The sequence below is a fragment of the Chiloscyllium punctatum genome, chromosome 37, assembly GCF_047496795.1.
Source record: "Chiloscyllium punctatum isolate Juve2018m chromosome 37, sChiPun1.3, whole genome shotgun sequence".
Lineage (NCBI taxonomy): Eukaryota > Metazoa > Chordata > Chondrichthyes > Orectolobiformes > Hemiscylliidae > Chiloscyllium > Chiloscyllium punctatum.
The window spans coordinates 29641097-29785275 of record NC_092775.1 but is presented as its reverse complement, the minus strand read 5'-3'; the positions used below and the strand labels follow the sequence as shown (position 1 = coordinate 29785275).

Below are 144179 nucleotides of genomic sequence, written 5' to 3'. Positions count from 1 at the left end.
ATTGGAAATCATTCAGCCTCTTGTTTTGTCAGTTGATTTTAACTGCAGCCAGTTGGGAATTACTGGGAGGAGTTAACTTACAAACTGGATACTAACCAGCTGAAGGCAAGCACAGCCCATTTTTGTGGTCTTTAATTCACTCGTGAGATGTGGGCATTGCTGGTTGGCCAGCATTTATTGCCAACCGTAGCTCTTTTCAGAAGATGGTTTTAAGCTGCCAGCAGCCCACGTGCTGTTGGCTGACCCACAACACCCTTAAGGAGGGAATTCAAAGATTTTGACTCAGTGAACAGTCTGACCCAATATCAATTGTCCAATGATGGAAGGGGCCATATTGGATCTGGTGCTGGGGAATGAGCCGGGCCAGGTGGTAGAAGTTGAGGTGGGGGATTTCTTTGGGAACAGTGACCACAATTCTGTAAGTTTTAGAATACTAGTAGGCAAAAATAAGAGTGGTCCTTAGGGAAAAGTACTAAACTGGGCCAAGGCTAATTAAATCAAACTTAGGCAGGAGCTGGGAAATGTGGATTGGACACAGTTATTTCAAGGGAAGTCCACATTTGATATGAGAGAGGATTTTCAAAGATAGGTTAAAGATAGTGCAGGATAGGCATGTCCCATTGAAAGCAAAGGATAGGAAAGGCAAAATGCATGAACTGTGGATGACAGGAGAAATCGTACAACTAGCCAAGAGGAAAAGGGAAGCGTATATAAGGTCCAGGTAGCTAAGAACAGAACGGGCCCTGGACGAATATTGGGAGAATAGGACCAGTCTTAAATAAGGAATCAAGAGGGCTAAAAGGGGTCACAAAATAGCTTTAGTGAGCAGAATTAAGGAGAGTCCCAAAGCCTTTTACTCTTATATAAGAAGCATGTGGGTAACTAGAGAAAGAATTGATCCACTAAAAGATAAGGAGGGAGGCTGTGTGTCGAACCTGAGAAAATGAGTAAGATTCTGAATGATTACTTTGCATCAGTGTTCACTGAGGAGAAAGACATGATGAATGTTGAGATTAGAGATAGAAGTTTGATTACTCTGGATCACGTTGACATAAGTAGGGAAGATGTGTTGGGTAGGCTAGAGGTTATTAAGGTGGACAAATCCCCAGGACCGGATGGGATCTATCCCTGGTTGCTGAGGGAGGTGAGAGAGGAAATAGCTAGGGCCCTGACAGATATCTTCGTAGCATCCTTAAACACAGGTGAGATGCCGGAGGACTGGAAGGTTGCTCATGCTGTCCCCCTGTACAAGAAGGATAGTAGGGATATTCCGGGTAACTACAGACCAGTGACCCTGATGTCAGTGGTGGAAAAGTTGCTGGAGAAGGTACTGAGGGATAAAATCTATTTATATTTGGAAAAGAATGGGCTTATCAATGATAGGCAACATGGGTTTGTGCAGGGGAGATCATGCCTTACCAACTTAATAGAGTTCTTTGAGGAAATGACCAAGGTGATAGATGAAGGAAGGGCTGTAGATGTCATATACATGGACTTTAGTAAGGCAATTGATAAGGTACCCCATGGTAAACTAATGGAGCAAGTGACGCACATGGTGTGCAGAGTGTTCTAGCTAGGTGGATAAAGAACTCGTTGAGCAACAGGAGTCAGAATGTAATAGCTGAAGGGAGTTTCTCGAAATGGAGAAAGGTGACCAGTGGTGTTCCACAGGGATCAGGGCTGAGGCCACTGTTGTTTGTGATATACATAAATGATCTGGAAGAGAGCACTGTTGGTATGATCAGCAAGTTTGCAGATGATACGAAGATTGATGGAGTAGCATAGGGGACTGTCAGAGAATACAGGAGAATATAGATAGACAAATGTGAAATGATGCATTTTGGGGAGTCTAATTCTAGAGCAAATTATACAGTGAACAGAAGAGCCTTGGGAAAAGTTGATGAGCAGAGAGATCTGGGAGTGCAGGTCCATTGTACCCTGAAGGTTGCTGCACTGGTGGATAGAATGGTCAAGAAGGCATATGGTATGCTTGCCTTCATCGAATGTGATATTGAGTATAAGAGCTGGCACGTCATGTTAAAGTTGTACAAGACATTGGTTCGGCCACATTTAGAATACTGTGTCCAGTTCTGGTTGCCACATTAGCAAAAGGATGTGGACGCTTTGGAGAGGGTGCAGAGAAGGTTTACGAGGATGTTGCCTGGTATGGAAGGTGCTAGCTATGAAGAGAGGTTTAGTAAGTTAGGATTGTTTTAATTGGAAAAAAGGAGATTAAGGGGGACCTGATTGAGATCTACAAAATCATGAAGGTTATAGACAGAGTAGACAAAGATAAGCTTTTTCCCAGGGTGAAGGATTCAATAATGAGAGATCATGTTTTCAAGGTGAGAGGTGAAAAGTTTAAGGGGGATACACGCAGAAAGTATTTTACACAAAGGGAGGTCGGTGCCTGGAACCTGTTGCCAGCTAAGGTAGTAGAGGCAGGTACGGTAGATTCATTTGAGATGGGTCTGGACAGATGCATGAGTAGGTGGGGAGCAGAGGGATACAGCTGCTTAGGAATTGGGCGACAGGTTTAGACAGTGGATTTGGATCGGCTTAGGCTTAGAGGGCTGAAGGGCCTGTTCCTGGGTTGTAAATTTTCTTTTTTCTTTGCTCTTTCTTTGAAAGTGAAGAAATGCTGATATATTTCCAAGTCAGGATGGTGAGTGGCATGGTGGTGAATTTGAAGGTGGTGGTGTTTGATGTACCTGTTGCCCTTGTTATGGAGTCATAGAGATGTACGGCACAGAAACAGACTCTTTGGTCCAACTTGTCCATGCTGACCAGCTATTCTAAATTAATCTAGTTCCATTTGCCAACATAAACCCTTCTTAGTCATGTACCCATCCAGATGTCTTTCAATTGTAATTGTACCAGCCTCCACTACTTCCTCTGGCACCTCTTTCCACACAATCATGTGTGAAACATTTGCCACTTAGATCCTTTCTAAATCTTTCTCCTCTCAACTTAAATCAATGTCCTTGTGTTTTGGACTCCGCAACTCCAGGGAAAAGACCTTGGCTATTTACCTTATCTATATCTCTCAAGATTTTATAAACTTCTGTAAGATCACTCCTCAGCTTCCAATGCTGCAAGGAAAATAATCCCAGTCTATTCAACCTGTCCCTATCGCTCAAAGATTCCAACTCTGGTAACATTCTTGTAAATCTTTTCTGAACCCTTTCAAGTTTCACAACATCTTTCCTTGAACAGGGAGACCAGAATTTCACGCAGTATTCCAAAAGACCTTATGTCCTGTAGAGTCTCAACATGACCTCCTACAGTCAATGCACTCACTGATAAAGAAAAGCATACCAAACGCCTTCTTCACTACCCTACCTACCTGATGAACTTGCGCTCCAAGGTCTCTTTGTTCAGCAACACTCCCCATTCAGTGTACAATTCCTGCCCTGATTTGCCTTTCCAAGATGCAGCACCTCACATTTATCTAAATTAAACTCCATCTGCCACTTCTCGGCCGAATGGCCCATCTGATAAAGGTCCTGTTGTACCCTGAGGTAACTTTCTTCGCTGTCTTTTGGTGTCATCTGCAAACTTACTAACCATATTTCCTATCTTCACATCCAAATTATTTATATTAATGATGAAAAGCAGTGGACCCAGCACTGATCCTTGTCATTATAAAGCAGCTGTGCTGCCTGAAACAGCTCTCTGGTTCAGCATGGCCACTGCATTGTGAGCATTCTGTTGCTTGCTGCTTTTTGATGACATAAATCACTAGGTTGCCCCAGTTCATTAGCAGCACCATATTGGGACTTTAATGTGATAGATGTATACAGCTACCTCAAGTTTATTACTTTTTATTCAGCTGTGGGACATGGATATCGCTGGCTGGCCAGCATTTATTGCCAGTCCCAATCTATCCTTAAACTGAGTCGCTTGGGAAATGACTCCACAGAAGCTGGTATACTGTCACTAAGCCACCTTTGGAGAGTCCTTGACACAGATTCTGCTCCCTCAGAGCTAGCTCCCAGACGTAGCAGCAATCCACAATTACACATTGTCTCTGAACTGAAAGCTTGTGAATATATGAGCAGCTCAGAAGAGACACATTTCATTTAATGAGAACCACTGACACTCTTGAACTTATCTGTCAGCCTATGCTCCCTGATTGGACCAGGTTAACAGCCCCATTCAGGGAACTCATATTCTATGCACTCCACCTGGCTAACCTCATTACAATCACTACATCTTGCTTGGCCATTTCAGAGGGCAATTTAGATTCAGCCACATTCCTATAGGTCTGGAGTTACATGTAGGCTAGACCAGGTGAGATGGCAGATTTCCTTCCCTGAAGGACATTAGTGAGCCTAATGTTGGGTTTTCCAACAATCTGCTGCTTTGATGATTATCAATAGATTCTTAATTCCAATTTTTTAAGAAACTGAATTCAAATGTGACAGAATTCAAACCAGGGTTCCCAGAACATTAGCGGAGTTTCTGGATTAATAGATTAGGCCACCACCTCCATTCACATTCCATGATCCATTAGTTGCATTTAGATCAAAGTTGCAATGTATCATAGAGTGCTGGAAAGGAAAAGAGGAGTGATATCAGTTTGCCTCTGTTAGCAGCTGCAATGCAAATGAATGTGGCTTTAAGGAGCTCCTCAGAGATCTTCCACTCTCGACCCATTCTCATCACATTCCATCATTTCTTCATATTCCCTGCTGTTCAACAACTAGTTTGGCCCACCAGCAGGCTGAGGGTGACTGAAGAACAGGCAAGGAGGAGCAGCACAGCAATCCTGAATGGCAATGAAATCAGGGCAAACTGCGCCAGATTATTGCCAGAACAGGCTGTTCACCAACCTTTCGCCCATGGGACTGCTGTGTAATCCACAACATTCCAGAAACAAACTTTGTACGTGAGAAAAGTACGCATTTCCAAAGATATACTTGATAGCTATGTATTAATCTAAAAGATGTTGCTATTGCATCTCTTAGTGAGCCCCTCCAAAATGCCCTGCTGAAATGAAAGCTCTCTCGCACCATTGCTTGAAGGGGTGTTCGCATGGGAACAAGAAGTTCAAAACAGAGTGCCACCAATGTCAACTTGGAGGTCGGTATTCCAGCTAATATCTTCATGCAAACCAGACAGTGAACCAAATATAAAGCAGGAGTCAGGTTATTTAAAGGGACGATCAGCTATGTACTAATTAGTTGCTGGCTAATTTATTTTGGCAGCTGCTACAATTCTATAAGTATTCGACATTTTCAAAAATTGCCTTAATTTGAAAATGTCTATAGAGTGAATATATAGGAACAGGTCATTCAGCCCTTCAAACCTGTTCTAGCATTCAATGATGGCTGATCTGTGGTCTAAATCCATATAGCTGCCTTTGGCCCACATTCCTTAATACCTTGGCTTTAACAAAAGAATTATTAATCTCAAATGTAAAATTGATCCAGCATCCAATGCCATTTGTAGAAGACAGTTCCGAACATCTTTGTGTTTAGATGTGCTTCCTAACATGTCTCTTTTGTTGTCTGTCCCTAATTTTCAGCTTATGTCCTCTAGTTCCAGAATTCCCAACCACTTGAAATTTACAGCTCCTTTATCTTTTATTCACTGGGAGATCCACCTATACCACGGGTTGAAAGGATTTCAGGGTTCAGATGTTTTCTGTGAGGGGTGGACAATCCAAATGTAGCAGCAATCCACAAGTATGCGTTGTCTATAAACTGAAAGGTAGTGAATATATGAGCAGCTCAGAAGAGACACATTTCATTTGAAGCAGCAGTGTGTGGAATCCAGCTGAAGGAAAACATGCTGCTGGAGTGATATACATTATGTCAGAGATACCTGCATTATCATGAGCTCACCGAACTATATTTATTGGAGGTTGTGACAGTTTGCTTCTGCATGTAAATGTGGCACAGCAACCATTGAACTAATTTGTAACAAATTAATTAAGTAATTAATCAATCAGGGAACTCATGTAGGCTTGGAAAGGGCATGATCTTGGCAGATCAAATAAAATCTGCTCTTTTAAATTCAAAGAGGTTACACAGAAATGCATCTTCAGACTCAAGGTGGCCAACACAGGTTACCTAACCAGCTCAGTTGCAATGGTTAACAAACAAAGCCACAGCAGTCTATTTGGTGCATGCCAAATCATGTTCAGATACATTCAAAACCATGATTAAACTATAGAAGTCCTCATCAATTCATAGTACCACATCTGGCTTGAGGGAAAATTTGTAACTCATGCTTTAAGTGGAATCTTTGTTGCAAAGATATGCATGCTGCCAAAAAAGAGGAAGGGGCTGCGGATGGGTCACTGGACCCAAAGTGTTAACTTTGATTTCTCTCGAAAGATGCTGCCAGACCTCTGTTATAGAGGTCAAAGCATCATGCAGCATAGAAACAGACCCTTCCGTCAAACAGTCCATGCCAAACATAATCCCAAATTACACTCGCCCCACCTGCCTGTTCCTGGCACATATCCCTCCAAACCTTTCCTATTCATGTACTTATTCAAATGTCTTTTAAACTTTGTAATTGTACCCACATCCACCACTTCCTCAGGAAGTTCATTACATGTGCAAATCACCCCCTGTGTAAAAAAAAATTGCCTCTCGTGTCTTCTTTAAATCTCTCTCCTCACACATTAAAAATGTGCCCCCTAGTCCCGAAATGCCCCATCCTAGGGAAAAGACAACTATCATTAACTTTATCTATATCTCTCATTACTTTATAAACTTCCTAAAAGAGGAAGTTTATTTCTCAACTTCCCATGCTCCACTGAAAAAGTCCCAACCGATCCAATCTTTCTTTATAACTCAAACCTTCCATACCTTCTGGTAAATTTATTTTGACCCTTTCCAGCTGAATAATATCCTTCTTATAATTGGGCGATCAGAATGGGACACAATATTCCAACTGTACTTTTCCAGCACTTTTTGTTTTTATTGCCAAAGAAGAAGGCTTTGGTTCAACATGTAGAGAAGACTCTTTCTGGGAATGATACAGAGCAGTGTATCTCACAGAGTAAAGCACTAGGTCATTTTCAGGATTCTTCATCTGAGATCACAAGCTTTTCGATGTCATTTACCATCTATATTGGCACACAAATACCTATTTTGATTGATTATGTTTTTCACAATTTTCTCAAACTTCTACAACAGACATGTTTTAAGCTCATTAAAACTCAGTTCTTCTGATAGAGAAATGATCACAGTTCCATTACACTACAAAAAGGTTACTCTGTATTCACGTTTTATTAAATAAAGGCCACAGCCTTATAGAACAAGCTGTTTCAGTTGACTCAGATTCAAATATGAAGATACTACTGGAACACACATTGATATGTTCAATATTGCAGACTATGTATTCTACAACCTTTATTTACTGAATGTGGGGACATTAATTTTGGCACATTACTTCTACCAGTTCTTCAAGATTTGTGATCTTGTATAAACCATGCCAAAGGGTCACTGGAGATGAAAGGGGTCGATGCATACAGTATTGTTGAGGATGTATCTATCATTGTGAATATTAAATCTATTCACTGCTTGATGCAAAATTGTCTACTTGAACTATTCAAATTTACAGCAGCTAATAAATCCATAATTCCAAACAAGCATCCATTTCCTACACATCAAAAACTTTCAGCGTGACTTCTTATAAGTTTGATATGCAACTGGCCTTTTGTCAGATACCACTAAGGGAACAAAACTGGTATTTTACAGTATTTATTACTCATTCAAGTTGTTTCAGTCTCTCAGAATGTCCAATGGACTAATTTCAGTATCGAGTGAACTGTAGAAGTCCTGTTCTTTAGTCTTATCACGTTTGCTGACTATAAATAAATGGTCATGTTTGGAATTGTCTCAGTGCTTGCCTGTTGTGAGGTATTCCCTTTATGAATAACGAGAAGCTGTGGATCTACAGTGGCTGCTGGGTGTAGGGTACTTAGACAGACTGCTTAGAGCAGGTGTAACGAAACATAGGTCAATTGTGTTGTCTTGTGGTTAATAAGTGATTAGTGAGAGAAAACATAGATTTATGTGCGAGGGGGTATTGGCCATGTGCTGTGAGCAGCATGACTTTGTGAATACTGAGCTTTTACCTTGTCAGTGATGGACAACACTGCATTGTCAATGTTTGTCCAGGTGCCTTTTCAAGATGGCCTCGGAGTGACAAGTGATACAATGGGCTGGAATTGGGTGAGGAGGATACAGTCAGAGTCGGGTAGGTAGTTCATGAAGCAAATTTGGTAAAATGTGGCAAGAAACCCATTAGGACTCATGAAGACAAACTAGGAGAAAGTGAGGACTGTAAATGCTGAAGATCAGATGGTTCCTGATGAATGGCTTATGCCCAAAACATTGATTCTCCTGTTCCTCGGATGCTGTCTGGTCTGCTGTGCTTTTCCAGCACCACACTCTTGACTCATGAAGAGAAACCCTATCTCAACATGACAAAACTGGTAATTAATCAAAAAATGGAAGGTTCATTCCTACATCTTATTTTCTAATGACCACTATGGTATTAAACACTTGCCTCATGAAGTGCAAGATGCAGAACCGCAACCTCAAATTTATAGATATCAGTGTGGTCATTGGAAATGTTTATATCCCAAAACAATTGCTGCACTTAAAGGAAATTGATAAACTGAACTCTAAGAAGTGATTTAATGTAGATACCTTAATTGTTTTGGATGGTTTAATTTAATATGAGGTCTTTCATTTTAGCATAAAGAACAAGAAAAATTTCCAAAGACAGTACCAGCTTTGTAAAACTAATTGTCTGAAAAATCTAGAGTTACACCTGTGATTACATACTGGAATGCAGTTTCTACAATCCAGGAAAACTTGGTCTCAGGAAAGTAACAGAATGTCAGCAGTCATTGAAGCAGTCCTTGAGGAATTTTCAAGGCCAGATCATCAAAAGTTAACAACTTGGGTCCTTTCTGAAATTTTAATGAGATGTGGTGACTAACAGTGTCACTAACACCTGGGGAATTATTGAGAAATTGGTTGGATTTGTTTTATTTACTATTTGATGTCATCACTGAATTACTCAGATTACCTCACATTCACTTTGAGATGTTAGAATATGATATCTTCATCATATCTATCTTTGCAAATTCTACTATTTTTGTCAATAATCTTGACATGTTTGCTGAGGTTATATTTATAATATTTTTGTTATTCTGTGTTGACATAAAATTTAGCTGAATTGTTTCTAATATTAAACCACACATAGTTTGAGACCTAGTTGACTGTAACATCAACGTGTTATAATTTCAAATTTATTGTGACAAGTGGTAGAGTGGGACATAAAAAGGATTGTTGCGTCCCTCCAACCTCAGTGGTGTCAGTGGAAGGAATCAAGTAAATGAAATGTTTAAAATATGTCACTCTACAATTCCACAAAATATAAGGATCCATTTCATTCATTTTCAAAATAATGAAAGCAGTAATGTTTGTAATATCCTGTCCATCTTCGTGCTTCTTCTTCAAAATATATTAGGGCTCTTGCTGGGGAGCAAGGATACTATTGCATGGGTGTCGGTGCCCATTCCTCCTCCTGCCAACTCAGCAACATAGAATAATAATAATGAGACAAAATATAGTCTTAGGACAGCCTTGATTGAATCATGGACAAAAGAGGTGAATTCCAGAGGTGGGGTGAGAGTGTCTGCTCTTGACGTCAAACCAGCATTTGCCTGAGTGTAGCAACAATGAGCTCTAGCAAAACTGGAGTCAATGGCACCAAAAAAGAAAATGCTGGAAAATCTCAGCAAGTCTGGCAGCATCTGTAAGGAGAGAAAAGAGCTGACGTTTCGAGTCTAACTGACCCTTTGCCAAAGCCCCTTTTTTTATCCCTTTTTAAAATTTTTTTCACTGTTCTGTACCTCTTATTTCTTGATTGTCTCTCTTTCTCTCGCTCCCCACTCTCTCATCACCCCAGCTTTGACAAAGGGTCAGTTAGACTCGAAACGTCAGCTCTTTTCTCTCCTTACAGATGATGTGAGACCTGCTGAGATTTTCCAGCATTTTCTCTTTTGGTTTCAGATTCCAGCACCCGCAGTAATTTGCTTTTATTTTATGGAGTCAATGGAAATCAGGGAAGGGAAATAACTCTTTGCTGTTTGGGTCATATAGAGTCATAGAGATGCACAGCATGAAGACAGACCCTTTGGTCCAACTCGTCCATGCCAACCAGATATCCTAACCTAATCTAGTCTCATTTGCCAGCACTTGGCCCATATCCCTCTAAACCCTTCCTATTCATTTACCCGTCCAGATGCCTTTTTTAAAATAGATATTTTTATTAGAAATTTAACATTTTTACAAGTTTACAAAAATAAACAAAACTCTCAAGTACAAACATTGATATACAATTAAATCTTAAATATATAATAACCAAAATTTAACAAAAGAAAAATACCGAGAAAAAAAAACAAAACTCAACTAACTACTAATCTAACCTACAACTAACCAGAGTGTATATTTAAGTCTCTTACATTATTCAGATAAGAGAAAGAGTAAAAAAAACAGCGGATAACATAGAAATTGGGTCGTGAGATACATGCTCAGAATGTGTTAACATCAAATGTAACAAAATCCGTATTCGTGCGGAATTCATCTCCCAAGGGGCCCCGACCAGCCAGGTTCGTAATCTCAATTAACTAATTGTTAGGATAGCTGAAATATCTGTATTCATATAATTCAAGAAGGGCTGCCATTCTTTATAAAATAATTTGGTCTTTTGGTGCACCATATTTGTAAGGACGTCAAGGGGAATACATTCCATAATTAATCTGTGCCAATTTGAAAGTCCAGGGGGGCCCTCAGCCACCCAGTTTACCAAAATATTTTTCCTTGCACAGAAAGAGAGAATAGAAAATAGTCTCTTCCCGTACATGTCCAGGGAGGATAAGTTCGAAAAGCCCAAAAGGAGAGATACAGGGTCCACTTTAATTTCCGTTCCTAAAATTTCTGTCAGGGCACTTGCTACTTTAGTCCAGTATCTACAGATCTTATGACAGGTCCATAGACAATGTACAAGAGTGCCCACCTCTATTTTACATTTGGGACACATTGGAGATGCCCCTGCCTTAAATTTTGCCAATCGATCCGGTGCTATATGGGCCCTATGAAGTATCTTCAGCTGGATAGCTTGAGTTCTGTTACAGATGGTGATTCTTCTGGCGTTTTCCCAAATGTCATTCCACGTTTCTATAGAGATTTCTAGTCCCAATTCCTGATCCCATGTTTTAAGCAGATTGTCCATATCTCCCGATACTTCATCATGTAATAAATGATAAATAGTACTGATGGAGGATACCCCCATTGGTCGTAGTACTCTACATTCTCTATCTGATTTATAAAGACTATCTAATAACGTAGTCTTCTTCTGTATATAGTCTTGAATTTGGAAGTATCGATAGAGGTCTCCATTAGGTAATCGAATTTCTGACGCAGCTGTTCAAAAGACATCAGGACCCCATCTTCAAATAGGTCCCCTAGATATGAGATACCCCTGGATCTCCAGAGTTTAAAAGTGGCATCTGTAAACCCCGGTTGGAATCCCCATGCTCCCACTATCGGCGCATACGGGGATGTTTTATGTGAGTTGCCCTCATTTTGCCGCATTATATTCCAAGCTTTAATTGTGTTTAGTATTATAGGGTTTTTACAGTGATCCGTATCAGCTATGTAACTTAATAAGGAAGCGGCGGCGACGACGAGCCAGGGAAGCCCGGTGAAGACCTACGATTACCTGCTCAAGTTCCTGCTGGTAGGCAACAGCGACGTGGGCAAGGGAGAGATCCTGGAGAGTTTGCAGGACGGGGCCAGCGAGTCCCCCTACGCCTACAGCAACGGAATTGACTACAAGACCACTACAATCCTGCTGGATGGCAGGCGTGTAAAGCTAGAGCTCTGGGACACTTCAGGTCAGGGGAGGTTTTGCACAATCTTTAGATCCTATTCCAGAGGTGCACAAGGTATACTCTTAGTTTATGACATCACTAATCGATGGTCCTTTGATGGGATTGACCGCTGGATCAAAGAGATCGATGAGCACGCTCCTGGTGTACCGAGAATTTTAGTTGGTAACAGGTTACATCTTGCCTTCAAGAGGCAGGTTCCCACTGAACAGGCACGAGCCTATGCTGAAAAAAATGGGATGACATTCTTTGAAGTCAGTCCACTCTGCAACTTCAATGTAACAGAGTCATTCACAAAGCTCTCTCGGATTGTGCTGATGCGACATGGCATGGAAAGGTTCTGGAAACCAAATAGAGATGGGGAATGTTCTTTTTTTTTCTTTTTTTTGGGGTTTTACATTAAAATAAGTTATGTATTCTATTTATGTTTAATACACTGATCAATGGGAAGAAGTGTATTTTTTTTTCATAGCTTATCTGAACTAACCTTTTTGCTCCTGCTTGGAAGTTTGCTGAGATCAAGATTTGTCTCTGCTCTAGTACTTTCATGTTTGAAATAGAATTACCATCTAGGCTTATGTGTGCCAGTTGATTATGGTACGACAGGGCCACCAACACCAGTAAAATTTCATTTAATCATAACTGCATAAAATAGAAGCAAAAAGAAGAAAATGACCCTAGTCTGGATGAAGAGTAGGAATAAATGGAGGGGGAGAAATAACTGAGAATACACTAATTGAAATTGAGGCAGACGTTTGAGACATCCAAGTGGCATCACATTTTTTTTTGCATTGACTTTTAAAGCTGTTTTGTTGTGCCTCACTGTCTTTGGGCACCCTTTGCATCTTTTGGTATTTTGCAAAATTACATAGGATATTCTGCACTTTTGAATTGTAAGATTTTTCAAGCAATGAGTTACAATTGGACCACTATGTTACAGTTGTATAAGACTTCTGGTCGGCCACATTTGGAACACTGCGTACAGTTCTGGTCACCACATTAACCAAAAGGATGTGGATGCTTTGGAGAGGGTGCAGAGGAGGTTCACCGGGATGTTGCCTGTTGGGGGGTGCTACCTATGAGGAGAGGTTGAGTAGATTAGGCTTATTTTCATTGGAAAGTAGGAGGTTGGGTGGGCGGGGGAACCTGATTAAGGCCTACAAAATCATGAGAGGTGGGTAACAAGAAACTTTTTCCCAGAGTGGAAGACTCCATATTGGGCATCATGAGCACAAAGTGAAAGGGGAAAAGTTTTTAGGGGAAGATATATGTGGAAAGTTCTTCACATGGAGGGTGGTGGGTACCTGGAATGTGTTGCCAGCAGAGGTGGTAGGGGTGGGACTGGTAGTGTCATTTAAGATCTATCTAGGCAGATAGATGAATGGGCAGGGAGCAAAGAGATACAGATACTTTCTTTTTAAATTGTGGGCGGCACGGAGGCATAGTGGTTAGCACTGCTGCCTCACAGCGCCAGAGACCCGGGTTCAATTCCCGCCTCAGGCGACTGACTGTGTGGAGTTTGCACGTTCTCCCCGTGTCTGCGTGGGTTTCCTCCGGATGGTCCGGTTTCCTCCCACAGTCCAAAGATGTGCAGGTCAGGTGAATTGGCCATGGGTGGGTTGCGTTTCGGCGGGGCGGTGTGGACTTGATGGGCCGAAGGGCCTGTTTCCACACTGTAAGAAATCTAATCTAATCTTAACTGATATTTCCTAAAATCTGGGAAGTCCAATCCTCCTCTTGCCTGTGGAAGCTGTAGCTTCTTCAGCTTAATGAGGGGCCGTCTGTAATTCCAGATAAAGGAACCCAACCAGCCATATAATTTATGTAGTGCCAGCCTCGGCAGCATCACCGGAAGCATTCTCATAGGGTATAGGAGACGGGGCAGGACATTCATTTTAATTAGTGCTATTCTACCCAGCCAGGAAATTGGAAGGTCTCCCCATTGCTGGAGGTCCTGCCTTATCCTTTCCAGTAAATGCACAAAGTTAGCCTTGTATAACTGACCAAATACTCGGGTAATAAAAATGCCTAAATATAAGAAACCCTCCAGGGACCAATGAAAGGGAAAATGGGATCCGTCCACTAAGTGGGGTATCATAGCAAGGCCACCCATTGGCATAGCCTCCAATTTTGAGAAATTAATTTTATAGCCTAAGAATGTGCTAAATATATTAATAACTTGGATTAATCGAGGTACGGACATCAGAGGATTACTGAGGAATAGAAGAACATCATCTGCATAAAGGGTAATTTTATGTTTACCTGTACCAATCCTCGGGGCCGTTCTATTAGGATCAGCTCGTATAGCTTCTGCTCGTGGTTCAATTATTAGCGTAAATAGCAATGGCGAGAGAGGACATCCCTGATGGCAGCCCCTACCCACACTGAAGCTATCTGAACCTAATCCATTGGTAACCACAACTGCTTTGGGATCACTATACAATGTTGAGACCCATTTGGTAAACACCTTTCCAATGCCAAACCTTTCCAATGTGTAAAACAAATATGATCATTCAACCCTATCAAATGCCTTTTCCACATCTAATGAAACTACTACTCCTGGTAACTTTCCCTGATGGCAGGCTTGAATCATATTCAAAATCCTTCTAATATTATTGGATGATCTACGGCCCTTAATAAACCCGTCTGATCCTCCTTTATGATATGTGGCAGTACCCTTTCTAGTCTCAATGCTAACGTTTTAGAAAGGATTTTAAAATCTACATTTAGCAAGGATATTGGTCTGTATGACATACAATCTTCTGGATCCTTTCATTTTTTAAGGATAAGAGAGATATTTGCCTCTTTCAGTGAAGGCGGGAGACAGCCCTGACTATATGCATAGTTATACATGTCCATAAGTGGACCAGCCAATATTTCTGTAAATTCTTTATAGAATTCAGCTTGAAAACCATCTGGGCCAGGTGCCTTACTGTTCTGAAGTTGCCTGATTGCGTCAAGTATTTCTTGGACTGTTAGGGGAGCATTTAAGACAATACCTGTTCTGGAGTTATGCCCGGAAAGGTCAAATTTTAAAAAAATGATTGCACCCTCCTAGTCCTGTCTTCACAATCCTGCGATTTATATAAATCAGAATAAAATTTTCTAAAGATTGCATTAATCTTTTTATGATATGAGTCAAAATACCCTTACTTTCCTTGATAGACGTGATAGTTTGAGGGGCCTTTTATTCTTTGCAAGAAATGCTAAGTATCTACCCGGTTTGTCGCCAAATTCATATAACCTTTGTTTTGCAAATAATATTTCCTGCTTAGCCATTTGAGTAAGCGTAGTGTTTAGAGCTGTCCTAAGAGCCGTAATCCTTTGCAATTTGATAATAGAAGGTCTATCAGCGTACGCAGTTTCAGCAGCTTTTAAGCGAGCTTCGAGCAGACGCTATTGTTCTCCCTTTAATTTTTTCTGGGTCGCTGAGTAGGAGATGATCAAACCTCGCGCGTAAGCTTTGATGGTCTCTCACATCATTGATGGGTTGCTAGCCATACCTAAATTAATTTCTAAAAAAGTTTTAAATTCTTGAGAGAAGTACTTTACAAATTTACTGTCTTTCATTAGGAAGGGGTCCATACGCCAATGCCGAGGGGATGTCCCATTGTTCCTTGCCTTGGTTTCCATATATACAGCAGCGTGGTCGGAAATTGCTATACTACCTATTTTACAGGATGATATGGCATTTAAAAAAATCGAGGGAGCAAAAATCATATCAATTCTGATATGACATTTATGTGAATTGGAGTAAAAAGAAAAATCTATGCCCTGTGGATGAAGACATCTCCATACATCTCCATACATCTATTAATCCTAATTCTTTGTTCAGATCCACCAATTGTCTAGATCTGGGAGATACTCCTGCAGTACTCTTGGGAATCCTATCTATTTCCGGATCCATAATACAATTAAAGTCTCCCCCTATAATTGTATGACGGGCACCAAGAGCCATCAGTTTTGAGAAGGCTTCTATTATAAATTTAAAGGGATGTGCCGGGGAGCAGTACAAATTTAAAATCCCATATTCCTCTCCATTTATAAGGGCTTTAATCAGAATATATCATCCAGATTCGTCTTTTATCTGATTTAAGATTTTGAAAGGGAAATTCTTCCGAATAAGAATAACAACTCCCCTACTTTTTGAGCTAAAAGAAGAAAAAAAGGCCTGATCAAATCCACCCTGTCGTAATTTCAAGTGTTCTTTATCCAACAGGTGTGTCTCCTGTAGGAGAGCTATATCAACTCTTTCTTTCTTAAAATTTGATAATATTTTCTTCCTTTTGACTGGCAAATTACTCCCCTTGACAGTCCAGGTGCACCACTTAACCGACTGATCAACCATAATCATCCGGGCAAATCCAAGACCCCTCGGGAGGGGAAACCCTATCCAGAACATCCCGAGCATAGAGCATATAAAATTCACAAAAATAAAGGCTCTCTAATACACTCACAACAGTATAATAAAAAAAACTATTTCTAAATAATAAAAAAAATATAAAACGTATTTAAATGGAGATTTTCCCCCTTGTTCCCAGGGGATATCACTTCCTTTCCAAAGGTCCATCGTATCCTCTCCCAACCAATACCCCACTCTTGACCCAGGCGCTCATCAATAGGATGAGGAGAATTCAGATATAATACAAAGCTAGAGTTAACAGTGAGCACCCTACCCCTACCACTACCCCCCCCCCCCCCCCCACAACCCACACCTGGATATATTTGGTAATGTTAATACCATGTATAAACATATATAACTATAAAATTACAACCTCAACAAATAATAATTAAATATATTAATACAAAATAGCAAGGGAAAACAACCCCGCTCCTAGAGACAGAGGTAAAATAGAATAAGGTAACCACTTCCCCCCACCAACATTAACTAAACCCCTCGGCTTATACACACATACACAGATATATACACACATATATATACATACACACATACATACATAGAATAATAAAAAAACAACCCTAAAGGGGGGAGAAAATCGTTAAATAGAGAACAAATAAATAAATCCCTCTCCCATCCCCCAAGATAATATTAAACAGTAAGGTAAGAAAAAAGAAAAAGGGGAGGGCATATAAACCGGAGTGGGGGAAAGGCAAACCAACATCCATTGTCTCTTACAATTTATCTAAGAGAGTCCAAAAATTCCTTAGCCTTTTCTGGCGATCTGAAGTTATATACGGATCCTTCATGGTTAAAGCGTAGTGTCGCTGGGTAGCGTAAGGAGTACTGAATATTTAAGTCCCTTCAACACTTCTTTGCCTCATCGAATGCCTTCCTCTTTCGGACCAGAACTGGGGAAAAGTCCTGGAATAACATGATCTTGGATCCTTTATAGGTCATGGCTTGGGAATCTTTCCCAAGGTTTCTGGAGGCTTCTAGGAGTATCTGCCTCTCCCTATAGCTCTGCAGCTGGAACAGGACTGGGCGGGGGCGCTGGTTCGAGCCGGGCCCGCGTATTGCGACCCGGTAGGCCCATTCCACCCTTACCTGGCCTGATCCAGCCTCCAGATTCAAAAGCTGTGGCAACCACTGCTCGAGAAACGCTGTAAGCTGGCCTTCCTCTTCCCGTTCGGGAAGGCCCAACAAACGGATATTTTTTCGGCGACCTCGATTATCGAGGTCATCAATGTGATTCTCTAAGGTCCGGACTCGCTGTTCAAGAGTCCAGACCTGATCCACGGCCGATTGCGCTGTGGTTTCAGAGGTTGCGGCCTTTAGCTCCGCCCTCTGACTCAGCACTCGATTTCTTTAATGTCTCAGTCGTGCTTTGGCAGCGCGGCCGAGAGTGAGTCGCATCAACTTCGGGATTCTTCAATGAAAGCGTCGATCATCGCATCCAGTTTGGAGATGATTTCCACGAGGCTCACCACCGTAGGTAAATCCCCCGGGGTGGCTGCGGATGCCTCTGCTGCAGCTGGAGAGGGTGGGGGAGGGGTTCCTGCTTGCTGAGAGCTGCGGGCTCCCTTCCCTTTAGTCATTTTTACTAAAGATTAGATTGTTTAAATTTAATACTAAGCAACTAATTAATTTAAACAGCTATTTTAAATGATTTGGTGAGTGTGGTGGGGGTGGGTGGCCCACTTTGCCCAAGTCTTGGGAGGAGCACTATAGACTCAGACTTGATGGGTCACCGCCATCTTGGATCCCCCCAAGATGCCTTTTAAATATTGTAATTGTACCAGCCTCCATTATTTCCTCTGGCAGCTTATTCCCTACACGTACCACCCTCTGCGTGAAAAAGTTGCCCCTTAGGTCCCTTTTAAACTTTTCCCCTCTCACCCTAAACCTATGCACTCTAGTTCTGGACTCCCCCACCCCAGAGAAAAGACCTTGTCTATTTACCTTATTCATGCCCCTCATGATTTCATAAACCTCTATAAGGTCGCCCCTCAGCCTCTGACGCTCCAGGGAAAACAGCCCCAGCCTATTCAGCCTCTTCCCTTCGCTCAAATCCTCCAACCCTGGCAAAATCCTTGTAAATCTTTTCTGAACCCTTTCAAGTTTCATGTAGCACAAAATAAGATGGTAGTGATTACTTGTGGTATGTTATCTCAGCTTCAGGACATCTCTGCAGGAATTCCTCAGGGTAATGTCCTAGGCCCAACCATCTGCAACTGCTTCATCAATGACTTTTCCTCTGTTGTAAGATCAGAAATGGAAATGTTCGCTGATGATTGCACAATGTTCAGATATTGAAGCACTCCATGTCTAAATGCAACAAGATATTGACAATATCAGATTTGGACTGACAAGTGGTAAGTAACACATGTACCACACAAGTGCCAGGCAATGTCTATCTTCAACAAGAAAGAATCTGACCATCACCTTTGACATTTGATAGCATGTTCATCTCTATACCCTTATTATCAATGCCCTGGAGGGTTACCATTGACCAGAAGCTCAACTGGATTTGCCACATAAACACAGTGGCTGCAAGAGCAGGTCAGAGGCTGGGAATACGGCATCTCCTGACTCCTCAAAACTTGTCCACCATCTACAAGGCACAAGTCAGTATGATGGAATACCCCTCACATACCTGGTTGAATGTAGTCCAACAACACAAAAGAAGCTTGACACTATTCCAGAACAAAGCAGGCAGCTTGACTGATACCACATCCACAAACATTCAGTCGCTTCAGTACTGACGCTCAGTAGCTGCAGTTATAAGATGCACTGCAGAAATTCACCAAGGCTCCTTAGACAGCAATCTCCAAACCCTTGACCACCACCATCTGGAAGGACAACAGTTACAGTTACTTGGGAACAGTGCCACCTTTAAGTTTCTCTCAAAACCACTCCATCATCTTAACAGGGTCAAAATCCTGGAACTTCCAGCCGAGGTGGTGTACCTAGACCAAATGGGTTGCAGTTAGCTGCAGAGGGTAGCTTATCACATTTGATAGAGCAACAAAAGATAAGGAATACATACTGGCACAGAGAGTGATGCACACAACCCATGAATGAGTCCAAAAATTCCGATAGCTGTGGAATCACCTGTGCCTATTCCTTCCAATGTAGGCACTAGCTTTTAATTTAAATGAGTGATGTTGCCCACTGTTGAGTGACCAGACATTTCAAAAGGGAATCCAGTTTCATGCAAAACACTGGTGAAATTTAACCCCTACTATTTAAAAGTAAACTTCACCACTTCAAGGCTGTCCTCTCCACACTTCTTTTCAGCTTTGATGAAGAGTCACCTAGACTCGAAAAGTTAGCTTGCTCTCTATCCATGGATGCTGTCTGACTGGCCGTGATCTCCAGCATTTGTTGTTTTCAGTACAGCTTCCAGCATCTACAGTAATTTGCTTCTACTTAAAAGAAGGTTATGTTCTGATTTCAATCGATGCTGAAAGTGGATGCAGAAGTATATACGTCTTTCAAGAAATGTAAATGCAGTGAAACAGAGCAGAAAGCAAGCTCCAAGGTTTACTCATCCAGCACCTCTAGTGCATGAAATGGACAGGAAGAGAAAGATCTATTTACAGACGGCCAAGAAGCTCTTTAAACAAACTTTGTGAATGCAGCGAGAGCATTGCTGTTCATGCAAGCACTGTCAACCTGATGCCCAAAGTTCACTAAGAAAAAGTTTGATAATCTCACGTAAGTGTTTAAAGTCAGTGAACTCATCCACAAATGCCATATCTTTACAGATAAACCATTGGTCTGTCACTGGGCTTAATTCAGTACATTCATTTCACTCATCTACTAATCTTTATCGATCATAATCTATTCCTCATGTTCATAGCTTCAAATCACTCTCATGACCTTCACATTGCTGAAGACTGCTGAATAGCTGTACAGCAGTCAGCTATTCAGTTATGATAGACACATCAACCAAACATATTACACAACATATACTGATACACTGCCCTTTCTTGTGCAGAACAAAAAGATGTACAGCTGCAAGCAGCAACATCTAAGCAGCATGGAGAACTGGCAGGGCTATTTGACCTCACCTCAAGGGAGGAGACAGTGCCTCATTGGAGCAGTCATTATGTAACTGCAGCTTCCACTTCCTTTGGACTCCCATCTGTGTAGAATCATACTGCCTTTCCAAGTTCCTCTCAAAACGCATCACTTTTCAAATTAATTAAATTGGCTCATCTGTCTTCCCATTTCACTAAGCTCTGTCTTCTTGCACTGTGTTAGTATGTTCCTCTCTTTTTATCACATTGTCACATTTTATGTAGCTGCAAACTTCAAAACTTTACAATCTATACCTAAACCCAGCTCATTTATAAATAGCAAAGAAGCAATGAGTTGGATATAATGTGCACCCAACTGGTGTGATTTCAATTTGGGGCCATGCCAAATAGGGCACATCGCCACATTCCTATTCACCCAAGCTCACAAAGTCAAAGTCAGCAGCTTGCCCACCATATGTAAATGAATAAAGACGGGTGAATTGAGCTTGTTAAAAGTTCAGTTGGTCCCAAAATTACCATAAAATGGTTAACATTGGAGCAAGAATAGGCAGCCAGTTTTTTTGCAATTAATGGCAGAAAGGGGACACTATCTTTGGATGGTGTCCTTTACCAAATGGGGACATCCCCCAAGATGAAAGCAATCACCTTCCCTCCCATCTGTCTTTGCTTTAAAACTCATCCTCCCGCTCCTCTCTTCCATTCCCTCCCCTAATACCCTCCTGACTTATTCAACTCCAGGATCTATGGCAGTGTTCTTTTTAAGCTTGCCTGTAGTCCTGGCAGAAGCCATAACTGATCTCTGGCCCTGCCAGGATTATTGGATTTCTGGGCAGATCCAGAGGATAAAACTTCATTCATAGTTCAAATGTTTAAGGAAGAAACATAAATTTCTTGAGACTAAAGGTGTTAGGGGTTATAGGGTAACAATGGGAATGTGATCTTGAGACAGAGAAACAACCATGACCATGTTGAATAGCAAAGCAGGCATGATGGACCAGATGGCCTATTTTTATTTTTATTTTCTAAGGTTCTATACTTTATGTATAATCAAGTACATATCTATGCCAGCACCATTCCTTTAATCTGTTTCTGTTTTCTAAATTTCTGTTATGTGGTATTTAATCAGATGTCTTTCTCAAGGTCCATTTCCACATTTTCTGCCACACATCTATCTCAACCCTTTCTGAACCACTCTCAAAGAAGTTTTGTAATGATAAGTTTTCAGAGGTAAGCATGTAAAAGGAAGGCCCTTTGGTCAGTGAAAGATTGCACATGATTTTAATACAAGCCTCCATTATGTCTAATATGTCTATTTTCAGGAAGGGACATTGGAATGAGAACCTTGGTTAATCGTTTCTATGAACAACAAACTTCCTGCTGTGTCTCTACACAACTGCCTAACTTAGATTCATCAGCTAACTATAAAATTAAGGGATTAATTAAGTGACAAAAGCATTGCAGATCTGAAATAAAAATTGCAGAAACTCAGGAGGTATGGTTGCATTGTCAGAGAGAAAAACAGAAGCTTAACTTTCACTGAAGAATTAACTCTGTGCTTCTTCCCACAGATGCTAGCAGACTTGCTGAGTTTCTCCATCACTTTTTGTTTTCCTATTATATCTAGGGGTGTTTTCTAGTGTCATACTAGCTAGTACCTTTACCGCCAGAATGTGAGCAGTGTCATTTTAGTTCAAGGTAACCTTTGCATAAACAAAATGTAAAGGAGAGAATTTCACCACCTTCCCCATTCAATAGATAGGATTTTTCTGGCAGTGGGATGCTCACCCCATCACTTGAAAATTTAGCAGGGAGTGTTTCTCAGTTGATGGCAGCAGCCATTTAATATTCAAAGGAGGGTTAATGAGATAGAGATAGTCCTCAGCCTTCACTCAAGGGGATGTCTCGCCTGAGAGCACCATCAGCCATCTGGTTGGCCAACAGCTCTGTAGTCCCAGCAGTGCTATCAAGGAATGGTGGTCACTATTGGGATTACAACTTGTCCAGCATGTCTGTGCCAGTGTCCAATGAATCAGGTAGTTAAGGGTTCTTGCACTGAGGGTGGACAGGATCACCGTGGGATGAGGCAAGAGTGGGGTACATGTCATGCAGGCATAACTTTGTGACTGGGAGGGATAGTGTGTGGGGAATCATGGCAATGTTGGGGGTGGGTTTAAAGAACCGAGGGGGGGGGGTTGGTAAACCTTTGTTGGGGGTGTGGGTCACCTGATCTAAAGAGAGGATCACTGATGGAGGCATCCTCTCCTATCTTCCTGCCCAAGGCCTGAGCTGGTTGGCCACCCCATCCCTGAGCTCCTTCCACCTGCTGAAAAAATGACCACAGGCCTGGAAATGGCCAATAACTGGCCAACTGTGATCACTAATTGGGAGAAGTACTGAGCAACTGTGCTACGTCTCATCCACCCCCCCCTCACCCTGTTACATGGGGTTACATACAGGTCGAGGTGGGCAGGAGTACGTGAAGGTCACCTGGGCATTTGATAGGCACCACTCTCGAAACCACCATTTGTTAAATTAAGCCAATTATTGCAGGGTTGTCTTTAAAAGAAAGAAAATTCTTCACTGAAATTGTTAATACAATGGGCAAGAAAAAGTTCCAGAGTAACTTTTACCAATTTGCATGAAGAATAATGTGGAGTGTGTGCTGACAATGCATATTTAGTCCAAACCAGAGCAATTACTGCACAGTAATTTACTCTGAGTCTTTCCATTTAGTCATTTGCACGTGGTTTACAGTCAATAGCAAAAGGTCTGCTTGATCTGTTCGACTCAAGTATCTGACAGTACAGTATGTGAATCTAGCAAGATCACCATTTAATTTTCTGCTGAGCTCCTCCATCAATATGTCAAAAATGTAGATTTATGGGCAATGATTTAGGGTAAGTAAAAGCTGACTCTCTGCGGTGTAGGCTTTATTGCTATTAGCTATGAAAGGAAAATCAATGGGAAATGCTTCCTCAGAGAGCACTTCTGGAACACAGTCATAACCTTACAGCAATTACCAGTATTTGAAGAACAGCAACAACAGATCACAATGGAGGAACAGCTCCTCCGTGCTGAATATGGAGCATTATAATTAGAATGGGATTGCAAGTGAATGATTGGTATTAAACAGCAAGAAAACAACATATTTCTCTGCTCATAAATTCTGAACAATTTTTATGTGGTTTTGTTCGTTCTTCTTTCCATTTAACTTCTTTCAAGAAAAGATTGAGACACTTGCCATTACATTTGGAGAAGTTCAAACCTTTAGTCTTGAAAAAAACAGCAGAATGGCTTGTCATGCTTGTAACAATAGTCCTCATTTTTGTGTAGATTAAGTTGAACAGATCAAGATAGTTTTCCCAGAATAATTGATTTGTATAAAATTACCAGCTACCTCGAGCTTTGAAGATTAATCCGAATGTTAACTGACCGGTATTGGCTGACTTCAAGCTTTCCAAAATTGTATGCGCTTTAAAAAAAATTTGATTGCTCCAAAAGCCCAGGGATTCAATTCAACTTTGCATATATTAAGACAATTTGAGGTTTTATTTCTCCAACAGATGCTAGAGATTAGAGTCCTGATGGTGGTCACTATTGGGATTACAACTTGTCCAGCATGTCTGTGCCAGTGTCCACTGAATCAGGTAGTTAAGGGTTCTTGCACTGAGGGTGAACAGGATCACCGTGGGATGAGGCAAGAGTGGGGTACATGTCATGCAGGCATAACTTTGTGACTGGGGGGGATAGTGTGTGGGGAATCATGGCAATGTTAGGGGTGGGTTTAAAGAACCGGGGGGGGGGGGGGAGGGGGTGGTAAACCTTTGTTGGGGGTGTGGGTCACCTGATCTAAAGAGAGGATCACTGATGGAGGCATCTTCTCCTACCTTCCTGCCCAAAGCCTGAGCTGGTTGGCCACTCCATCCCTGAGCTCCTTCCACCTGCTGGAAAAATGACCACTGGCCTGGAAATGGACAATAACTGGCCAACTGTGATCACTAATTGGGAGAATTGCCCGAAATGTCAATTCTCCTGCTCCTCGGATGCTGCCTGACCTGCTGTGCTTCTCCAGCTCCTCACTTTCAAACTTTAATGATAGGGCCCTGGGGAGTGTTGCTGAACAAAGAGAATTAGAGATGCAAGTGCATAGTTCCTTGAAAGCGGAGTCACAGATGGACAGGATGGTGAAGAAGGCATTTGCACGCTTATTCTGGTTATCCTTGTATAGGAAGAATGTTGCTAAGCTTGAGTGGGTGCAGAAAAGATTTACAAGGATGTTGCTGGGACTGGAGGGTTTTAGTTACAGGGAGAAGCTGAATAGGATGGGGCTTTTTTTCCTGGAGCATCGGAGGCTGAGGAGTGACCTTATAGATGTTTATAAAATCAGGAGGGATTTTGGATAGGGTGAATAGCCAATGACGTCTCCTCAGGTCGGAGAGTCCAAAATTAGAGGGTACAAGTTTAAGGTGAGAGGGGAAAGATTAAAAAAAGACTTGTGGGATTATGTTTTTACACAGAGGGTGGTGCAAGTATGGAACGAGCTGCCAGAGTCAGCGGTGGAGGCTGGTACAATTTAAACATTTAAAAAACATCTGGATGGGTATATGAACAGGAACGGTTTAGAGGGATATGGGCCCAATGCTGGCAAATGGGACAAGGTCAGATTGTGATGTCTGGTTGGCATGGAATGAGTTGGACCACAGGGTCTGCTTCCATGTTGGATGATTCTACTTGCAAGAACATGAGAATCACTCTTAAAACCTTTTAAATCTAGTGAGAGAGGATACTTCCTCATTGGGGAAACTAGATCTAGGGGAAGCAATTTAAGAATAAGAGGTCTCACTCCAAGACAGAGATGTTGAGGATTTTTTAATTTGCAGAAGTCCAAATTCTCTTCACAAGAAAGCATAGAAGGTTGGGTCATTGAATTTATTTATACAAGGCTAGTCAGATTCCTGCTAGACCAAGGGGTCAGGCAGGACGATGGATTTCAGACCATAATCAGATCAAACACAACTTTCTAGAATAATGGAGCACATTGAAGGGGCTGAGTGGCCTGCTCCTAAATCAGTTGTCATAGAATTACGGATTTGTTATGGTGGAGAAGGAGGCCATTCAGCCCACCCTATCTGCACCCGATGCCCCTTAATTTTTCTAAAGAGAACAGAACCACTTTGCCTGTTTGAAATAATTTATCTCAGATTACATTTACACTATCATTGTGACCTTGTTTTGCATGAGCTTGTTAGGAACCCAGCTAATGATACTGCTGGTTTTGACAATCTTTTTTAGTTTGTTTGGTTAATTAATGTGATAGTTAGAAAATTAAATATACTCACAAAAGTTGCAGATTTTCTTTAAAACAAGCAATCTTAAGGCAGCATGGTGGCTCAGTGGTTAGCACCGCTGCCTCACAGTACCAAGGACCCGGGTTTGATCCCATCCTTGGGTGACTGACTGCATGGAGTTCGCACATTCTCCCTGTTCTCAAATTGCTCCAGTTTCCTCCCACAGTCTAAAGATGTGCAGTTTAGATTGATTGACCATGCACAATTTCCCATTGTGTCCAGGGATGTGCATGCTATGGGGGCAAGCTGTGAGAAATGTAAGAATGAAGGGATGGTCTGAGTGGGATGCTCTTCAGAGGGTGTTGTTGTCTCGATAGGCTGAATGGCCTACTTCCACACTGTAGGGATCCTATAATTCTAAACCTGGAAGACAGTTAGAATAAACAGCAGAACTAAATTTTAACTTGTTCTCAGATATTTTCTGTCAACTCCATAGAAATTATACCCCATCTCAATTCCTTAAGTTTTTACTTAACTGATTCTTTCCAACTTTTTTGCTGTAAACTGTGGACATAATTCAATTAATCCTTTCCAAATCTGCGGATGTGACCTTTTCACAAATCTGAGAACCTAAATTTTCTTTGTTCTAAAAACCTGCGGGTTTCCAATCAAATTCTCCAAATATTGAAGATTCATAGACTACATCCTTCTACTGAAAAAACATGTTACTTGAACTGCCTTGAATTCCTTTTAGGGGAGAAACCACACTTGCTCCGAAACTCAACCCAGATGTTTCTGAACTGAATTTTAAAAGCTGCTTAATTCTATATTCTTCAAGTCACAAATAAAGCTATGGAACTTAAATGTTTTCCCTACCAGTTGTAAACCCAGCAGTATAAACATTTATCATTAACACCACAGGGATTTGCAGTCACTCATTCTCTGACAAACGCTGAATAACCTATGTATCAGGTTAGTCTGACCTTACTTTTCACAGAAATAACCAACAGCCATCTGACCTATTTTGAAAAAGAATGATACTAATGGAGATATAAATTATGCACCTTTCAAACACAATTAGTGGTTGAATTTGGCTAAGACATGGCTTGACATCAATTAGATTTCAAGGAGGAGGAAATTTTAACTCCACTCCAGTGTCAGATTAAGTCACGACATTTGACATACATTATATACATCTAACACTGCTGCAAAGCAGGAACTGGTCGGCATTAATACCAATCTTTTGGTGTAAATTCACTTGCAATCTTCAGCACATCAAAACTACAAGCCACAAATATTGCAAGATCATAAAGTAGATTTGTTTACAGAGCCTTGTCTTCTATTCTGCATTGTAAGGTGAAAGTAAGGACTGCAGATGCTGGAGATTAGAGTCAAGATTAGAAAGGTACTGGAAAAGTACAGTAGGTAAGGCAGCATCCGAGGAGCAGCAAAATGGCCATTTCAGGCAAGAGCCCTTCATCAGGAAACCTTCTATTGTCCATTGCCTTCCCTTTAACTCTCATTGTTCTTTTTAGGAACTGTATTTTCTAATTCATATATATAGCCTCTTATCTGCATGATGTCAACTAAGAGATTATGTATTCTTAAAAAAATTAATTTAAGCGACAACGTCGTTTTTAGATTTAAGAACAGAAATTGCTGGAAAATCTCAGCAGGTCTGGCATCATCTGTGGAGAGAAATTAGAATTAGTGTTTCAGGTCCACTTTTGTTTCTGAATTCCAACATCTGCAATTCTTTCAGTATTTTTGTTTTTGTTTTGTGTGAATAATTGTCTATCATCTTTTTACATGAAGTTATTGTACAAAATATCGAGTTGCAGTGACTTAGCGAATTGTGCTTACAGTGAGTTGCATTTAAAGATCTTTCACAATTTTAGTAGAATTACAGAGAAGGCCACACAGATCACAAGTGATACGGGTTTGATCTCAAGTCAGTTACTAACATCAGTTTAAGTAGAAATTCCCCACACAATGGGTTAACAACTTCATAATAATAGAATCATAGAAATGACAACACAGGGGGCAACCATTCTATAACTGCAGAGCTCTCTTCACTCAGAGCAGACTACTGTAATCCTATTATTCCTCTTCAGCATGCTTTTATGTTCTTCCCTTTCAATTACTTCTCTTTATTTCCTTTTAAATGTTTTACTTTCTGCCTCAACAGCTACTTTTGATAAAGTGTTGCATGGTACAGGAACTTTCTATGTAAAACAAGTTTTTGGACTTTACTCCTTCATTCTTCTGATGATAATCCTCAGTTGTCTATACTACTGGTTACGAATTTGCTAATGAGTGGAAACAACTTCTACTATTAGCATTTTAAAAACTTCTTTCATTAAAACTCCTTCATGTCTTGGTTTATAAATGGAAATTCTTATTCCTGGTATTATTTGAGTGAATCCTCTAGGTTCCTCTTCTATTTTTTTTCATTCATTCAATGTGTTTTTGTGTTCTCTTGTATAATGAGATGACTGAAATTGTCCATATTCTCAAATCTTTATCCAACTAGTGAATTGGACAAATTCAACACAATACTCTTACTTCTGTATTCAATTTAGTTTGACTAATAACTCAATAATCTATGTCTCTGTTCATGCCCATTCAATCTGCACTCCCATTTTTAGATATTTGTATTTACATTCCAAACTCTTAAAAATCTCAAGAATCTTGAAGTCTAATTCTGAGGAGGTAGATGCAGTGTAGCAAGTTCAGTTACCTCATTTTACCTGGTAGAATTAGTCACCATACCTTTAATTGCTATAATCTTACCAACTGCATGGCTAAGCTTAGGTACTGCTCAATGCAAACTGCTCACAGTTTCACCTCACCCTTACATACTTAGCACTGCAGCAAACCTTTCACATTTTACAGCTTGCACATTCAATCAATTCACATTTCCAAATTATAATTGCTCCACGATTGTGTTGTGGTTCTATGTTTCTTTAACAGAGATTTACAATCTCAGACGAAGACTAATAGGTTCAGTTTATTTGAAGATATACTACTATGGGGTTTCTCCACAGTGGGATTCACTGTGAAGGCTTAGCAACTATTGTTACAGGAAAATAGGGCTACTATTCCCTCACACTACATGCTGCAAACTCAATTGTACAATGGTTGCTGAGCACTTATAGAGTCATAGAGATGTACAGCACGGAAACAGACCTTTTGGTCCAACTCGTCCATACCAACCAGACACCTAAATTAATCTAGTCCCATTTGCCAGCACTGGGCCCATTTCCCTCTAAACCCTTCCTATTCATACACCCATCCAGATGCCTTTTAAATGTTGTAATTGTACCAGCCTTGACCACTTCCTTTGGTAGCTCTGTGTGAAAATGTTGCCCCTTAGGCCTCTTCTAAATTTTTCCCCTCTCACCCTAAACCTATGCCCTCTAGTTCTGGACTCCCACCCCAGGGAAAAGACCTTGTCTATTTACCCTATCCATGCCCCTCATGGTTTTATAAATGTCTATAAGGTCACCCCTCAGCCTCCAATGCTCCAGGAAAAAGAGCCCCAGTCTATTCAGCCTCTCCCTGTAGCACTTCTACATCCTGCTTACTTGCTCATTAATATATCCTCTCCTGTTTACTTTCTTTTTAGCATATAACTTCAACATCCCCATTTTTTCTGAGATAATATCACATATGTTAAGAATGAATATATGAGCACATTAGGGTAGTTGCAACAACAAGTTACACAAGAATAAGTTTCCAATTAAGAGTTTTAGAACTGAATTTTTAACAGTTGATGGCACTATACAAAGCCGAGGTGATTTACCAGTCCTCCTGGATCTTGTATCATGTATGAAGTTCCTGAGATCCAGACTGATCACTTGTGTGTTCTTGACTTGTATGGGGTTAATAACGTGGGTATTGCTGACGTTTTCATAGTGGTCTTCCACAACTTCATTCTCTAAGGTTATAATTGGACTGGCTCTCGGTAAAGTTGTTGCGCTGGCTATTATACAATTGTATAATAGCAAGCTTCTGTTTCTCCTTAATGTCACCCCTAGGTGCTAATACGTACAGGATCTAAGCTTACTGCACAATCTGGTTACTTCTGCAGGTGATGAGGATCCTTGGGTTGGATGTATGATTCATGATACATGAGGATGAGGTAGCTCTGTAGTGAGTGCTGTCTTCATTGTCCCTTATTTAGAGCAAATTTACCTGTAATTCTGAGAACTTGGCAAGGTTATCTTAACATGTCTTCCAAACAGGATTTCTGGTGGTGATCATAAGTCCATGTTTAGAGGTGCTGTTCTTAAATGTAGCTTGGCAATGCAGAGCTTTTGTTTTCCCTCCCTACACTTCATAACTAATGTCTTAAGAGTCTGAACCATTTGCTTGGCAAGACCAATAGATTTGGGATAATGTAGAAAGTCTGTCACAAGGTTTATGTTTGATGACGTACATAGATCCTTATAATGTCTGCAAGTATATTGTGGTCCATTGCTAGATATGATCTCTTCAGGTGCACCAAATAGAGTGGCTACTGTTCTTATTGGATTGAATTTTACCATGACTCAACTAGGTGTTAATTTTGGCAATATTCATGGAGGTGAGCCCTAGAAATCATTGACACATTATCTCCCCAAACATACCTCACTATCTGTGCAGCATACTTCTACAGTACATCACTTGTCATACTCTCCCACTTATCTCCTCTGGACCACAGTATTCAAAGTCAAAAAGCGTGGAGCTGGAAAAGCACAGCAGGTAAAGCATATTCAAGGATCACAACAGACAACATTTCGGGCATAAGTCCTTCATTAGGAATGTAGTGGGGGGGAGGTAGCTTAGAATCCCTACAGGGTGGAAACACACCTTTCAACCCAACTAATCCACACCGACCCTCTGAAGAGTATCCCACCCAAACCCATTCCCCCATACTCTACATTTATTCCTGTCTAATGCACCCAACCAAACATCCCTGAACACTATGGGCACTTTAGCATGGCCAATTCAAGTAATCTGCACATTTTGGATTGTGGGAGGAAACCAGAGCACCCAGAGAAAACCCACGCAGACACGGGGAGAATGTGCAGACTCTGAGGCTGGAATTGAACCTACGTCCCTGAGGTTGTGAGGCAGCAGTTCTAACAGCTGAGCCACCATTTCATCCCTTGGAAGGTGATAGATAGATGAAGGTGGGAGGTGTTGGTGATAGGTTGGAAGGAAGATGGGCAGGTAGGATAGTTCAAAAGGACAGTGCTGAGTTGGAGGGTTGGAACTGAGATAAAGATGGAGGGGGAGATTGGGAAACTGGTGAAATTGACATTGATCCTGTGTGGTTGGAGGGTCCCAAGGTGAAGCATTCTTCCTTTAGGTGTCGAGTGGCTTGGATTTGGCGGTGGAGGAGGCCCAGGGCCTCCATGTCCTTGGCAGAGTGGGACGGAGAGTTGAAGTGGTTGGCCACAGGGTGATGGGGTTGCTGGATGTATGTGTCCCAGAGATGTTCTCTGAAACTTTTAGCAAGTTGGCATCCGGTCTCCCATATCGAAAGCAATGGACACAGTAGATGAGGTGTTTGAATGTGCAGGAAAATCTCTGCCAAATGTGGAAGGATTCTTTGGGCTTTGGATGGAGATAAGTGGGGAGATGTTGGCACAGGTTTTAGACATCTTGCGGTGGAAAGGGAAGGTGCTGGGAGTGGAGGGTGGGTAGGTGGGGGGCCTGGACCTAACAAGGCAGTCGGGGAGGGAATGGTGTCTGTGGAATGCCTATAGGGGTGGGGAGGAGGAAATATATCTCTGGTGGTGGGGTCTGACTGTAGGTGGCACAAATGGTAAAGGATGATGCATTTTATCCAGAGATTTGTGGGGTGGAAGGTGAGGACCGGTGGAGGGGGGTTCTATCCTAATTGTGGTTAGAGGGGTGGGGTTCAAAGGCGTAGGTGTGGGAAGTGGGTGAGATGCACTGTTGGGCATTGTTGACCATGTGGGAGGGAAAATCCTTGAAGTAAGAGGCCATCTGGGATGTTCTGGAGTGGAATAGCTCCTCCTGGGAGTAGATGCAGTGCAGGTGGAGGAATTGGGAGTAAGGGAGGGCATTTTTACGGGTTGGGGTGTGGGTGGAGGTGTAGTCCAGATAGCTGTGGGAGTCGGTGGGTTTTAAGTAGATGTCTATGTCGAGTCGGTTGCTGGAAATGGAGATGGAGAGGTCCAGGAAATAGAGGGAGGTGTCCGAGATGGTCCAGGTGAACTTGAGGGTAGGGTGGAAGGAGTTCGTGAAGTTGATGAACTGTTCAACTTCCTTGTGGGAGCACAAGGTGGCGCCACTACAGTCATCAATGTCACAGAAGAAAAGGTGGGTGATGGTGCCAGTGTAGCTGTGGAAGATGGACTATCCCACATACCTGACGAAGAGGCAGGCATAGCTGGGGCCCATGTGGGTGCCCATGGCTACCCCTTTGGTCTGAAGGAAGTGGGAGGATTCAAAGGAGAAGTTATTGAGAGTGAGGACCAGTTCAGTCAACCAAATGACTGTGTCCATGGAGGGATACTGGTTGGGTCAGCGGGAGACGAGTAAAGGGGGGTCTGCGAGACCTACTCATGGTCCTCCGTTTCTTTCTCTCCTGCCAATCCCACCAGTACCCCACCACCGGCTCCCACAACTCCCTGGACTACACCTTTTCCCACCACCACCCCTCCAGTGATTGCTATCCTCCAGGCCCCCAGTGACTTGACCTGTCTGCAGCAATTGCGAGAAACAGTGCAGGGCAGCTGCCAACTGCCAGCACTTGGCGCGGTGCACAACTGGCATTTAAAGATGGGCTCCTGCGCCAAGAGTCCCATGAAGTCCCAGCTGTGGCCAATACCGTGGCCCAGGAGAAAGTGAGGACTGTAGATGCTGGAGATCAGAGTCAAACATTGTGGCGCTGTAAAAGCACAGCCGGTCAGGCAGCATCCGAGGAGCAGGACAGTCAATGTTTTGGGCATAAGGCCTTCATCAGGAATGTGGGGTTGGGGCCAAGGGGGCTGAGAGAAAAATGGGAGGGAGGTGGGGCTGGGGGGAAAGTAGCTGGGAACGCGATAGATACATGAAGGTGTGATGAAGCCCCATGATGCAGGGCTTTGTGCTCCATCTGCTGTACCCAGGTTGTACACTGAAATAAATGTCAACTACAGCAAAAGGTCCTTCAATTTAGTAAAATTCGGTTTGCCTAAAAACTTGCAGTCTCACTTCTATTGGATTGAGAACGCCATCCTTGTCTTCCAGTACAGTTATCTACAACTGGGTGTTACAGGCTGGAACACTTCAAGGTGTCAGACGATGCACTGAGGAACACAATAAGGCTTCGGGAAGCTGTCATAGAGGCACGATGGGGAAAAGCCACTATCTAAGGTATTACAGCCATAATACACTGATGGACTGGAAACTGGGCAAAACACTAGGAGCTGTATGCTTGACATGTAATGAAGTTTATAATTGAGGACAAAGATAGCAGAGAAGGCACCTCAGATCCTGATATCAATAATTTTCTAAGAAGCATATTTATTTTAGCAAGATTTGTAGTTTTTAGTGATTTTAATATTTTGGCTGTAAGTTGTTAATTGTTGGCTAATTGGCTCACAGAGAGTGGTACTCTTTCATTTTCACTTCCTTTCTTATTGAAAGCAACAGGAGTGCAATTCTCCCTGCAAATGTCATCTTGCCCAGGAAGAAATCTACTTATCTTTGTCTTCTTACATTTCCATTGTTGACATTGTAATACTAAAATGCTGGAGAAAAGCATATGTGAAGGAGAGACATTTAGAAGGACAGGAAGTATGCGCATTCTGATAATGAGTAAATGCCTGTTTAACAGAGTATAATGTTTTACTAGTACATATCGGTAGTATTACTTTTAAATAAATAATTGAAAGAAATAATTGGATATTTAAAAGATTGCCTCTCAAATTAAAAATGGAAGAGTCATTAAATCATATAATTTACACAAACCTCGAACATATAAATTAGAACATAGTTAGATAATCAGAAGTATAATCCAAACATGTAATATTCCATGCACAAATTCCATCAGTGCATAAAATGTACATATGTATTTATATTTAAAATATTATCTCTGAATCAAAGGAAATTCAGCTAAACCAATGTATTCCCACAACATTGATTCGTTATATTAACTGAGCAAGAGTTGAAACGGAATGAAATATGCTGTTTTCTGTCAACTTTTCACTTTTCTGAGAAAAGACAGCTTTTTGTGCAATTTTTCTCATTTTATTCCTTTGGGTATGAATTAAAATATCATATCACAGTTGAATTCCTTTCACATTTATTATTGGTTGTGGCCCCAACTAAGTTCAACTAAGTAGGCATTACTGTACTATAAAGGGTTTCTTTTTACCAGGCAAGTTTAAGATAATAATGGGTTACTTGACATTTAGTGATAAATGATTGATAGACAATTTTAAGTAAGCACTATATCTCAGGATGAAATAGCATATAATTCCTCAGTGACCTAGAAAAACATAATGTGTCTGGCATCTACGTTTGGGAACAATTGAGATAATCTGAGTAGCCACATAACAAAACTGGAATGTACATCAGTGTCTCTTTCTTGAGGAAAAAGTGCACTGTCAACCAGTGTAATTCAATAAAGACTTTTATCAATTTATTTTTTCAATACAGCACATTCAAAATAAAAGTGAATTTGAAACACATGCTTACAGCAGTCACAGTATAGTTCAGTCATAAGGAATTCAAGACTGAACAGACACAACAGGCGGTCAAAAGAGTTAATGGTTCAATGGCAAAAGCTGTACTTTTTACTGTCAGACAGGTTCAGTAGCACAAGCTAATTGTGTTTATGACATTGTCTTTGAGATAAAACACTTGTGTTAAAGCTATAATGCAGTTTTATCACTTAGGCATTCTGCCAATGAGTCACATAGCCTGTGCTGGCAGCTTGCCGGAGGCACAACATGGGGCCAAAGTGTAAATGTTGTTTCTTTTTTTAAGAAAAAGCCAATCGAACTGTCACATTTATGTCAGAATTTTCAATTCCCCCAAAAAAATACAATGAAACCCGAGAATCAATCTCCTTAAACCCTTAAAGCCACCAAAGCAGCCAGTCATTATCTGGTGGGGTTGGGGAGGATGGGCATCTGTGTGAATGATAAGCAAAGATTATTTGTGGCAGAGTAATTGTTTTTTGTTTCTTTAATCAAAGTCACAAACAAGAGATGAACAGACCTGACAGAATGTCAATGAGGTTTTGGTAGTATTAAAGTCTACAAAACTAACCTGTTTTCTTTTTTTTATCTGCGGATGACTTGCAGTTCACATAAAGGTGCCAAAAGTTAGCAATGCAAAACTCTTACTCAGTTCTGAAGACAGTTTCTACATCTCAGCATTGACAATATCCTACTAGAAGCTGTACAGTACACTGCCTTCCACTGCTAATTAACTCATAAATAAAAATGCATATGATCAAAAATAAACTCCCTTACCATTATCGAACATACACTTTGTTTTTCTGTTCTGTGTTTAAGAATCGGTACCTTTGAAATTTATACAATATCTTTAAGATGCGATGTGCCTTTTAAATGTTGCAATTGTACGCTGGCAGCTCATTCCATACACGTACCACCCTCTGCATCAAAAGGTTGCCACTTAGGTCTCATTTGTTGGAACATAGAAGAATAAGAGGTAACCTTGTTCAAACATGCATGATGCAAGACTTGTGAGAGTCCAAGACCAGAGGGTATCGTCTTAGAATCGGGGTTAGCACATTTAGGGCAGAGATAAGGAGGAATATCTTCTCTTCGAACTTTGTGAATTTATGGAATTATTGACCACAGAGGACTGTTGAGGCTGGTTCATTAAGTATATTCAAGGATGAGATAGATAGATTTTTAATTAACAAGAGAATCAAGGTTACGGGGGAAAAGGCAGGAAATTGGAGTTGAGCATTATGAGACCATTCATGATCTCATTGAGTGACAGGGCAGAATCAATGGGTGACCCTATTTCTGCTCCTATGTCTTATGGTTTTAAATAATGTCATTAATATGTACAGATTGTGTGTTCAATCTACTATCGCCAGAAAAATTGAAGTTGTTCCACTTACTTTTGTGATCATATTCTGCTGACTCCAGACTTAGTGGCAAAACACACTTTTTGGAGCATTGTCATTGATTTTAGATTTAGCAGCAATTTACCTGCAGCACTATTCATACATTCAGGGCATATTACAACAACAGCAATATAATAGAGTATCAGTCACTGCTAAATGGAGGCAGGGAAGTTGAACGGTACAGTGATTGACCAAATTGAATTTGCTTAATTTATGTCACAAGTCCAGCTGGGCATTCAGGTTCTGACTATGCCTGGATATTTGCTGAATGTAAAGACTTACATTTGTATAGCACCATTCATGCATCATTGGGCTCTCACCTACCGCGATGTGCCGTCCGGCCAGTGGGCTATCCTGGCACACCTTCCGGCCACCTCTAGGACAGCCCGTCCCCTCATGTATTTAGGGCATTTGAAATGCTCCCTGTTAAATTGTAATCACTGAACTAACTCCACAGAGGCTGGCACCTCCTCACCAAGTGAACAGTCCTTGATTCTAGTAGGGCCTCCTCAGAATCAGCTCTCAGAGCATCATTATCTCTATCACTCCTCTTTTTTTTAATTTTATTAAGCAAATTACAAAACAGTTTACCAAAAACAGTTAACATTAACAGCTATGTACAACAGCAATTTTACAAGTAAGAGGAGCAGCAAAGCTAGGCCCCAAACCCTACCGTTCAACCATTTTACAGGAAGATGAGGACAAATCTCAAATCCCAGTTTCACATATAAAAGACAGTGACAATGACATTTGTCCATAAAAGGACAATCTAGTTACATAAAAAAGGGGAAACAATACAGACCCAACAAGCCCCCGTCCCTCCCACCTTCCGACCACTCTAAGGCAGCCCGCCCCTACCCACTTTCTGGCTCTCTGTCCACCCCATGCCCCTTCCAGCTCTCGGTCCGCCCTGACCAACCTTTCGACCACCTCTAGGACAGCCCGCCCCGGTACCCGCCCGGGGTGACAGTGCTGAGGACGGCCTACCCACCTTCCGGCTTCACTAACCACCCTCAGCATCTTTCGACCACCTCTAGGGCAGCCTGCCCCGGTACCTGCCCAGGGTGACAGCGCTGAGGATGGCTACCCACCTTCTGGCTCTCGGTCTGCCCCTATGTACCATTGGGCTCTCACCCACCGCGATGCGCCGTCCGGCCAGTGGGCTATCCTGGCACACCTTCCGGCCACCTCTAGGACAGCCTGTCCCCTTCCCTGGGACGACAGCGTGCAGGGTAGCCCACAAGCCTTCTGGATCTCAGCCTGCCCCTACACGCCTTCTGGCTCTCGGCTGGCCAGACACCTTTTGACCACCTCTAGGACAGCCGGTCCCTTCTTGGGACGACAGCGCTCAGATCATTCCTCTTTTTATCTGTCAGCCAGGTTCCCTGATTGGAACAGATTAACAGCCCCAATCAGGGAACTCAATCAGTGAACAAAGAGGACTGATGAGGGCAGAGCGGTAGATGTGATCTATATGGAATTCAGTAAGGCGTTTGACAAGGTTCCCCATGGGAGACTGGTTAGCAAAGTCTCATGGAATCCATGGAGAGCTAGCCATTTTGATACAGAACTGGCTCATAGATAGAAGATAGAGGGTTGTTTTGCAGACTGCAGGCCTGTGACCAGTGGAGTGCACAAGGATCAGTTCTGGGTCCACTACTTTTCATCATTTATGTAAATGATTTGGACGTGAGCATAAGAAGTTTAGTTAGTAAGTTTGCAGATGACACCAAAATTGGAGGTGTATTGGACAGTGAAGAAGATTACCTCAAATTATAACGGGACCTTATCAGATAGTCCAATGGGCTGAGAAGTGGCAGATGGAGTTTAATTTAGGTAAATGTGAGGTGCTGTGTTTTGGGAAAGCAAATCAGAGCAGGACTTATACACTCAATGGTAAGGTCCTAGGGAGTGTTGCTGAACAAAGAGACCTTGGAGTACAGGTTCATTACTCCCTGAAAATGGAGTCGCAGATAGATAGGATAGTGAAGAAGGCGTTTGGTATGCTTTCTTTTATTGGTCAGAGTATTGAGTACAGGAGTTGGGAGGTCATGTTGCGGCTGTACAGGATATTGGTTAGGCTACTATTGGAATATTGCATGCAATTCTGGTCTCCTTCCTATCGGAAAGATGTTGTGAAATTTGAAATGGTTCAGAAAAGATTTACAAGGATGTTGCCAGGGTCGGAGATTTGAGCTATAGGGAGAGTTTGAACAGCCTGGGGCTGTTTTCCCCTGGAGTGTCGGAAGCTGAGTGGTGACCTTGTAGAGATTTATAAAATCATGAGGGGCATGGATTGGATAAATAGACAAAGTATTTTCTCTGGGGTGGGGGAGACCAGAACTAGAGGGCATAGGTTTAGGGTGAGAGGGGAAAGATATAAAAGAGATCTAAAGGGCAACTCTTTCTAATGGAGGGTGGTAGGTGTATGGAATGAGCTGCCAGAGGAAGTGGTGGAGGCTGGTACAATTGCAACATTTAAAAGGCATCTGGATGGGTATATGAATAGGAAGGGTTTGGAGGGATATGGGCCAGGTGCTTGCAGGTGGGACTAGATTGGGTTGGGATATCTGGTTGGCATGGTCCAAGAGGTTTCTTTCTGTGCTGTACATCTCTATGACTCTATGACTCTATGAGGCTGGCTGATCTTGTTACAATCACTATGATCACACCCTGCCTCAACTTGTCTCAGTTTCATTCATATTTTTGTTACTTCTGGACTTGACTATTCAATGGAATCCTATTTTCCACCTTTTGTAAAATTACGTTCATCCAAAACATTGTTTCCTATACTCTAAGACGTACAAAATCTATTCATCCTAGATTGAGAAATGCCTGAAATTTTAACATTCTCTTCCCTGTTTTTGAATTCTTCATGACTGCTATCTTTCCACCCACACAACATTCGGAGATATCTGTACTCTTTCCATTCAAAACTCTTGTACAACCTCAGTTTTAATCAATTCACTACTCTCAGGCATCCATTTAGCTGCTGAGGCCCTGGAATTGCTTCCATAATCCTCTCCATTTCTACTTTTTTCCTTTAATTCTCCTCAAAACCTGACTCTTTGACCACCCTTTCAGTCTTATCATCTCCCGAGTAAAAAACAGTCATAAGGAGAGGTTTGCTCCAGTGTCAGAAGATGAGCGACAATCCGATAGAAATATTTTAAATGATGGGAGGCATGGATAGGGTGGACAGTCTTTTTCCTAAGATGCAAATGTCAAGGGGTAGGGGGCGTAGCTTTAAGGGGAGAGGGGAAACATTTACAGGAAATGTCCGAGCAACATTTTTACACAGAGGGTGGCGGGTGCCTGGAACATGTTGCTGGGGAGATGGTAAAGCAAATATGATTTCAATGTTTAAGAGGCATTTATACAGACACATGGACTGGCAGGGGATAGAGGGATATGGACCATGTGCAGGCAGGTGAGATTAGTTTAAAATAGTATCATGTTCGGCACAGACATGGAGGTGCTGAAAGGTATATTCCTGTGCTGTACTGTTCCAAGTTCTATGTTCTAAAGAATGGTGGATGCTGGAAATCTGAAATAGAAACTGAAATAGCTTTGCAGGTCTGCAAGCATCTGTGGAGAGAGCTGTGGACTTAGTATCATGTCAGCTATTTTAATGCCAAATTTTAGATGATAATGCTCCTAGAACTGCTTTCACAGTAATGACAGTGCTCTATAAAAGCTTGTTGCTGTACTTCTATACATAAAAATGGCAATTAGTTACACACAGCAAGCCCCTCAAACAGCAATAAGATGAATAACCAGTTGGTTTTTTTTGCTCATACTCGGTTAGGGACAGAAGTTAGCCAAGATGCGAGAAAAACTCCCTGTTCTTCTTCTGAGGAGCACTGAGGGATCTTTCTATGCACCTGAACAAGCAGACAGGGACATAGTTTAACCTCAGAAAATCCAATATTCCCACAAAATTGTAAAAAGTATCTGATTGGAGTATGTATTCAAATCCGGGTGTCAAACTTCAATTTGCAACTTTTTTACTTACAGGTAAGAATATTGTCAATGTTTAACATTGAATGAAATAAATAAATAGGAAATCCTCCTGCAGCATGCTATGCTTCATTGCAATTAACCAGTATTGAAACCAATCCCTTCCTTTGGACAGGATATTGAGCCTGAATTAGATTTCCTGATGTTCTGGAAGGACTATTGTGACAGTACTAAAAATGGTATGAGGCAAATTCTTATTTTGGGGTATGTGAAATGTATTTCAGGAATCACCAACATCAGCAACTGACAAGTTAATTGTGGAGATTTTGAAGGGGCATTATTCCTTGACGAGTATTGTAAGAGAACCAATAATATCAAGAATAAGTTGTACAGCATAGCACCCTGGAATGGTAGGAAAGAACTTTGGAAGATCTGAACCGTAATATGGTTTCATACAGGAAAAATGGAAAAATTTGAGAATAATTCATCTTCAGCATGGTCACTTTGTAACGTTGTAAGACAGAAAGTTGGGAATTCAAGCTTTAATTGAGCAAATAATCGAGGATGTACTTCCAGGTATAGTCAGATTGAATTAGATTGTTGAGGGTGTCATCTTTTGAACAATGAAGTTAGATGAATCTGTTTCCTTGTTAACATATCAATTACAGTTCCCATGACACTTTTGCTCCTTGAAGAATAGCAGAGAGTTATCCTTAGGTCATGACCAAGTTTTCCCTTAATCAAAACTGCCAAACACAAATACAATTAAATTCATTGATATTTATGGAATCTTGTTGTGGAAATTTGTCCTGTAGTTGTTTCCCTAACAGTGGTTCCACTTCAAAATGTAATACTTCTGAGAACATTCTTGACTGTGTTCTAGACATCTCATAAATATGAGACCCTGCTTTTCTCATGCCATTTGGGGGCATGCCCCACGTGGACAGAGACAGGACAGAGGCTTGGAAACAAGTAACCACATGAGATGGATGGCCTCTGGACAATCGCCAGTAACCACAAATCAGCCCGAGCTCAACTCAACATCTGCAGAGGAAGTTAATTTTTTCAAAAAAGCCAAAAGCAAATGATATAAACCATCTAAAAAACTTATAAGCTTAGAAATATGTGAAATACAGCAAAATACACATTTTAAATTAATCCCATTTAAGGATGAAGTTATCATACAAACTGAATAAAGTGAAATTATGTAAATCATAAGTAAAATAGCAACTTCTTGAACAGTAAAATATCTACCAGACAATAAAAATTAAGGTGGGCTTCTACTGTACCAAAATATTTCCAATTTTGTTACATTGTTAGGGAGTTCCAGAAACAAATTAATTAATGCACCAAGAAAACTAACGCCTCACTTTGAAACTTTGAAGCACATGTACCATTGGATGTCATTCATGATGTGAAATTCATATTAAATTATTCCTCAAAATATATAAAAAGACAACTTTGGACATTAAAGTTACAAAGATACAGTGAGAAGAAATCAAAACCGGGTACTGGGCCATATTTAAAAGTCCACTGTGCACCCAGTTAAGTAGTGTCAATGTGTTCTCCGCATGATCAAATTCTATCTCTTGGTCATGATGCATTTGTTCTTTTGTCTTCTGGAGGTGCCAATGGCATCCCTACAAGTCATGTCCTTCTCCACCCCTGAGAAAGAGAGCATGGATATCTCAGAGGATGAGATAGCCTCATTCCTGATGAAAGGCTTTTGCCTGAACGTCGATTTTCCTGCTCCTCGGATGCTGCCTGACCTGCTGCGCTTTCCCAGCACCACTCTAATCTTGTCTCAGAGAATGCACTGACTGGACAGCCTCCTGCACCTTCCACTAGCTCAGTCTCCTGCACCTTCCACACCTTATGTTAGCTAGCGTCAGGAACATCTGCTGCTATACACAATATTGTTTCCTCAACTGATGGAGAAAGAAATACCCCAGGTCATTGGCACTCAAAGAACTGAGGGAGTCAAGGCAATTGCTCAGCCCCAGGCAGAGGAGGGCTCTGCTGTGCTGGTGATAAGGAACTTCATGGAAGTATACACGCAAACACAGGACCAGCAGGCAGCTTTGTTGAAGGCACTGGTCAACCTAACACAAAGGTTGGTGGACTGCTCCAATGCCAAGGACTGCACAAGAACCCTACTGCCTCTGGCATGTGTTTGTCTGACTGCCCACATGGAGAGATTGGCAGCTACCATGGAAAGCCAGGACCAACATCCTCAGAGTCTGCTGGACATGCACACAGACATTGACTTCATCACTCTGAGCATTGTTACTCAGTTCCAGTGGCAAGGTGACAGGGGAACAAGGGAATCAATCTAAAGAAGAGTCATTGGACCTGACAGTTTAACTCCACTTTGTCTTCTCAGATGCTGCCAGACTTGCTGAGTATTCCCAGCAATTCCTGTTTTTGGTGCTGTATCTCTGTACTGTTAATTGAGTTTTCCTGCCTCTTTCAAGGATTTCCCACACTTTCAATTATCAATATTGTGACTTGATTGATTTATTTATTGTCATCTGCATCGAGGTGCAGTGAAAAGCTTTGTTTATGAGCAGTACAAGCAGATCATAGTAAGCAAGGATATATAGATCAAAACAACTGAGACAGAGGCATACAGGCTACATTGTACAGGACTAGACAAGATCAGTGTTAGCAAGATCAGCATAATTTGAGGCTCGACAGTCTATTTGTCAGGCTAATAATAACAGGGAACAAGCTGTTCCTGAACCTGCTGGTGTGTATGTTCAGGCTTCTGTGTCTTCAGTCTGAAGGAAGAGGTTGTAGAAGAGAATTACCAGGGTGTGATGGATCTTTGATGATGTCGGCAGCCTTTCTGCGACAGTGAGCCATGTAAATGGAGTCCATGGATGGAAGGTTGGCTTCGATGCTGATCTGAGCTATGCACACCACCCTCTGTCGTTTCTTATGGTCCTGGGCAGATGCTCCTGCCGAGGCCGTTATATACCCAGACAGTATGCTTTCAATGGTGTATCTGTAAAAGTTGCTGAGGGTTGTTACAGATATCTGAAGAAGAGATGTTGTTGTTGTTTCCTGTCTTTTTCAGGCATTGTCTGCCTTCTGCCTGAAAAAATGAGCATTTTCCTCCATTCATAGTGTAAAACACAGAATGCTTTCTTTTTCATGAGTTTTTGAGTAATTATCTCTGGCTTTATAAATATTCCTTCCAAAACAACATTTTAATTTCTGAGTTCCATTCTTTTTCAATCTGTAGTTTCTCCTGACATTTCTTCTCTAGATTTTTCACTAGATTTCATTAAATTTGCACTTTTTTATGCTGAAATACAAACTGACCATTCCTTACCATTTCTGCAGCCCCAATTTAAATTTATTTCTTGGCCCTTTTATTGGTTATTATAATTGTGTCATAAAAAGCCTAAACTCAATAGCTGTCATGCTTGTTTAGAGAGGTGTGAGCTCTCTTTATACACTCACCTTCATGCGTTTTCTATATTTTGGGCCATCTTAATGAAATCCACCCATTTTGTTAGGGGGATCTAACTTTATTTCCAGACCCTTCTTTACTCCCCCTAGAGCTTCCTTCATTAAAGTGTGGATGGTTTTTCTCTCTTTTTGCAGCCTACACAATTTTCCCCCCTGTGCCTCTCACCAGCTTCTAGCTGAATGTTTATCTTTGGAGTGATGAACCAGTTATGTTGCTGCTTTCAAACTATTGTACAAAATTAAAATCACACAAAACCAGGTTATAGTCCAAAAGGTTTAATTGGAAGCACTAGCTTTCAGAGCAACGCTCCTTCATCAGGTGGTAGTGGAGGGCTCAATCCTAACACACAGAATTTAGAGCAAAAATTTATACATGGACACACATAAACACAGGCGTGCACACAGACACCCACACACCCCATTACAGACACACACACTCCCACACTCACACATGCACCCCCTCACAGTCTTAAGAAACTCTGCACTCACTACACACACACACTCACAACCCCCAACCCAGACAGACACACACACAGAGACAGACAAAGACCCACAGGCACACATATATTTTGTGGGGTGAATTTGTACTTGGAGGGTTACATTGTACTTTGCTCAAAAACTGCATGAATTTATGTAAAACTCTGTTATCTAATTTTTTAGATTAGAATCAATCTAAACATCATGGCATAGACAGAGAACACAGGGGGCCAACACCTTCAACATATTGTCTAGCTATCACCATGGTTAACAGCTAACCCGAGAATGCAACTTTTTAAAAAAAGATTTTGTGATTTACACATGAAAGAAGTGAAACTACCACGGTATTCTAACAGATGAAAGGTTTAACAGACAATAAATTTTTCAATGTATAATTTCAGTTACATCACACTGTAAATTTTTGCTATAAATTCTGTGATGGGATTGAGCCCTCCACTACCACCTGATGAAGGAGCGACGCTCTGAAAGCTAGTGTGCTTCCAATTAAACCTGTTGGACTATAACCTGTTGTTGTGTGATTTTTAACTTTGTACACCACAGTCTGACATTGGCATCTCCAAATCAAACCTATTGTAGTCACTCTGTCAGTAAGGGCATTTCACCTTTTGACTGACTGTCTTAAAGTGGTATGGTCTTAAAATTTTAAATACACTTTATTCAAAAATTATTTTACGTTGCTCTGTTCCACTTGTAGTGGGAGTTTCTGCATGGAATTCAAACTGCTACTATATAGTATTTACTCTGATTGCCACCATGAACACTGCATAGTACTGACTGCCTCTGAAAGTGTGTGGCTAACTGTAAGGGTTTTTTGAGGTAATTCCACACTACCAATCTTCATTTGTCCATATTCTCTCTCGATTGCTTGTCTGTCGAAACAGAAGAAGCACTTATCTTCGGGCTACTAAGAACACTCTGGAGTTGTACAGAACATAACTGTTCCCTAGGAAGGCTAGTGCAGAACTCCTTGTGTTCTAAGGACAAACGACTGTAACACCTCCCAATTGGGTGGAGTCAATGCAACTTCAGTATTAACTCTTTCAGAATCATCATCTTATACAATAGCTGACAAACGTTATGAATAAGATAATCATCAGGAATGTTGCAATTGGCAAAACCTGAAGTAGGTGCTCCAGTTTGTCTTAACCGACTCACTCGCGTTTTCTTTCCTCAATGAAATCTCTCCTCAAGCACACATTGCATAACAAAATGATCTGACTTTGAATTTATGTGCATCTCCCCCAGTGCTGTACCTAAATGCTAATCTTACCTACTATCAGCAGAAATGAAGAAACGTCTTGGGAAAAAGAAATAAGAGCAGACCTTCTCGAGCAAACTTTTAGGCACACAGCTTAGAAACTAGTATTGCTACATGGTGTAGAGTACCACTTAAAGATTCATTTACAAAATCATGAGGGGCATGTAGAGGGTAAATAGACAAGGTCTTTTCTCTGGGTTGGGGGAGTCCAGAACTAGAGGGCATAGGTCTAGAGTGAGAAGGAAAAAATTTAAAAGGGACCTAAGGGACAACATTTTTGCACAGAGGGTGGTGCATGTATGGAATGAGCTGCCAGAAGAAATGGTGGAGTCTAGTACAATTACAATATTTAAAAGGCGGCTGGATGGGTATATGAGTAGTAAGGGGTTTGACAGATGTGGGCCAAGTGCTGGCAAATGGGACTAGATAAGTTTAGGATATCTGGTCGGCATGGACAAGTTGGACCAAAGAGTTTGTTTCCATGCTGTACATCTCTACAACTCTAACTCTATGATCACAAGTATGTAGAAGCAAGGGCAGAAGTGGTATAGCATGCAGTCAACAAATAGAACACTGAGTTACTTGCTCTTACTCTTCTCTTTCATGCTTGACTAGTTCCTGTTTTCCTCAAGGTAGATCCAAGGTTTACCCCTTTTTACAGAGCAATATTGTTGAGAACTCAGTAGACCAGAATAATGCTGGAAGCCTCTGGCCTGTACAGAATGACTTAGTAAGACTGCTCTATGCAGCAGAAATCTGCTAAAATAGTAAGTTATATAATGTTGTTTAATATGTTCATAACATGAACGTTTGCTTGCTAATTCATAATTTATTCAACACTAAAATAAATTATTGGTTAATTTGCATTCATTGTTGACACAATTGTGCATTTAAATATTTTTAAATTTGAACTTGTATTATAAGAGGAGACTGTAAGACTCCTGTGAAAGTGTGTTGCAAATCTGTAGCACATGCAAATTCAAAAACTGTGACCTCAAAGGTTAAGATGTTTCTGAGCGTACCCCTAGTATGACGCAATAAATGTCAACACCTTTGAAGTTATATTCTATTATTTTATTGAAGTTTCAAATTTCTGAATTTTGTCTCAATGCTTTCTATGATAAAGTGTATCATTTTCTGACACTAAGGGACAGGATGTACATGTATTTGGAAAGGCAAAGACTGATTAGGGATGGTCAACATGGCTTTGTGCGTGAGAAATCATATCCCACAAACTTGCTTTTTGAGGAAGTAACAAAGCGGATTGATGAGGGCAGAGTGGTAGATGTGATCTACATGGACTTCAGTAAAGCGTTCGACAAGGTTCCCCATAAGAGACTGATTAGCAAGGTTAGATCTCACAGATTACAGGGAGAACTAACCATTTGGATACAGAACTGGCTCAATGGTAGAAGACAGTGCGTGGTGGTGGAGGGCTGTTTTTCAGACTGGAGGCCTGTGACCAGTGGAGTGCCACAAGGATTGGTGCTGGATCCTCTACTTTTTGTCATTTACATAAATGATTTGGATGCGAGCATAAGAGGTACAGTTTGCAGATGATACCAAAATTGGAGGTGTAGTGGACAGTGAAGAGGGTTACCTCAGATTACAACAAGATCTTGACCAGATGGGCCAATGGGCTGAGAAGTGGCAGATGGAGTTTAATTCAGATAAATGCAAGGTGCTGCATTTTGGGAAAGCAAATCTTAGCAGGACTTATGGTAAAGTCCTAGGGAGTGTTGCTGAACAAAGAGACCTTGGAGTGCAAGTTCATAACTCCTTGAAAGGGGAGTCGCAGGCAGATAGGATAGTGAAGAAGGCATTTGGTATTGGTCAGAGTATTGAGTACAGAGTATTGAGTATTGGGAGGTCATGTTGCGGCTGTACAGGACATTGGTTAGGCCAGTGTTGGAATATTGTGTGTGGTTCTGGTCTGCTTCTTATCAGAAAGATGTTGTGAAACTTGAAAGGGTTCAGAAAAGACTTACAAGGATGTTGCCAGGGTTACAGGATTTGAGCTATAGGGAGAGGCGGGAGAGGCTGAACAGGCTGGGGCTGTTTTCCCTGGAGCGTCGGAGGCTGAAGGGTGACTTTATAGAGGCTTACAAAATTATGAGGGGCATGGATAGGGTAAATAGGCAAAGTCCTTTCCCTGGGGTTGGGGAGTCCAGAACTAGAGGGCATAGGTTTAGGGTGAGGGGGGAAAGATATAAAAGAGATCTACGGGGCAACATTTTCACACACAGGGTGATACATGTATGGAATGAGCTGCCAGCGGAAATGGTGGAGGCTGGTACAATAGCAACATTTAAGGGGCATTTGGATGGGTATATGATTAGGAAGGGTTTGGAGGGATATGGGCCGGGTGCTGGCAGGAGGGACTAGATTGGGTTGGGATATCTGGTCGGCATGGACGGGTTGGACCGAAGGGTTTGTTTCTATGCTGTACATCTCTATGACTCCATAATCCAATATGCTAACAGCTCTACTTGTGGAGTGTCTGAATCTTTGTAATTTACCTCTTTTTTTCTTACTTAGTCATGGTGATATCCTGCATTAAAGGCCTACTGCCTTCATTTAGATTGTACCATATTTAAAATGGTATTATGTAGCATAGCTCTGAGTCAGTCAGAGCAAGAACACTTACCTTTGGTTCAGATTCCTACCTGTATCAAATTAACTGATCTCAGTCAAAGCATCAATAACAGTCCTTTGGTGTCTTCATTACCTTTGCATTTTGCATTTCGATTCATTGGAATACAATAAGGAGTGAAAATGACAGCTTATCTATTCTTCTCCCATTATCAGAAACCTAGAAACTAATTCTAACATTCCCACTATTGCTTGGTTGAGAATTCCCAACTCAACGGAAGCAGGATTGAGCTAAGGCTTTCCTGCTTGCTGTGGCAGAGATTACACCACTTGACGTGTTTACAATAGCAGGGCAACAATGAATAGTACACAAACAATTAGCACAGGCAAAATCAGATAAAAACAAAATACTGCAAAAATATTAGAGAATGAAAAGACAGAAAGGAAACCAAATAATCCGGAGAGGAATGAGAGAAATCCTGAATGTGTTCATTCAAAGCATAAACAATGCTGTGAATATTCTAACAGTGTACAGTTTTCAATTACATTACTGTCAACCTTTCAGAGGTCAACAACCGTGTTATTAAAATACTAATATAATTCAATAGCTTCATTTTCCCTTTCATGAGCAGGATATTTTGGTGTACATTTAATTCAAAAGCTTTATTAAGGAAATAAATAAAAGTAAAGAATGATCTTGATACATATTGTTAAGTCAAAGCAGGAAATGTTGTCAATACTGAACAATGGCATCGAAAGAAAGAAGAAAATCAAATTAGCATTTTATCTGCAAACTTCTGAAGCTTTTTCAAATCACTAATCTTTCTCTTTACAAATGTTGACAACCTAATTTGACTTCTCAGCACTTTTATTTTTAATTCAGGACTTCTGAAGTTGTAATTTTCTTTTGCTATCCAGCACTGAAGAATTTCTGATAAGTTATTTTTTAAATTTGCTTGGTTGCAATTTTAAATTGTTTATCCCTCTTTACTAACTTCCTAGGGGAAAAGCTTTATTCATTGAAACAAAAACTTCCTAATTTTAAAAGAAGACTAGATTAAAATTCCTCTTCGTATACTCAACTGAAATGGTACCAGTATCAATTGTATCACAACAATTTCATTTATCCCTAGTGCTATTAATTAAATTCTTTCATAGGATTATAGCATTGGAGAAGATGGTGGTGAGCCACCTCTTGAAGTGTAATAATTCTTGTGGTGTAGGCAATCCCACAGTTATATTCGGAAAGGAGATGATGATTTTTGATCCAGTGATGGTAAAGGAATCTTGATATTGTTCCACTTCAGGATGGTGAGTGCCTTGGAGGGTGCACCTAGTGCTGTTCCCATGCCTCTGTTGCCCTTGTACTTCTAGGTGGTCGATCTTTGCAGCTTTAAAAAGTACTGCCAAGTTATTGCAGTGCATCTTACAGATAGTACACAGTACTGCCACCATGGACTGGTGATGGAGGACATTATTATTTAACATGGAGGATGGGTTTGGCAACCTGATCAGGTTGTTTTATCCTGGATGATATTGAGCTTCTTGCATGTAAATGCAGCACCAATTATTTACTCAAATGGAATAGTAGATTATTTATCCACTGCTGAATTCTTAGTCTCTAATGTACACACCATTTCATTATTTATATAATTGAATCATAGAATGGTTACAGCCCGGAGGACACCATTTGGCCCATGACATTTATGTCAGTTTTCTGAAAGATCAACTCACTGAGTCCACATCCCCAATTTTATAGAATTCTTTGGTCAATGGTAACCCTGAGGATTTTGATAATAGGGGATTCAGTGACAGTACTATTGTTTGACATCTATAGGAGAGGGTTAAATTTTTCACTTGTTGGAAATGGTCAGTTTCAGAATTGGTGTCAATGATATCAAGTAACAGATGGAGACATTGATATTGTCGAGGCTATGGGCCCGGACTGGTGTACCGGAAATTGCTGCTCCCCTAGCCAAACTCTTCCAGTACAGTTACAACATTGGCATCTACCAGAAAATTGCCCAGGTTTAATCCTGTAAACAAAAAACAGCACAAATCCAACACAGCCGATTCCACCCTATCAGTGTACTCTCAGTCATTAGTAAAGTGATGGAAGGTGTCATTAATAGTGCGAGCAAGCAGCACCCGCTCAGTAATAACTTGCTCAGTGATGCCCAGTTTAAGTTCCACCAGGCCCAGTCAGCTCCTGACCTCATTACAGCCGTGGTTCAAATGTGTGCAAAAGCGCTGACTTCCAGAGGTGAGGTGAGAGTGACAGCCCTTGACATCAAGGCCACATTTGACTAAGTGTGATATCAAGAAATCTTAGCGAAACTGGAATCAGTGGGAATCAAGGGAAACTCTCTGCCAGCTGGAGTCACCTGCTACATAGGAATGATTTGGAGGAGCTGGAGTTGGACTGGGTGGGGTGGGGTGAGGCGGGGGGGGGAGGGGAGGTGAGTACATAGTTAAAAATGCCACAACACCAACTTATAGTCCAACAGGTTTATTTGGAAGCACGCTCAGGGTCGCGTATCTATTTAGCATGTGGGAGTTTCATTCATTATCAAAATTAATCAGACAAACCACTCCACCAACTAAGGACGGCCATGCACCACATGCTAAATAGTTACGCGACCCTAAGCATACTTCCATATAAACCTGTTGTACCACAACTTGGTGTTGTATGATTTTTAACCTTGCCACATAGGAAGGTGGATGTGTCTGTTGGGGGTCAGTCATTTCAGTTCCAGAACATCTCTGAAGGAGTTCTGAGGATAGTGTCCTCGGCCCAACCATCTTAAGCTAATTAAACAATGACCTTCCCTCCATCATCAGGTCAGAAATGGGAATGTTTGCCAATCATTGCACAGTACCATTCATTACCTGTCCGATACTGAAGTGTCCAGGTTCAAATGCAACAACACCTTCTCAATATCCAGATTTGGACAGACAACTGGCAAGTAACATACACATCACACAAATGTCAGGCAATGACCATCTCCAATAAGAGACAATCTAACCACTACCCTTGACATTCAATGGTATTACCATCACTGAATCCCCCTCACCATTAACATCCTGGAGTTTACCGTTGATTAGAAACTCAACTGAACTCACTATGTAAATGCAATGGCTACAAGAGCAAGATAGTGACTAGGAATACTGCAACGAGTAACTCACTTTCTGACTCCCCAGAGCCTGTCCACCATCTATATGGCAGACGTCAGGAGTATTATGAAACACTTCCCACTTGCCTGGATATGTGCAGCTCAAACAGTGCTCAAGAGGCTTGACACAATCAAGGACAAAGTGACCCGCTTGATTGCAATGTATCCACAAGCATCCACTCCATCCATCACCAATGCTCAGTAGCAGCAGTGAGTACTATCTACAAGAAGTACTGCAGAAATTCACCAAGCGCCACCTATAAATTCACCTCTAAGCCACTCAGCATCCTGACTCGCAAATATATCATGGTTCTGTCACTATCATGGGTCAAAATCATGGAATTCCCACTTGCGGGGCATAGTGGGTCAACCTACAGCACATGGATTGCAGAGGTTCAAAGCAGGACCTCACCACCAACTTCTCAATGGCAACTAGGGAAGGGCAATAAATATTAGCTAGTCAGCAATGACTACATTTCACAAGTGAATAAGAGAGTCAAAACAGAGAGTTAAACCTTTAAAGCTGCAAAGAAATTTGTACATATATTAGAGTTAAGATGACTCAGCTAAATCTTGATTGACATTGTGAGTCAATAGACCAGGGTATAGGGACCAAGGGAAGAGTCTAGAGGTCCCAGAATCCATGGGAAAGTTAGACCGAGACATTCAACTTCAGTATTATGCCATGTCCCATCTAGTTAAATGATAAACATCAATCTTTGTTGTCCAATAAATGTCAGTTTACATTCTAAATTAATGATCATCTTTTTTAAAATAATTTTCTTACTTTGCAGTTTAATATGGGTGGCATGGTGGTTCAGTGGTTAGCAATGCTCCCTCACAGTGTCAGGGACCTGGGTTTGATTCCTGCCTTGGGCGACTGTCTGTGTTGAGTTTGCACATTCTCCCCGTGTCTGCGTGGGTTTCCTTCAGGTGCTCTGGTTTCCTCCCACAATCCAAAGATGTGCAGGTCAGGTGAACTGGTGATGCGAAATTGCCCATAGTGTTAGGTGCATTAGTCAGGAAAAATATAGGGTCGGGGAATGGGTTTGGGTGGGTTACTTCCTGGAGTGATGGTGTGGACTTGTTAGGCTATTGCCTGTTTCCATACTGTAGGGAATCTAATATAATATCCAAATCCCTGCAGAGAATTGACATATTATGTTACACTTTATGTTAACAATCTTAAAGTCCTTGCCTAATTGCTACATGACCAGTGTAAAGATGAAAGGAGGGCCAGAGATGGGACGGTGAATGACAACAAGGAGTTGATTCCTATAACAATTAAGGGAGTCAAATATCTTAAGCTGGAATGAAGAAGATGGTAAGAAAATTTTTAGTAGTATAAAGTAAAATCAGTATACTGAAAACCAAGCCTAGAACAAGCACATAAAAGTATGTTGAAAAATATACTTTAGGTATTATAAATATAATATAAATAAAAATATAAATTAGGTATTAGAATTTTTTTTCACTAAAATGGTGAATGTTTCAAAAACTGGCAGGGTAGGGATAAGCAACAAAAACAAAGATATCAAAATGCAACTGGAGGCCAAAAATATAGAGTTAAGGAACTAGAGGGATGAATTTTAAATAGACCTGTGGCTTTTTTCTGATGCTTTAGTTTTTAAATGTCTTTATTATATCGGTGGAAGTAAACAGCAAAGTGCAAGCTGATATGCTTCTTGTCATTAATTATGAGATAACATTGCTATCTGCTTATTGTTAAAAGAAATTAATAAGTGCATTTATCCATAAATATTTAACTGATCTACCACCCATTGCTTTCTTGTATGGCGGTGAGTGGCCTGTATTCGGATATTATTGGCTAAGATATTTTCCCCCACAGCATCTTTTCCATTTTCCTTTCTTCATAGGAAAACCTAGCCACAGGATCTCAGCAGACTAATCACAATGAAACCTGATCCCATCTTTACACAGGACCCAAATTCTTTCCAACTGGATATACTGGAATGGAGTCCGGAGCAGTTACTCCAAACTGGTTTTTACGACGGCATGTTGATGTCAATTGCAGTCTCTTTGTCCATACAACTGCTCTACTTCATACTGCACAACACTACATCAACTAGAGACTATGGGCTGGATTTTTTGAAAGATCAGGGCCTAGGAACAAAAGAACAGGAGTAAAGCATTCAGTCTGTTCCACCATTGAATGAGATCATGGCTGATCTGTGGCTGAACTCCATATACCTGCCTTTGCACCATATCCCTTACTTTTACTTAACAAAAAAATTCTTAGATTTAAAGTTAACAATCTAGATTGCATGGTGAATAATCATGTTATATGAGGTCTGAGTCAAGATCAGGCCATGATCCTAGTACCAAACCATTTTTAATGCATATAACTCAGTTAATGGTGGTGAAGCCATTGAGGCTAATTTCTGTTAATTATGTGGCCCATTAAGTCCCTGTTTCCACGCCAACTGGAATTTCTAGTCAGCAAACCATACTTTTCATGTTGACCTGGATTATATATCTCTGTGAACCCTGCCCATTCCTCTGTTTGACCCATCAATCAGGCAACCAGTGGTGTAGACAGGATCAACCCAACAGGTTTTGTTAAGAACTTCAGTTATGAGGATAGAGTGAAGAAGTTGGAACCACTTTCCTTGTGAAAAATGGAGGCTAAGAGAAGATATGATAGAGGTTTTCAAACCATGAGTGGGCTGGATAGAGTAGATGGGGAGAAATTGATCCCATTCATAAAAGGAACAAAAGATGACATAGATTTGATGTGATCATCAAAAGAAGCAAAGGTGAAGTGTGGAAAATATTTTCACTCAGCAAGTAGTTAAGATCTGGAATGCACTGCCTTGAAGGTCTGGAATGCACTGCCTTGGGGCTTACAGGTTCAATTGAAGCATTCAATAAGATATTGAATGATTATTTACATAAAAATAATGTGCAAGGACATAGGGAGAAAGCAGGAGGTTGGCACTATACAATGATACTCATTTAACAAATGTTTATTGGGGAAGGCCATTCGCAGTAAAGGGACAGTTGGCAAGTGGGAGACCTTTAAGAATGAGATAATGAGATATCAGCAACAGCATGTTCCTGTTAGTTTGAAGGGCAAGGCTCTTGTTTTTCACATTACAGTGCAGTACAGGCTCTTTGGTCCTCGATGTTGCACTACCCTGTTCCGAAGCCCATCTAGCCTACACTATTCCATTCTCATCTATATGCCTATCCAATGATCACTTAAATGCCTGTAAAGTTGGCATGTCTACTCCTGTTGGAGGTAGGGCGTTCCACACCCCTTCTACTCTCTGAGTAAATAAACTACCTCTGACATCTGCCCTATATCTATCACCTCTCAATTTAAAGCTATGCCCCCTCATGCTAGCCATCACCATCCTAGGAAAAAGGCTCTCACTGTCCACCCGATCTAACCCTCTGATTATCTTGTATGTCTCAATTAAGTCACCTCTCAACCTTCTTCTAATGAAAACAGCCTCAAGTTCCTCAACCTTTCCTCGTAAGACTTTCCCTCCATACCAGGCAACACCCTAGTAAATCTCTTCTGAACCCTTTTCAAAGTTTCCACATCCTTCCTATAACGCAGTGACCAGAACTGCACACAATACTCTAAGTGCGGCTGCATCAGAGTTTTGTACAGCTGCAGCATGGCCAAAAGCTAACACACCGTATGCTTTCTTAACATCTTATCAACCTGGGTGGCAACTTTGAGGGATCTATGTACATGGACACCGAGATATCTCTGCTCATCCTCACTGCCAAAAATCTTACCATTAGCCCAGTACTCTGCATTCCTGTTACTCCTTCCAAAGTGAATCACCTCACACTTTTCTGCATTAAACTCCATTTGACACCTCTCAGCCCAGCCCTACAGCTTATCTATGTCCCTCTGTAATGTAACCAACAACATCCTTCGGCACTATGCACAACTGTACCAACCTTAGTGTCGACTGCAAATTTACTAACCCATCCTTCAGTGCCCTCATCCAGATCATTTATAAAAATGACAAACAGCAGTGGACCCAAAACAGATCCTTGCGGTACACACTAGTAACTGAACTCCAGAATGAACATTTTCCATCAACCACCATCCTTTGTCTTCTTCCAGCTAGCCAATTTCTGATCCAAATCGCTAAATCGCCCTCAATCCCATGCCTCTGTATTTGTGCAGTAGCCTGCCATGAGGAACCTTATCAAACGCCTTACTGAAATCCATATACACCACATCAATGGCTTTACCCTCATCCACCTGTCAGATCACCTTCTCAAAGAACTCAATAAGGTTTGAGAGACACGACCTACCCTTCACAAAACCGTGATGACTATCCCTAATCAACTTATTCCTATCGAGATGATTATAATTCCTTTCTCTAATAACCTTTTCCAACACTTGACCCACAACCAAAGTAAGACTCACTGATCTATAATTACTAGGGTTGTCTCTATTCCCCTTCTTGAACAAGGGAACAACATTTGCTATTCTCCAGTCCTCTGGCACTATTCCTGTAGACAATGATGACATAAAGATCAAAGCCAAAGGCTCAGACAGCTCCTCCCTGGCTTCCCAGAGAATCCCAGGATAAATCCTATCTGGGCCAGGGGATTTATCTATTTTCACACTTCCCAGAATTTCTAACACCTCCTCCTTGTGAGCCTCAATTCAACCTAGTCTCATAGCCTGTTCCTTAGTGTTCTCCTTGATCACAGTGTCTTTTCCCAGTGCGAACACTAACGAAACATATTCATTTAGCGCCTCCCCATCTCCTCTAAATCCACACACAACTTCGCATTACTGTCTTTGATTGGCCTGAATCTTACTCTAGTCATTCTTTTATCCCTTTTACCTGTAGAAAGCTTTAGGGTTTTCCTTGATCCTGTCCGCCAACAACTTCTCATGTCCCCTCCTTGCTTGTCTTAGCTCTCTCTTTAGGTCTTTCCTGGCTACCTTGTAACTCCCAATTGCCCTAACTGAGCCTTTAAATCTCATCCAAACATAAGCCTTCTTCTTTCTCTTGACAAGAGATTCAACTTGCTTAGTAGACCATGCCTCCTGCCTCCCTATCTGACAGGTACATACTTATTAAAGATACACAGTACTTGTTTCTTGAATAAGCCCCATATTTTTACTTTGCCAATCCCCTGCAGTTTCCTTCCCCATCCTATGCATCCTAAATCTTGTCTCATCACATCATAATTGCCTTTCCCCCAGCTGTAGGTCTTGTCCTCCAGTGTATATGAATCCAACTGGTGTGTAGGGAATGCTGGATGACTACAGAAATTGACGCTCTGGTTAAGAAAAAGGAGGCATTTATCAGGTATTGAGAGTTATAGGGCAATAGGACTATACTTAAGAGGGAAATCAGGAGGGCAAAAAGGTTGACATGAAATAGCTTTGGCAAATAGAGCTAAGGAGACTCCAATGATATTCTATAAAAACATTAAGGGCACACCTGTAATTAGGGAGAGAGTAGGGCCCCTTAAAGATCAACAAGACCATCTATGTGTGGAACCACAGCAGGTGAGTGCAATATTAAATAAGTGTGTCATGTCTGCATTTTCTGTAAAGAAGGACATGGAAGTTAGACAACATAGGACAATAAATAGTGATACCTTGAAAAGTGTCCACAGTACGGAAGAGAAGTATTGGAGGTCTCAAAACGCATTAAGGTTGATAAATCCTGGGATCATGTGTTCCCCAGAACTTTGTGGGATGTTAGGGAAAAGATTGCTGGGCCTGTTGCTGAGATATTTGTATCATTGATAGCCACACTTGAGTGGTGGAAGACTGAACATTGGCTAATGTGGTGCCAGGAAATGTATGGAAATGTCAGGGAATTATAGACCAGTGAGCATTAGGTCAGTGGTGGGTAGGTTTTTGGAGGGATTCTGAGGGATAGAGTTTACATGTATTTAGAAAGCAAGGACCGATTAGGGATAGTCAACATAGCTTTGTTTGTGAGAAAGCACATCTCACTAATTTCATTGAGTTTTTTTGCTGAGGTAACAAAGAATATTGATGAAGGCAAAGTGATGGACATTGTCTATATGGACTTCAGTGAAGCATTCTACAAAGTTCCAGATCATACAGTAATTAGTAAGGTTAGATCACATGGGACCCAGGGGGAAGCTAACCAATTGGACACAAAATTGGCTTGAAGGTAGGAGACAGGGCTGGTGGTGGAGGAATGTTTTTTGGACTGGAGGCCTGTCACCACTTGTGTGCCACAAGGATTTATAGAGTCATAAAGATGTACAACACGGAAACAGATCCTTCAGTCCAACTCGTCCACGCCAACCAGACAGTCTAGCCAAGCCAGACAGACTTGGAGGGGGTGGTGAGGGGAACTGTCGCACCACCCACAAGCTGTTTGTGCTGGGTCCACTGTTTTTTGTTATTTATTGCAGATGACACCAAACTATGTGGTAGAGTAGACTGTGAAGAAGATTATCTGAGAGTACAATGGGACCTTGATCAGATGGGCCAAAGGACCAAGAAGTGGCAGATGAATTTTAATTTAGATAAATGTGAGGTGTTGCATTTTGATAAGGCAAACCAGGGCAGAACTTACACAGTAAGTTGTACAGTCCTTGGGAGTGCTGACTAGTGGTACACATGCATAGTTCCTTGAAAGTGGAGTTGCAAATAGACAAGGTGATGAAGAAGGCATCTGGCATGCCTGCCTTCACTGGTCAGTGCATTAAGTATGGAGCTGGAATGTCATGTTGCAGCTGTACAAGACATTTGGCCCCATTTAGAATACTGCATGCAATTCCGTATGCCCTTATATAGGAAGTATGGTGTTAAACTTGAGATGGTGCAGAAAAGATTTACAAGGCTTTTGCTGGGACTGGAGGGTTTGAGCTCTTGGGAAATGTTAAATAGGCTGGGGCATTTTCCCCTGGAACATCTGAGACAAAGGAGGTGACCTTTTAGAGGTTTATAAAATCATGAGGAGCACGGATAGGATGAATAGCCATGGTTTTTTTCTCATGGGAGGGGAGTCCAGTGCTAGAGGTCATAGCTTTAAGATGAGAGGGGAAAGATTTTAAAAAGACCTGGGAGTTGGTGCAGAGATTGGTGCATGTCAGGCACAAGCTGCCAGAGGAAATGGTGGAGGTGGGTGTAATTACAACATTTAAAAGGGTACGTGAATAAGAAGGGGTGAGGAAAATGGGTCAAATGCTGGTGAATGGGTTTGGGTCAGATTGAGATATCTGGTCGACATAGCTGGGTTGGACTGATGCATCTGTTTCTCTGCTTTATGACTCTATGACTCCAAAACAAGCACAATGTGCCAAACGGCCTTCGTCTGCACTATAAGACTTCTGTGAATTGTTGGCTTTTCTTCTTTCACTGTAGCACATTGCATGATTAGAGGCACATTGTAACATGTTTGCCCTTGAGATTAGCAAAGTAATAGGCCCAGGTATTGACACAAAATACACAATTGAAGTATCGAAGGATGGCTGGAATGTAATTTTAGTTTTGAAATTGAAACATGGCAACATCTTTATTTCAGATCACCACCATCTTCAGGTTTGTGCTTTTTTTTAATTTTTGAAATATAATTAGTACTCAAGTAAGAGACACTGGGATTTGACTTCACCTTGAGGCCGGACCAAGCTCTTCAAACATGGGATATCAGACTTATGACAACTCCTCAGGACCACATCACACATCCCAGTGTCTTAAATGAAGTAACTGCAGAGACAGTAGATGTGTTAATCTTCCAAAGTTCCTTAGATTCTGGAAGGAACCCAATGGATTGGAAAATGATAGTTAAGAAAGGAGAGAGACAGAAAACAGGAAGCCATAGACTTCCTAATATCATTAATTGCGAGATTCTATTATTAAGGAGGTTATAGCAGGATACTTAGAAAGTCATAATGTGATAGGCAAATGCAATCAGACAGAGTCAATAGTGCTTTGTTAAAAGGAAATTGTGTTCAACTGTGTTTTATCACTTTTGGGGAAGCAGCAAAATGATTACATTATAAGATATAAACACATGGTATAAGTGGTAGCACATTGACAGGGATAAAAAGCTAGTTGACTAACAGAAAGCAGACAGAAGGGGTAAATGGGTCATTTTTGGGTTGACTACCTACAACTAGTGGAGTGCCACAGGTATCAATACTGGGGCTTCAACTATTTCCAATTTATATCAAACGATTTGAATGAAGGAAGCAAATGTATGGAAGCTAAATTTGCTGATGACACATAGGTAGTTGGAAAGTAAGTTGTCAAGAGGTAGAGAGCTTGAAAGGAGATAATGACTAGCTAATTGAAGAGGCAAATGTTGAGCAGATGGAATATAATGTGGATAAGTATGAACATGTCTGCTTAGCAGGAGTAATGAAGAAACGGTATACTATTTACATAGACCTGATACAGAAAGGTCTGGGTTTCTCAGTCCATCACAAAAAGAAAGTATGCAGATACAGAAAGTGCATAGGAAAGCAAATTGAATACTGGCATTAATTGCAAGCGGAATGAAATATAAATTAAGGGAGGTTTGACTGCATTTGTTCCTGGCCTTGATGAGACATCTGGAGTACTGTGTACAGTTTTGATCCTGTTCATTAATAAAAAAAACAGTTGTATTAGAAGCAGCTCTAAGAAGTTTGACAATGTTTTCCTGCAATGAACAGCTTATCTTATCAAGAATGTTTGAATGGGTTGGATCCAAAGCATTGGAATTTAGAAGACTGGGAGATGATCTTATTGAAACATTTGAGATGCTGAGAGGGCATGATAGAATAAACACAGAAAAGATGTTTTCTCTTCTGAGGGACATTAGAACTTAGGGACTTATAAAATGGAGCTCTTCATTTTAAAACAGGAATGAAGAGAACTTCTTTTCAGAGGGTTAAGTGTCTTTAGAGTTCCATTCATTACAAAACACTATAGGATAGGTCGAGTCTGAGTTAATAGATTTCTGAGAGGCATGAAGTAAAGAGTGATGGAGCAGGCAGGAGAGTGAAGTTGAGATAACAACCAGAACAGCCACAATTTTATTGAATGACCAAGTAGGCTTGAAGGGAGAAATGATCAAAAACGACAAAACCAATGTCGTCTACAAAATTCCATGCAAGGACTGCCACAAACACTATGTAGGACAAACAGGAAGAAAGTTATCCACCAGGATACACGAACACCAGATAGCCACAAAAAGACACAACTCTCTCTCCCTCGTAGCCCTACACATGGAGGAAAAACAACACCATTTCGACTGGGACAACACATCTATCCTGGGACAGGCTAAGCAATACATGCCAGAGAATTCCTAGAGGCCTGGCACTCCAATTACAACGCCATAAACAAACACATAGATCTAGATACCATCTATCAACCCCTCAGAAAACGAACAGGAAATGACATCACCACAAATCCCAGGAACCCCATCCAGGACAAACATATAAATAGAAAGCAGGAGACAACAGCTTCGCTACACTTGGAGGTCGTCACTGATGATGTTACTTAGCCAGGTAATGAAACGTCTGGATATCAAACCTACAGCTCAGTGAGCAAACCTACACCCTAAAGAAATGATCTACTCTAATATTTAAGCCTGATGGTCCTGTGCCTTACAACACCTCCCAGCTCAATCCTATTTTCATTTTATGCACTTTCCATTGGTGGAGGGAGATCATTGGAAAGTGATCTCAAATTTGAATCTTCTCTGAAATACTGAGGCCAAATGAAGGAAGCTAATTATTTGCCCCCACTCCAGGTTGAAATTAGCTTACACAGTACCATGTGATGTTTAAACCAGCCTAGTCTCCACGGCTCAAACATTCAGAAGATGAACTTTGAGCTATGAGGAATCTAGTCTTTGAAAAGTTAAACAGGAAGCAGGTACAAGCTTTATACAAAAATACAGAGAGAGACAACATCTCTAAATAAATATAATTCTTTTAGAAAGCCAATGTGGTTTCATAAGACGTTTTCATTTCCCCAGGCCAGAACATTCATGCTGAAGTGATATATTGTGTGGGTGTACAATTATAAAACACAAAGTAAAAGCTCTTAGAAGGTAGTTCAGTGACTCTGAATTTTGTACTTTGCAATCACTGACCAAATGCTGTTACGAGAAAGGAAGCAGCTATCTGGGTTTACATTTTTCTCAGGAAGTGCGTTAGGAAATGTCAGAATTAAAAAGCAAACAAAATGACCGGACAATAATTTTACTGTAAGATTCTTTTAACAGCTGTGGTTATCTAGCAATGTTGGCCCATCAGGTAGAATGCATGTATAATCCCTCCAGTCGTTATATTTTAGCCACAGCCTTATCTTTGTAGTGCATCACAACTGACATTTCTGCTGCGCTTTGAGGTCATTGTATATTTATATTGCTATAATTATATTAACACTTTATGTTCTAGTTACCCATTTCAAAACAAAATCTGCATTGACCATTTACAAGAAGAGTGTGATCAACTGAGAACTCACTGTTTGATTGTTAACATAATTGCAATTTTTTTTTCAAAGATTAAATACTGTGTTCCTATTAGTTTTATTCCCCATACGTCTCCTTCCTCCCCTGAAGCTATTGAGTCTGTCTAGAGTACAGTTCTGTGGACGGTGATAGATAAGTTAGCAATTAGTCATAGGTCACAAACAAACAGAGAGAGTGTATAATCAGAGTGCATCACTCTATATGCTGGGGGGCAGGGCTAAGAGGAATGTCTCTCCAAAGCCATGATGATAACCCTCTGATTATTTTCATAGAATTGCTTTGAGATTAAAACATAAATTCCCCAAAGTCTGACCAGTCTGTGTTGGGGTTTATCCTCCTCATAAGTAATAGTCCTAATCTCATTTGACCAATCAATCCCCTTACACCTAAATTTCTTCTTTCTTCAACCACCTTACTGTATAAGAGATATAAAATACTGAGTTACCTGTGCTCTACTGCTGTTATCTCATTGAAAGTATGGTGATGAGTCTGTAGAAATGTGACTTGGGTTTCTGCCACATTTCCAGTACTGAAAAGATGAGAGCGTGACCATGTGAAGAAATTATTGTCCTTTGTGTGTTTTCAATCTTGAACTCTGATAGCACATTCCATAGCTCTCCCAAAAACATTTCTCTACATCTTATAAGTTTATAAAATGAAAGGTCAGCACAAGTCATACCATACAAGAAGGATGGGAGAAATTTGAAAAGAAAACAGTGTCCGTTTAATTTATAGTATATGCTGTTTATCCAATAAAATCAACATGTTTGCAGCACACATATACCATGAGGATTAAATAAAGAGAAAAACTGCTGGAGAAACTAGCAGCTTTAGCAAAACCTGAGCAGATACAAACAGAGTTAATGTTTTGAATCTGATATCTCTCTTCTTCAGCATCCCCACAACCCTCCATTCTGAAGAAGAGTCATATTGTATTCAAAATATTAAGTGTTTCTCTCCAAAGATTCTGCCAGACCTGCTGAGTTTCTCCAACATTTTCCTTTATCATTTCAAATTTCCAGTACCCACAGTATTTTGCCATCGACATGAATGTTAAGTGGCTTCATTATGCCAAGTAGCATTTGTAATTTACAACAAAATAAAATTCTCTTTCTAATACAGCAACTACTGCAAAAATTGTGTACATTGCATAGTTCATATCAAGATTCCCTGATCACCATCTCTATCAAACATTAAATAAATAGTTGGTAAGCTTCCAACACAATTCCCAGCAAAGTTGTTTGCATTTCCCCTCTGAGCCAGAGTAATCAATATGAGCTGTCCCTTGAGCTTTCCCTATCTCTGCTGGAGGAACAGTGAGGTAACTCAGTAAATAGTAAGAAACTGCTGTATGGGGAAAGCTAGATGGAGTCTGCATCCACAATGACCATTGCCAATACATCACAAACCGAGACTAAAGTATTCAATCACTTGTAAGGGACCAAATATAATCACTTGAAACTAGAAAAATTAGCTATCATATATAAAAGTAAGGTTGTGAGCTAGAATTTCTTATTCTGCAGAATGAGGGAATTCCAATATTTTCATTGGAACCTTTCAGCTGCTTTAGTCTACTGAGGTTTGAAGCAGTTCAGTGGTGCCACCCAGTGGATTCTGATCTTCCTGTTTCCTGCAGTTAGATAAGAGTTCATTGGAATTTGCAAATGAGATGCAGATGATAAATTTTTCACATTTTTGATTCCAGGATGCTCAGAATGATATTTAGAATGGTCTTCATTCACTTGTGCAAGTGACTTCTAATGGTTAACTGCTGCAAATCTCACTACTGTGTTAATAGCACTCAAATTCCATGACCTGTCTATTTTATGTAGAAGATGCTTGAGAAATTGGAAATTTCCAGAGAAAATGACAAAGACCTAGCAAATGGGATGAGATTATTGCAGGATATCTGGCCAGCATGGAGGAGTTGAACTGAGGGGTCTGTTTCCGTGCTGTACATCTCTCTGACGCTATGAGTGTTTTTTTTCAATATTACTAAGGAAGGACTACACTTGCAGCATTTATAGAGCAACAAGTGACAGAATAATAGCTATTTGTGTTTGCAATTATAGAAAATAGGAGAGAAGCAGATGAAGCACTATTTGTTCCTAAAATATATGTGGCAGTAAAGACCCTTCAGATAGAATCTCCAATGGTAAAATATTTTTAAAAAAGACTGTACCACATTTAGATCTGGTGCAAAAGTGGCTGTGACACATTGATGAACAGCACTGTTTTCGTGTGTGTGCTGAACTCTCAACAGCCCATAAAATTATTGCATTTCTCTCACTAAGTTTTTATTCTGTAAGGTCAGCATCATTGAAGCAGCTGGACCAGGCCAACTGGCAGGAACTCACACCAGCATTGAAAATCAGCAACCCTCTGTAATCTTAGTTATGAGTTTCATAGAACTCCTCCTATCTCATTTGGCATTTGAAAACTGCTGATAGTCCTGTTCAGACTTTTAAAACATCCAGACAGGGCATAAGTTTCAAGACAGCACACAGCACAAGGCTGATTACTGCAAAGTGGTCATCAGTGAAAGAAATTGCTGATAGTTCTTTGCAGTAATTTCAACAAACCACACAGATTGAAAAGGAATCTTGATCTTTCTTAAGAAGTGCACCTGGAAAAGGCACAGTGTATTTCCTCATTCCCACTTTGCTCTGCTTTTCAGTCCTGAAGGTATTCAGAATCCTAGTTCCAAATACCTGTTCAATATGTCCATGCCACCAATCAAACACAATTTGGAAATGCCAGTGTTGGGCTGGGGTGTACAAAGTTAAAAAACTCACAACACCAGGTTATAGTCCAACAGGTATAATTGGAAGCCCTAGCTTTTGGAGTGCTGCTCCTTCATCAGATGGTTGTGGAGATGCTATAACATGGTGTTGTGTAAAATCAAACACGAGGTATCTTAACTTATCAACAGTGAAAGATTTTACTACCAAATCTGATTGAGTCTGTACTCAACATCCATTGTCCCAAATTCCAGCTGAAGCTGGCCAGTTACCTACTTCCTAACCCAGAGGCATTGAACACAACTGTAATATTTATATCACAACTTCAAACAAAACCAACACCTTCAACATTATCACAGCTAAAGCATTAATGCTGGAATCTTCCAGCTCTCAACACTAGACACCTTTTAAATTATGCAAACAGCCATAAACTTATGCAAGAGTACAAGAACAAATAATATTATAATCGACTCTGCAAACTAATGGTAAGGATGCAGTTTTTGGATTAGGACGACAGATCATGAAAAGGACATTAAAAACAGTAGCCTGAAATTTCCTTGGGGAAACAATTTAAGCAGTTATACCAGGAGTCCTTGGAGAGTTCATTAACCTAAAATTAGCACTGAGATTGAAGAGAGAGGTAAGAAGAATTTTTTTTAAGATATGCAGCAAGTTGTTGGAACTTAAATACCACAAGGCATGGCTGAAGATACAAACATGCAAAAAAAAGACAAAAAGACGAACTGGTCTATCAATCTAGTCCCATCAACACCTCACAAATCCCTCAGCATTCCTCCTTCACCTTTCCCTAGTCACAAATTCTCCTGGAAGAGACAAAACGAGGAGAAAAAAACACTGCAGGGAAATGTAGAATCAAAGTTTTTGTGACATTCCTTTTTAACCCTAAAGATGATTAATCAAACTTCAGGAAGTCATGGTCATTGATGTTTGCCATCAGTTGACCCACCTACCTGCTGTAACCTGAGATGCCTTCCACTTAAACAGTTCTCTTTTGAAGGTCTGCAGGGAGTTCACACTCTCGAGAATGTATCTGCAAGCTCTTACTAATAAAAACCTCTCTCTGTAAAGGAAGTTGAAAGCAGTACACCTTTTCAATGAAAATTGAATAAACATTTCTCTTTTAGTCAGCCAATACAATGGGCTGAATGGCCTCTTTGTGCACTATGAGATATTATGGGCTTATATCGTTTGAAGCAGAGGGAAGAACAGAGCTCTCCAAAGAGAACATTGAAGTGGAATTAGTTATTATTAATAACTCTAACAATGAACCGGATACAATTTTCTTAATGCAGCTTGACTGCATTGTAAGGTTTGATGGTTTTAATATTACAATAATGGAATTACTATATTCTATAGCAAAAGGGTTAACTTCTTCCTTGTACTGGTGACATCAGTCTTTAATATACCTGAGTAACAATAATATTTATTAAACAGGTGGGAGAAATGTCCCTGTTATCGTTAAATAGTTCATATTATGCAGGTTATGCCAACCTGTCTGTAAAGCTTTTAACCCCCAATTATTTCTGTCAGCCGGAGATGCATAAATCTAAAAACAGGTGTTAATGAAATGACCCATAGAACGGACTGACTGGAACTGGACATGGCTGCCTGCCCATGCTGGGAACATTTTATTCTGAGAAATAGCCTGGAAAGAATTTAAGGTATCTCAGCAAGTTAATTTCATGCCTCATCTTACCAAACAAACAATCAAAACCATTTTTATTCAAAATGAATAAGATCAAGATTGTACTTAAGTATCTGTACTTATTGCAACATAAATATTTTAAAAATAAAATCTGCAAAATGGATTACACTAAAAATTGGAAATAATACTAATAGTGTTAAGGGTTCTCAAACAAATGCTTGACAAAGCATGGAAATAACAAAGCCACAAATAGCAATGCAGAATATTTATTTATAAATATCTGAACCTTCAGAGCCATTTTGTTAGTATTTGCTATGAAGCATCAGGGTGATTGTGGAATACAATGTTGCTCCTTTGTCGTCTGATGGTAATAATAATACTTTCTTCCCAAGCACAGATTATGGGAAGGCTTATCTCTGTTGTTGAGGTAAAAACAATGACTGCAGATGCTGGAAACCAGATTCTGGATTAGTGGTGCTGGAAGAGCACAGCAGTTCAGGCAGCATCCAAGTAGCTTCGAAATCGACGTTTCGGGCAAAAGCCCTTCATCAGGGGCTTTTGCCCAAAACGTTGATTTCGAAGCTACTTGGATGCTGCCTGAACTGCTGTGCTCTTCCAGCACCACTAATCCTTATCTCTGTTGTTATTGACATGACCACTGACTGAAAATTCTTGATCTGCTGATTCTTCATCAGGTGGCCACACAAACTCCTGGTTTGGAAGGACTCTGATACCAGAAGACTCCTCCTGTTGCCTACGACTTTCTTTAGCAATCTATTTATTCTAGAGTTGAAGATTGCTTGTCTGGTAGTTGTCAATTGTTAGAGAGGGCCATTTTCAGCTAATCTGTGAAGCATTTACAAGGTGCAGTCTGATCTTGCTTACCAGAGCACACTTCACCACAAAGCAAATCATCTGCCATTTTGGAATCTTCTGTAGTGACACACGTCCTGTACAATTCAGTTGACATTCTAAGAAAATGCATTCAACAATGGGTATTTTAGGTTTATTGAGGATTTCGTTGTTTGGGGTATAGTACTGCCATTTGATGCTCATGATGTATTAAATGTTATCAAAATTTTCCAGCAGGTGCATTTGTTTTCTGTACAAGTACCCATATAAAATGCTCTAACCCATATAAAAAAGAGAGGAGATGCTAACTACTCTATTCTTGAGGTTTGAGAGAGGTAGCTAAGGCACTATTCACCTGAGACAGTCAATTTCCTATGCTCCTGTTAACAGTGGCATAAGTTTAGGCAAAAGCACAGACGCCTCAGAGAAACCTCTATTTACAAGGAACAACACAGCCTGCTCAGTGTGTGCCAGAAAGGTGCCATCGTCAGCAACCAGGAGTTTCACAAGAAGCTATTCCATGGTGTAGTCTGTGCTCACAGTTGCCTACATTGAACAGACCACCACCTGTTCATAAGCCAACATAGATTTCCCCACTCCAGTTTCCTTTCACTGTCTGAAACATTACATGGAAGAAAGTAGAGAACGGGATCAGTGCGAAAACACATTTGGCTTATTGTCAATTTGGATAGGGAAGCTTTGAGTGAGCTTCCCCCTGCTTGACCTGACCTTTCTGATCTTTGCTCATGGTTTGGTGAATGGTAGGGAACCTTGGAGGACACCCCATTCTAGCTAGTATGATTCAAATTCCATCCTGGCTGACTACATGAAACATTGTGGTGAGTTCTATAAAAGGAGTATACAGGCCCTTTCTCTGTCATACCATTATTCTCAATGGTGGTGTTGGACATTGGTTCAGATTTGGATCCCGTATCACTTCCAATAGTTAAGAATCACTCAACTAAAGGTAATATTAGTCGCAAAATCTCAAGATTTGTAAAGGACAGCAAAATGCAAGAAATGGCAACAAAATAAAAGTCAATTCAGCCAGATGCACAGTTAAATAGAACTTTTAGCCAGATGTTGTTTAATATAGTGGCTGTAAAATAATTATATTGAACCGAGAAACCATGAGGCAGTCTACTTAAGTGAATTTACCTGAAGGATGCTGATCAAGACAGTTGCTACAGATAAATCTATTAAATCATCAGTCTAATTTTTGGCTGCAATGAAAAGTAGCAGACTGATAAAACACAAATTAAATGAGGTCATACTGTTACAATAAAACATTCATTGAAGCAACAACTGTCTTGATATTGTTTGCCCTTCAGAACACATAGGTCTGATCAGCTATTCCTCAATTAGGAAATAAATGTAAGTAAATGTGGCTAAAATTGTTCTCTTTGGAAAAGACAACTTCAAAGTAATTGATTGACAAAAGAAACAGAAGTGAGGAAAAACCTCTACTCACAATTTGGCTAGGTCCTCAAAAGGAAACTGGGTAAACATGTGAAGAGAAAAGTATTGCAGGGATTTAGGGAAATCAAGGTAACTGGATTACTTTCAAAGAGCTTAGACTCAATAATGGCTTCTATGGTGCTATGGTGTGTTCTTACCTCTGAACTATGAGGCCTGGGTTTAAGTCCTACCTTCTCCAGTGCTGTATCACAATGTGTCTGAACAGGTTAATTGAAATTACCTATACAAACTTAATGGACTGCATGACATCAGACTGTCCTATACAAGTGAGATCGATCTGTGAATTATAGCAGTTGATTGCAATCCCATGTTTACTCAAAGCTGTTGTTGTGCCAAGTGCTGGCAAATGGGACTAGATTAGATTAGGATATTTGGTTAGCATGGACAAGTTGGACCAAAGGGTCGGTTTCCATGCTGTACTTCTCTATGACTCTATACTTTTAATGGATCAGAAGCAATTGTGCCAGTGGCAAAGGGGAGCTCTTCATAAAACAATTGCTCCTGAAATCTCATGTCCATAGCCTTGGCTGCAACCCAGAAATTAAAGCTGAAATCATGTCCAATTTTGCCCTCATACTGCTGATGTCAATTTTTGCCGAAGCATCCTCTCAATCTCATTGAAATATACCCAAATTAAAAATGGGTGTAAATGTGCATTAATCGGGTAAATAATTTCCAAAGGAACATTGAAACCATGCCAGTATTAAAATTTTCTGAAACTCAAATTTTAAGTTTCAACTTAACATTTATATTTCAGGTATAACAATGGTAATGGTATGATAGCTGGACTGATCATTCAGAGACCCAGGAGATGTTCTGGGAACCCGGGTTCAAATACCACCAGGGCAGATGGTGGAATTTGAATTGAGTAAAAATCTGAAATTAAGAATCTAATGATGGCCATGAATCCATTGAGGTGGATTGAGGAAAAAAACCCATCTGGATCACTAATGTCCTTCAGGAAAGGAAACTGATCCTCGCCTGGTCTTGGCCTGCATCTGACTCCAGACCCGCAGTAATGTGTTTGACTCTTAACTGCTCTCTGGTCAATTGGGAACGGGCAATAAATGCTGGTCTATCTGGTGATACCTTCATCTCATAAATGAATTTTAAAAATCTGTAGGGGTGGGGGTGTGTGCGAAGGGAGTGGTGATATTCAAATTTTAATATAAATGGTGCCAGATAAGTTTGGTAAAAGAAACAGGAAGTGCAGAGCAGATTTCAATGCAAATAATTTTCTTTTAAGTTCTAAACAAATTTCAGTTTAAGCAACAGTTCTTCCAACAGGTATCCACACACCTCTAGTGTTCCAAAGACACTGCCCTAGGGACCGACAAAATAATTTGAGCAGTACACGAATGAGCAGCAGCCTAAGTACTAAGTCAGTGGAGTACAGTTGTCACATGAGCAGCACAGAGTTAAGCAGATTGTCTCACCTTGGAGGGGAGTGCACATACAGGAATGAGGAGAATGGAATGATCTTCAGATGAAGCTTAAGTTATAAGGCAAGACCAACAAGATGTTATTTCTTACATGATAACTTTTATTGTCTATGGTGTTTTGCTGATTTGTTCATAGAAATTATGTAAAATAACCTTTTTTAAAAATAGAAAGGGTGTTCCTCCATTAAATTACAATATTAATTGGTTATACTTACTGATGATTTTATGAGTCCAGTTGATTCATGGATTCAGTATTTGATTTTATTTGTCTCTTGGACAATTCACATATTTAGTTGCTATAATTTTCTGTCTTAGATAATTTTTAATATAAAATTAAATCCACTTGAGAATGAATGTGCACAACTGCATTAAATTCAAGACTGAAATACATTTAGAGGGAACTTTATACGCTCTAGTGCCCTACATATTTCATTGCTGTTTCTCTCCAGTTGGCATAATTTGTACTGCTTACTTTGCTGTAGTCAGTCAAAACATTTGATAAGACATTCTAATAAGGTCTGACAAAAACTAGTTATTTTCCCTCAACATCTCTCCCTGTCAGATACACACTAGATGATGATTGATTTACAAGTATTTGTATTTGTTCCTTTCCTACATCCATGAGCCTAGACAATAAACATCATTAATCTATGAACGCAGATCAACAAGAACATAAGAAATAGAAGAAGGAGCTGATTATTCAGCTCCTTGAATGTGCCTCACCACTCAATACAATCATGGCTTTTCTTCTACATTAACTCCCTGTCTTTGACAATCCTCAACCTCCCCCCTTCTTCCCCCTCCCCACCCCCCTTCCCCCTCAATATACTCTGGTTCCCTGAGAGATCAAAAACCAGTTTTTAACACACTCAATAATGGCATGTCCACAACCTTCTAGGGCCAAACAACATCAAAGATTCACAACATCCTGGTGAATATATTTTTTCCTCATTTCAATCCTAAACGGTTGACCCTTTATCCTGAGTCTGTTCGAGATTCTCCAGACGGGAGAAATAATTTTTCACAATTTTGTAAGTTTGTATCAATCTTTTAAATTGCAGAGATCATCTATCATTCTTTTAAACTTCAAATTACTCAGTCTCATACCTTCTAATCCCAGGAACCAATCTACCGAACCTTCACTGTACCACTTTCAAGGCAATATATCCTTCCTTATATATGAAGGATAGCCACCCAAGATGCAATGGGAGTATTGTACAACTGTAGAAGGACTTTCTTATTCTTTAACTCCAATCCCCTGGCAATAATGTCAACTTCATTTGCATTCTTAAGTATTTGCTGAATCTACGTATAAACATGCTTATTAACTTTTTTGTGTTCCTTGAATGACTGAAGTCATGACACCTGTGATAGCCACTCATATGCTTACCTGCAGAAGATAGAAATCTGGATGGGAACACTTCCAAACACCATAGTGCAGATTCAGTAAATGCCCAATCACTCCTTACAAAACTGGAACATCCTTGGGCCCCCTCAGCCCATTTCCTCCATCCTCCAACCAGGCTGAATAATTAATTGTTGACCCAAACAAATGAGACTCTTCAGGTGTCAGGTTGTGATTCACTAATAATTTTGCTTATTCTCCTAGTTTTCAATCAACCCTTCCCCTAAGGTACTTAGGATGGAGAAGAACCTAAGAATAAGGTGTTTAATGTTTTCAAATATTAGATTAGATTCCAGTCTGAATCTTACTTATGACCAAAGCTATGAAAGCTAGCTGAAAGTTTCAGATAATGACATGTGAAATAATTCATTCTTTCATGATTACATCTTATGATCTACGGTGTAAGACACCCAACAGCTGTCCACAGAACTCAACAGACATTAGATTCTGCATTATCGTTGCATTTTAGCCAACGGCATTCAAAATCCATATTGATAACATAATTCTACATTGTCCACCCTTGGGTTTCTGTGACTGAACAGGAAGGCTGTGTGCTGTCTCCACTGGAGGTAAGGTGTATTGTTTGTCGACCAGAAAGCTGTGAGGCTTCCTGTAGCACTAAGGTCGATGAAGCACTGGACTCAGAGTAGAAAGCCCGCTCAGAGAGTGGATCATCAGGTTGTTGTTGCTGTGCTGTTGTAACAACCATGGGAAGACTCTGTATAATCACTCCTGAAGTGCTGATGCCAATGCCAGATACCAAAAGACTGTTTGTTTCCTCAGGCTGTGGAGGGAATCCTGTAGCTGATGAATTATGAGATGGAATTTGTAATACTGAGCATGTAACACCGGATGGAATTGCTGCTGGAACAATAGGATAGGTATGTTTAGGTCCCGGCAACTGAGGAGATGGTGAAGAGAAGATGGGTGACGCTGAGGATGAGGAGGTGGTTGCAACAGTCTGGTTTGGGTCACTAACCACAGTGACATCCCTGCTCTCCTCTTGAATGAGTGCATTTAGGCCATCCAGGTCTGAACAGTTGATTGTAGAAGCAGTGATGAATGATTGGCTGTTTGAAGATGCTTGATTATCAACTGCTGTAGTTTGCATTAGTGCCTGATGGAGACTGTCAGTGGCACTGGAATCAATAGGACTAAGTAAAGTGGCTTCCTGCTCTAAAGAGGAGTTAGTTTCAACTTCATTCTGTGATAATGCTTGTTGAGTTGGAGCAATCAAATTGACCTGCTGTAACAGTTGCAATTGGTTACTGGAGGTCACATCATCTCTGTTCTGATGACTTGGATCAGACACCACAGTATCTCTTACAGTATGATGTTCATTTACTACTGTTTGAACAATGCTGTTAGTTGGATTCAGCTGCTGGCTAACTATAATCTTCACCTCTCCTTTGCTAAAGGATGTGACTGATCTTGGTTGAAGATGATTAGACACAGAAGGAACACTGGTTTGGTTTTCATGTTGTATCTGCAACTGTAAAATGGCTAGTGCACTGTTATCACTGCTGTGAGATAAATCACGGTGTTGATTCTTATGGCTGCGAAGTGAATCTTCTCTGACAAAACTTGCGTCACACATATCACATTTGAAAGGCTTTTTGGCATCTAGTTTGACTACTAGCCGCGAACTGCCTTGCTTTTGCCCATCAATATCTTTCTTCCCTGCACTCAGTTTATCTTTGCCTATATGATGTTTTTTAAGATGCATAAGGAGATTGCTACGTTGCTTCGAATCAAAGGAGCAAAACTTGCACCTGAAAGGTCGATCTTCAGAATGAATTCTTTCGTGTACCTTCAATGATCCTTTACTAGCACAGGAGTAGCTGCACTGCAAGCATTTTATTGGCTTATCCGGTTGATGGGTCCTTGTGTGCTGCCGCAATGTGGACTTGTTCCCACACTGGAAGTCACACTGTGAGCACTTGAAAGTGTTCTCCATGCTGTGCTTTACACGGACGTGAGATCGGAGGTTGCCCTTCATGGCGCAGCGATAATCACAGAAGCTACATTGATAGGGCTTTTCACCAGAGTGGATGCGCATGTGTCTTTTTAGGTCCGAGTTGATTTTAAATTTAGCATCACACAACTGACATTGGAAAGGTGCGTCCCCTGAGGAGAAGAAAATTATAAATACAAGGTTAAAATTGGTAATTTTCAATTGAAATTCTCAGCATTGTTTTCAAATTCTTCCCTGGCCTCATCCCACATCCCTCCATCTTTAGCTCCAAAATCTTCCAGAGGTACTTGCACTTCAGTTCTGGTATCTGTAGCATCTAGTCTGCTGATTGCTCCACCATTGATAACCATTTAATAGGCAAGCCTTTAAGTTCTGGAATTCTTTCCTTACAATTCTTCACCTATTTTTCTTTCTTGAGACATTCTTTCGAACCCAATTCTTTGATCAAACTTCTATTATTTATCCTAATATCTTAAATGATTTGATGTCATATATTTTTAAAGATCTGTGGAATGTTCTGTTAAAAGAATGATGTACCTGCAAATGATTTTTTAAACAATTGTAATACTGAATAGTCATTCTAAAGATGTTTACATTTGTTACTTTTAAGTGAATTACTCAGCACTGGCAGAATAAATAACTCCATTGCACACAGACTGTCCAAGTCTTTTTGGGAAACATGCTTTGATTTGATCAATTTGCCATTGTCCAAATTTCAGTTTATACTAAGAGTTCATTGTGAAATGAAAATTTTTATTTCTTTCTACCTCAATTGTATCACTATTAAGGTTGGATACAGCCAAGGCAACCACTTGATTACTTTGGACTAATAATGTCTTTCAAAACCAAGGAAGGTGCTTTTCTTCTTTCTTTTTCATGCTTGTATCTCAAGTGCTTACAGTCCTTATGACACTAAATTGTATTTTGTATGAGCAAAGTCCAAATACTCCACAGCAATATAGGCATCTGTCAGAGTCTGCAAATGATGAACATGATACTTCAAGTCTTGAAAAAAAATGGATGGATTGGCAGTTAGAATGGAACAGACATACATGGTACTTTGAGTAATATTTTTGGTCAAGGGAACAAGGTAGAATCTCTCAGTACATAAACAAGGAAGCCACACAGGAATTCGAAATCAATGATAAGAAACGCAAGAGTATACAGTGACATGCGCAGGAAAAGTTGTCCAAGAACAACACAATTTTAATGCAAATGAGAAGATTCTAGATTTGATTCTTTTAGAATTAAACAATAGAAATTTTTGAGAACAGCCACTGTATGTAGCTGGACATGTAAAGGCCTGGTGTAGCAAATGTTCAATGTCAACCAGGGCAGGACTTATACAGTTAATGGTAGGGCACTGGGGAGTGTTGGTGAACAAAGAGACCTAGAGGTGTAGGTGCATGGCTCCTTGAAAGTGGAGTCGCAAGTGGACAAGTTGGTGAAGAAAGCATTTGGCATGCTTGTCTTCATTGGTCAGTGCATTGATATAGGAGTTGGAATTACATTTTCCGGCTATCAAGGACATTGGTGAGGTCACTTTTTGTATACTGTGTACAATTCTGGTCACTATTCTATAGGAAGTATGTTGTTAAACTTGAGAAGGTGCATAAAATATTTATAAGAACGTTGCCAGAACTGGAGGTTTGAGCTCTAGGGAGAGACTGAATAGACTGCGGCTATTTTCCCTTTAGCTTCAGAGACTGAGGGGTGACTAAGGTCTTTTTCCTAAAGTGGAGGAGTCCAAACCTAGAGGACATAGGTCTATGAGAGGAGAGTAAAGATTTAATAAGGATTGGAGGGGTAACATTTTCACACAGAGGGTGATGTGTGTACAGAACGAGCTACCAGAGGAGGCGGTGGAGGCTGGTACAATTACAACGTTTAAAACGTTTACAACAATTACAACATTCGGATGGGAATGCGAATAGGAAGGATTCAGAGGAATATGGGCCAAATGCTGGCAAATGGGACTAGGTCAGACTGGGATGTGCGGGCAGCACAGATGGTTTGGACTGAAGGATCTGTTTCCATGCTGGATGACTCTATGTATTCACATTTCCATTAAAAATGAGAACATATGAAAATATGGAAAACCTGGTTACTGGAATATTGGGTTTTCTCAGCTCTTGCTTGTCATTGTTCTACACAAAAAGTCCTCACCATTTTGCAGGACATATTTTCTTTTCTCCTTTTAGAGTACAGCTATAGAGATTTGTTACATCTTTAATTGGCAGGTGAATTCTTACTAGTCCTTCAAGAACACAATAGAAACTGCTGATGATATTAATACCTATATATGTGGAGACAGTTCATGGATTCCATTATGATTTTGATGTGCAACTAAATTAATTGTCTCATTTCTTGTATATTTGCAATATAAATTTGCAAGTGTGCTTGAGTTTGAGTCCTTGTTATGATACAGTGGCGGCCTTCACATTCCACAGCAGCTGAGGAATTCCAGCTGTGGCTATGCATACAAACAAACTGAGGCCCTGCCTAAAACATTTTACACAATATTAGTAACTGGAGCATATGCCCTGACATTTTACTCAAAATGCCTACAGCTTGTGTTATTGCCGTGAAATGGCAATTATTTGCAAAAACAGAATGTGCTGCTTTGTCACAACATAACAATAATCTCTTACTGTACAATTATTTACTTCCTGTGTGGCTTTTTAGAATCGATAGTGAGTAATTTCAAACCAATTAATGTCATTTCCGAGTTCTTCATATACCACAGCAGCAGACTTTACAATTAGTGGGTACCAGCACCTTCCTGGGTGAATGCACTATCCAGAGGAAATGAGCTACAAAGATTAAGAGATCCAGATTCAAAATGGGATCACTACCAAGACAGAGGATCTCTGCTGAGCAGATTGGCTGCTCTAGCTAATGGACACGTCAAATCACATAAAATCATCACAGGACTGTGCTTAGCTGGATACCCACCAGTATCAAATACTTTGTCCATGGTGAGACATAAAGGATGTTTGCTTGGGCAAGATCAGCAAAGAGAAGGGGTAAATAGTAAGAGCTACAGTTGAGGGGAGGGGCATGGTTGCAGGCGTGGGCAAGGACTTACAAGTGTAGCTAGATGTGCTCATTCTAAGTAGCTCACCTTCAGTGTATTTAGGAGTAGAATATATGCTCTGAATGAAATTCCTGTCAGTAGGGTGGCTGATGAGCCACGTAAAGCTAAGCTGAATTGTAAAATGTTGATCAGCAAAAGACCAGTGCATTGCTCACCTCTTTTCCCCTTCAATCTAACTAAGACCAGCAGGGAAGCATGCTTCAATCATTCATTAATGATCAACAATAATCTCTGCATAGTTAGACCAGGAGAATGAAATTTGACCAGGCCTACAGTGGAAGCAGGAGCACAATACAATCGCAAGTCACAGCAGGAACTAGATAAGGCTATTCTTGGCATAGAGACAGGTTGACACCATGTAGAGGAGGAAGGGCCAAATGCACCAACATTATTATCAGGTCCACAGGACAAGAAATGTTTCACAGGTACTCCTTTCAGTAAGTCATAACATGGAGTGCATTAAAATAATAATCAGTAAGTCACAAAACACAAGAGGCACTGAAATACAGTGAGATGAGATACATAGGCTGCATTTGACCAACTGTGGCATCAAGGAGCTCTACCTGTGACCAGTGGTGTGTTACAAGGATCGGTGCTGGGTCTACTGCTTTTCGCCATTTATATAAATGATTTGGTAGTTAACATAAGAGGTATAGTTAGTAAGTTTGCAGATTACACCAAAATTGGAGGTGTAGTGGACAGTGAAGGTTACCTCAGTGTACAATCGGATATTGATCAGATGGGCCAATGGGCTGAGGAGTGGCAGATGGAGTTTAATTCAGATAAATGCAAGGTGCTGCATTTTGGGAGTGCAAATCAGAGCAGGATATATACACTTAATGGTAAGGTCCTAGGGAGTGTTTCTGAACAAAGAGATCTTGGAGTGCAGGTTCATAGCTCCTTGAAAGTGGAGTCGCAGGTAGATAGGATAGTGAAGGTGGTGTTTGGTACGCTTTCCTTTATTGGTCAGTGGATAGAGTAAAGGAGTTAGGAGGTCATGTTGCAGCTGTACTGGATGTTGATTAGGCCACTTTTGGAATATTGTGTGCAATTCTGGTCTCCTTCCTTTCAGAAGGACGTTGTGAAACTTGAAAGAGTTCAGAAAAGATGTTCTAGGATGTTGCCAGAGTTGGAGGATTTGAGCGAAGGGAGAGGCTGAATAGGCTGGGACTGGTTTCCCTGGAGCGTCAGAGGCTGAGGGGTGACCTTATAGAGGTTTATAAAATCCATGATGGACATGGATAGAATAAATAGAGAAAGACTCATCCCTCGGGTGGAGGAGTCCAGATCTAAAGGGCAAAGGTTAAGGGTGAGAGGGTAAAGATTTCAAAGGGAAATAAGGGGCAACATTTTCACACAGATGGTGGTGCGTGTATTGAGGAAGTGGTGGATGCTGGTACAATTACAGCAGATAAAAGGGATCTGGATGGGTATATGAATAGGAAGGGTTTAGAGGGATATGGGCCAAGTGCTGTTAAACGGGACTAGATTTGGTTAGGATATCTGGTCAGCATGGACAAGTTGGACCAAAGGGTCTGTTTCTGGGCTGTACATCTCTATGGCTCTGCGAAAATCAATGGGAATCAGGGAAACTGCTCCTCTGGTTGCAGTCATACCTGGCCTATAGGAAGATGGCTGTGGTTGTTTAAGGTCTATCACCCCAGCTCTAGGACATCTCTGCAGGCATTCCTCAGGGTAGTGCGCTATGCCCAACCATTTTCAGCTGCTTCATCAGTGACCTTCCCTCTATCCAGAAGTCAGAAGTGGGTATGTTCACAGATGTTTACATAATGTTCAGCACTCTTTGCAGATCCTGAGATACTGAAGCAGTCCATGTTCAAATGCAGCAAGACCTGAACAATATCTGGGCTGAAAAGTGGCAAGTAACAATCAGGCCACATAATTGCCAGCAATTAACAGCCCCAACATGAGAAAATCATACCCCTTGGCTCTCAATAGCATTACCATTGCTAAATTCCACCCTATCAACATCCTTGAGGTGACTATTGAACAGAAACTGAACTATATGAGGCATATAAATATAATGGCTAATAGAATAGGTCAGAAGCTAGCAAACCTGCAGTGAGGACCTCAACTCCTGACCCCATAAAGGCTGTCCACCATTTATGAGGCACAAATCAGAAAAGTGATAGAATATTCCTCACTTTCTGAGATGAGTGGAGCTCCAATGATACTTAAGAAGCTTTGCACCATCTAGGACAAAGCAGCCCACTTGATTGGTACCACATTCACTCCCTCCACCACTGCACATAGTAGCACATCAGAATTTCACAAAGTCTCCTTAGGTAGCATTTTTCAAACCATGACCAATACCATTTTAAAAGGACAAAGGCAGATCTATGAGAACACCATCACCTGCAAGATCTGCTCCAAGCCACAAACCATCCTGACTTGGAAAGACATAAGGCCAAAATCCCAAAATGTCCTCTCTAATGACATTATGGGTGTATTTGCACAAAATGGACTTTAGCAGTTCAAGATGGCAGTTCACCATCACTTTCTCAGGACAATAAAGGACAGGCAATACATGCTTGTCTGATCAGTGACATCCATATTCCTTGATGAGGACGTGATGGCCTAATGGTATTATCACTGGACTGTTAATCCAGAGACCCAGATGGGGTTCTGGAGACCTGGGTTCAAATCCCACCAACACAGACAATGGAACTTGAATTCAATTTTTAAAATCTGGAATTAAGAGTCTATTGATGACCATGAATTGATTGTTGGAAAAACCCATCTGGTTCATAATACCTTTCAGTGAAGGAAACTACCATCCTTACCTGGTCTGTCCTACATGTGACCCCAGGGCCACAGCAATGTGGTTGGCTCTTAACTGTCCTCTGACCAATTAGGGATGAGCAAAAATTGCTGGCTTAGCCAGCCATGTCCTCATTTCATGAATGAATAAAAAAAATTAAAAATTGCATTAAAAATGCAATTCACAAATTGACTTTTGTAAACAGGCTCACAGAGATATTGAACATTAAATTTTGCAGAAATAATATTCAGTGCACAATAATCATTAAAAATTCTAAGTCTTAAACATAAAACAAAGCACGGGGAATCTAGAGTCTGAAAAAAACAAAAATGACTGATTAGTTGCTAGGTTCACTGCCTGGCATGAAGAGAGTCATGTCGGTTCAAGCAATGGAGTACTTTGCCGTAGCTTGTCTCCATCAGTTATGTGTCAGTTCTTCAATGATGAGGTCCAATATTTTCAACTAGGTCTCTCCAGCTGTTCCCTCAAGGCACCATCAGACTGGTACAAACACTGGGAATATTTTAGGTAAAGTTTTGCTATTACTTTTGCCCATCTGAATGTGCTTTTCTTTACACCCTTTCTTTTGAAGTGTGAAGGTTCAGCAAAAGTACCATCAGCCACACTGATCAGAAAGCAGTCATCTCCCAGGAACCATATTTACATTCAGAGGAAAACAACTCCTCCTGTTGAGAAGAAAAGCAGGGTCCATATCTCCACAAACAACACCTTGCATGACTAAATTTGGTCCTTTGTGTGACACCTTACTATTGAATTTCTTTTGAGACAGTAAAGGAATTCTGTTCCTTCTGTGGTGCACTGGGAAACTTAAAGTGGCCTCATTTACCCACAAATGACCAGAAGTTGTAGGCACAAGTGCAGCCTTTCAAATGACATTTAAATAACATTATCCTCTGATTATTCCTAGGCTATAGTGTAATGTCAAGCTGCTGATACATATCTGACAGAACAGTTTCTTTACATATTGCTTTTTAGTCAGGCCCAGGTAAGAGAAACATTGGGAATACTTGTGCTGCAGAGGCACAGGGATGTTTACAAGTCCTAGTCAATGAGTATGTCAGATCATCATCTCACTCTGTTATTTACTCTTCAGTTTCTCTTAACGTTTTGAGCATTGACAGACTTACATTATGCTCATGTTGCAAGATCACAAAAAGAAACTCCTCCTTCGGGCAAAACTATCCTCCAGGCTCAATACAAACATCCTAGCAACACTCAAATGAAGCTACCAATTTCAACGTGAGAAATTGAAATGATATGGGAAGCAAATCCTTGGGTAGATTTACAAGTTTCTCATTAATTGCAGTTTAACTAACACAAATTGTTTTTTGTCTTAAGTGCGTTATTGAGTTCATTAATCAGCTCAACTCAAAAGCAGAAGTTAAGATCCACTCAGTTAAGGCAAAACCCAACATTTCAATCTTACACATGCTGAAGGTGTAATTACTAATGTAAAGGGAAAAACTTAATCCTCAGGAGGTTCTTATACTTTTTCTTTCTTTCTGTCTCGTGGAGAGACTAACACCTTGCTATAACACAACAAACATGCTAGATAATCTTCAATCCCAATAACTAAGCAGCTATTTATTCACACCCTCTTTGACAATTATGGTGGTAGATCATATTGCTGTGAAGGAAGCCAAGTCCCATTGCACACTCATCAAAAGACATTGGGCACTTCCTGCTGTTGTCGTTTATTAGAATTCAGGAACTGAAATTCTTGGCCAGCTTTCCACCCTGGAATCCTGAATTCTACCCCTTTCACTACTCTGACTGCAAATAGTTTACATGATGCAGACCAGGGGAGCAAATATTGGATGTCATTTATCTTTCCCAACCTAAGTCACAGAGTCATACAGCATGAAACAAGTCCTGAGGGCAGGTTTGCTAAGTGAATAGATGTCATATTAGGTAAAAACAATAACTGCAGATGCTGGAAACCAAATACTGGATTAGTGGTGCTGGAAGAGCACAGCAGTTCAGGCAGCATCCAACGAGCAGCGAAATCGAAGTTTCGGACAAAAGCCCTTCATCAGGAATAAAGGCAGTGAGCCTGAAGCGTGGAGAGATAAGCTAGAGCAGGGTGGGGGTGGGGAGAGAGTAGAATAGAGTACAATGGGTGAGTGGGGGAGGAGATGAAGGTGATAGGTCAAGGAGGAAGGGCGGAGTGGATAGGTGGAAAAGGAGATAGGCAGGTCGGACAAGTCCGGAGAGTGCTGAGCTGGAAGTTTGAAACTAGGATTAGGTGCGGAAGGGGAAAATGAGGAAGCTGTTGAAGTCCACATTGATGCCCTGGGGTTGAAGTGTTCCAAGGCAGAAGATGAGGCGTTCTTCCTCCAGGCGTCTGGTGGTGAGGGAGCGGCGGTGAAGGAGGCCCAGGACCTCCATGTCCTCGGCAGAGTGGGAGGGGGAGTTGAAATGTTGGGCCACAGGGCGGTTTGGTTGATTGGTGCGGGTGTCTCGGAGATGTTCCCTAAAGCACTCTGCTAGGAGGCGCCCAGTCTCCCCAATATAGAGGAGACCACATCGGGAGCAAAGGATACAATAAATGATATTAGTGGATGTGCAGGTAAAACTTTGATGGATGTGGAAGGCTCCTTTAGGGCCTTGGATAGAGGTGAGGGAGGAGGTGTGGGCACAGGTTTTACAGTTCCTGCAGTGGCAGGGGAAAGTGCCAGAATGGGAGGGTGGGTCGTAGGGAGGTGTGGACCTGACCAGGTAGTCACGGAGGGAACGGTCTTTGCGGAAGGCGGAAAGGGGTGGGGAGGGAAATATATCCCTGGTGGTGGGGTCTTTTTGGAGGTGGCGGAAATGTCAGCGGATGATTTGGTTTATGCGAAGGTTGGAAGGTGAGCACCAGGGGCATTCTGTCCTTGTTACGGTTGGAGGGGTGGGGTCTGAGGGCGGAGGTGCGGGATGTGGACGAGATGCGTTGGTGGGCATCTTTAACCACGTGGGAAGGGAAATTGCGGTCTCTAAAGAAGGAGGCCATCTGGTGTGTTCTGTGGTGGAAATGGTCCTCCTGGGAGCCGATACGGCAGAGGCGGAGAAATTGGGAATACAGGATGGCATTTTTGCAAGAGGTAGGGTGGGAAGAGGTGTAATCCAGGTAGCTGTGGGAGTCGGTGGGTTTGTAAAAAATGTCAGTGTCAAGTCGGTCGTCATTAATGGAGATGGAGAGGTCCAGGAAGGGGAGAGAGGTGTCAGAGATGGTCCAGTTAAATTTAAGGTCAGGGTGGAATGTGTTGGTGAAGTTGATGAATTGCTCAACCTCCTTGCGGGAGCATGAGGTGTCGCTAATGCAGTCATCAATGTAGCGGAGGAAGAGATGGGGAGTGGTGCCGGTGTAATTACGGAAGATCAACTGTTCTACATAGCCAACAAAGAGACAGGCATAGCTGGGGTCCATACGTGTGTCCATGGCTACGCCTTTGGTCTGGAGGAAGTGGGAGGATTCAAAGGTGAAATTGTTAAGGGTGAGGACCAGTTCGGCCAAACGAATGAGAGTGTCGGTGGAAGGGTACTGTTGGGGACGTCTGGAGAGGAAAAAACGGAGGGCTTGGAGGCCCTGGTCATGGCGGATGGAGGTGTAGAGGGATTGGATATCCATGGTGAAGATGAGGCATTGGGGCCGGGGAAACGGAAGTCTTGGATGAGGTGGAGGGCGTGGGTGGTGTCTCGAATGTATGTGGGGAGTTTCTGGACTAGGGGGAATAGGACAGTGTCGAGGTAGGTAGAGATGAGTTCAGTGGGGCAGGAGCATGCTGAGACAATGGGTCGGCCAGGGTGGTCAGGCTTGTGGATCTTGGGAAGGAGGTAGAACCGGGAAGTGCGGGGTTCCTGGCCTGAGGTTGGAAGCTGTGGGTGGGAGATCTCCTGAGGTGATGAGGTTCTGTATGGTCTGGGAGATGATGGTTTGGTGATGGGGGGTGGGGTCATGGTCGAGGGGGCAGTAGGAAGAGGTGTCCTCGAGTTGGCGTTTGGCTTCAGCGGTGTAGAGGTCAGTGCGCCAGACTACCACTGCGCCCCCTTTATCCGCTGGCTTAATGGTGAGGTTGGGATTAGAGCAGAGGGATTGGAGGGATGCACGTTGTGAGGGTGAGAGGTTGGAGTATTGCAATTTGCTTTTTTATGGAATTTTCCATGATTCCAATCTCAAGGTTGTGAAGCATAATGCAAGAAAGATCAAGTGTAAAAACTATATAAAAAGTGGTAATCCATTTTTTAAACACTGAAGCCAGAAATTACAAGCACTTCCTAATCTATAAACTTCCCTCATCAAACCAACAAACTCTGAGTGACCTTATGCCATGTTAACATAAATTTAAATGTAGTCTCAGAGAATGTTCATAAAGCATAACTCAATTTCAGCAAGAGAATAAGGAGAAAGATTTCATAGCAGAAAATTATCTCACAGCATCTGCCATGTCAGACCTTCCCTTGCACTCCAACTCAATACTTTTTTTTGCACTAAGTCACTCAACATGCTGATACAGGGCAATGAAGAATAAAGGATGTCAGAGACCAAGTAAACAGGCAACCAATGCTATATCTTCTTAACTGATCAGATCAAAGGACTGTGAAATTGACAGGGTAAGAACTGAGAAACCAGTGTAATTGGAGGAGGTGAATTCAATGTCAGATCAAGTGCAGAAAAGAAAAACAGAAAGAAAAATTAAGAGACAGAACTGATGTGACAAAGAAAAACTGAAAACATAGTTAAATGGTAAATTCAATACATTTAAAGTATTCAAAAATTAATCCTGGAGTAAGACTCCACTCTTGTAACAGTTTATTTTCAGACAGGTTGATTGGCATTAATGAGTAGTTATCAAGTTGCACAAAGGGGACTTAGGGTGTAATGAAAGGACTTAGCTTTCCAAGACACCATGCCAAAAGTAGCATCTTCATTGCATTCAATGCATTTCAATGATGAGGCAGTCAGTGACATCGCAGTTTAGCAAATTTAATGACAAAAGGGATGCAACACATCTACAACAATATTTGCATATTAACATTTAACTGCACATGTCCCTCACCAGAAGTTGCTGAATAATTTATGCACAGACATATAGTCATTTGATGATACAGAACTTGACTCTTTCTAAAAACAAAGACTCATTTTGCCAAAGCATTTCACCGTGCACTCATCAGGACATTTTGCAAGAAATGCCAAGGTAAAGAGAAAATAACATTTATACTGTATGAAGAAAAGTTCTGATTGGTTGACAATTTGGCTCTGATTGGTAGAGGTCTTGCTGTGGAGAACGTACCAGTTAGATGGTGACTGACAATTAACTGTGAAACTTAGTTTAAATTTTATACCTGGCAAGTTACCTGCCAGAAGTTTACTTGCTAACCAATCAGCACTTGCCTCTCCTCTGCACAATGCTACACATACTTCCTTTTCAGCTAACTAATTCCCCTTTGAAGGCCTCGATTGAACTTACCTCCACCACACTATTTGGCAATACATTTCAGATCACAACTACTTGCTGTGTGAAAATAAAGGTTTCCTCGTATCCCTTCTGCTTTTTTAATTACATAATTAAAATCTGTGGCCTGTCCCTTTGAATACTTTCATGAATGTGAATATTTTCTCCCTATCCATCTGCCAGTCTCCTCATGATTTTAAATGCCTTTATCAAATCTCCTCTCAGCATTCTTTTCCCTCAGGAAAACAGACTTAACTCCTTGGATCTATCTTCATAACTGAAATTCCTCATCCGTGGAACTATGTCAACAGCAAAAGTTGTCCTAATGTATTGTGTCTTACACAATAGAACATTCCTAACATTGCATTAGTTTTCCAGTTTTTAGATTTTGAGTCAGAAATAGCATAAATGAATAATAATATTAATAAAAGTTAACAACGATCAACTGCATTTATATAGTGTTTTTAACATAGTAAAACATTCCAAGATATTATGCACAATATCAAACAAAATTTAACATTAAGCCACAACTGGATATTAAGATAGATGGTAGAATCATACAGCATTCAGAGTGCAGAGGGAGACCATTTGGGCCTTTGAATCGACATCAACTCTCTGAAGAGCATATCCTCCAGACCCATCCCATTCCTGTAACCTAGCATTCTCTATGGCTAATCTACCAACCCTGTACATCCCTGGATACCCACAGGCCATTTAGCCTGGCCAATCCATCCAGCCTGCACATATTGGACTGTGGAAGGAAACCGGAGCACCCGGAGGAAACCCACGCAGACACTGGGAGGATGTGCAAGCTCCACACAGACAGACAGTCACCCGAGGGTGGAATCAAACCCTGGCGCTGTGAGGCAGCAGTGCTAACTCCTGAGCCACTATGTCACTCTGTTCTGTTACTACCGAAGAAAGAAAGACATGCTATTTCGTAGCAATGTTGACAACTGCCAGATATCTCAAAGCACTTTACAGCCAATGAAGTATTTTTTTGAAACATAGTCACTGTTGAAATGATGCAATTATGGTAACTCATTTTGTTCAGCAAACTCTCGCAAATAGCAAAGCCATAATGACCAGATAATGTTTGTTGAGATGTTGACTGATGGATAAATATTAGCCAGGACACTGGGGCTAACCTCTTGCTCATTTTCAAAACAGTGCCATTGGATCTACTCCATTCATCTAAGCCAGCAGGTGACATCTTATTTTAAGTTGTCATCTGAAAGTGCAATGCCCCCTCAGTATGACACTGGTGTGACAACCTTGAATTTGTGTACAAATCCTAAAGTAGTACATGACCCAGAATCTTGTGATTCACAGTCAGTATGCTACCAATTAAACAAGGTACCACCCGAGATTGGGTACTGATGAAAAACTTAGTCCAAGACACAAATTTTAAGCAGGGTCTGAAAGGTGAAGGAGTGAGATGTAGGGACTTAGATGGGAATTCCAGAATGTGGAACCTAGGCAGTAGAGGCCAAGCCATTAAAGGTGGACAATGAAATCACGGATGCACAGGATACTAGAATTGGAAGAGAACATAGATTTGTTTTTAGGCTTTGAGGAGGTCACAGAGGTAGAAAGAAGTAAGGCTATGCAGGGATTTGAACATGAGGATGAGTATTTTAAATATGGCATTGCAAGACTTGGAGCCAATGTAGCAATCGATAAATCAGTCTCATGAAAAGAGAGGGAAGGAAATAACTTGAGAAAGCAAGGGAGATATGATTGAAAAGGAGAAAGATTAGCAGTGAAGTGGAGGGAGAGTAACTAATATCATCCAGCTGTTGAAAATATACCAAATGAATGATTTTTATTGATTCCAGAATAATGGTTTTCCATTGGGGTCAGCTACTGTGAACTCCATGGTGGTCTGTATCAACATTATATCAGAATCTGAACAATAAAAACACAACTTGCACTGAATCATGAGGATTTTACCTGTCACTGATGGAAGTGTTGATTGCTTAAACTGAGAACCACAAAAAGTATTGAGAGTAACCACTAGTTTAAACAGTGAAAATTATATTTTATTTTAAAGCAGTAATTCAGAGTTGGAGGAACTAAAATGTCCTGAGACTCAATACCTGGATTGCTATGATGATTCATCTTCAATTCCCCTGACTTGTACTCCACTATTTAGGCCACATGGCTCATTATCCTATTCACTTTTATGTTTGTTTGGGAGGCAGTGGTTGAATGGTATTATCAGTAGACTATTAATCCAGAGACCTCGGCAATGATCTGGGGATCCCAATTCAAATCCCACCATGAGAGTTGGTTGAATTTAGAATCAATTAAAAGTTTTGAATTAAAAGTCTTATGATGCATGAACCCAATGTCAATTGTTAGAAAAACCCATCTGTTTCACTAACGTGCCTGATGGAAAGAAACTTCCATTCCTACCTGGTCTGGCCTACATGTGATTCCAAAGCCACAGCAATGTGGTTGACTCTCAACTGTCCTCTGGGCAATAAATGCTGGCCTAGCTAGCGATATCCTTATCCCGTAAATAAATTCAAACAAAAATACTGTCAGCAGTATTGGGTTTATAGACAACAGCAAACTACAAGAACGAAGCAAAGATATTAATAGTGCATAAAATATAATGCACACAAATGCAAAGTACTACACATTAAGGGAAGAACGTGCAATCTAACAAACTGCAAAGGGGGATATAATATTTAATAAGGCTAGATAAACTTAATGGTGAGCATGGTCAACTAATGCAGAGAAACAATCAAAAAAAGTGAATCAAAAATATGGCCTAATTGGTGGTGTGCAAGCCAGGGGAATTACAGGTGAAACCTCATAGCAATCCAGACTGATCCTTGAGCATTACACTTAATATTGGCTCCAGTGGAATTTTGGAGGTGGTGCAGAGAAGAAGCCAATCTTCACTATAAAGTGTATAAGAAAAACACTGGAGAAACGTCAGCGTTGCAGTATGGAAAGGTACTTATCATGGTCATCCCTAGACATTTACAGGTTAAGCTGTAGACAAGGATAGAGTCTCAAAGTAGCCACAGTCCAGTCCATTTCTTCAAATATCTATATTTACTGTTCATATTAAGAGGTGTCAACAAAGACAGTTTGTAAAAATCTAACTATAAACCAATAGCAACATGATTCATTGTTATCTATTTCTATTTTAATATATTTTGCTGAATGTGGCCAATGCTGAGAGTCAGGAAATTACATCAGACCCAGTATGAGTTTTGCACCACGGAGCTGAACCATCTTAAGCAGACTCATCTGAATTTCTTGAAGAATTAGACTGTTACTTTAGATACAATCAGCATACAGATTAAACCAGCAAAATAAAAATCACTCAGCTAGATTATTAGGACATTATTTTGGTGGGGTTGCCATTTCCAAAATTGAGGTAGAAATGAATAGAGCTAATTGCATGTATTTGAGGAATATTTTGGAGAGTTACAATGTGAGCAGACTAAACACTGTGAAATTAGGTTTCTGCAACAAGTTGTTTTACTATTTCTCCATTCAATGCATAACAAACTACTTATGCATATCTTTTCAATCTAACTTGTACCTGGAGAGTAACGTCTTACCAGTGTGAGAGCGGAGATGAATAATGAGCTGGCTAGAGCTGTGGCTAGCATAAGGACATATCTGGCATTTAAATGGTCGCTCGTCAGAATGGATCCTGAGGTGCTTCTTCAGGCTGCTGCTGTCTGCTGCTGCATAGTCACAATGCTGGCATTTATGAGGCTTCTCTCCAGTATGTGAACGATTGTGCATCTTCAGCTTATCCAGACGACTGAATCGTTTGTTGCAAGTGTCACATTTGAAAGGCTTTTCACCTACAAAACAGCATGGTTTAAACAAAAATCATCCCAAAAAGATACAGACTTTTCCAGATTGACTGCACTATTGGTTTTCATTTTCTTAAATAAATTCACGCGCCTTGAAATGCAGTAATGAGGTAAACATTTAAATAATTCAGTAGTGCTAATATTTATGATATCTACTTAACTACTCAGGCTGAGGGCACAATTTGAGACAATTAATCAATACACAATGGGAGCGTGAGGGCACTGGTTGAAAAGGATGGAATATTCCTCAAGAACATTTCACCTTGGTTATGTATTGTGATTTCTGCACAGTAAGAACTCAACGGCAGTCATCCTGCAAATTAAGAAAATAAGCCCAAAGCAACAGTCCAATGACTTTTTGAGAAGAACTACTAAGCAAAGTCAAAGGATAATGATTACATGAGTGGATCACCCAATCTCTTCTGACATGCATTGAAGGGTTAAATGGCCAGGTAGAGTTGAAACTAGTATAAACAAACCATAACAAGTACAAACTCCTTACTCCCCCCAGATTGCTGCAAATTCACACAGATATAGATCTTCACATAGATCTAGATCTACCACCCTAGAGGTTATATACAAACACCTTCCTGGGAAATGTCAGCAGCTGAATCAGCAGTTCATGTGGATCATCAGGAATGCACACTGCATTACTACCTCAATTGTAACAATCCATTCCCACTCTCAGATGAACAACAAAAACACAATATAAATGGATGATGGCAATAATGTCATTTACAAAATCCCTACTCAGAGAAAAAAAGCCTTTGAATTAAAACCATAAATTTTGCAATGGATAAAGTTACAGAATTATTCAGCATGGAAACTGACCTTTCAGTCCAATGTGTCCATGCCAACCAAATATCCTAAATTAATCTTGTTCCATTTGCTAACATTTGGCCCATATCCCTCTAAACCCATCCTATTCATATACCCATTTAGATGCCTTTTAAATGTTGTAATTGTATCAGCCTCCATCACTTCCTCTGACAGCTCATTCCATATAAGCACCACCCTCTGCATGAAAAATTTGCCCCTTAAGTTTCTTGTATACCTTTCCCTAACACCCTGAACCTACGCCTCTACTTTGGACTCCTCTGCCATGGGAAAAAAGATCTTGGCTATTCACTCTATCTATGCCCCTCCTGATTTTATAAACCTCTATAAGATCACTCCTCACTCTCTGAGTCTCCAGGGAAAGCAGCCCCAGCCTTTTTAGCCTCCCCTAATAGCTCAAATCGCACTCCCCAACCCCACCAACATTCTTATAAATCTTTTCTGCATCCTTTCAAGTTTATCAACATCTTTCCTATAGCAAAGAGACCAGAATTGAACTTAGTATTCTAAAAGTGGCCTAACCCTAACCAATGTCCTGTACAGCAGCAACATGACATCTCAACTCTTGTTCTCAATGCACTGACCAATGAAGGCAAGTGTACCAAAACCTTCTTCACTGCCCTGTCCACTTGTAAGTCCACTTTCAAGGAACTATGAACCTGTACCCCAAGGGTTTTTTGTTCAGGAACACTCCCCAGGATCCTACCATTAAGTGCATAAGTCCTACCCTGATTTTGCCCTACCAAAATGCAACACATTTATCAAAATTAAACTCCATCTGCCACTCCACAGCTCATTAGTCCATCTGATTAAGGTTTTGCTGTACTCTGAGATAATCTTCTTCACTGTCCACTGCACCTCCAATTTTGGTGTCACCTGCAAACTTACTAACCATTCCCCCTGTATTTATATCCAAATCATATATATACATGACAAAAAGCAGTGGATCCAGCACTGACCCTTGCAGCACACCATTGGTCACAGGTCACCAGTCCAAAATACAACCCTCTACCATCACCCTCTGTCTCCTGCCTTCAAGACAATTTTGTATTCAAATGGCTAGCTCTCCCTGGATTCCATGTGATCTCACATTGCTAATTGTTTACTCTGAGGAACCTTGTTCCACGCCTTGCTGAAGTCCATTTAGACAATGTTTACCACTTTGCCTTTGCCAATCTTCTTTGGTGACAGGTTTCTGAGTCATTTACTGAGGATCCCCAGTTCCAATTTTTTAGCTTAGTTAGCTGGTTCTCTCTGATATGGTAGTAAGAGTCCTACAATTGGCCTAAGTTCTCCTGATTTAGGGACAGGGCAATCACCATGCATACTATGATTTCAGCTCAGTGATTCCTTCTGAAAAATTATAACAGATGGATACTAAGTGAGCACAACACAGGATTCAGTTCATGATCCGCTCCAGCAGTTAAATAACCTCCCAACAACATTGTTAACACTTGACCTTAGATAATGAATCAACAAAGGTTTGTAGAGCAAAGGTGGAGTCAAGTACACTGCCTGTCTGTGTGAAAATGCAAGCACTGTAGCTGACAAAGAGAGCTGTTTAAGTTTGATTTGAAAAGGTAAATAAGTATTGACAGAAACTGTTGGATAAAGGCTGTAAGGGTCTGAAAGGTTTAAGCTTTAAGCAGCACGGATTGTGATAGGTCAAATATCACTTGAGGGCAGGTTAGGATCTCAAAAGAGTTAGACCTCATATCCAGGTCCTTATCATAGACTTTGTAACAATGTCTATTCCATCACCATAAGCTGTTGCTGACATGAAATAAACAACATCTTGTTTAAAGACAAGTCCAGTCTCTTTAATCTAAAATGTTGTTTCTTCTATCACATCCCAGACCAAGCAGACCAGTTGTCAGCAAACCATCTTGAATAGTACTAGGTCTCGACACTAAAAGAAGATGGTGGCAGCAAATCTAATCTATGACATGCAATAGTACAGACAGCCTCATGTAACACAGTGGTCAGCAATGAGGATAATGTTTCCAGTAAGTTGCACAGTTGCTCAGCTGATTGGAAGTTCCCCGCATGCTAACCCATGTGCCTTCACATTGACAGAAATTATAATTAATGGGAATGCAGATATAGGATTACACATACAACAGACTCAACAAAGCACTATGAAATGTTTATCCCGTTATTTCCCAATATTGACAGCCTCAAGTTAAAGCTTGAATGTAAAATTGCTGGTTTTGCTGACACATCAATTGCATTTGGTCTGAAAAGACAAAGGCAAAACTTATCTAAATTTGAGGGGATTTGGGCAGCATTATGACCTAAAATTGGTCTTACCTGTGTGTGTTCTTAAATGTCGATCTAAATCTTTATTTCCATGGGATGTTTTAAATGCACAACCTAGTGACCAAAACAAAAATAACTTTTACATCTTTTCTGCATCTGATGATTCAGCGGCTAAGTCTTGTCCGCCATGATACAAAACTATACTATTTCATTCATAAGGGTGAGTCAATCTCAGTCCAGGCAGCAGAAGGAGGGCAGCAATTGGTCATAGTGTCCCGGCGCAGTGGAGAGTAGATTAAAAAGGTTAGCTGTTGCTCATGTTTAATTGCTGCCCAGAGTCAGCGCCCTATATTTCCCCAAGAAAGAACAATAATTAAGGGCAGACATCAAACTGGTACTGATGCCTCTTGCAGTAGTCTCCCACTTGCATAAAATGAATGATGATATGTTGGCTATTGATGCCTGTACAAAATGCATTTCAACAACAAACTGTGCTTTCAGAAGGAAAAGTGCAAAAAAGAATTTTTTTTATAAATAAAGCTTAAAGTATTGATAGTCACACCAGACATGCGACACAAAAACCATGCAAGCGTTTGTTTAGTGATGGAGGCTGTCTGGTGAAAAGAAAATAGAATATGTTAAGCAGCTAGAGGGGTGCAAGGAGGTTGCAGATACAGACAGTTTGGGTGAGTGAGCAAGTAACAGATGAAACTCAATGTGGTTAAGTGTGAAGTTATCAACTTTTGTAAAAACAAAACAGAATATTTTCATATGGGAAGGGAGTGGGAAATGTTTGCATTCAGAGAAACCTGGATGTCCTTGCACATTAAGCACAAATAACTTACATTCAGGTATGAGAAATAATTAGGAAGTCGGGTGGTATGTTAGCTTTTGTTACAAACAGATTAGTATAAAGATTAAATAAGTTTTGCTATAATTATACAGGGCATTGATGTAGTCACACCTGGAGCAGTGTGTACGGTTTTGGTCTCCCTATCTAAGGAAAGATATACTTGTCCTGAAGAAAAGTGCAACAAAGGTTTGTTAAACTGTTGTCTTATGAGCTGAAGGTCTATATTTCCTGGAGTTCAGAAGAATAAGTGGAGGTCTTATGAAAAGATATTATTCTTAAAGAGTTTGACTGAGGTCAATAATTTAAAAAAATGTTTCTTTTGATTGTGAAATTTAGAGTGAGGAGAGTAAGCGCTCAGCAATTTACAGCTGAAATAGGAGAAGTTTCCTCACTATTTCGCTCACTGAATTATTAATATTTGAATTTTTTTAACTCAGAAAGCTGTGGATTTGCAGTCATGGGAATCTTCAAGACAGAGGTTGATGGTTCTTTCGATGTTCAGGGAATTCAGAAAGAAGGGAATAGTGCAGAACCCGGAAAGTGAGTGTAAAACATTAGTCGTAATTATATTGAATGGCAGAGTGGAACTGAGCAACCAACTGGTTGACTCGATCTTTTATTTCTTTTCTCCTTAAGGTCTCTCAAGCAGAGGGGCAATAAATGCTTGAGAGTCTGAATTACTTTTTCACTAACATGTAAAGCTTGCCAAGATCTAAACAGTGCTCATTTGCATAGTCTCTCTATGTTTATAAACTAATCTTAGATAGAAAAATAATTAATTTTAAAAAGATAGTTCACCTGAAATTCATTCATCATTGTATACAAAGCAAATATATTCACACAGAATTACTTTCCATCAACTACCTCCTGTACAGTTTCTATTTCTTAACTCTATGACTGATAAAGAAGTTAAAAGCACATGCGAACCAGGTAACTTGATGTCCAACACTGGCTTCGGGATTGGTGATAGAAGATGGAGGTAAAAGGCTGTTCATGTGACTGGAAGGCGATGCACAGTGAAGTACCACAGGAATCAATGCTGAGTCCCTTATTGTTTGTGGTAAATATAAATGATGTAGGACACTAGGAAGCTCAAAGGATCAGAGGTTCTTGCAGTGGTTGTCCTCTGATCCCTGAAGGTGACAGTAGGGGTTACTGGATAGTTAAGAAAGCACACTGGACACTTACTTGACATCTAAAGGCTATAGGGCAAGCACTAGAAAGTACTAGGGCGGCATGGTGGCTCAGTAGTTGGCACTGCAGCCACACAGCGCCAGGGACTTGGATTTGATTCCAACCTCGAGTGACTGTGTGGAGTTTGCATGTTCTTCCCGTGTCTGCATGGGTTTCCTCCCACAATCCAAAGATGTGCAGGCCAGGTGAATTGGCCATGCTAAATTGCCCCTAGTGTTAGGTGTGTTAATCAGGGGTAAATATAGGGAAATGGGTCTGGGTAGGTTAGTCTTTGGAGGGTCGGTGTGGACTTACGAGTCATAGAGTCATAGAGATGTACAGCATGGAAACAGACCCTTCAGTCTAACCCATTCAGGCCGACCAGATATCCCAACCCAATCCAGTCCCACCTGCCAGCACCTGGCCCGTATCCCTCCAAACCCTTCCTATTCATATACCCATCCAAATGCCTCTTAAATGTTGCAATTGTACCAGCCTCCACCACATCCCCTGGCAGCAGTCTCTTTTATATCTTTCCCCTCTCACTCTAAACCTATGCCCTCTAGTTCTGGACTCCCCGACCCCGGGGAAAAGACTCTGTCTATTTATCCTATCCATGCCCCTCATAATTTTGTCAACCTCTATAAGGTCACCCCTCAGCCTCTGACGCTCCAGGGAAAACAGCCCCAGCCTGTTCAGCCTCTCCCTGTAGCTCAAATCCTCCAACCCTGGCAACATCCTTGTAAATCTTTTCTGAACCCTTTCAAGTTTCACAACATCTTTCCGATAGGAAGGAGACCAGAATTGCATGCAATATCTCAACAGTGGCCTAACCAATGTCCTGTACAGCTGCAACATGACCTCCCAACTCCTGTACTCAATACTCTGACCAATAAAGGAAAACATACCAAATGCCTTCTTCACTATTCTATCTTCCTGCGACTCCACTTTCAAGGAGCTATGAACCTGCACTCCAAGGTCTCTTTGCTCAGCAACACTCCCTAGGACCTTACCATTAAGTGTATAAGTCCTGCTAAGATTTGCTTTCCCAAAATGCAGCACCTCGCATTTATCTGAATTAAACTCCATCTGCCACTTCTCAGCCCATTGGCCCATCTGGTCCAGATCCTGTTGTAATCTGAGGTAACCCTCTTCGCTGTCCACTACACCTCCAATTTTGGTGTCAACTGCAAACTTACTAACTGTACCTCTTATGCTCGCATCCAAATCATTTATGTAAATGACAAAAAGTAGAAGGCCCAGCACCGATCCTTGTGGCACTCCACTGGTCACAGGCTTCCAGTCTGAAAAACAACCCTCCACCACCACCCTCTGTCTTCTACCTTTGAGCCAATTCTGTATCCAAATGGCTAGTTCTCCCTGTATTCCATGAGATCTAACCTTGCTAATCAGTCTCCCATGGGGAACCTTGTCGAACGCCTTACTGAAGTCCACATAGATCACATCTACCGCTCTGCCCATATCAATCTTCTTTGTTACTTCTTCAAAAAACGCAATCAAGTTTGTGAGACATGATTTCCCATGCACAAAGCCATGTTGACTATCCCGAATCAGTCCTTGCCTTTCCAAATACATGTACATCCTGTCCCTCAGGATTCCCTCCAACAACTTGCCCACCACCGAGGTCAGGCTCACCGGTCTATAGTTCCCTGGCTTGTCTTTACCGCCCTTCTTAAACAGTGGCACCACGTTTACCAACCTCCAGTCTTCCGGCACCTCACCTGCGACTATCAATGACTCAAATATCTCAGCAAGAGGCCCAGCAATCACTTCTCTAGTTTCCCACAGAGTTCTCAGGTACACCTGATCAAGTCCTGGGGATTTATCCACCTTTAAACATTTCAAGACATCCAGCACTTCCTCCTCTGTAATCTGGACATTTTGCAAGATGTCACCATCTATTTCCCTACATTCTATATCTTCCATGTCCTCCTCTACAGTAAACATTGATGTAAAATACTCATTTAGTATCTCCCCCATCTCCTGCAGCTCCACACAAAGGTCGCCTTGCTGATCTTTGAGGGGCCCTATTCTCTCCCTAGTTACCCTTTTGTCCTTAATACATTTGTAAAAACCCTTTGTATTCTCCTTAATTCTATTTTCCAAAGCTATCTCATGTCCCCGTTTTGCCCTCCTGATTTCCCTCTTAATATACTCCTACTTTCTTTATACGCTTCTAAGGATTCACTCCATCTATCTTGTCTATACCTAACATATGCTTCCTTCTTTTTCTTAACCAAACCCTCAATTTCTTTAGTCATCCAAAATTCCCTATACCTACCAGCCTTCCCTTTCACCCTGACAAGAATATACTTTCTCTGGATTCTTGTTGTTATCTCATTTCTGAGTGCTTCCCATTTTCCAGCCGTCCCTTTACCTGCGAACATCTGCCTCCAATCAGCTTTCGAAAGTTCTTGCCTAAGACTGTCAAAAGTGGTCTTTCTCCAATTTAGAACTTCAACTTTTAGAACTGGTCTATCCTTTTCCATCACTATTTTAAAACGAATAGAATTATGGTCGCTGGCCCCAAAGTGCTCTCCCACTGACACCTCAGTCACCTGCCCTGCCTTTTTTCCGAAGAGTAGGTCAAGTTTTGCCCCTTCTCTAGTAGGTGCATCCACATACTGAATCAGAAAATTGTCTTGTACACACTTAAGAAATTCCTCTCCATCTAAACCTTTAACACTATGGCAGTGTTGGGCCAAATGGCCTGTTTCCACACTGTAGTGAATCTAATCTAATCTGAAAAGAAAGTTGGTTTAGTGTAGATAGTTGGTGCAAACAATGGGCCAAAAGACTTCTTCTGTGCTTTATGGCTCTAGGACTCTGACTTATACCATGCAAACCAAGTGGAACATTGTATTGGAATGTGTGGAGACTTCGGAGTTCACAGAATGCATATGTTTTAACCACACAACAAACATCAAAGTTGCATTTTCTGTTAACTCCTATTATTTTCTCTGCATATAATAATCAGAACAGGAATTCTCCAAGACAAAAATCTCATGCCAAGCCGTTATAGGAACTCTCAAAGCTAATTGTTTCAGGAGTCTGTACAGTACATACCTGGATAGCAACACGTCAGCTTTTTTTGTGATGTTGAATTTGATTTTGATTTTTTTGGAGTTGGCCTGGTGGGTCCTAAGGATAGACTGGAAACTTCACCTGCATTGCTGGTACTGGGTAGATACGTCTGGTAACCTTGTTCAAAACCAAACTCTGACAACTGACTGGAAACTGTTCAATAGAAGTAACATTAATTTGTTATACATTCTGCATTTTTTGAAAATTTTTATTTGTAAAAGCAGACTTTTAATTTATAATTTGGATGAATGCTAACAATCAAGTTATCAACACAAAACATGAATCCTCTTTTTCTGGACTTTCTGTTCTTGTTGTTACAAGTCCTCCTATGCACACCTTCTCCCAGGTTTGCAAAAGATCTTTAGGAGACTCCCCAAAGCGGCAGCAGCTTATTATTACCTAAAATGTTTCTCTAACCTTTTATGACAGAACAGATCTTTACCTCCAATAGACATACCTCTTCCTGATCACCCAAAGATCTGAGTTTTCACTGTATGTAGAATCACAGATGCATGCACACACTTCCGTGTTCTACAGGGCCCAGGATTTCTCTCCCTTGATCTACTCACTCCACTCATATGGAAACATTCAAGCAGATCACCAAGGATTTTTAGTCATCAAAGCATTATTTAAAGATGCTCTACTGCAGATTCTTTTCAGAAACTCCAAGCACCAGATATGGGTACTAATGGTACTCCAGAAGCCAGATTATCTCAGCATCCTGAGTCACACTTGCCTTTCATAAACAGAGCATCAGTGCTGAACCAATTGAGACTGGAGCCTTATAAGAATTCTACAGTCAGTTCTTCCACAGTGCAATGATTGCATTCTTGTGCAACCCCGTGTTATAGAAAAATCGCTTTAGAAATAGAATTTAAAGTGTTCGCACTGCAATCGCGTTACACCCAACACACATTTTAAACATTTGCGTTTTAGAAACAGCGTCCCCAGTTTGCCAAAGCATCACAGCAAATTCATGTTGAGGCAACACGTATTATAGCAGAAAGACCTGTAGGTTGTTTTGCTTTTTAGGGGGACTGGTGACAGGATGATGAGAAGCATATCAATTTGAGGAGGGTTCACTGAAGAACACACAAAGCATAAATAGCAGGTGATGGTGCCATGAGAGCATCGGAGAGCCAGACAAACATATAGAATATGTCTTTCAGACTGAGGACAATGTCCAGTGAAGTACCACAGGAATCAATACTGAGTCCCTTATTGTTTGTGATACGTATAAATGATACAGAACACTAGGAAGCTCAGAGGAAGAGAGGTTCTTGCAGTGTTTGTCCTCTGATCCCTGAAGTGGCAGTACAGGTTATTGGATGGTTACGAAAGCACACTTGACACTTACTTACAAGTCATAGAATAGATTATCAGATTAGGGAGGTTATGTTGGAGCTGTACAACACTTTGATTAGGTCATAGCTGGAGGACTGTGCAAAGTTCTGGTCACCACACTATAGGAAGGATATGATATACTGTGGCTGCCCCTCGGTACAGTCTAAGTGCTGGTTGCCTTTTGACTGAAATATCATGTCAAAAAGAACACAGATCCAGCTTCCCATCAGACTTTCTGCATCATGTGAGTTGAAAAAAATGTAATTATTTGCCTTTCCTTTCTCTGAAAGCATCTTATAATGTTGGAATTGTCACTGTTAATGGCTTGGATTTTGTGAGAGAGAAAAGTACAACTTTTGCCGTTCACCTCAAGTGCACTTGCCCACAGCCTTTGGGCTTAGCAACCAAAATAGCTACTCCTCCAGTGTCTGCTGGACTCTTAAAGAATCCTCACTGACATATGCAGGCAGCATAGCAGGAAGAAAGAAACAGGAAAGATACATTATGTTTAAGTCATTGTACAAAAAGCAAAATTAAAATTGGACATGGACATAGGATTAAGGCAAATGCAAACAAGAGCAGAACAGAAGCTAGTAGGCAACATAAATTATTTTCTGAAGGCACAAGAATCCATACCTATTAAATTAGGATATTCAGAGCTACATGTTCTTCAACAGTAATTATTACTTTGTATAGTATTTAAAATAAAGTCATTCCTGATTGAAGCTCTATCTTCTTCAGCCCTTTTTAAAGTGAGAATAGCAGGTAATTAGCTCATGTCTCAACCATGACTATCTGGGTGGATTCCATCAGCAAAGACTGCAACAAGGCAACCTGAGGAAGACTTTCTGATTTCCATGTTTATTGTATGTGGGAAGGTATGAAAAAAAACGCTGCTGTCAGTTTTCCCCACAAATAATGTTAAATGTCAATATTAATACAGCAAAATCTGGACCATGATTTTGTTAAATACAAAATTTGTACACCAAGGTTTACACAAATAACAAACGATGAATGAATTAAATTTGTGGCATTTGTGAATGAAGGGATGTTGACTGGTACGCAAGAAACAAAAATCATGTCCTCTTGATATTCAATGCATTGAGAAAATCAAATCTTCCTTACACCCCTCATTAACTTCCTGGGAGCCACCTTTAACTGAACCGGCAAAATAAATGCTTTGGCTACAAGGGCAGGTCAGAGGATGGGTAGTCTGCAGATGATTCTCTCAGGTCACACACCATCTTGGCCTGACCTGAAAATATATTGCCCTTCCTTCAACATGGCTGGGGAAGAAAATTCTGGAACTTCCTCCCCGATAAGTGTCCTAAAACCTCACCAACTGCAGTGATACAAGAAAGCAATAAAGTACTAGCACCTTCAAAGGAGATTCAGAAGGGCAGTGAATTCTAACCTTGTCCTAAAATCAGCAACAACTTAATCCAACTACTGAATAATAAAACCCTCCCTCTTCTTCTTTGGGTGATCCTATATAATCTCCGATGTTAAGCAGAACTTGTAAATGAAACCCTGGCTCAATATCAGATCTATGGACAGCACCTACAACAATGTAACTTTTCCTCTCAATAGTCTAAGTACTGGCAGCTTCCATTTTCAACATTAATAAGGGTCAGACAAATATTCAATGGATAAAATAAACCCATTGTAGATTGAAAAGATCAGACTCAATTATACAAGAAGAAAGACAATCTCAAAGCAGGGAAAAATCCTTTTGTATTAATGATCATGGTTTAAAAAAAAAGAAATATGTGGCAGCTAATTTGGCATTTAATTTAGTTTTGTGGGACTACTTGAATTTCAAATTTCTCTTTCTTGTTAGTAGTTGGATTTCTAAGAGGATTTTCTTTAAAAAGAGTTATATTTGCAGTAGTATATAGAGAAAAAGAAAATATTTGATGAAAGTAGCCAGTTATGGCTGGTTTAGTTTAGTTTCTGGCCAGTGGTAACCCTCAGAGTGTTAATATGGGAGAATAAAGTGATGGTCATGCCATCGAATGTTGTTGTGATTAGTCCCCGAGTAAGAATCAGCAACTAGTTCCAATGCTGGATGGGATATCCCTAAATGCTTATGCTGCTGGGTAAGGAGGAATGAGTTGGTTCCCCTTCTTAGTTCAACCGCTCTCTTGGTTGGTCATAGGAAGATTAACTTTAAAAAGGTGCTTTCCCACAAAAGATATCTTTACTCAATTCAAATACTTTACCATTTTAAAAGGACCAAATTAGCCAGGCTTTCTTAAATAAACAGATTTTAAAAATGAATCCAGTGAAAATGCATGTATTAATCACTGGGTTCTGTGAGGATTGCACAATGGAATTTTGTAGCTGTTATGTTGAATGATATCACTAACATTGATAGGGAAGAGGTTGATTTTGAGATTCTCGGCTCTGTGAGCTAACTGACATTTTTATTTTGTTGCCTTTTTTATAGTAACTTCACTAGTTTTCCTGGTTCCAGCACTCAGTTCAAGAGCCTGTCTGTCGCTAGCATGTAGGGGTGTACGTGGAGACTAGGACTATAGGGATTTTTAGCCCCTGTTCTTGCATTTTTCTGAGAGGATAAAACATGATCATGTCTTTTGACTCATATAAAAATGACATAATTCACAGGAAATGACTTTCCTGCTGAGAGAGGTAATCAGATTTTGCCTTGCATCTCTTCTTTTTAAGTTTCTCTGGAACTCTACAGATGTGACATTCCACAGGTTCATAAAAGGAGTCTCAGCAATCAGGCAATTCCATTCTCATGACTTCCTTTTATCAGCCAATCTTAGCTTGTAGGTGTTTTATTTATAAGAAACCAAAAGGGCCTGCTTAAAAGTTTGATATTTGCATAAGTAATCTGGGGTTGTTATTCATGGTAATGACAATATTATGGGGTGAAGGTTGGATTCTCTCTTGTTGTAGATGGTCATTGCCTGGCATTGTGTGGTGCAAATATTATTTGTAACACATCAGTCCAAGCCTGAATATCAACCGGTTCTTGCTGCATTTGGACACAGACTGTTTAATTATACAAAGAGTCACAAATGGAACTGATCATTGCACAATCAGCAAAAGTCCCACCTCTGGTGTTATGACGGAAGATAGTCATTGATAAAGCAGCTGAAGATGGCTGAGCATAGGACACTACCTTGAGGAATTCATGTAGTGAGGTCCTGTGGTCAAATTTACTCAGATTCAAACAGAATCCAGTTTTGTGGGGAGTCCGGCTGCAATACTCGGTCAAATGCGGTCTTGATGTCAAAGGCAGTCACCCCCTCTAGAGTTCACCTCTTTTGTCCATGTTTGGACCAAGGCCTGTAATAAGGTCAAGAGTTCAGTTGGTCTGTCAGAATCCAAACTTAACATCAATAAGCAGGTTATTGTTGACCACATACCACTTGGAAACACCATCAATGACATGTTCCATCAATTTGCTCAAGTTTGAGAATAAAATGACATGAATAATGAATGTCAGTTAAATCACTGACCTCTTTGAAGAAAAGGCTAAGAGGAAGTCTGACAGAAGAACACAAAATCATGAAGAATCTGGACAGAGTTAGTGGTTAACCTTTTCCAGATGTGGAAGGATTAAGAAAAAGAAGGCACAGTTTTAAGGTAATTGGCAAAAAAAATTGGAGAACATGAACAGAAAAAAATTTCTCATAGTGAGAAGTTAGATTCAGGAATGGGCTGTCTGTAAGTCTGGTGGAGACAAGCTCAATTAAGTCATTGTAGAGAGTTAGATAATTATGAAAAAAAAAGACCTGCAATGAGAAGATGTGGTAGTGACATATAGTGAATTATGCCTTTGGAGAGTCAGTATAGAGATGGTAGGCTGAATGGTCTCCAGTACTATAACAATTTTGTGATTACACAGTGACTTATGTGGTTATAAAGTACTTTGAGAATCCCTGGGATTATAAAAGGCACTATATATGTGCAAGATGTTTTTCTTCTGCCTTTAACTGTCTCCAAAAATGAATTTAAGATTTTGATTTCAATATCGGTGGCTCAATACTTAGTGCTGCTGCTTCAAAGCACCAGGGACCAGGGTTCAATTCCACCCTCATGCGACTGTCTGTGTGGAGTTTGCATGTTCTCCCTGTGTCTGTGTAGGTTTCATAGGTGCTCCGGTCTCCTCCCACAGTTCAAAAATGTGCAGGTTAGCTTGATTGGTCATGCTAAATTACCTATAGTGTCCAGGCATGTGCCATTAGGTGCATTTGCCATGGGAAATGCAGGGATTCAGGGATAGGATCGGGGGTGAGTCTGGGTGGCATGCCATTTGGAGTATCAGTGTGGACTTGTTGGGCCAAATGGCCTGTTTCCACACTGTAGGGATTCTGTGGATCCCTACTTTTCACTTTATGAATTAATAATCTAGATGAAGGAACTGAGGGAATTCTGGTTAAGTTTCCAGATGATACAAAGACAGGTAGAGGGACAGGTAGCATTGAGGAGGCGGGGATTTGACAGGGTAGGATAGTGGGCAAAGAAGTGGCAGATAGAGTACGATGTGGGAAAGGGTGAGGTAATGCACCTCGGAAGAATAGAGACATGGACTATTTTCTAAATGGAGAGACAATTTAGAAGTCTGAAGTGCAAAGAGACTTGGGAATTCTCAAGATAAACTTACAGGTTGAGTCAGTAGTTAGGAAGGAGAGTGCAATGTTGGCACTTATCTTGAAAGGATCTGAATATAAAAGCAGGGGTGTACTTTTGAGGCTCTATAAGGCTCTAGTCAAACCACATTTGGAGTATTGTGTGCAGTTTAGGCCCCATATCTCAGGAAGGATGTACTGGCCCTGGAGGGTGTTCAGAGAAGGTTAATGAGAAGCTTCATATCTGAGGAACGTTTGAGGACTCTGGATCTATGCTTGATGGAGTTTAGAAGGATGAGAGGGGGATCTAATTGAAACTTACAGAATACTGAATGGTCTGGACAGAGTCAACACTGGGAAGATGTTTCCATTGGTAGGAGAGATTAGGACCTGAGGACACAGCCTTAGAGTAAAGGGGAGACTCTTTAGAACAGAGATAAGGAGAGACTTCTTCAGCCAGAGACTGGTGAATCTATGAAATTCACTGCCACAGAAGGCTGGGGAGCCAGGTCATTGAGTATATTCAAGATGGAGATAGATAGGTTCTTGTTTGTTCAGGGGATCAAGGGTTACAGGGAGAAAGCGGGAGAATGGGGTTGAGAAACTTACAGCCATGATTGAATGGCGGAGCAGACTCAATGGGCTGAATGGCCTAATTTCTGCTTCTATGTCTTATGGATCCTTTCAAAGGACTGATCATGCTTTGTGTAAAGTTCTTGCCAACATCCATCTTAAAAATGTTCCTTTTACAACCAGGGTTCATTATCATTATGGGAAATAAAATTTTGGATTAATTTTATCTGCACTTGTTCCTATCTTCTTCCTCTGGTAAGATTGCCTCTAATATGTTTCTTTCCAAGATGAAATAAGATTCAGCTACTCCAGACTTTCCATAGCTCAATCTTTTGTTACCAGTTGTCAGCCATCCACCTCCCCTTAGTGAATTGAATGTTTCCTTTATATCTTAATGACCAAACTGAAAACAGTGATCAGGCTGAAACCTGACCAGGTCCCTTTACACTCTTAGTCTGGTATTTCCAGACTTATACTCAAATGACCTGGCAACAATGCTTTAGAATTGCATTCACCTTGTTTCTTACTGCTGCACATTCAGTTGACACAGTGATGGTGATAATGCAATAGAAGATATTTAAAGTTCACTGTGACATGGCCCTACATTTACAGGGTTGGAACCCTGAAGCCTAAGCTGCACTAGTATAAGTGGACTGTACAATATTACCAATGCAGCCTGAAAAAGCCTAGTGTACTGGCTGCCTGCACACTAATGGTGCACAACACGTGCTCAGTATACATTTGTTTAATTTGGGTGTCAATTTCATAAACTTTACAAGAGCACTTGAAAACCAAAACATTTCCTCAGTGCCAATTTGCAATGATGGGAAGGAATCACACACCTTTTTCTTGCAGTTGGACCACCTACTATTTATGCCTTGGGTTTCCAGTGACTCAATCATTTTTTAAAAAGGGTCTTCATTCAGACACTCTTTCAGGGGAAAAAGACAGCACATTTTTTGGAGGTACTACTCAACATGTTGATTTCCAAATCCTCTGCCCTTTCAATGCATCAAACGATAAGTCGGCTTATAGCTGAAAGTCAGGACCCCATTACTCATTTTATAAAGCATCACTACACGTACAAAATGCACAGAGAACTGTGTATTCAATATATATAATGCACACCATAGTTTAGAACAGTAAAAATTTAGCAAGTGGTTATGGCCAGACCCCCGATTCAATCTTGTTGCTCGTTCGAGCAGCTCTTAGATTCTGCTGATAAGGCAAAATATCTCTACTAAGATCTCTCAAGATCATTTGAATATGCTGCAAAACAAAAGTGGTCTTATCAGAATGTAACTAATTAGAATAATGCTTTATACAATGGGACAGTTTCCAAACCTCAGATCTATTTTCATTGACACAGAGTGTAGTACATTATTAAATGCTAAGCTACATTTACACAGTCTCTCCTAAATGAAATCAGACTGAATGAGAACAAGAGACACATTTTGTGCTTTATATTTAATGAAACAAATGCCAGCCTTAACAAGCACTCTCCTGTTTTCTCATTAACCAAAGATATGTTGATTGTTCATATAATAAGCCTTGATTTAAAAAAAAATCAAGTGACCTTTCCTCACCATCTTTTTCTTCAGCCCTCCCTCCCTATTTGATGGCAATAAAACATTCCCAGCCGAGGATCCATAAACAATGACAGTCACGTGCAAATTGCTATTAGACTAATTTTACAACCAGACCCTTGGCATGGTTTGCCAGGTTATTGCAGTTCCAGAGAGGATACCCTAAACTGTCAAGCATCAGGGTGAGGAAAGGTGAATTGGTATCCCTTCTTTATTCGCCCACTTAGTCAAAACAAAATTAATTTAGAAATAAAGGAAAAATGTGTTCAGACAACAGGATTATAAAAGGTGAAGGAGAACTGACAGAATGATCTACTTACTCATGAAGAATGAGGTCATCCTTGATGCAAATTCATTACAGTGTTTTCTTTTGAGTGCCAAATAAAGGTGCAAATGCCAATAGCTAAGAAAAACATTTTGAATTTCTATTATCATCAGATAGATGACCATACTTTATTCTATTTTTTAAAATTTAAAACAACAACAATGTATCTGGAACTGTATTTATTGGAATCTTGGCTTCATGATCTAATTGGTGAATCTGATACCACAGATTGAAAATTTATCAAGACTTTCCTGGACACCCAAGCACGTTCGGGCTTTCTTTACGGATCTTCTCAAACTAATCAACCTTGACCATCCTGTTTCTTTTGTATGCATGACATGAGACCCAAGGATTCCAAGTATCAAGTGTATGTTCAGTCAGATTAATGGAAAACAACACCTTGGCACTAAAATCCATTTCCAAAACAGATCGTCGGAGACAACATTAACTTGTGATTAATGTGAACCGCTTTTGTAAACATTAAAACCAGGAACCAAGCAATAAATTTACCAGCCAAAAAGAAGAAACTGTCTTGCCAGGGATCAGTGACAATAAAAACAAACATCAATTCGAGGATGAGCCATGTACTGCAACTAGTAAATAATTTACCCAACATCAAACAAGGAGTGAAACTCAAAACCAAAATCAGTCGTCTCTTGTGGAAGCCAACTTGTTTATTCAACATCATCGTCATCCGCTCCACTACCCAGTCACTCTTTCAGCACTATGACCTTCTGCTCTGGCTTCTGCTCTCCTTGCCCATTCAATTCCTACCTTGACGACTCTTCACCTTGAGCTTCTTCAAATGAACCAGACCTTTTCCAACTGGTTGATCTTCTCCAAATTACCTCTTGGCTGCAATCCAATCTGAGCTATCTCACTAAACAAGGGCTGCTACAGGAACACAAGACATCATCAATGTTTAGAATCACTTTATTTTGTACTCAGGTGATGATATCACAACAGTAAATCTGGGCCTTTCTCCACCTCTTTGTTCTGAGCTATTTTGAAGACAATAATTCCAGCATTTTTGTAGTTCCACAGATAACTCAATAGGAGCCATTCTTCATGATAAGAACAGATGAGAATCTAATCATACCCAAAAAGAACAGGTTATTTTTGAGGGTTTTCGGCATGTTTGATTCAAGTTCTTACCCAACGTCCACATAGACGAACTTCCCAGGATTCATGGGTAACTATTTCCTCCTGTAAAGCCTGATGGAGTTCAGGCTACATATAACTCCCAAACTACTGATGCCCATAAGTCTGGCTGAAATAGCACAGACTGAAAATCAGACTTAAGGTCCTTACTCAACATAACGGAGCCAAACCTTGAATCATTCATAACACAACAGATAACAAGTTCAATAGAATGGATCCAAGATATTTTTCTAGAACGATATGCTTAAAGAATCAACAAGTGACCAGACTACTTTAGATCTAGCATTGTGTCATGTGACAGGGTTAATTAGTAGTATTGTTGTATATTAACTCTGCAAGAGAGTTCTGGTTAACCCAAATGCATTTATGTTTCAAAAAGCACTGCATCAAACGTAGACATTTCTACACTTTAGTCGTACAACTTCAAAAAAGTCTTTCTGAAATTCAAAAATTGGTTTAAAAGGAACAATTCACTTTTGCCATTTTATATTTATTTGTCTTGTCTGTGGGTAATAAAGTGGACATGAGCCCCCAGTTTGTTACAATTGCTCCCTGGGTGAGAGTTACCAATTTATTAAGATTTGGACCAGACATCCCCAAACGGGTATGCTCCTGGGTGAGGAGTAACCCCTCTCTTGTTTGGTTTTAAGCAGATTAATTCCCTTCCCATGTGGATGCCTTTTCCCGATCCAAATGTATTTATATTTCAACAGAAGCCAAGTTAACCAGGGTTTATTTTTATCAGGAAAGTGTAAATTTTCAAAGTTTGTGAGAAGATTCGTAGTTGTGGTTCTGTCCGCCGTGCTGGGAATTTGTGTTGCAGACGTTTCATCCCCTGTCTAAGTATAATCCTCAGTGCTTGGGAGCCTCCTGTGAAGCGCTTCTGTGATGTTTCCTCCGGCATTTATAGTGATTTGTATCTGCCGCTTCCGGTTGTCAGTTTCAGCTGTCCGCTGCAGTGGTCCGTATATTGGGTCCAGGTCAATGTGCTTATTGATTGAATCTGTGGATGAGTGCCATGCCTCTAGGAATTCCCTGGCTGTTCTCTGTTTGGCTTGTCCTATAATAGTAGTGTTGTCCCAGTCAAACTCATGTTGCTTGTCATCTGCATGTGTGGCAACTAAGGATAGCTGGTTGTGTCGTTTCGTGGCTAGTTGGTGTTCATGGATGCGGATCGTTAGCTGTCTTCCTGTTTGTCCTATGTAGTGTTTTGTGCAGTCCTTGCATGGGATTTTGTACACTACATTGGTTTTGCTCATGCTGGATATGGGGTCCTTCGTTCTGGTGAGTTGTTGTCTGAGAGTGGCTGTTGGTTTGTGTGCTATTGAGTTCTAGTGGTCGCAGTAATGTTGCTGTCAGTTCGGAAATGCTCTTGATGTATGGTAGTGTGGCTAGTCCCTTGGGTTGCGGCATGTCCTCGTTCCGTTGTCTTTCCCTTAGGCATCTGTTGATGAAATTGCGGGGGTATCTGTTTTTGGCGAATACATTGTATAGGTGTTCTTCTTCCTATTTTTGCAGTTCTGGTGTACTGCAGTGTGTTATGGCCCTTTTGAACAGTGTCTTGATGCAACTTATTTTGTGCTTGTTGGGGTGGTTGCTTTCATAGTTTAGGACTTGGTCTGTGTGTGTGTGGCTTTCCTGTAAACCTTTGTGGTGAATTCTCCGTTCGGTGTTCTCTGTACCATCATGTCTAGGAATGGGAGTTGGTTGTCCTTTTCTTCCTCTCTAGTGAATCGGATTCCTGAGAGTGTGGCATTGATGATCCGGTGTGTGTTCTCTATTTCTGTGTTTTTAATGATTGCAAAGGTGTCATCCACATATCTGACCCAGAGTTTGGGTTGAATTTGCAGTAAGACTGTTTGTTCTAATCTTTGCATGACCGCTTCTGCTATGAGTCCAGAGATGGGTGAGCCCATGGGTGTGCCGTTGATTTGTTCATATATTTGGTTGTTGAATGTGAAGTGTGTTGTGAGGCACAGGTCCAGTAGTTTGAGTATGCTGTCTTTGTTGATAGGTTCAATGTCCTGTTGTCTGTTCTGTATGTCCAGCAGGTTGGCTATTGTTTCTCTGGCTAGGGTTTTGTCGATAGAGGTGAACAGTGCCGTTACATCGAATGAGACCATAGTTTCTTCCAGGTCTATGTGTATATTTCTGATGATGTCCAAGAATTCCTGTGTTGATTGTATAGAGTGTCTGGATCCGCTGATCAGGTGTTTCAGTTTCTGCTGTAGTTCTTTAGCCAGTTTGTGTGATGGTGTCGCTGGTAGTGATACTATTGGTCTGAGTGGGATGTCTGGTTTGTGCACTTTAGGTAGTCTATAGAATCTGGGGGTGTTGTTGCTTTCAGGTTTCATTCTCTGTAGGTCAAACCTGGTTATCTGTCCGTTTTTTTGCAGGTTCCTCAGTGTGTTGTTTATCCTATTGGTGAGCTGTGGGATGGGGTCAAACTCCCTCTTTTGGTAGGTGTTGGTATCTGCAAGTAGTTGTTGCGCTTTTTGGATGTAGTCTGCTTTGTCCAGGATAACCGTCATTCTGCCTTTGTCTGCTGGTAGTATGATTACGTTCTTATTGTTTCTTAGTGATTTTAGTGCTTCCCTCTCCTTGGTGTTTGTCTTTTCCTTGTTATCAGAGGTATGATATTTTGTCTCACTGTTTGTTGTGTCTCTTCTGTCACTCCATTGTTCCTGAGTGTGCATTCTAGTTATAGAATTATTGAGTGGTTTGCTGCTGAGAGGGGTAGCCAGCCCCTTACTATTGCTTCCTCTTAAATATGATCAAATTTGACCTGACTCTTTGTAGATGGGAAGATTAAAGGGTTCACATAGGGCTTTGCCAATTAAACACTGACTCTATATCAGCACTCAACTTTTTGTTGTATTTCCTCTTCTAAAAGGAGCATCTTGTAATTAAGAATTCAATATCCATAAATAATCTGGGTTTCTGATTGGTGGTCATGACAGAATTACATTTTGATTGATAATTTCCCTTCTAAAGAACTATAGTTTGCTACTTAGCACCTCTAGCATAATATAAGTTACTATTCAAATAGATCTAAGAACCAATAAGTCACCAAGAGCAAACTAAAAGAAAAGTTAATTGAGGAATTCAAGAGGGGGGGTTTGAGGAAGAATTTTAAATCAACCAGTAATGAATAAGAACATATGAAACTAAACTGATAAGTTACATTTTCCTCACAACTGATAGTAATTAAACAAAAACTCCTTATATAACTGGTAGCAATAGTTATAAGTTATAAATAATTATAAATCTTACCTGAAACTATTCATGATCTTATAATGTATCATCTTTCATTTTGTAGCTGCAACCAGAATGCCCTGCATTGCACAATGTACAGTCAAGTTCCCCAGTCACTGCCACCAAACTGATTCCATCTTTTTCTCTATCGTTTCAGGGTCTGATTTGGTTTGTGACTCACTGAAGGCAGTAGGTAAATTCAAGGCATGTTGTCCTAAAAAAGGTGAAATAGTTCCACTGGGCCAGTGAAGTGGCTTGTGGAGATCCTTCCTCCTGCAACATAGTTTAGTGCCTCTGCCTTCTCCTTCTCCTAAACCACCTCACCTCACCTCTGAGTTTATCGTTTTATTCAAATTAATGTGAATAGCTGTTCACTGATGGAGATTCTTATTGTAGAAAGCAAGGTGGTGGAAGCTGCAAATACATATCCCAAATCTATAATTGCTAGGACCACTAACAGAAACATCTAATCTTAGTGAGTCTTTTGAGATGTTGATTTTAGCCTAAGAAATTTTACATTTGGCTGTACAAAAACCTGCAATTCACAAACTTATGCCACAAACACAGCATAAAAAAAGTCTTTACTTTGGTTGTACCTCCGGCAATTCATTAATCTATCCCCAGCATGAGTACAGGGGAAGGGATGCAGAGCAAATGACTTTCACATTACTACACAGTATTATTAATGTGGACTGTATCATTAATGCTAATTGTACCATTAATCAACTGTTCTGTTTGACCGTATATTTACATATTGAGTGTGGCAATTTACCAGCCTACAAAATTAAATCAATCATTTATAAGTGAAAAAAAAATTGGTTGATTAAATGAATTATCATTCTATAAACAAATTGCACAATGTGGTACATTACTGCCTCTCATAGGAATACACTGCTTTGCAATGTCAAACAAGCAATGCATAATATTAACATAAATGTTTAGACACATGAGCAACATTTTGTTAGTGTTGGGAACAATTATGTTTTGAGTCAGTTAACATGGGAGAAATTTCAACCGAGAAAGATGACTGCATATGAATAAGTTCTTTGTTTTTCTAGATTTGAAATCACAGGTAGGGACACTACAACAAAGCGTAGATCAAATGTGCAATAACAGAAACAGTATTATACATCCAAAAGATATAGGAGCAAAAGTAGACCATTTCACTCATCGAATCTGTTCCATCATTAAATGGCAGAGATCATGGCTGATTTGATAATTCTCAACTTTATTTTCCTGCCTTTCCCTATAACCTTTGATACCCTTACAAACAAAACATCTGCCTGTCTCAGCCTTGAATATACTTAATGGCCCAACCAGGGACCCAAGTTCGGTTCCAGCCTCGGGCGACCGTCTGTGTGGAGTTTGCACATTCTCCCCATGTCTGCATGAGTTTCCTCCAGGTGCTTTAGTTTCCTCCCACAGTCTAAAGATGAGCAGGTCAGGTGAATTAATTGCTCATAGTGTTAGGTGCATTAGTCAGAGGGAAATGGGTCTGGGTGGGTTACTCTTCGGAGGGTTGGTGTGGATTTGTTGGGCCGAAGGGCCTGTTTCCACACTGTAGGGGAATCTAATCTAATCTAAAAAATTCTATTATCCCTAACATGTTTTTTATAACGATAGTTGTTGTATTTATTTCCTCTCCTCCTTTTGTACATTGAATATGTAGCAATTTTAGAATGCTATTAGTGTCTTCAACAGTATAGACTGATGTAAAGTATTTATTCCACTCCTCTGCCATTTCCTGTTACCCCATTATTATTTCCCCAACTTCATTCTCCTGGGCCTATGTTCACTTTATTTTCCTTCTTTCCTTTCATACAGTTAAAGAAGCTCTTGCTGTCCATCGTGATGTTAATATTTTAATGCCAAAAACACAAAGGACATGAAAGTTACAGTGTCTGATCTTTTAAAATAATTTGGTGAACACTGAGTTCAGTGATTATTCAAATTGAATGTCATCCAGAATGGTGATACTTTCAGTAACAGAGAAAATTAATGAGGGGAATGAGGTCGATGCGGCCTATATGAACTTCCAAATGGCATTTGCGAACATGCCACAGTTGAAACCCACTGCGTAAAAGGGACATTGACAGTTTGGATACAAAATTGGCAAAAGCAACAGGAAACAGAGCAGTTCAGAGATTCAGAGAATCCCTATTGTGTGGAAACAAGCTCTTTGGGCCAACACGTCCACACTGACCTTCTGAAGAGTAACCCATCCAGACCCATTCCCCCTACTCTATGTTTACCCCTGTTGAGAACAGTGTTTCTCAGGCAGGAAGAAAGTGTACAATGGGGTTTCGTAGGGGTCATTACAAGGACCACTGGTTTTCCTGACAATATATTAATGATATATATAATGGCACAGGGTGCCATTTCAAAATCTGTGACTAACACAAAACTGTGTTGTGAGTTGTGAGGAGATCAATGGTACAATTCAAGATAATATAAATGAGCAGACATCTAGCAGGTAAAATGTAATACAAAGAAGTGTAAAAGGGCAGTGGATGTTGTCAACATGGACTTAAGGAAGACATATGAGAAAGTACCTCATGGCAGGCTGGTAGAAAAGGTACTGTCTCAAGGCATCCAGTACGTACAGGCTAGATGGATACAGAACTGACTTGGCCATAGAAGGCATACAGTACCTGTGGAAGGGTGCTTTTCGGAATGGAGATCAGTAGCTAGTCATGTTCCACAGGGACACTTGTTGTGTGTAGTATATATAAATGATCTGGAGGAAAATGTAGGTGGTCTGATTAATAAGTTTACAGATGACACCAAAATTGGTGGAGTTGCGGATAGTGAGGAGGATTGTCAAAGGCTACAGCAGGCTCCAGATAAGTTGCAGATTTGGGCACAGAAATGACAGGTGGAGTTTAATCTGGGCAAATGCGAGGTGATGCATTTTGAAAGATCAAATTCAAGTGCACATTATACAATAAATAGCAAAACCCTTAGCAGCATTGACATACTGAGGGATTTGGGCATACAGGTCCACAGATCCTCGAAAGTGGTAACGTAATTGGATAAAGTGGTCAAGAAGGCATACAACACACTGCCTTCATCAGCCATGTATCAAAAATAAAAGCTGACAAGTCATGTTACAACTGTATAAAATTTTAGTTAGGCCAGATTTGGAAAGGCTGCAGAGAAGGCTGATCAGGATGTTGCCTGAGCTGGAGAGTTTTAGTTATGAGGAGAGATTGGATAAAGTCGGATTGTTTTCATGGGAAAGACGGAAGCTGAGGGGTGGCCTAATAGAGATCAACAAAAGTATCACAAGCATAGATAAGGTGGATAGTCAGAGGCTTTTTCCCAGGGTCGAAAGGGCAACTACAGATTCAAGGTGAGAGGGGGCAAGTTTAGGGCAGAAGTTTAACACACAGAGGGTGATGGGTGCCTGAATGCTCTGCCAGTGGAGGTGATGGAACCAGGCATGTCAGCAACATTTAAGGCATATCTTGATAGACACATGAACAGGAAGTGAAGAGGGATAGAAACTGTGTTTGGGCAATAAGTAGTGGGTCAAAATAAGGATTAGGAATCCACACAGGCTTGGTGGGCCAAGCAGTCTGTTCCTGTGCTATATTGTATTGTATCGTATGTTGTTTAATATTATAGTTTGGTAGGAATGTTAAGGAGAGGCAACATAATCCATGAAGTACTATTCGAAAAAGGGTGCAGGAACCGAATGCACTAGGATATCTGTGGACAAATCACAAAGGGGTGATTTGTCTACAGATATCCTAGTGAAGACATATTCTGGGTTTTATAGCTACAGACAGCGTACAATAAATAGGAAATGAAGACTCATACACTTAATGGTAAGGTACTGGGGAGTGTTTCTGAACAACGAGACCTTGGAGCACAGGTTCATATTCCTTGAAAGTGGAGTCTCAGGTGGATAGGATAGTGAAGAAGGCGTTTAGTATGTTTTCCTTTATTGGTCAGAACATTGAGTATAGGAGTTGGGAAGTCATATTGAGGCTGTACAGGACATTGGTTAGGCCAGTTTTGGAATATTATGTGCAATTCTGGTCTCCCTCCTAAAGAAAGGATGTTGTGAAATTTGAAAGGGTTCAGAAAAGATTTACAAGGACATTGCCAGGGTTGGAGGATTTGAGCTATAGGGAGAGGCTGAATAGGCTAGGGCTGTTTTCCCTGGAGCCTCAGAGGCTGAGGGGTTACCTTACAGAGGTTGATAAAATCATGAGGAGCATGGGTAAGATAAATAGATAAAGTCCAGAACTAGAGGGCATAGGTTTAGGGTGAGAGGGGCAAGATTTAAAAGGGACCTAAGGGGCAGCTTTTTCACGCAAAGGGTGGTGTGTGTATGGAATGAGCTGCCAGAGGAAGTGGTTGAGTCTGGTACAATTAGAATATTTAAAAGGCATCTAGATGGGTACATGAATAGGAAGGGTTTTAGAGGTATACGAGCCAAGTGCTGACAATTAGCAGCAAGTGAGCAGCATGGTGGCTCAGCAGTTAGCACTGCTGCTTCACAGCACCAGGGAGCCAGGTTCGATTCCAGCCTTGGGTGACTGTCGGTGTGGAGTTTGCACATTCTCCCCATATCTGCGTGGGTTTCCTCCAGGTGCTCCAGTTTCCTCCCACAACCCAAAGTTGTGCAGGTTAGGTGAATTGGCTACACTAAATTGCCCACAGTGTTCAGGGATGTGTAAGTTAGGTGAATTATTCAGAGGAAATGTAAAGTAATAGGGTAGGGGAATGGGTCTGGGTAAATGCTCTTTGGAGGGTCAGTGTGGACTTGTTGGGCCAAATGGCCTGTTTTCACATTGTAGGGATTCTATGTCTAAATGGGACAAGATTAATTTAGGATACGTGGTCAGCATAGACAAGTTGGATCGAAGGGTCTGTTTCCATGCTGTCCATCTCTATGACCCTAGGATAAATCATCATAAAATATGGCTTCAGTCTCAACTGGAGTACTGTTTTGATGCTGGGCACAACACCTTCAGAAGCATGTGAAGCATGTAGGCAGGGTGCAGAAAGATTTTGCAAGAGTGGTTCCAAGAATGAGGAACCTCAGTTACTAAACAAATTAGATCTGATGGCACTGTTCTGTTTGGAGATGAAAGGTTTGAGAGAGGTTTTCAAAACCATGAGGAGTTGTGGACAAAAAAAGCCAGGGAGAAACTGTTTACATTGGTGGAATAGTCACAAACCAGGAGAGACTAACTGAAGATGTTTGACAAAGAAGCAAAAACAAAAACATGAAAAATATTTTAACGTGAGTGGTTCGGATCTGTTTTGCATTGCTGCAGAATGTGTGGAGGTGGATTCAGTTGTGACATTCAAAACGGAACGAGATAAACACCCAGAGAGAGAAAAAACATTGCTAGGGCTATAGTGAAAGGGCAGGTGTGTGTGCCAAGCAGAGATGTTCTTGCAGAGAGCTGGCACAGACATAATGTGCTAATATGTTGTCACTATTTTATCATTCTAAGCTCATGTCTTGGCTCCAGATCACTCTTCTCCCTGATGTTATGGGTACAGCAACCACATTCCAATCTTCTTTTTTAAGGTACACTTATCAACAGCAATCCTCTCTGAACAGAAAAAAAGAAATCCCTGATGAATGCTATCCTCACAGAGCACAGCATTTATGTTGCATTTGCTCTTAAAGTGCTTAAAAAAAAGGCAAAACTTCTTTTCACATTGAACTTTCTTCCATTGCTTTCTTAATAGCTGGTTAGACAAATAAGATACCCAGTGAGTTGCTGTGCTTATCCTGCCTTTCTCAACATTTACCTATATACACATTCCATTAGACCTGTTCACCAGGAAATGGGGATCCTGGCTGAATGTTCAGTCTCACCAAACCAGGTGGGCTCTATGCTTCACATTTGTTGTACACTGAACCATTCTATTATCAGGCAATGTTCTTTACAGTTAAAAAAATAATAAAGAACTGTAGGCACTGCAAATCTGAAACAAAAACAGAAATTGCTGGAGAAATTCAGCAGGTCTGTAGAGAGAAAGTAGAGTTAACGTCTCTTTCTCCCTATAACACTTTTGTGCATCCTTTTATCTAACTGTCATTCTCTATCCCTCTCTCTGGGCTCCATCTCCTCCAATCTGCTCACTCCTTCTCTCCTTCAACCCTCTGTCTCCAGCATATATATTACTTTTTCCTAGCTACTATCAATTCTGAAGAAAGGCCACTAAACTTGAAACGTTTGCCCTGCTTTCTATCCACGGATGCTGCCAGGCCTGCTGAGTTCCTTCAGCAACTTATGTTCTTGTTTTTTCACTTTTTATTCTGCATTGCATCACTAAAAAGATAACCATATTTTCTTTCACAGTCAGGGTAGTAGAAGTAAAATGTAGAGAATAGCATATTGTTTCCAGTGAGTTTACTGTCAGAATTTAATCTCAGGGTGTCACCTTGCCTTTGTGGTATAGAACCTCAAACCATTTTAATTAATTATTGTTTTGAAACTCACAGCCTATCATCTACTGTTCTATTTCTGTTGTTTATCAAGAATTTGCACAAGTGATTTAAGGTGCATCTCACATAGCTTCTTCCTGTCGACTCATTCCAAGTAACAAGAGCCACATCAAAATACGTGTAGGCTGCACTCAACATTTATCATTGTTGCTAAAGCCTGAAACTGTGCTGGCCATCTCCCTGTCACTTTGTGACACACTAACTTAAAGCAACAAATATTCACTGCTTTTTAAAAAAATCAGAATTTTAAATAAACTGACAACCCACGGTTGAGATACTTTTGATGTGATTCCGAATGTTCTGTGGAAAATCTTGGATTTCAGAAATATTTTCCTTTCCAAAACCTTCCCTGTCAGAAGTCAATTTCATCCCTCAAGCATGCCAGATCAAGTAACTAAGCAATTTTTCTCGTTGATTAAGCAATTAAAAACATCTATATACTCTATTAACTTTGTACCTTTACTTTACATGGAAAGCTGACCTTTATTAGCTTAAATAATTTCCTTCTCAAATTCACACAGCTAAGTAATTACAGTTCAACCTACAGCAGTGAGCATACTTCAAACAAGTGTTGCTAATATTGCTTCAGAAAAGAAATCACCACCACTTTTCTCCTAGTAAGTCAAATCAATGCACTAAAAAGGTTCTGCCAGTCTCTCGCATACCTGAGATGGTCTGTGTCTGTGCAGTAATCATACTTGTAGCAGTCTGAGTCTGGGTGGTTGGTGTTGTTGCCTCTGCCACAAACTGTATGGAACTGGTGCCTGCAGTTGTCCCAAGGTGACAGCCATTTTGCTTGTGAGCCACAAAGTTATCCAGAGTGTTATACTGCTGTTTGCAGATTCCGCAGATGTGTATATCTGCGTTTACTTCTACCAGCACTGTGGCCCCTGGAGAAACTACAGATAAAGCAGAATTAGAGCACAGCACAACAAATTTTTATTTATCTTTTCTAAAGTTAGTCATGTTCTGATGACGGATTTCAGGCCAGTTTCCCCACAGTTCTGCTTTTTCTCTCCCCCCTTTCTTAAATAGGATTACTATATTTACTGAGAACAAAGAAAAAATGCTGGAGATCACAGCAGGCCAGGCAGCATCCATGGAGAGAAGACAATCTCGTGTTTCGAGGCGAGGGGAGTCCCCTCCCACCCCCGGCCAACTATTGTGTGTACACCACCTCCTCCATATTTCATTTCAGCTGGGATTTTCTCTCCACAGATGCTGCCTGACTCACTGTGATGTCTAGCATTGTTATTTTCAGTACAGATTCCAGTATCTGCAGTAATTTACTCCTTATTACATGTACTGTCGGCTAATCTGCTGGGACTGTTCTTGAATCCAGCATGTTTTAGAAAATCATAACCAGTGCATCAACAATTACAGAATCAGAATTGTTAAGGCGCAGAAGCAGACCATTCTGCCTATCATATCTACACAAATTCTCTGAATAAGTCATTCACTTTATTCTATTCTAAGTCTTCTCCCCATAATCCTGTCCATCTTCCTTTCAGATCATCATCAAAATTCCTTTTGGATATTTGAATTGAATCTGCCTCTACCATAGTCCCAGTCAATGTATTCCAGAGGAGAAAGTGAGGGCTGTAGATGCTGGGAATCGGAGTCAAAAAGCATGGTGCTGGAAAAGCACAGCCAGTCAGGCAGCATTTGAAGAGCAGGAGAGTCGATGTTCCGCAAGTTGACATCCCAGGGATGTTCTTCGAATTGTTCCACAGGATGGCAAGGACAGAACCCCCTAGACCTCGCCATCCACCCATCAACCTTCGGATACAACACATCATCCTCCACCATTTCCGCCACCTATAAATAGACCCCCACCACCAGAAATAGATTTTCCTCCCCACCTCTATCTGTGTTCCACAGAGACCATTCCCTCCACAACTCCCTTGTTAGGTCCATGCCCCCCACCAACCTACCTTCCACTCCCGGCACCTTCCCTTGCCGTCACAGGAAGTGTAAAACCTGCACACACACCTCCCCCCTCACCTCCATCCAAGGCCCCAAAGGATCCTTCCACATCCGGCAGAGATTTTCCTGCACCTCCACACATGTCATCTACTGTGTCCGTTGCTCTCGATGTGGTCTTCTCTACACTGGGGAGACAGGATGCCAACTTATGGAACGTTTCAGAGTACATCTCTGGGACACACACACTAAACAACCCCACAATCCTTTAGCCAAACACTTCAACTCCCCCTCCCACTCTGACAAGGATATGCAACTCCTGGGCCTCCTCCACCACCAGATTCTAGCCACCAGATACTGGAAGAAGAATGTCTCATTGTCTGCCTTGGGACCCTCCAACCACATGGGATCAATGTTGATTTCATCAGTTTCCTCATCTCCCCTCACCCCACCTTATCCCAGCTCCAACCCACCAACTCAGCACCGCCATCTTGATCTGTCCTACCTGTCCATCTCCTTTCCCACTTATCCGCTCCACCCTCCGTTCTGACCTATCACCATCTATACTTCCATCTACCTATCGCATTCCCAGCTACCTTCCACCCAGCCCCACACTCCTCCCATTTTTCTCTCAGCCCCTTTGGGCCTCCCCCACATTCCTGATGAAGAGCTTATGCTCGAAACGCCAACTCTCCTGCTCCTCAGATGCTGCCTGACCGGATCTGCTTTTCCAGCACTACACATTTTGACAATGCTTTTCTTACTTAGATTATTTTTCCTTCTTTTGCTAAATATTTGAAATTTGTTTCCTCTCACATTCTCAATCCATTCACAAGTGCAAACTGTTCCCCATGATCAACTCTGTGCAGATCTCTTATGATCTTGAATGCCTCCATCAAATATCCTCAGTCTTCCTCTTTCATAAGAAAACAGTTCAAACATCTCCAATTAATCTACAAAACTAAAAGCTCCCCACTTCTGAAAGCATTCTGATGAATCATTTCTGTACTCTCTCAAATGCCTTCACATCTTTCTTAAAGTGTAATGCAAAACTCCAGATGAGGCCAAATTGATGATTCGCATACGTTCAAAATAATTTCCTTACTCATTTACACTATGCCCTAATTATTAAGGCTTATGCTACTGGAAGGTTTCATAACTATGCTCTCTCAACTTGGCCTGCCACCTTCAAATAACAAATGCACATATCCATCCAAGTCTCTCTGTTCCTGAACTTCCTTTAGAATTTATCTTTACTGATATCATTGCTTACATTTCAACCAAAATGTAAGAACGCACAGTTTTCATGCTGAATTTCATCGGCCACCTTTGCATCTATTTCAAAAGCTTTCTCTGTCCCTTTGAAGTTCTATACTGTCCTCCTCAAACTTGACAATGCTTCCATGTTTTGCACTGTCCACAAACTTCAATCTGTTAAGTCATTAATATCAGGAACAGTAAGGATCCCAATGCTAACCACTGGGGAACACCACTGCACAAATTTCCCCCAGCTCTAACAACATCAATTGACCAGTACTCTTTGTTTACTGTTACTTAGCCATTTCCATATCCATGTTGTCACTGCCCCTTTTATTCCATGAGCTATAATTTAGTTTACAAATCTACTGTGTGACTATAGATCAAACAGCTTCAGAAAGTCCAAGTACACCATACCAACTGCATTGCCCTCATCAACTCTGTAAGCTGTGTAGAACACCTCCAGTAAATTAGTCAAATATAATCGTCCTTCAAGATATCCATGCTGTCCTTCTTTAATTAACTAACATATGCCCCAAAAACAACTAACTTTGCTCTATGATTGTTATTAAGAGTTTTCCTACAAACAAGGTTAAACTGACTATCCTACAATTGCTGGAACAAAATTTACCCTTTGTTCCAAATCAGTGTAACAGTTGAAAGTATCCTGTTCTCTGGCACCACACTTGATTCTGAGTAATTCTACAAAATTATTTTCAAAGATTGTGCCATTTCCACTTTCGCCTCCCTCAAGGTCCTTAGATGCATCTCATTCATTCATGGTGCCTCATTTACTCTAGTACTGGCAGCCTGTCTAATAATCTTCCTTCTTTATTTTTATGCCCATTTAGTGTCTCAATTACCTCTTCTATTTCCATGGCCTGGATAGCATCTTGTTCCTTGGTAAATGCAGGTGCAACGTTTTTGAAACCTAAGCTATGCCCGCTGCCGCCATGGGTAATTTCTTTTTGGTTCCAAAATGGCCCTAATCCTCTTTTAAAGTTCTTTCCCTATTTATGTGACCAGAGAAACTTTGTGATTCCATTTTACATCGGCTGCCAGCCTCTCTACATACTCCCTCTTTGCTTTTCTTTGTTGCTTCTTCACCTCCCATCTGAAACTCCTTTATTTAGCTTGATTTTCAATTGAATATTCTACTTGATATATTTTATTTGCACACTTTTTCTTCCTTTCTATCCCTTTCATTATTCAAGAAACTCAGGAGGTGTTAATCCTACTTTTCCATTTTGAAAGAAAATACAGTGCCTGAAATAACTCTTCTTTCATTCCAATTTACCTTGGTTCAGATGTGCTCTTACGCCATTGGAGTTGGCATTCTCCCAGTTAATCATTGGTAAATCTGGCTTTATTATTTGCCCTTTTCCCATAGTCAGCCTAAATCTTGAAATCCAATTATCACTGTCCACTAAATGTTCTCCTGATACCTGACTCACTTGACTAACTTCATTCTAACTATCAGTTCTAACATTGCCTCCTTTCTTATTGAACTAGAAACATATTGTAGAAAATTTCCTGAACAGACTCTGGGAACTCTTACCCCTCATTACCCTTTCCGCTACTACATTCCCAGTTTACATTCAGAAAATTAAAGTTCCCCACTATAGATATGTTTTTTTCACACCTCCATAATTTTCTTGTAAATGTGTTGCTCTACATCCTTCTTACTTGTTGATGATCTGCAGACAACAGTAATCAATGTTTTGTTTCTTAGCTCTACCCAAGTAGATTCTATCTTCGACCCCACTGAGACATCTTCTTTCACCAGCATTGCAATGTCCTCTTTAATCAACACTATCGCTTCCCCACCTTTTCCTGAACACTTTGCACACAGGAATATTTAACATCCAGTCCTGCCCTTCTTTGAGCAAGGTCTGATATAAATATACCATTATATTTCCATATGGGTAATCCATGCCTATAACCCACCAATCTTACTTATAACAATCTATGTATTCACATACATGTATAATAACTCTGATTTAGACATCACCTTCTCCTAAGCTGGCCCCATCAATTAAATTTTTATTCCTTTTCGAGAGCTAGATATTTTTCCCAATATTCTATACCATGGCACTCCTCTCACATATGATCGTTTGGTTTCAACCCTCTCAATAATACTCTCACAAAATGCTCCATAAGGAATTCAGTTCCAGTTCTATTTAGATGTAACATATCCAGTCTATACCGGCCTTATCTCTCACAGAGCCATTCCCAATGTCCCAAGAATCCAAAGCCCTCCCTATTTTACCACATTTCCAACAGTGTATTTATCTGCTTTACCCGCCTGTTGCTACACTCATTTTTGAATGATAGTGGGAGTGAAGCAGGGATTTCTTCTTTTGAGGTTCTTCTAATTTCCTGCTTGGTTTCCTAAATTCAGATTAGAAGACCATATCCCTTTTTTTGCCCATGAACTTTATACCAATATGGACCATGACTGCCAACTGTTCAGCTTCCTCCTCTCAAGCTGTGCTCTGCGGCTGCTCAATAACATCCTTGATATTGCCACCAAATGGATACCACACCATGCCAGATGCAGGCCTTTCTGTGGCTACAAAACACCTATCTCTTGCCCAAATTTATATCTGCAATTACTCAAGAAAATAGACTATCAGGCCCTGAGGACTTGCCAAATGTTAATTCCTTAAGGTCTCCATTAATGATTCTCAACTAATATTAATTACCTCAAGTCATCTCAATGTTATTAGCACCTATTTTACTCTCTGTATCTGGTATGTGACTTGTGTATTCTACTGTGAAGGTGGACTTTTTCCTGCACCTTTTCTAGTCCTTCTGTATCCCTTTACAGCAGATTGTCAAGAATTAGTTATTCAAGTAACTGATTCACTTCAATTAAAATGAGAGCTGTAATTAGTTTCAACATTTTAACTCAACAAATTTAAATCAGCAATGAACTTAGAAAATCTTTCCAATCTATTTGTGGAAATTAAATTGAATCCTTCAGATTTATAATTCATTAATACTCTTAATCCTATGCATGAGGTATGCTTCTTTGAGTACACAATTACTTTTTGTAACACTTTTCTCATAATAATTTTTGTAACAACCTTATTGTGATGAACATTATAACCTGTTACTCAATGTAACAACATTCTGAGAGATACTGGTGAAATTCTTACAGGCAGTGACATACTCCACATTGAAATAAACTGCTCTAGTTTTAATGCCATATTTTACAGGAAACCCTCATGCTTATGTATGCGTATCACATTCAGATTCTAGTTTCCAAGTTCAAATATAACAGTATTCAGTACTTTCCATTTCCCACATCATCATGTCTGGCATACTCAAGAGGCACAGAAAAGCTCTAACCCCTGAATCTTGCTCCAATCAAATAACCATCTGAACCCCAAGAAAGTAGTGTTCAATTGTTTTCTCTTTGTGAGTCACACTTATGTACCACACAAATGGGACCATGTAAAAAAGCCAAATCAATAATCCCATTAATTTATGAATATATCGACTTACACAGAAATATGGAAAGCACAGGAGCAGAATAAACTGCAATGCAACTGGCTGCTGCAAAGAATAAATGTTGTCAGCTAAGGCTTCTAAGTTGCCCCTTCAATTCTTGAATTCTGGCTGTGTGACATTTCTGGGTCTGCTGTTTCATTTTAAATTGCTTTTGTAACCCTTTGTCTCTAGTGGAAAGTATAAATTGCAAAAAAACTGCGAAATTTGCAAGGAAACACAAATAATGGCACAGCTAATGAGCAGCATAACCCACTTTAATCTAATGTCAGATGCTTAATTGAAGTAGAATATTTATTTCAACATTTCTCCAAGAGAATCCTCAGTATCAGTGACTGAGTTCATGTCCAGCAAGAAACAACCCACAAAAAGCAGAGTTAAAAATCACACAACACCAGGTTATAGTCCCAACAGGTTTAATTGGAAGCACACTAGCTTTCTGAGCGATGTTCCTTCATCTATCACCTGATGAAGGAGCATCGCTCCGAAAGCTAGTGTGCTTCCAATTAAACCTGTTGGGACTATAACCTGGTGTTGTGTGATTTTTAACTTGCCACACCCCAGTCCAACATCTCCAAATCACAAAAAGCAGGACTGAGGAAGTGAGCATTTTAGTTTCGCTAAAGTGAATGAAAGCATCCAAGCTAAGCAACAACTTAAGTTAATAAAAATCTGATCCATCATTGGTAATGTTATAGAGTCATAGAGGTGTCCAGCCGGGAAATAGGACCCTCGGCCCAACTCGTCCACGCTGACCGGGTTTCCCAAACCGAATTACTCCTGTTTGCTTGCGTTTGGCCCATATCTCACTAAACCTTTCCTATCCATGTAACTGTCCAAATGTCTTTTAATTGTTGTCATGCTAACCACCTCGACCACTTCCTCTGCAACTCGTTCCGTATACACACCACCTTCTGTGAAAATATTGCCCCTCGGGTTCCTTTCCCCTCTCACCTTAAATGTATGCTCTCTAGTTTAGACTCCCTTACCCAAGGAAAAGACCTTGGCTTTATTCACATCATCTATGCCGCTCATGATTTTATAAATCTCCATGAGGTCAGCCTGTTACACTCCAGGGAAAATGTCCCAGCCTATCCATCCTCTTGTCATAACCCAAAACTTCCATTCTAAGTAACATTCTTGTAAACCTTATTTGCACCCTTTCCAGCTTAACAACATCCTTCATGTGGGTGGCCAGAATTGTACACAGTCCTCCAAATATGGCCTAACCCTTGGATGCTGCCTGAACTGCTGTGCCCTTCCAGCACCACTAATCCAGAATCTGGTTTCCAGCATCTATAGTCATTGTTTTTACAATGTTGTGTACAACTGCACCATGATGTCCCAACTTCCGTACTCAGTGCTGCCTCCATCACCCTGTCTATCTGTGACACTAATTTCAAGGAACTATGTATCTGCACCCCTAATTCTCGCTGTTCAACAACACTCCCCAGGGCCCTAACCTCTCCAGGACTGTGTAAATCCTGCCCGGTCTGTCTTACGAAAATGCAACACTTCACATTTGTCTGAATTAAATGCCATAGATAGGGGAAATGGCACAGGGTAAATAATGTTGAGCTTGCTAGTAAATCGAAACATAGGAATCTACAATATAGGAATACTCAGCATTTTGGGTTCGAACTTAGCCATTCAGCATGACCATGGCAGATCATCCAACTCTTACACCCTGTTAACACAGAATCATAGAAAATCAGAACAGGAGTAGACCATTCAGCTTTTCCATTCGGTGGGATCATGGCTGATCATCCAATTCCCCACTTTCTCCCTTTAGCCCCTAAGACCTTGCTCCAATTCCCTCCTGAACAACATTCAATGTTCTGGTCTCGAGCGCTTTCTGTGGCAGAGAATTCCACAGGCTCCACACTCTCTGAATGAAGACATTACTCCTTATCTCAGTCCTACCCCATTGCCTTTAGACTGTGACCTCCCCCCAGGTTCTGGACTTCTCCCTCCATCCCCTGGTCATTGGGAACATCCTTCCTGCGCTTGTCTAGAATTTTAGAGGTTTCTGTAAGATTTGAACCTCCAACATTCTTCTAAATGATATAATTTTTATCAGCTGGATATATCACTCCAGCTGATATAATCTTCACTCTACCAAAGGTGGATTCTATATCATCTGATCGTAGATCACCCTTATTGCTGTCATACATATTCCATCTTGTACAGAGCTTGATCACCCACACTGCGTCCACGCCTGTCATTTTGAAAAGTCACACACCTCTGCAGATCTTGTTGGATATTCTGCTGGATAACCAACTCCTGCCCCAATCTCTTCTTAGCTTCTGATCAAAATAGCACAGAGTATAACAATAATGAACAAAACATTGATTGTGGACAGGATGCCAGGCATTTAGACAGTGAAATGAGGGAATGACTTGAGCAGCCTCTTACAGTCATAGAGTCATAGAGATGTACAGCATGGAAACAGACCCTTTGGTCCATGACGAACTGATATCCTAAATTAATCTAGTCCCAGTTGCCAGCATGTTGCCATATCTCTCTAAGTCCTTCCTATTCATGCACCCATCCAGATGCCTTTTAAATGTTGTAATTGAGGGCAGTTAGAAATAATTTCCTTTGCTGCAGGTTTGCAGTCATGTGGAGTTCCAGTGATGGTAGCACCATTGAACACCAAGGGACAGATTGATTCTCTCTCAATGATAACCCCCAGGATGTTGATAGCTGGGGTGGAATTAAACTCTGCATTAGCATTTAAACCAATTGAATTGCTTAACTCTCTTTTCCATTCACTGTGCCAAACCGGTCCTCCCAGTAGTCTCAATCAATGGGTGAACCGCAGGAATTTTTAACTCTGTGTGTTTTCTCCTCAGTTCCTGTCGCAGATGCTGTGCTGATTTCCTGTATCAATGTAACAGGGACTGGGGACACCTTGTTCTACCATATCTGGTTAGGCAAGACATTGAGCCCAGCTCGTTTGATACCATGACAACGTGCCGCTAAGAAATGGAACTGCAAACTACCAAGAAGTGACTGCCGATGGTGGTGAGCTGATTATTCATTCATTCCGGAGAGATGACATTGGGAGGAATCATTGTGTGGCAATCAACAACGGAACCAATAACACTATTTTTATGTGACCAGTGACTATAGTGAATTCATGTGACAAGGTAAAGTGACAGTCAGAACAAACATATACACAGCATAGAGAGAGGCCATTTGCTCCATCCAGTTTGTGCCAGTCAGAAAAAATTAACCATCTCAACTAGGGACGTGATGGTCTGGTGGTATTATCGCCAGGTCATGTCCAGCAACCTCGGTCATGTTCCTGGGATCCCAGTTCAAATCCTGCTCATACTAGATGGTGGAATTTGAACACAATAAAAATCTAGAATTGTAAGTCTAACAGGTGGGCACAGTTGCAGAGGAGATTCACCAGATATTGCCAGGCATGGAGCATTTTAGTGATGGAGAGAGGCTGGATAACCTTGTTTGCTTCAGAGCAGAGCAGAAGGGGAACGTGATAGAGGGGTGTAGGATTATGAAGGATATGGACAGGGAGGGATAGGAAGCAGCTGTTTCCCTTAGTCGAAGGGTCAATAACAAGGGGGGGGGGCGGTAGGCATCATTTCAAAGTGAAAGGCAGAAGGTCGAGAGAGGGATTGGAGGACTGCTTGGGAGTGTAGTTGAGATGGAAAATCCCCTAATATCCAAATAGAGCTTGAATGTTTTGACACTTCAAGTGTTCTTCCAAGGCCATGGGCCCAGTGCAGGTAATAGTGGATTTTTAGTGGTACAGTCTGAATGGGCTGAAGGTCCCCCGCTGCAATGTATAATTCTATGATTCTGACTTGCTCCATACAATTTCACATCAGTGTCGTTTTTACAAAAAAAAATTGTTCTGTTTATTTAATACAGATCGCCCATAGCCCCAAGAATCTCAATGGGGGTGGCATGGTGGCTCAGCAGTTAGCACTACTGCCTCACAGAACCAGGGACTCGGCTTCAATTCTGGCCTTGAGTGACTGTCTGTGTGGAGTCTGCATATTTCCCATGTGTCTGAGTGGGTTTTCTCCCATGGTCCAAAGGTGTGCAGGTTAAGTGGATTGATCAAGCTAAATTGCCCATAGTGTCCACGGATGTGCAGACTAGGTGGATTAGCAATGGGAAATGCAGGATAGGATAAGGATGTGGATCTGGACAGGATGCTGTTTGGAGAGTTGGTGTGAACTCGATGAGCTGAATGACCTGTTTTCACACTGTAGAGATTCTATGATCCATCCAATGGCGTGGTTTCTACTGGGCAGGTTAAAATAAACTGCTAAGCAGCGATTCATGCCAGAAGGGGTATGTTTTACTTGCACAGAAACAACACAGAAGCACAATACTTTCCTGTAACATTTCAGGCACTGAGCAAACTGTGATTTTCAGCATCAACATCCAAAACAGTCAAGCTGATGGCAATTACACATGTCACTATCAAACTGAAATTGAAGGATAGATGGTACTTTCATCATTCATCAATGAAACAATGATTGTCTTGAGAGGTGACTAGAAAGAAGAATTCGTATGAGGTGCAGCCTTTAAATATGCCAGTCCCTGCCGCATTCTAAGCAATAGTGTTATAGAGCGATACAGCAGGAAACAGGCTGTTTGGCCCAATGCGGACCAGTATTCCTAAACTAAACTGGTCCCATTTGCTTTCATTTGGTCCATATCTCTCTAAATCTTTCCTATCCACGTACTTATCCAAATATCTTTTAAATTTTGTAATTGTACTCTACTGCGTCCTCTGGCAGATTGTTCCATTGTATGCACCACTGTCTGCTTGAAAAAGTTGCTCCTCAGGTCCCTTTTAAACATTTCCCCCCCTCTCACCTTAAACCTATGCCCTCCAGTTTTGAACTCCCCTTCCCTGGGGAAAAGACCTTGGCTATTCACCTTAACTGAGCCTCTCACGATTTTGTACATCCCTATAAAGCCACCTCTCAGCCTCTTAAACTCCAGGGAAGAACGTCCAAGCTTATCCAGCCTCTCCTTATAACTCAAACGCCCCAGTCTTGATAGCACGCTTGTAAATCTTTTCTGTACACTTCACACACATATGTGCTGCATACAACCTGATAGCAACTTCCACTCAGGCGATGACCAAGGATAAAGACAAGGACACAGTCAAGAAGAAATTTCCTGATAAAATACTGTCAAAATAGAAAAGTGCCTTGTCCAGATCCTGGATATTGCACAAAAGAAAGTTCCTGTTTCCACAGGGCACTATCCTCCATGTGGAAATTCATCACATTAATGGCCCTCCAGATATAACAATGGAGCAGTTGCCTGCTTCAGCAGAAAAGATTTCCTCAGGGAAGGAAATGCAAAAGAAGGCCCTTAAGCTTCAAGGGACTTTCAAACCTCAACATTTTCAACCCAGAGATCTACCAATCAACCAAGGGAGAAGAGATCACATTCTGGGAGAACAATGAAATCTCCAAACCAGCTGGATTTGCGAAATTTAATTTGTAGATTTGGCAGGAGATGGGAAAGTGTACGTGGTAAATGTAATTATATGCAAAAATGTAAAAATATTTCTCATTAAAAAAATATTGGGATAGATAAAGTTTAAGGGTTTGAAAGATTCAATGCTTAAGATAATCAGAGGGTTAGATAGGGTGGACAGTGACAGCCTTTTTTCTCGGATGGTGAAGGTTAACATGAGGGGACCTAGCTTTAAGTTGAGGGGCGATAGATTTAGGAAAGATATCAGGGGTAGTTTCTTCACTCAGAGTAGTAAGGGCGTGGAACAGCCTGCCTGCAACAGTAGTGGACTCGCCAACATTAAAGGCATTTAAATGAGCATTGGACATACATATGGATAATAATGGAACGGTGTAGGTTTGATGGGCGTCAGATTATTTTCACAGATCGGCGCAATTTCGAGGGTCGAAGGGCCTGTACTGCACTGTAATATTCTATGATCTAAGAGCACCTTAAGGACCACCCACAATTATGATGTCGCATAGATTTGGTGAGAGACGGAGAAAGACCCATTATCTCAGTCTTCCTCATAGACTCTGTAGCAATGTCTATCAAACTAATGTATCTAGTTGCTGACATGAAATAAACTATATTCTGTTTAAGACGAGAGCTGGAATACAAAGCAGGTTTTTCTCTATAGCGCTAGACCAGCAAACAGGACAGTTGCAGCGAAATCTAATTAGATAGTTCATACAACCTGATGAGGCCTCACCTTACACCAATGCTAATGCCGTGATCTTATATCTCAGGAAGCATCATGCTGGGTCTCAATTTATATATTCCATTGAGGATCTTGAATAGTTGAATACAATAAAATGACATGCCTCTTTTTCACAATAAATCTAGATCCTGAGTACTCAATCTCTCTTCGTAGCTCAGGTTTGCCCCACCCAGCAAAAAAAAAGCTAGGTCTCAGATTTGTTGCTTTGCCTGGGTTGCCATCTGAATAAAAACTAAACCTGTCATGATAATAACAACTGTGTACGCTCGAGTAAAAGTCGATCTCATGTAAAAATCGACCACCTATTTTTGGCCAGAAAGTCTGGAAATGTCCATATTTCTCATGTAAAAGTCAACCTCAGTTCTTCACAGAAAACAGGTCAACATTTGTGTGTGAAGGTATCATCATGTACGTAAACATTATGATGAGGAAATTTTTTTAGTTAGTTTGTTAGTCTGAAAAACTAAAACAGTAGATGAGAGAAAATGGAAATAAATGGAAGAATTTGGTGTGAAAGGTTAAGATGCATAAGGTCAGAGTCAGGCGTCAAATCTCCTTTTGTGTTATTTTTCTTTGTTCCTTGAGAGATCAGTTGGCCTTCCGCTAATGATGCGGTACTTTGGACTGTAGCATAAATTTCAGCCCCTCAAAAGTAGTATCCATGTAAAAGTCAACCCCATAAATTTAACTTTAAAAAAAGTCTAAAAATTTTGACTTTTACATGATATATATGGCAGTTGATTTTATTGCATTAAAAATAAAAACAATACAAGACAGACCTTAGCAGGTACTTCCTGCAATGTAGTTACTACAATACAAACGTATGAATGAGGAACAAGAATAGGCCACTTGGCCCTTTGGGCTTGCTCCGCCATTCAATAAAATCACAACTGACCTGATTTTAACCTCAACTCTACATTCCTGCATAGTCTGAATAATCTTTCATCCACCAACTAGCATTCAATTAATAATCTACAAGTACTAAACATATTCTGTATCACCTGCAAACCTGAAAATCATTTTAAATCATTCAGAAATATACTCAGTACTCCACGTGAGGGCCGGTCATGTCTTATGTGTGTTTTTTTATTACTTGAATTGCAATCTACTCCTTTGGTTATACATCCAAAGTTAATATTAACTTTTTTTGGTTCTGCTACACCACTGGGCATATAATTTCAAAGAATTACCTACCACCACTCCTGATCACCCTCCTGCCTTACAAGTGGAGATACCATTGGTTCAGTGTAAAAGAAAAGGAATATCACAGATAGAAGAACAACTTCAATCAACAGAACAGATCAAGAGACCTGTGCCCAGTCAACCAGTGTCATGAATGGCATTGACTAAAAAACTACTTCTTTGATTAAGTTTGTTTTTGTACTAGTTACGATAAACATAATAAATTCTGGAAAAAAAAGTGAAAACATTTTTGTACCTGAAATGGGACTTGTAAACCATTAGATTGAATTTTGAGACAGCCAGTCTATAACTGTAATTGACTTGGGTTACAACAATTACTGTTAAAGTTCAACCCAAAATCTTGCACTTTTCTTGAATCCTAAAGCAGAAATTTAGGAACTAATGTTCTGTTCACCATCTGAAATAAAAGAAGTTATGTTTGTAATCTACCTTTCACATGCTCAAAATATCCCAAAGCAATTTACAGCCAGTTAAACACTTTTTGGAGTGCTGTTACTGTTGTAGTGTAGGAAATGCTGACGTCACCTTAAGCAACAATCACTGTAGCCCAAGGCATTCTGCTGCAGTCACCTCGTCATACCAATGTAGTTTCACCAATGGCATAAAGTTTGTTGTCTCTCATTTGGCAATCAAACTATCTCAGAGAACTGCCTTCTGTTCAAACCTTTCTAACTGTGGATTAATTGCTTGGGTGTTCCAATGTCAGTATTCTTGTTGAATTCCAAATACATCACATACACAGACTTTCATTTGCCATCAGTACTTATTATCTCCTTAAATGGATTCAAATAAACTTGCTAGAAGGGTACACTGATAGGTTCAAGATGACACAAATACACTTCAGTGTTGTATCCATCAGTGAAACACTGGCTCCAAATAAAAATCTTTCCAAACATCCGCAAATAAAATAAGGAATCACAATGAGATGAAATTGTCTGGGTTTTAAGGCTTAGGGTAATAAGGTTCAGGGTACATTTTAAACCTTGTGCCAGAGTTTATGTAAGATTATGTTTAAAAATAAGGAGAGTTGCAACATTCTCACTAAAAATTCTCAAAAACATGGCAGTGAATTTGGATTGTGGTTCTTCAGTGTTATGTATCATTTGTTGTCCAGCCTAGGTAAGAATAGTACAGAAAAAATATATACATATTTTATTCATTCTCAGGATTAGCACATCACTGGCTAGGCCATTCGTTGCCTGTCCCTAATTGCCCAGAGGGTAGTTAGGAGTCAACCACATTGCTGTGGGTCGGGAGTCACACGTAGGCTAGTCTAGATAAGGATAGTAGATTCCTTCCCTAAAGGACATCAGTGACCCAGATGGGTTTTTCAGACAATTGACAATGGATTCATCATAGACAAACGATCGTAGAATCATACAGCACAGTCCCACCAGTCCATCGTCATTACACTCTTAATTCTGGATATTTAGTGGCATGATTCAAACCCAGGCCCGCAGAACATTACCTAGGTCGTTAGATTAACAGTCCAGCAATAATACCATCAGGTCATTGCCTCCTCCCCCAAAAAGACATCAAATGTTTTAGGAGGCTGAAAAGGCTGATAGCCAAGGTGAAGCCAACTCCAAAAAATCACTGCTTTCAGGAATGAAGGGAAGAACTGTTAAAAACAAAGCTAGTACACTTTGCAGATATTTTTACTTTCATAAACAATTTCACTGTGACCATGTTACTAATGACAATATAATTTTTAAAAAAATGTTAACAAATTGTTCCTTGCTTTCATAGTAAATGTGAAATTGAGTGCACTAAATAATACATGTTGCATTTAGATCATTTTCTTTTAATGCTTTTCACTCAATCCATAGTATTATGCAAGTACCTTTTAGGACAGCAGAGGGAGCTATTAATCTTCCTTACAGAGACTGCCATGCATATTTGAATGAGGTAAGAGATAGAGCTGGGATCCTTCTCTGCTTTGAAACATCAGTCGCACAGTGTTTTTTATATCTCATAGGAATGCATTCAAAAATTACTTTTCTTAAACACAATTTAAATTAACACCATGTCAAAAGTTCTATAAACGCTTATGACTAAAGTGAAAGAAAGCTCAGAACTGCTGATGCTGGAGATCTGAAACAAACAGAAGCAGAAATGGTGGGAGAAACTCTGTATGTCTGGCAGCATCTCTGAAGAAGGGTCAATGCTCATCAGTTCTGAAGAAGGGTCACTGGATTCAAAACGTTAACATTGCTTTCTGTTCCCAGATGCTGTCACAACTCCTGAGTTTCTCCAGAAATTTCCACTTGTGTTTAAATAAGGGTTTTTTGTTTCAGTGATATTCATTCAAGGAGGAATTTAGGGAAAGGGCATTAAGAGAAATTATTATTTTGCTTTACAATATGTCATAGGGTCTTTAAAACTCAGTAAATCATGCCCAACTTGATAGCTCCCCTCTTTACATTTTAGGCTAAGCAAACAGCAAAAGTGGGTGTGTTTCTTTTTAAAAGCTTGACCACTCAAACGTTGCATTAAATATAGATATCATGAGCCACAAAAGATGCATGCAGTAGGATGCAGGACTAGCATGAATTTAGTTTCAAACATATAATTACTTCTATCTCAGGATCAAAGACCAGAAGTGCACAAATGTGCAATTGTAGCAGAAGTAGATTTACAATTGACTTATGGATACCGTGAATGCTAAAAGTATGAGTTTTATTTTATAATCGGACTTTTATCAATCCTTTTCTGCTTTAGATACTGATAAAACTATGTACTTCAAATACCATTCCAGAAAACTCCCCTGTATAAAAAAAGTAAAATCTGCAATTTGACAAATCTTTAAATAATAGAAAATTATTCACCTATAAAATAATTTCAAAGGGAACAGTATATACCCTGAGGCTATAGGAGTCTTTGGAGAAAATTTTCTAGTTTCTGTCCAAACACAGAAATGGAAATGAGAATCAAGAAGGATCTGGAATGAACCATTAATCTGCAGTGGCCATTTAATGCACCAGACTATAGTCTGGTGTATTCATTGTTCCTTGTAAAGTTGATGAGTACATTTTGTTCTGTTGATCATGAAGTCACCTGCTGGTTTGTGTCCTATACAGATAGATCTAACTGCTTCACAAGACAATATATGAAGAACAGGACCTATTCAACCAATTTATACACCATCTTTAGGAAGACAAAGGCCTAACCACACATTTGGTTTTAATGTTTGTGCATAAAACATTATCCGTATGTTCGGTACAAGTAAGAGTGGCCATTTGATCTAGTCACTCACCCTTCCAGTTGTTTATTTCAGATCAATCAAAACGTGTCTCTTAAAAGATTTCAGACATTTTAATTTCACAATCTAATCCAATCAACCATTCAAAGCAGAAATAGCTATTTTTCTGAAGTGACTTCCTGATTTGTATTTGTTCATTATCATTTTGTACCCATATCCTCTCTTTCTATTGTGAACTTAAAACAATTCTTTATATTGCAAAACTTTCTCTCTCGTTTGCCTCCGTTCAAAGCTATAGGCCCAGGGTGTCATCTTTGAGGTAGAATTGCTTTCTTTTAAGTGGCTCTTCAATGTCTTGTTTATTTTAATGGTTTTATGAACATTTAACAGAAATAATCCCTTTTCAGATGTATGGTTGTTTATTTTAAATTATTTTTATGAGCACTTCGAAAGATTTTGCAGCATTAGTATAAGAGCCCTTGGTGGATACTGGAAGAGTGCTTTGAAGGCTAAACAGATCTCTGGATTTTAAATCATCAGCAGTCTGATGACATTTTAATGTCTACTTCTTCATAATTCTGAATGCAGAAGTGGACTTTATCTATTAGATAAGGCATACTAGTGCATATTAATAACATAGGTCAAATTAATGAAGATTTACCTTATAAAGGACAATGCTTTATGAGCACACTATACGAAGACATATCTAACTTATCATACAGAAAATCATTATGACAGTAAAATTAGAAAGACCTTTTAAAAATGCTTGTCAAAAGAACACCACAACTGGCTTCACCTATAGTTCACAATTTCTCTGAGGTCTCATTAGTCTTCTTATTAAAAGGGACCAACTCAATGGAAATAGCGGGTATCTAAAATGCCCCTCTCCACAATGACAGAATTGCTGCATATGGACTTGCTTATCCTGGAGCCATAAAATGCCACTGGATGGAAATGGGAGCAAGAATCCTGGAACCATGGCCCACCTGCCATATTTAAGCCCCCCACCCTGTTGAAAAATACTTTTGGACTGATCATGAACACAATGGCTAATAACCAACTTCCATTGCAGAACAAGCAAAATTCATCCACTGGCCCAGTGATGCTCAGAAGGGATTCCTGCATGTTCAGCTTACCATCAAGTATGCTCAGACAGCTGCCATCAGTTAGTATTTGCATCTCCTCAGATAGTGAAACAGTCCAAATGCAGCACAGTGTGGACAATGTCCAGGTTTGGGCTGGCAAGTAGCAAGTAATGTTAACAATACATAAGTGCCAGGCAATGACCATCTCCTCTAGAGACAACCTAACCATCACTCCTTGACATTCAATGGCATTACCATCACTGCACCCCCAACGCAACCTCCCCCCCACTACTATCAACATCCTTGGGAATTACCGTTGACCAGAAACTCAACTGGTCTCGCCATGTAAATCTAAATCAACAGGTTAGAGTTAAGGAACCATGCAGTGAGTAATTTACCTCCTAACTCCCCAAGGTCTCCTAACTCCCCAATGCCTATCCATCTACAGAGCACAAATTAGAACTGTGATATAATCCTCCCCACTGGATGTTTAAAGTTCCAATGACATTCAAGTAGCTTGACACCATCCAGAACACACCAAACCAGCTCCATCAAGTGGCACACATCCACAAGCATTCACTCCCTCCACCGTTGATGCACTGTAGAAACATTATGTATCATCTACAAGCTGTACTGCAGAAATTCACCAAGGCCCCTTGAGAAGCAACTTCTCACCTATCACCACTAGAAGGACAAAGGCAGTAGTTACATGGGAACTGCAAGTTCTCCTCCAAGACTGTTATAGAAGGCAGCACACCACCACCTTCTCAAGGGCAGCTTGGGATGGGCAATAACTGATGGCCCAGTCAGCAAAGCAGAAGTTCCATGAATGAATAAAAATCTATCCTGGTGGAGCTGTGTGCTTAGGAAAGAGACAGTAGAATCATCTGATGGAGGTGTTGCTTGATTTAGCTTCTAAGAAACTTGACACAAATTATTCCAAGGCCGTCATGACCTCTACAGCCACTGGCAATGGCATTCTCACTTTGCACGGGGGACGCAGATCTGCTCACACAAGATACCATACCTTAATGAGCATCTCCTTAGCAAATTAATAATCTGGAATTAAGATTCTAATGATGACCATGAAACTATTGTTGATTGTTTGAAAAACCTATCTGGTTTACTAACATCCTTCAGGGAAGGAAATCTGCCACCCTCACCTGATCTGGCCTACATGTAACTCCAGACCCAAGTAATATGGTTGATTCTTAACAGCTCTCTGGATAATTAGGGATGGCAATAAATGCTGACTGAACTAGTGATTCCCACAGCCTGCAAACAAATTTTTAAAAAGGAAAGGTCACACATACTTCTTTGCTGTACTCAGAAGAGGAAAGCTGCTTCCCAAAAAATCCAGGGTGGCTACAGCCCCTTTGATACACTGTCATCCTTCCTCCCTGTTCATGCAGCACACCAAGCATATTAAAAATAGCAGCACCAAAAGCTGGTAGCAAGTATTCTATGCAGAATTCTTGAAGTGAAAACCAAGGTGTTCACCATGTACCATCCACATTCTATAGGTATCACCAAAATTAAGTGACAGACTAAACCTCCAAGCATATGTATTAACTCAGCATGAGACAGCAGAAATCCATCAGCCACTAGTCTTAAAATAGTGATGATCCTTCAAGACTGATGGAGGTATCCTTCCTGCTACTGTAGATACCTTCAGCTCTTGTAGGTCATGAGAAGGCATTGACTGGAAGGTCATCAGGTGAAAATCAAACCAGTGTTACAAAATACTCTCAATCTGCTTAGCCTGCACACTTCTGGTACCTATTCAGTGATGCACCAAAAATGGTGCACCAGAAGCGCGAGCACCAAAATTTGGGGGGGGTTACACAATTGAACTTTTTAACCTGAACCATGCATTGAGAAACAAGTCAGTGGGAAAGCAGCTGAAATTATTGAGAGTCCAACAGTGCACTTTTAAATCTGAAACCTTTGAAATCCCTTGCATTTTAAGTGCAACTCTCCAAGTGCAAGGCCGTGACTTCTGAGGGCTTGGATTTGGAAGGGTGCCCTTGAATTGAGCAGGTGAGTGGAGTTGGGGAGCCCCCTGACCTTGTCCATTTGACAGACACTGGATGCCAGCCCTGGAACCTGAGTATGCTGCCTCCAGAGAGCCTGGCTCCCGGGGTGTTCACTACCCAGGTTCCGGGGCTGGCCTTGGCAGCCAGCGCTGCTGCGGGCCTGCACGCGGGGCCCTGCCTCCGCCGCCCCAGCCCCTGCATACACACTGCGGGCATACTCACACGGCACCGGGGCGAAGCCATCGCTCTGTCCGCCCGCGTTCATAGCGCAGCGCCCGGCGGCTCGACTGCTCTCCCCAGCACCACCCCCCACAACCACAGAAATAAATAAGTGTTAATTGCAAACAAACAAGTGAGATGAAAGGCTGGGACTGAGCTACCCAGCGCGACGGAAGCGGCTGTGGGAGACTTCCGCCTGTCCTGGGGTAGAGAGAGGGAGAGAGAGAATCCAGCTGGAGGCTACAAGGGTCTACATTGTGGCATCTCCTTCATCCTGGATGTACACTTGCACCCTGATGTCTTTCATCTGTTTGCCCTGCTGCCACAGCTGTGTTTGTGGTTGGATTTAGCCCAGCCTTCTGTGTAACAGTCATCCATTTTCATAATAATAACATTTCCTGCATAATTTTGCACGTGTAAGTGTCTCATTACAGCTACCCTTCAGGGTCTCACCAGCAAATCTTCTAAAGATCTAAACGGGAAATAAAGTCATCTCTCATTTTTTTAGAAATCTAGACTGTCTTAGTTTTCAGCCTCTCCTCCCCACCCCCTTCTCTTTATCTGTAGCCCCCCCCCCCAACCCTACATCCAGTCCTAAAGACGGGTTTTACCCAAAATGTTGGCTTTTCCATCTCCTGACACTCCATGGCTTGCTGTGTTCTTCCAGCATCCTGTTTGTCTATGCTGCCTTATAATTGAAGCCATTCATTAGATTTTTTAAGAGCCATAGAATCCCCACAATGTGGAAGCAGGCCATTCAGTTCACAGCATCCCTCCGAATAGGTACTCCCCACCAATAATCCTCCCATGGTTAATCCACCTAGCCTGTGGGAGGAAATTGCAGCACCCAGAGGAAACCTACACAGACACAGGGAGAAAGTGTAAACTCCACACTGACAGTCACTCGAGGGTAGAACCAAACCCATTCCATTGGCACTGTGAGGCAGCGGTGCTAAATACCGAGCCGCCGTGTCAGCCATGTTTTGACCAAGAATACTGTATATGTGAGAATGTTGCTAAAAAAAAGTTTGCTCCTACCACTTCTTTAAATCTGGATTAGTGGTGCTGGAAAAGCACAGCAGTTCAGGCAGCATCCGAGGAGCAGTAAAATCGAAGTTTCGGGCAAAAGTCCTTCATCAGGAATCTGCACTCATTGTTTTTACTTCTTTAAATCTGTCTGTCTTTGTGCGTCTGTGTCGTGATTGGTGATCTTAATTCCAGACTGCTTTTTTGTTTGTTTAAACATAGAAAAAGCAAAGGAATAGAACAAGTTAGGAGATTTTTGAACTCCAAATGTGACCATGTGGACCGTTGTGGGCAGCTCAGTGCTGGAGAGCTGGATGAATTGGGATAGGCAGCATGCAACCAGGCAAGAGTTGTCCCCCAGTGTTAGATCACAGAAGATTAAATGATCATTATCAGCAGCAGACTTCAGTTATAGATAATGTCCAAGATTGCTGTCTCAGGTGCTATCTTTTTCCGGGAAAATCTCCATGCATTGCAGAGGACAGAAACCAGTCTGGAATTATTCAAACAGGGAATTGTAGGAGGATTTCCAGAAGAAAAGTGGAATTTACCAGGTATGCCCTTTCCACAAAAAGTAGGACAAACCCAATCCTCCTGACTACTATTCTACCAGTCTAGTTTTGACCATGAAACTTGTGAAAGATTTTGTTAACGATGTTATCGATAGCATCTAACCAACAATAACATATTCACCAGTTGTGAGTATTTTTAGTCAGAATCATTCAGGTTCAGACCTCATTACAGTCTTAATCCAAATAATGAAAAGGTGAGTCAAATTTCAACATTGAGGGGAGAGTCATTCCCCTTGACAGTAAGGCAGCATTTGATTAAGCGTGGTATCAAGGAGGCCTTGTAAAATTAAGGACAATGGGAACCTGAAGAAAAGCTCTGCAAAGGGTAAAATCATCCTTGGAAAAAAGAAGATGGCTATGATTATTGGAAGCCACTCATCTTAACCCCAGGACATTGCTTCAGAGGTTCTTCTGGACTGTCCATCATATTCAGCTCTTTCATCAGTGAACTTCCTTCAAACATAGGTTCAGAATGGGGATTTTAATGCAAGGATTGAACAATGTTCAGCATCATTTGCTATTCCTCAGATACTGAAGCAATCCATGTTCAAATACAACAAGATCTGGACAGTATTCAGGCTTGGACTGAAAAGTAGCAGGTATCATTCATGCCAGGCAATGATTATTCCAATAAGAGATAACTATGCCCAGTAGCATTCAATGACATAACCATAAATGGATCTACCACTGTCAACATCCTGGGGTTACCACCAGCCAGAAACTGAACCTGACTCACCACATAAATACATTGACTATAAAAGCAGATCAGAGGCTAGGAATCCTGTAGTGAGTAACTCACCTTTTGACTGCCCAAAGCTTGTCCACCATATGCAAGGTACAAAAATGTGACGGAATACTCTCCACTTGCCTGGATGCATGCAGCTGCAAAAACAATCAAGAAGCTTGACACCATCTAGGACAAAGCACCCCACTTAATTGGCATCACATCCACAAACATTCAGTCCCTCCCCCACTGATGGTCTGTCACAGCAGTATGTATCATCTATTAGATGCACTGCATAAATTTATATTTCAAAACCATGAGGGCTGTTTTCCCTGGAGCATCAGAGACTGAGGGGTGACCTTATAGAGGTTTATAAAATCATGAGGAGCATGGATAGAGTAAATAGACAAGGTCTTTTCCCTGCGGTGGGAGAGTCCAGAACTAGAGGGCATAGGTTTAAGGCAAGAGGGGAAAGATATAAAAGAGACCTAAGGGGCAACTTTTTCACACAGACATGTACAAGGCCTCCTTGTACTTGTGTGGAATGGGCTGCCAAAGGATGTGGTGGAGGCTGGTACATTTGCAACATTTAAAAGGCATCTGGATGGGTATATGAATAGGAAGGATTTGGAGGGATATGGGCCAGGTGCTGGCAGATGGGACTAGATTGGGTTGGGATATCTAGTCAGCATGGACGGGTTGGACCAAAGGATCTATTTCCATGCTGTACATCTCAATGACTCTATGACCACTTCCGTCAGAAATACAAAGGCAGTGGATACATGGCAACACCGCCAAGTGCATGTTCCTCTCTAACCACTGTGTCTTGGAAATATATTGCGGGTTCTTTGGTGTCACTGGGTCAAAATTCTGAAACTCCTTCCTGAACAATATTGTGGATCTACCTACAGCACATGGACTGCAGCGGTTCAAGAGGCCAGTGACCATCAAATTTTCAAGGTTATCTAGAGATGGACAATAAATGCTGGCCTAGCCAGTGGTGCCCATGTCACATGAGTGAATATTTTAAAAAGTTGATTGATGATTCAGTTCATCCATAATTCCTGAGAAACAAAGCTTTCTATGGCTGCATGCAGTGAAACCTGGATGACATTCAGGCTTTGGTGACAAATGGAAAGTAGCATTCACATACAAGTACCAAGTGATGATCATTTCCAACAAGAAAGAATAGAACTACCTCTCCTTCACATTCAGCCAGATTACCATCACTGAATTTCCCATAATCTTATGGTAACCATTGACAGGAACCTTAACTGGGCCAGCCATATAGATGCAGTGGCTACAAGAGCTGGTCAAATGCTGTGTGTTCTCTGGCAATTGATTCATCTCCTGACGCCCAAATACTTTTCAAGATGTTCAAGACACAATTCAGGAGAGTAATGGAATGCTATATGCCTGTCTAGATAAGTCCAGTTCCAAAAATCCAAGAATTGACACCACCCAGGATAAAGTACCTCAAGGGATTGGCATGCAATCTACAAACCTAATCATTAATTTCCTCCACTACTGGCTCACTGAAGCTGCAGCCTGTAACCAACTACAACATGCATTGCAAAAATTCGCTGTGGCTTCTTCAACAGCACATTCCAAAGCTGTAATCTCTACTGACTGCAAGGACAAGGGCAAGAGATACATAAAAACTCTATGATCTGCACTAAACCTAAACCGAGTAGGATAACTCATAGGCCGGTATCCAGGAGAGTACACAGCAGGAAAGTCCACATACATCGGGTTTGAAACAGTTAAATTGATTAGCAACAACCAAATCAGAACCAGTCAAAATAAAAATTGGGTTAAATGGTCACCTGGTTCTAATTGAGGTCAATATCGCCCTGGCTGGTTCAATGATTGTAGACCTAGTCTGAATAAAATTTGTTTTGGACTCCAACCCTTAGTTTGTGTCAAGACAGAGAATCTATACTGGGGGTCCTTTATAGATTGAGGGTACAACTTCGGTTTCAGTCTCTTATGAGAAGCAGCTGGGTTCAGTCAGCACCGATTATAGTAAAAGACTCGGGCAAAAGCTTCATGGTGCAAAACTGGCAGAGAAAGATTCGCATAGATTGGCTCAACATTTTTGATTAGAAAGTGGCTGTCTGAGTAAAGTCCTCATTAAATACGTGGAAGTTTTTCAGGAAGGTCTAGGGACTAACAAAGAAGCCAAGGCCACCTTGCATTTTGACCAGGATGCAATTCCACAATTCTGCAAGGCCTGCCCAGTGCCATTTTCCTTACAGGCAAAAGTAGAGGCAGGCATCAGGAGGCTGGAAAGCAAAGGATTCATCAAACCAGTACAGTTTGTAGAGTGGGCAGGTCACACTGATTATGGAGCCTGACAGGTCTGTTCTCCTTTGTGGGGATTTTAAACAAATGGTAAAGCTCAATTGGCAACTGGGTAAAGGGCATAGGCTTAAGGCGAGATGGGAAAGATTTAAAAGGGACCTGGGTGGAAAGGGTCGTGTGCGTATTGAATGAGCTGCCAGAAGACGTGGTCCAGGCTGGTACAATTACAACATTTTAAATGCATCTGGACGGGTATATGAATAGGAAGAGTTTAGATGGATATGGGCCAAATGCTGGCGAATGGGACTAGATTAATTTAGGATATCTAGTCGGCATGGACATGTTGGACCGAATGGTCTGCTTCTGTGGTGTATGTCTCTTAATATAAATTCTCCAATTGGGGCTGTTAGACAGGAGCCCTGTCTGACAGATATAAACAGGAATGTTTCTCTCGGGGATCTGGGGTGGAGGGTGCTGCACGCAGCAGTCCCCTGCAACCGCAGATTGCGGTGGTTCACGGACTCCCAGTCCAACTGCTTGTTCTGTGGCACTGTGGAGTCCATGGACCATGTATATATTGGGTGTGGACGTTTGCACTCCCTTTTTGATTTTCTTAAAAACCTCCTCCTCTGCTTTTGGCTGCACTTCAGTCCCACGCTCCTGATCTTCGGGCACCCGGTACGGAGAAGGGAGGGTCTGCTCCTCGTGGGTCTGCTCCTAGGCCTGGCCAAACTGGCCATCAACAGGTCCAGGCAGCGGGCCGTGAAGGGGGTTGTTAGGGCCGACTGCCTGCCCCTCTTCCGGGGTTACGTTAGAGCCCGCGTGTCCTTGGAGAAGGAGCATGCGGTGTCCACCAACACCCTGGAGTTGTTCAGGGAGAGGTGGGCGCCGCAGGGAGTGGAGTGCATTATTTCCCCCTCCAACTCTATTTTGATTTAGTCCCTACCCTCCCCTTCACTGTTTTGATCACACAGCATTGCCCTTTGGTTTGAAGGGCACTGCTTGTCACTGGCCACTCGGGTGTTTTCCTATTTTCCTGGTGGTGGCAATTGAATAAAGATTCGTGCACTTTGTGTCTTTCACTGTGTTTCACACCTGCACACACACACCATGGGTGCTGGGGAAAAAATAAGCACGACCGCAATTAGACGGTAGTGTGGGGGTTAAAAGAAAAAGTAAACCTGAATCTAACAAAAAAGAAAAAAGAAAAAATAAATAAAGAGGAATGTTTCTCTCGGGGATCTGGGGTGGAGGGTGCTGCACGCAGCAATCCCCTGCAACCGCAGATTGCGGTGGTTCATGGACTCCCAGCCCAACTGCTTGTTCTGTGGCACTGTGGAGTCCATGGACCATGTGTATATTGGGTGTGGGCATTTGCACTCCCTTTTTGATTTTCTTAAAAACCTCCTCCTCTGCTTTTGGTTGCATTTCAGTCCCACGCTCCTGATCTTTGGGCACCCGGTATGGAGGAGGGAGTGCAGGTCCGAAGGCCTCCTCGTGGGTCTGCTCCTGGGCCTGGCCAAACTGGCCATCAACAGGTCCAGGCAGCGGGCCGTGGAGGGGGTCGTTAGGGCCGACTGCCTGCCCCTCTTCCACGGTTACGATAGAGCCCGGGTGTCCTTGGAGAAGGAGCGCGTGGTGTCCACCAACACCCTGGAGTTGTTCAGGGAGAGGTGGGCGCCGCAGGGAGTGGAGTGCATTATTTCACCCTCCAAGTCTATTTTGATTTAGTCCCTACCCTCCCCTTCACTGTTTTGATCACACAGCATTGCCCTTTGATGTGAAGGGCAGTGCTTGTCACTGGCCACTCAGGTGTTTTCCTTTCTTCCTGGTGGTGGAAATCGAATAAAGATTCGTGCACCTTGTGTCTCTCACTGTGTCTCACACCTGCACACACACACCATGGGTGCTGGGGAAAAAATAAGCACTACAGCAGTTAGGCGGTAGTGTGGGGGTAATAAAAGAAAAAAGAACAGGAGTGTTCACTGTTTTGATAAGAGAAAAAAACCCAGAGATTTGAAAAAAAAAGAACAGGCGTATCTGATCACACAGCATTGCACTTTTGTGAAGGGCACTGCTTGTCACAGGTCACTCGGGTGTTTTCCCTTTTGAGAATTGGATCAGTGTGACTGTGTGCGTGTGCACGTGCAAGGACTCTCCTCCTTGAAGGGGACTGTCCCTGGACTAGCTGCCCCATAAGAAAAAAAAACCAGGAATGTTAGGGTTTGGGGCCTGGCTTTGCTGCTCCTCTCCCTTGTAAAATTGCTGTCTCTTGTATGCAGCTGTAAATGTAACTGTTTGTTGTAAACTGTTTTTTGTAATTTGTTTAATAAAATTAAAAAAATTTAAAAATAAACAGGAATGTTGCTGGGGTGGGCTGTCCTAGAGGTGGCCGGAAGTTGTGCCAGGATAGCCCACTGGCCGGATAGCGCATCAGGGTGAATGAGCACCCAATTGTATGTAGGGGCAGACCAAGAGCCAGAAGGTGGGTAGCCATCCTCAGCGCTGTCACCCCGGGCAGGTACTGGGGCAGGCTGTCCTAGAGGTGGTCGAAAGGTGCTGAGGGTGGTTAGTGAAGCCGGAAGGTGAGTAGGCCGTCCTGACCGCTGTCACCCTGGGCAGGTACCAGGGCGGGCTGTCCTAGAGGTGGTCGAAAGGTGCTGAGGGTGGTTAGTGAAGCCGGAAGGTGAGTAGGCCGTCCTGACCGCTGTCACCCTGGGCAGGTACCAGGGCGGGCTGTCCTAGAGGTGGTCGAAAGGTGCTGAGGGTGGTTAGTGAAGCCGGAAGGTGAGTAGGCCGTCCTGACCGCTGTCACCCTGGGCAGGTACCAGGGCGGGCTGTCCTAGAGGTGGTCGAAAGGTGCTGAGGGTGGTTAGTGAAGCCAGAAGGTGGGTAAGCTGTCGTGACCGCTGTCACCCTGGATGGGTAGCGGGACAGGCTGTCCTAGAGGTTTTCGAAAGGTGTGTCAGGGCGGACCGAGAACTGGAAGGGGCATGGGGTGGACCAAGAGCCAGAAGGTGGGTAGGGGCGGGCTGCTTTAGTGGTCAGAAGGTGGGAGGGACGGGGCTTGCTGGGTCAGTATTGTATGCACTGTTTATGTAACTGGATTAGCTTTTTATGTACAAATGTCATTGTCGCTGTCTTTTATATGTGAAACTGGGATTTGAGGTTTGTCCATCTCCCTGTAAACTGGTTGAACGGTAAGATTTGGGGCCTAGCTTTGCTGCTCCTCTCCCTTGTCAAATTGCTGTTGTATACAGCTATAAATGCTAACTGTTTTTTGGAACCTATTTTGTAATTTTTTAATAAAATAAAAAAAACAAAAAATAAACAAGAATGTTGAACAGGAGTGTCAGACATCGTGTTCAGCCTGAGAGCTGGCTCTGAGAGAGCTGA

The 144179-nt window shown here is 41.0% G+C and overlaps 1 protein-coding gene and 1 pseudogene across 3 annotated transcripts; one reads left to right on the top strand and one right to left on the bottom strand.

Annotated features, from left to right (window-relative positions):
• The first annotated feature begins 11700 nt into the window (after nt 1–11700).
• LOC140462772 (ras-related protein Rab-40C pseudogene) lies at nt 11701–12369 on the top strand (annotated as a pseudogene).
• A 57823-nt stretch (nt 12370–70192) lies between these two features.
• On the bottom strand, nt 70193–136287 carry zfp64 (zinc finger protein 64 homolog (mouse)). Of its 3 annotated transcripts, XM_072556521.1 has the most exons (6): nt 136161–136287; nt 116150–116383; nt 96141–96311; nt 91079–91141; nt 87668–87919; nt 70193–72900 (listed from the first exon to the last, which is right to left on the bottom strand). In XM_072556521.1, the coding sequence occupies exons 1-6, from the start codon at nt 136201–136203 to the stop codon at nt 71279–71281; spliced, it is 2385 nt and encodes a 794-aa protein (XP_072412622.1). In that variant the 5' UTR covers nt 136204–136287; the 3' UTR covers nt 70193–71278. The 3 variants fall into 3 exon arrangements, with proteins under 3 accessions (XP_072412622.1, XP_072412623.1, XP_072412624.1); XM_072556522.1 differs by lacking the exon at nt 96141–96311; XM_072556523.1 differs by lacking the exons at nt 91079–91141; nt 96141–96311.
• Nucleotides 136288–144179: the final 7892 nt, after the last annotated feature.

Excerpts from the sequence above, each read along its gene's own strand:
- zfp64 (XM_072556521.1), bottom strand. The coding sequence starts at position 136,203 with ATGAACGCGGGCGGACAGAGCGATGGCTTCGCCCCGGTGCCGT. Across the intron at positions 116,384-136,160 it reads TGGCTTCGCCCCGGTGCCGT|TTTCTCCAGGGGCCACAGTG; the intron begins GTGAGTATGCCC and ends CTTTATCTGTAG. Across the intron at positions 87,920-91,078 it reads ACATTTAAGAACACACACAG|GTGAAAAGCCTTTCAAATGT; the intron begins GTAAGACCAATT and ends GCTGTTTTGTAG.